General features: G+C 48.7%; 1 protein-coding gene across 2 annotated transcripts; it reads right to left on the reverse strand.

Annotated features, from left to right (window-relative positions):
* Positions 1 to 23,121: 23,121 nt before the first annotated feature.
* On the reverse strand, positions 23,122 to 74,799 carry LZTS1 (leucine zipper tumor suppressor 1). 2 transcript variants are annotated; one of them, XM_081269083.1, is made up of 4 exons: positions 74,070 to 74,799; positions 29,836 to 30,313; positions 27,490 to 28,305; positions 23,122 to 24,612 (listed from the first exon to the last, which is right to left on the reverse strand). In XM_081269083.1, exons 2-4 carry the CDS (start codon positions 30,178 to 30,180, stop codon positions 23,953 to 23,955), a joined length of 1,821 nt encoding a protein of 606 aa, XP_081125209.1. In that variant the 5' UTR covers positions 30,181 to 30,313; positions 74,070 to 74,799; the 3' UTR covers positions 23,122 to 23,952. The 2 variants fall into 2 exon arrangements, with proteins under 2 accessions (XP_081125209.1, XP_081125210.1); XM_081269084.1 differs by lacking the exon at positions 74,070 to 74,799 and adding an exon at positions 71,307 to 71,407.
* Between the last annotated feature and the right edge of the window lie 68,612 nt (positions 74,800 to 143,411).

The following is a 143,411-nucleotide window of genomic DNA, read 5'->3' on the forward strand; positions in this document are numbered from 1 at the left end:
AATCTGCTGCCGTTCCTATCTCAGGGTACAGCAAAGCATCTGACTGTGGCTATCCCTGAGGCCAGAGGCCCAGATGAACAAGATTGGGGTTGGCTAGTCTGCAGGAGCCTGGGGGTCACTAGCCTAGAATAGCACATATAGCTCTGAGCTGGGGTGAGCAGCTTAAGTCATGCACACGTGACTCGCCACTTTTCTCCAAAGGATTTCCTCTCCAAACTGCTAGAGCATTTTATAAATGTAATAGATTTGTAGTATTTCAAGTGGTCATGGCCTTGTAGCCCCATACCAACAGATTTTTTTTTCTTTTTATGAGTAGATCACACAGAATGATCAAACATGAATTTACACCTGGTCCAACACCCTTTCCTTAGCACTGCATTGACTTCTAAAGGTCACTGTTCACAGAAGGAGAGTCTACAAATTTCCACCACTGTCTAGAAACCCAGGCTTTGTACTGTGACTGAAGATGAGGATCTTGGGAGACAAAATGATGCCTGGGGCTGGGGTCAAGAACTTTGTGGCCCACACCAAAACATTATGCTTGTAGGGGGAGGTAAGACCAGAAGTGGAGGGCAGACAGAGAAAACATCCAAGTACTTTTCTAAGCAGCTGAATTCTTCATTTCCACAAGAGGGCAGTCACTGACTGCCAACCACTGAGCTCCAAGAGGGCCACAGAGATGCAGCTGGTAGTTGCATCTGGGGAATCAGTGGTTCACTAAATCAAGGGTTACTTTTTGTGGAGTTACACGTTGGCCTAAGGACTATGGGCGATTGTCCTAATAAAAATAAACCCAAATGAACCAAAGTGGGTGCAGAGAGTGCTGGTCCTTAGAACCAAGAGGTCTGGGTTGGAGAGGTGGTGAGCCTAGGAGGTTCAGCTCTTCTGATAACTGAAGGGCTTTTTTTAAGTGTATGAAATGGCGAGATCCAGCTTCTGGTGAAGGTAGAACTATTTTGAAGAGGAAGATCCCTCCTGGGTGGACATCTCAGGTAAGGTTGGAATGTTCTTCCTGAATCAGGTAAGACTTGCCTCCTCCCCATAACTTCCCACAGTGGTGTCCTTGGACTGTCCCCAGGACTTTCTCCCCAGTGGTATTCTCCCACAACTTTGGAGATAGTTGCCACTTCTTCTAAATCTTTGGTCTAAGTTCTACTTCTCCTAACCCATTACGTTTTATAGTCCCGGATGTGGAACATCTATAAAATTGTAAAATAGCATATAAGTATATAATTAAAATAACATAGAATTATATATTATAATTAATATGAATGATTATAATCATAAAGATCATATTAATATAGTTTATTAATTATATAGCTGTTATATGTTAAATATCATATGCTAATTATATGTAGCTCTAGATTATGATTTTCAACCTACTTTCATACACAGTGTTAGTTTTGTTGAAATAGTCAGAATTGGAAACTTGGGACTCAACAGTTTAACCACCCCTCATGGTAAAAGAGTTACTTCTTCAGTCAGTGAATGGGATTTGAACCCAGACCTAGTTTTGTATAGGGATTTTTGTACATCTGTTCTTGGCTTTATGCCATCCAAAGAAGATGGTTTCCAGGATGGAGAAGCTTCACCTATGAGAATCAAGCTCTCCCAAGCCCATGATTGGAATTGGAGGCACACAGGCTTTGAACCTGGTCTTGGGGCTGACTTCCCCTTGAAGCCAGGACGCTGACCCACGCTCAGGTTATTGGAAACCTCAGTGTGCTCTGAGCTAAGATATTCTGTTCTTTGATTGTTATTTGCTTTTCCCCAGGATCTGCTCTGCAGATGGTTGTTTCATCAGTGGTTTATAGATATTCATTGTAGACACAAAATTTGAAAAAGTACAGAGAAATACAAAGAAAAGAATCCCATACCCCAAACTCAGAGGAAATCGTTAACACTTATCAGCTAGACTCTTGATGATCATAATTTTACCCTTCTCTCTCTCACAGCCCGTGTGTATGAGATGATGGCAATCATATCGGGAAGAGATGTGTTTAAACTATAAACTATCAATACATATATTTATGAAGCAGTGAGCCGTGTGGTCTAATCTGAGTGGTGTCAAAAAACAACATAGCTTATGTAGCCAGAACAGTCTCAAAGAATAACTTTTAGAAGCTGCTTTTGAAAACAATTAAGAATTGTGATTCCCCAGCAGTACTTCTTAAAAGCCCCTTTCTTCCTGTGGGTCCACCATTCTGTGTCCTTCAGTCACTCTGACTTGTTCAAGCCTCAGGGTTGATTTCTGGAAACTGAGTAAACCCAACCTCCGCTGTGCTGCTTTCTGAGCCACCCTCCCCGCCTCTGTACCACCGTGAGACCTTGGGGACAGTGGCAAGACTGGATTTGATGAGAGGATGGGGAAGGAGACCAGGCTGAAGTTCGAGCCTGGCTCGAGAGGGGCAAGGTAAGGGCTAGAGAGTTTGTCCACTCGTTTCTGGGCCATCAGAAGAGAGATGGCGCCCAGGCAGAGCTCCCCCCCAAGTGCTTTAACAACCTGTGAAAATATCAGGGAGTTACCCAGGGGTTTTGCCAAGGAAGCAAGAAATGAAAGACATGCTTGAAGCCAGTTAGGGTTGGCATGAGACACTGAACAGAGACTTGGGCTTCTACGTCCACACGAGGATCTGCTGTCATCAATCATGATGGAGCACGGAATGTGCCCTGAAGCACTAACAGAATACAGGACAAGAGACACCTCCGTGTGTGTGTTTGATACCAGCTTTTGTAAGGTGTAGTGCACATGCCATACCATTCACCCAATCGAAGTGCCTCTCATGGTTTAATGTAGTCAAAGAGTTTTGCAGCCATTGCTACAACTAGCTTTATAACATTTGCATATTCCTCCCCTAAATCTGTACCCATTAGAAGCATTAAAAGCCCTCCCCACCGACTCATGTCCCCCCACCTTACCTGTCCTGGGCAGCCAGGAATCTTCTTGCCTCTGTGGACTTTCCTGTTCTGAATGTCACACACTGAATCTTCATTCCTTAGTGTCTGGCCTCTTCCACTTAGTAACATGATTCAGGGTTCATCCATGTTGAAGCATAGATCATGAATAATAGTCCATTACGTAAATACTACATTTTATTTAGCCATTGTCTGCTTGGTGGGCATTTGGGTTGTTTCCACACCAGGACGACTGTGAACAATGTTGCAATGAACTTTCAGGTTCACCTTTTCCTTTCTCTTGGGTCTGTACCTAGGAGTGGAGCTGCTGGTCATGTGGTAACTCTGTTGAACCCTGTGAAGAACTTCCAGACTCTTCCCTGAGGTGGCTGCACCACTTTACATTCCCACAGGCAGTGTGGGTAGGGAGGGGTTAATGCCAAAGAATTTTGTTTGTTTGAGAAGCAAGTAACGTCTAATACTCTTATTTATTGGGCTTTTAAAGACATAGTTAATGTCATTTTTGTTTTTAAAGAGCCAGACTTATTTACTATGACACTCAAAGTGCTTTAATACAATTGAGACAAAGATACATAAATTTTGATTTCCCTTTTACTTAATTGCATTGAAAAACTGCACTTATTAAGTATTCAAACAGCTAAATGGCTATATAATGCTTTATCATAAATATATGTAAAGTGTGTTTTCTCTATTGTTTAACATTTAGGATTTTTTCAACTTTTCACTTTGGCTGTAATGAATTTGTTGGTATGTAAATATTTATATTCTGGAATATTAAAAGAGGCTTGGTATAGGACAAAGATATGAACACTGAGAAATCTCTCAAGTTACATCAGCAGACTGCTCTTTAAAAAATGTATGAAATCTATAATCACACTTCACTGTGTGAACACTAATTTGTGTACCTTTTTTTTTTTTTTTTTTTAAATATTGGGGTTTAAACCCATGGGTGCTTAATCCTAAGCCACACACTCAGCCCATTGTTTGAGACAGTGTCTGGCCAAGTTACTTAGGACCTCCCTAAGTTGCTAAGGCTGGCCTCCAACTTGTGATTCTCCTGCCTCAGCCTCCCAAGTCTCTGGGATCACAGGTGTGCACAACTGAATCCAGCTGGATATTCCATTTATTTATTTATTTACTTACTTACTTACTTACTTTGTACCAGGAATTGAACTCTGGGGCACTTGACCCCAGCCCTATTTTGTATTTTATTTACAGACAGGGTCTCACTGAGTTGCTTAATGCCTCTCTTTTGCTAAGGCTGGCTTTGAACTCACGATCTTCCTGCTTCAGCCTCCCGAACCACTGGGATTACAGATGTTCGCCACCATGCCCTACTTGGGTATTCCTTTTTTAAAAAACAAAAATACCTCAATTTAAAGAGAAAGATTTTCTAGAAAACAGGGTTGCATATATAGAAAACTGTATTAATTTTTCATGTGATATCTTGATCTATTTTCCTGATGTGAACACACTTGTATAACCAGACTCAAATCACTAGAAAGGACATTTCCATCCCACCGTGTGACCAACCATCCCTGTTTTTTCCTCCTTGGGGAATCCACTATTCTGACTTATAAAACCAAAAGGAGGAAAAATTTTTTTTTGCTAGTTCAGTGCATTATATTAAAGTAAACCAAGCGACTGCAAAAATTCCCTTTCAGCCGATTGTATTTCTTCTGAAAATCCACAGTCCATACTTTGCAGATAGGTGTCTATCTATATCAAGGCCCCTGGGATTTCTAAATACTGGGATTTCAGATTTGTCCTGGGGCTAGTGTGCCAGGCTGTGCCAGAATCCCTCTGCCCGGGGAACCCAGGGGCACATCTCTCACCTTCCTGCCCAAGTAACTATGGGGGACGGGGTTCTTCCTGCCCCTGGTGCACCATCAAACCCAGCCTGGACTGTGAGGGCAGCTGCACTTATTCCTCTGGAGGGAAGCCTGGAATGGGTGGGGAGCCTTTAGCTCAGCTCTGGGAAGGCGGGACACTGTTCTCGTCCAGCCTCTGGGCCTTCCCCCGCCCAGGGCTGCCTGTCTCTGCTCTCTGGTCCTCCCCTTACCCTAGAGCCCGGGAAATGCCCACATAGAGGAAGCAACATGACCACGGACTCAGGTGACCTGAGCTCTCTGGGGAGGCACTTAGTTCTCTTGCTGCCACACAAAAAGAACTAAGGAAAGGGGTTTCCCTCAAGGTCTTCCGGAAAGTTCCAGCTGTATTGCTCTCCTCAACACTATCCCCTCCCTCCAGGGCTGGGGTGTAGCTTAGTGGCAAAGCACTTGCCTCACATTCACAAAGCCCTGGGTTCCATCCCTAATTCCGAAAAAGAAAAAAATCAAAAGAAGAACGTCACCAAAAATAATAATAAGTTTAAGAACCAAAACACTATCCCCTCCCTTTGTCCCCACCCACTACTCAGTAATACTGTTCTTTACAACCATGCGAAGATGCAGAGTGGACATTACTGCCCTTTACCTGAGACTCAGGGGACTTCAGGGACTGGCCCAGATTTAGTGGTAGCAATGGGCTTGCCCTCAGAGATCCAAATTCTGCTTGAGTGCCCTGCTGTCATTCTGTGTCCCTGCTGTGGGTAGAAGTCCTCAGATGGTTTGTTGCAGCCTAGTGGAAAACCATAGGCTTTGAGAAACAGCAGATCCAAAATGGAATCTACGCTCCACCCTCAAATTATGAGAACGTAAGCAAGTTACCATCGATAACCCAGTTTGCCATGTAAATGGTGACAGTACCTACTCTGATTGCTGAGACTAATTTTTTCATCACTGGGTCTTCACTTCTATGCCTGTAACAGTATATGTTTTATTTAAATTTTTTTAAAAAGCCTTGCTTCTCTGATGATGAAATGGATTCTCAGCTATTGTGACATTAGTGCCCACACCTCTATGAGTAAGTCATTTAACTTGATTTCTTCATCTATAGAATAATCTGAGTAGCGATCACCCCCCCCCCCCCATTGTCAAGTGGTTCCAGAGATCTAAAGTAGATGAACATATTTTATACGGCACGATCTCAAAGCAAAGTGGAAATAATAAGACTCCGTGTCTCATAGAAGAAAACTTGTGATCCTAAGTTGCACTAAGTGTCCATAAGAAACTGGGTGTTAGCCAGGCTTGGGGGTATACACCTGTAATCCCAGCAGGTCAGGAGGCTGAGGCAGGAGGATCATGTGTTCAAAACCAGCCTCAGCAATTTAGCGAGGTCCTCAGGAATCAGTGAGACCCTGGCTCTGAATTAAAATGCAAAAGAGGGCTGGGGATGGGGCTCAGTGGTTAAGAGCCTCTGGGTTCAATTCCCAGTACCAAAAAAAGGAGGAGGAGGAGGAGGAGGAGGAGAGGAAGGAAGGAAGGAAGGAAGGAAGGAAGGAAGGAAGGAAGGAAGGGAGGGAAGGAAAGGAAGGAAGGAAACTGTACATTACTGTGTACAAAACAGGACCCTGTGGTTCCTGGCAGGGGGCAGCAGGAAGGCACAGGGCAGGTGCCAGCTCCAGGAGGCTCTTCCCTGCAGACTCCAGAGTCCTGTTGGCCCAGCTTTGTCCCCTCCAAGAGAGGGGCCCCCTCCCCAAGAAGGGACTGTGGCAAAAGCAGCCCTGGCATCACCCCAGGCAGCAGTGGAGAGGAAGAGCCCAGCTCCCCAATTCCAGGGAGGCTGTCTTTAGGCCCCGGCCCAGCCACTGTTGCTCAAGGCGCCGTCATTGACGATGACGATGTTTCCCGGGGCTGGAAATGTTTTGGAACTCAGTGCCCAGAAAGAGCAGGGGGGGCTGGAACCTTAATTCCTAGATGGGTGGCTGGCAGTGTCATGTACCCCAGGGAGTACTCACTAGTTCAGGAAATTCTAGAAAGGGCCAGGAATGTCCATCTCAAGCTGTCCTCTCTTCTTTTCCTCTGTCCCCTTCCCATCTGTCCCCTGATCCCAAATCCTCATAGTCAGGATCCCAGGCAAACCTACAGACCTTCACTGCAGCCTTTTAGGATTGACTAATCAGGTCCAGATTTCCTCAGCTAGTTGGAGGGCATGGGGTGCGAAAGGCAGCTGTAAAATTCTGCTCTAGATGTGTTTTAAGGGCACAGAGAGAACTGGTTCTTTTTTTTTTTTTTTTTTTTTAGGTTGGGAGGTACCGGGGATTGAACTCGGGCACTCAACCACTAAGCCACACCCTAAGCCCTATTTTGTATTTTATTTAGAGACAGGGTCTCACTGGGTTGCTTAGAGCCTTGTTTTTTTTTTCTGAGCCTGGCTTTGAACTTGTGATCCTCCTGCCTCAACCGCCCGGGCCGCTGGGATTACAGGCATGTGCCACTGCACTAGGTAAGAACTGTTTCTTTTTTGAACTCTGCTCTGGGGCTGTCCTAGTTAGGGAGAAGAGGCTCCACAGCAGCACCACCATGGACCTGACTTAACACCCTGGGAGGTTTGAAGTTCATGTCAGTCATCTAATCCTTTGGGGAAACCTAGACTAGTCATAGGAAGGGGTAGCTGTACTTTTCCTCCTGAGTCCTAAAATTGTGTTTAGAAAATAATGGTAACTCCTGCTGCACTTCCACTTTTAACCACAAGGTGGCAGTGGACTGCGAAGGAAGAGCGGCTGTCGGCTGGGCTCCGCCTACACAGATCCTCTGCTGTCTTCCCCTGGAGCCCCCTTTCGAAGCATCCTCTTAAAAGCCTCCTGTGTCTCCCCCTGCCCTCTTTCCACTCCAGGTCTGTCTGTGGTCCCAACATTGCCTCACCTGGAGATTTCATCACAGCATCCCTCCCCTAGGGCTGGAGTGCAAAGGCCAGGATTTCTGCATTTATCATGCACCAGGCAGCGATCTAAAGTTTTGTACAATCACTGGGCTTAATTCTCCAAACAACTCTATGAGGCAGGCACCAAGAGTTACCCAGGTGGCAGATGGCATGAGGCGGGTGGGAGCAGCTCTGTGGACATAGGGACTTTCCCCAGAAAACTTTACCCAGAGGCCGAGGCATGGACATGACATTAAGCCATCTCTCTTTCTATGTCATGAGAATCTCTGGGCTTTAAGTCAACTCACAGGAAACCTTTTCCCTACTCACATGGGACAAAGCCCCAGGCGGTCCTTCTGACTCTCCCCAAGTGGCAGACAGACAGGCAGATGCTAGGTGGTGAGTACGCTGGAGGGTGGCCTTTCTCCAGCCTCAGCCCCTGGGTGCCAGGCACACCCATTTCTTTGCCTTCTCCCAAGTACGTCACTCCTGAAATCGCTCTTGTCTTGCTTGGTCTGGGTTCCATGTCGGGGGTGTTCCTTTTCTGGTCCTATTCTATCCTCAAGGGCAGGGTTAAAGGATGCCCCCCGCCCCATGTAGCCCTAGCCCCCAGGGCCCAGAAGAGTGTGATCTTACTTGGAAGTGGGGTTTTGCAGGTGTAATTAGTTTAGAGGAGGTCACACAGGAGCAGGGTTGGCCCCTAGTCCAATAAGACTTATAAATGGCCACATGAAGACAGAGGCTGGGAGAACCCACGTGAAGACTGGAGTAACGCAGCTGCAGACCTGAGTACGTAGAACACTGGCAAGCTACCCGTCCGGGTAGTAACCATACCGTCCCTCAGCCCTCAGAAGGAACTGACTCCCTGACACCTTGATCTTGAGTTTGATATTGAGACTTTGACCTTCAGCCTCCACAACTGTGAGATGTCGATTTCTGCAACTTAAGCCACGCAACAGCCCTATCAAGCTGATAGAGTCCTAATTCCTAAAACCCTTCTTCAGAGCCCTGGGGGCTTCTACTGTGGCCCATGTCCCTGAGAGATCAAGGAAGGCACAGGACGCTAGTGGCCCCAGAGTGGCCAAGGCTGCAAGGGGCAGACAAAGAGGGTGGAGGGAGGAAGAAGGAAGGAAGTCCTCCCTGATTGAACAAGGTCCCAGGTGCAGGACTGCCCTGAGTGTACAAAGGTCCCTCCTTGTTTCCAGGGGTCCCCACACAAGATAACACCAGACCCCGCTCTTTCCTTATTAAGTCAAGGACGTTCACCCTTTTGCTTGAAGGAAGCGCTGAAGACCTCCTTAGGTACCTACAAATCGCCAGCATCACTAGTTGGGGGCCATGATTATATAAAATAAGGGTCACTGGGACCCAAGCACTGTGGCACGGTGACTCATGACAGTGGATCTGAAAGCCCAGACAGCCGCTAAGTGTCTTCTGGCGGGTAGTACACAGAATGTGGGCATTCTGGACAAATGGGTGCCACACACGTCCCGGGGGGGGGGGGGGATAGAGCAGGATGGTGTGGGAAATTTTGTTATGCTACTCCGAGTGGGCACATGATTTAACCCTTATGAATAGTTTACTTCTGGAAGTTTCCATGTAATGTTTTTGATCCATAGCTGACCCTGGGTAATTGACCCCAGGAAAAGGAGGCCTACTCTGCTCCCTGATATTTTCCTCTCACCTGACTCAGCCCATCTCCCAGGGGTGGGTGCTGGGACCCGAGTCTTCCCAGAGGCTCTGTGGGGAAGAATGTATTGAATTTTATTGACAGGTGTCTTTCCTGCACTCTCTTGTGCCTGCCCTTGGAACAACGATTCAGTGGTTCTTTTTTTCCTATTTTTTAGATGAGGAAACTGAGGCTTGCGCCCGCTGACTGGACCCAGCCCCAGGGAGCACTGAGTAGACCGGGGAGCAGCTCCATGGGTCCCCATGCCCTGGCTTTTGGAGCAGAACCCTGCGTCTTGTCTGGGTGCTGGGTTCCGTCTTTCCTGGAGGAGAGCCCTGGGGTTTGGGGTGGAACAGAGAGCACTACAGAAGCCAGCTGGTCCCTCTGGGAGCCTGATCACCAAGTTCACTGCTGACGTCATTGAAACTACCAAATGTCCCTTGAACGCCCCTGAGGCCCCGGGGCTCCTGGAAGTGAGCTGCTCTTAAACAAAGGGCCACGTGCCACCCTGCCCCCACTGCCAAGGCCCAGTGGGACAGCAGGTATTTAAGCAAATGGGGAAAGGAGACCACAGCTGCCATCAGCACAGGACACTCTTGTTTTCTTAATTCCCGTCCTCGCTAAATGGTGATTACCAGGGCCTGCCTGGGGCTGATCCTTCCAGCCACCTGACTGCAGCCAGCGGGGCACCCAGAGAACAGAGCAGCTGGTGGGGCGCACTTCCGGCAGGGGCAGAGCGGGCAGCAGATGTGAGGCACTGATTATTCTGGGAGGGCTGCACCAGGGGCCACATTTGCACTTCAAAGGGGACAGGCCCCGGTCCCCACCCTGGGACCAGAGTCTGTTCTGAGGAAAAATCAAGTTGCTCAGAGTGAGTGACCCCCGAGCCCCACCCCCTTCCTAACAGGGGGCGGTTTTAAACAACCCCCAGGAGTTAACAGGCACTCGCTAGACACTCCCAGGGACCCTCCCCTGTCTACCAGTTCTCTCAGGGGGTCTCTTTCCATCTGGTCTGGGCTGAGGGACTCTGTAATTACACCTTTTGTGTGGATCCTGGACACCCCGTTGTTATGGGTTGAATTGAAACCTGCCCCCCCCCCAGATATGGTGACATCCCGACTCCCAGCACCTCAGAATCTGTCCACCTTTGGAAGTAGTGTCCTAGAAGATGTGATTAGTTAAGGTGAGGGAGCCCCTGATCCAACATGGTTGGTGCCCTCATGCGGGCAGAGGACCAGAGAGGAAACACCATGGGGAGACAGGGGCAGAGACACAAGCCAGGAAACAGCTGGGAAAGACAGGGACGGACCCTGCCCTTGTGCCTCCCTAGGGGGTGCGGCCCTGCACACTCCCGGCCTCCAGAACTGTCAGAGAGCACATTTCTGCTCTTTGGAGCCGCCCAGTTTGTGGGGCTTATGATGGTGGCCCAGGCAAGGAATGGACCCCAAGGGTAGGTAGGACTCTCCTTCTTTAAGGAGGACACTGAGGCTCAGAGAGGCTGCCTGACGTCCCCAAGGTCAGAAAGCTAAAAGTCATGGGCCCCTCTGCTGTGCTCACAAACCATACTTCAGGGGGACCTGGCCTGAAGCAGGATCTGGGATTGGCATGACCAGGCCTAGTCCTCCCTCCTGGCAGCTCCCCCCTCCCCCTCCCCCATTCCTCTCCCCCATTCCCCTGGTCATGAAGCCCCTCAATCATGAAGGTGTGCCCAGGGCCCTGATGCCACATCACTAAATGGAAAGAAAGTTGAGCTTGAAGCACAGAAAGCACCCCCTCCGCCCAGGTAAACTTCTTTCCCTCCTCATGCCCTTGTGTGTCAGGCCAGGGCCATAATTTCATGTTTGCGTCTTCTCAACCAGACAGTGAGCTCTGAGGGCAGAACCCTGGAGTTCATCCCCTGCCCACCCCCCACCCCCACAACAGTAGATGCTGATTTAATTAGTAGCCGCCTGTGCTGGGCAGGGTTTGGGGATTCAGAAGGAGTTAGCACCCTTACGGCTCTTAGAGTGCAAGGAGTGTCGCTTCACCTCCAGGCCCAGGGGAGAGCAGCCTGCCCTCCTGGGAGACAGCAGGAGTTCCGGACTCTGGTCTGGCCCAGAGGACAGGCCCTGGGATCATTAGTCTCCCCTGCTGAAAAGCAGCTCCACTTGTGGGCCTCTGTGAAGTGGGGTCCTCACAGCCCCCTCAGCCTCAGCCGGGAGGATCTTCGCACACTGGAATGCTGTGTACCAGCCAGGGAACGAGTGGTCAGCAGAGGGCTGCTGGGTCCCAGGGTAGGTTCATGTGCCCCTGCCCCAGGCCCTGCAGTCCTGACTGAACAGCCTCCTTGAGCTTTTCGGGTCCTCCCCTCTCAGAGATGCTGGCTGTCCTTCCAGGTAATGGAGGCGCTCCTGGGTAATCAGAGCCCCTGAGCCCCTGCAGGGCTGGCGGATGCGCCTGGTACCTGGGAGGAGCAGGAGGCGGGGGTGCTGGATGAAGTCCTACTGAGGGGTACAGCATGTCTCCCCGTCCTTGCCTGAACCTCCTACCTGCAGAGCAGGGTGATGTGGAGAGAGAAAGGGCTGTGCCCATGGGCCCTGTCCCGGGGGGGGGGGGGGGACCCTTGGTCAGGCTCCTGGTTCTTCAGGGGACCTGTGAAATGGGATGACACTGCCCGGGTGCATCCTGAGGTGCCAGCAGGGCACAGGCCTGAAGCCACTTGGGTGATCCCAAGTGTCATCAGAGTCTGCACGCTTTCCCTGGAGCCCGCAGTGGTGGTCCCCTGCCTCTGAGAACGCAGGGCCGATGACTGTGCCTATGAGGGGTCCGCAGAGCAGGGGATCCCTTCCTGGGGCCCAAGTGGCTTTAAGGATCTGCACTTGGTTCGTCAGACTCTGAAACAGAGCTCTCCCTGCCGTCCTCCTCCCAGGCCGTCCCCCCATGGTCCTGGCCTTTTCTCTGTCCTCTCTGGAGGCACAATAGCCTGGAAATGGCCACTTCCTCCTCATTCAAGCCCAGGCGCCCCACCAGGCAGCCCTAAGTGAGCTCTGAGGGCAGAACCCTGGAGTTCATCCCGCCCCCCACACTCCCTGCCCAGTAGCCGCCTGTGCTGGGCAGGGTGGGGGATTCAGAAGGAGTCAGCACCCTTACGGCTCTTAGAGTGCAAGGAGTGTCGCTTCACCTCCAGGCCCGGGGGACAGCAGCCTGTCCTCCTGGGAGTCAGGGGGAGTTCCAGGCTCTGGTCTGGGGATCCTAAGGGATCAGAGTCTTGCTTGCCACATCCTTCCCATCACTGTGGCCCTGTGGCTAGAGGGAGCTGGGCCTCAGAGGTCAAGGAGGTGCTCAAGTCATGGAGCTCCGTGGGAAGCCTGTCTCCCTGTCCAGCCCTTTCTGCCTGGTGCTGAGCCCTGCCTGGCTATGCTGAGCAGCTGCTGGGCGGGCAGCTTCTGGGCTGGATGTTATCGTTTGGGTGGGAGCTGTCCCAAGGCTTGGTGGTGCTATTGGGAGGTGATGGGACCTTCATGAGGTGGGGCTTAGGTCCTTGGCGGGGTGGGGTGGGGTGTCCTTGAAGGGAATTGTGGGACCCCAGCCCCTTCCTCACTCTCTTTCATTTCTTGGCCACAAGATGTACAGGTTTGCTCTGAAATGAGCTGCCACTGGGATGTGCCATCTTGCCACAGCCCCAGAGCCATGGGGCCAGCAGCTCATGGCTATGACCTCTAAACCCACATTCACACACATCCACACCCCTCCACATATGTTCACACACACACACACACACACACACACACACACACACACCCTTACCAAAATAAAATAAAACCCAAACAAACCTTTCCTCCGTTTAAATTAATTACCTCAGGTATTTGTTACAGTGACTGAAAACTGACAAACACAAGGGATAAGTTGGGGCCACAATTCACTGGTCACCTGCAACTGAATTAGCTCTCAGCAAGGACACTGGCTCTTAACCCATAAAGCAACCACCTTGGCTCACCTGAAATGGAGCCAGCCTCCTATGGACTGAGACCCCTGAAACGGTGAGCCCTTGAGTACACTTTTCCTCCTCCACAGTTGGCTCTGGTCGGGTCCCAGTCCCAGTAGCCGCGTCCTGGAGGACCCCTGGTGGTGCTGGAGGTGGGCCACGAATGTCCTCCCCTCCTGTGGTTCGCCGGAGTCCACGAGCAGGTTGGGTCCTTGGCAGTGGGTATCACTGGACATCCACGTGGCTGGATTTAGAGGCAGGGCCAGGAGTCAGGAGGGTGACCTGTGCCTTAGCGGTGCAGGACTCTGCTGGTCCTGGTGTCACCCATGGAAGACCCAGTGGGTGGGGCGCTGAGACGGTGGAGGCCCGCCCCGCCCCTCCACAAGGCTCTGGTTGTGGTGCAGGAGTCAAGGTTGAGGCCGGGACAGTGGTGAGAGTGCAGAGAGGGAGGTGGGGAGGTCTGTGGGCCAGGGGGCACCCACGACCCCTCCAGTTGGAGGTGCTCGTCCACCCTGCCCGCTGCTTGGAGTCTGGTGGCTGCCGCTCCTCTGTGTCCCTTTCGGAGGGCCATGCCTTCCCAGGGTGGGGAGGACACAGGAATGGCTGGGTTGTGGGGACAGAGCGAGTGTAGGGTACAAAGGCCCAGCCTCTCACCCCAACCGGCTGAGGGCCACCCGAGCCCTCCCTGGTGACGGTCGTGGGGGCTCCTCCCTCTGCCCCATCCACTGGCTCCCTTTCCCCAGGGTGTGGCCAGAGAGCTGCCCCCAAGTGGACTGGGTACAGGTCACCCTCACCTGTGCCCATGCCCTGGACGGGGGCCCGACCCCATGAGGGAGGGGCTAGAGGGAAGGTGGAGGAGGAGGTGAGGTGCCTTCCCCACGTGGAAGCGCCCTCCAGCCCTACCACACTTACACACCCATCCACACCCACACAACACACCCATGCGCACGCTCACACACACCCATACAAACACCCACCCATAGCCCACGGACGTCCACGCTCACAGATACACACATCCGTGCACTCCCACATCCACTCACACCCACACACACACGCAGCACACATCCACACCACACATACACACGTTCACACGCAGGCACCTACACGAATACACACCTCTCAGGCCTCATCTTCAATACCAACCTTTTAAGGCTTCTAGAAACTAGGGAAAGTAGGCTATTTACTGTTTCTCGTGTGTGTGTGTGTGTGTGTGTGTGTGTGTGTGTGTGTGTGTGTGATGTGAGTTCGTTCAACAGGCTTCTCCCCATTCTGTCCAGCTGTGCCCTTTGGGATCTCAGAGTAGGAAAGGCCTCCACCCCGCGGACTCCAGGATGGCAGAGGGAGGTGAGCCTGGAGGGGGCCCTGGGTTGGGGGACCCGACGGGATTTCCTGCAGCTCTCATCTTTCCGTGAGGCCAGCTTGGGCGCGGAGCTGGCCAGCTGGCATCGTCGCAGCCCCTCCTGCTTTCTAAGTGTAGTCTTGAGGCCCGGCCAGACGGGAGCTGGAGCCAGCATCTCCCTGGAAAGCGTGTGCTGTCACAGGGCAGGGCCGGGAAGCTGGCGGGGTGCTGGCTGGGCTGAGGGGGGCAGGAGTGCTCGGCGCTCGCCTCCCCTCCCAGGGTGCCTCCAGCTCCTTGTCTGTGAGTGAAGGGCTTGGGTGAATGTCCCCTGGGGTCCCTGTGATGACCTGTGGTGGAAGCCCTCTATCCAGGACGGCAGCCATCGGAGCCCAGTAGGGCAGGCCAGCACCGCTGATCAGCCTGGTGTTTCTCAGGGTTCAGAAGATGGTGGCTCTGGGGAGACCTGGGCCATGTGATGAGCAGTAGGGGAGGAAAACAAGGTGACCTTGATTGTGGTTGGACAGTTGGGCGTTTACCTCCTCCTCCGGCCTCCCTCACTGTCCCCTAAGCCAGCAGAGGAGCCCGGCCATCTCACAGATACTGTTGTCTCGGTTTGAGGAAGTGCTTTTCAACAGCCACCACTTTGGGCGGATGGGGTGGTGCCCACCTGTAATCCTAGCAGCTCTGAAGGCTGAAGCACAGGGATCACAAGTTCAAAGCCAGTCTCAGCCACTTAGCAAGTCCCTAAGCAACTTAGCAAGACCCTGTTTTTAAATAAAAACGTGCTGGGGATGTAGCTCAGTGGTTAAGGACTCCCAGGTTCAATCCCCGGTACCAAAAAAAAAAAAAAAAAAAAAAAAAAGAGGTGCCACTTCTTCCTGCTGCAGACTTCCTTTTGAAAACTCAAGCCAAAGATGCATTTCTAAGGGTGGATTTTTAAGGCTCTGTGATCGGAAGGGGACAGATTGAGGGGAGACTGGCCTCTCTGTTGGTGTCCAAAGGGGACCTTGCAGGAGGAAGACAGGAGGAGTCCGAGCAGAACGTCACCTTTGTGGGAGGTTAGGGTGACTGGGCATGGGCGCTGCTGTGGGCACCCGGGTCCCAGAGCAAGAGCTGTCTTGGGCCATAGTCAGGACTAGAGCTGCCACCCAGGCACCGGGGACTAGATCCATGTCAACAGGACCTCTCTGTGCTGTGGCTTCCTTACGTGAGCACATGAGGATGCTGCGAGGGTTAAATGCCAAGACAGGTTTGAGAAGTCACCCAGCCCTGGCCCAGGACACAGCAGGCTTCTCCTCTCCTCAGTGTGAGTAGCCCTGTGAGTCTCTCTCCAGAAGAACCATCTCAGTATGGGGGAAACCTGGGCCTCGGAACCCCAGGCTTTGTGCACCCCACTCCCTGTGCAGCCCGAGAGGCGGGCAGCTGAGTGTAGGCCAAGCGTCCTGTTATTTTTGGAGTGTGGATTTAATTAGCCTCACCTGTCACTGATTACGAAGGCTGTCGTAAGCCTCCTTAGCTCTCAATTAGCTGGGATTGAGGCAGTGGGGCGGGGGTGGGGACCAGAAGGGGGGACGCAGTGGGCTGTGTCTGCGTGTGCACATGTGTAGGCTCGGACCAGCATGGGGGAGAGCTGAAGGTTTCTAATGGCCCCTCTTGGGCCAGGGTTTGGTGTCAGCAGGCGGCTCCGACACACCCCCAGCTAATCCCTCTTTGTTTCTTTCTTCCCCAGCTGCGCCCTCTGTCCCAGGGGCTTTCTCCCTCCACCAACCAGCCTTCTGGAGTTGAAAGCCAAGGAGAAAAGACGGCAGACTGCTGGAGAGACAGCTGATCAGGGTAAGATCAGCTGTTCTCACAGGGTGGAGCCCTGCCAGGCCAGAGAGCCTGGGCGCCTGCTGTAGCTCCTCATGGCCAGAAGCCGGGACTTTACCCCAGCAAACCAGAATAAATATAGTTACAATGCATTGCAGTCACAGTAATAATAATAGTAGTAGTACTTTAGCTAGCTTTTATTGGGTATTATCCCATTAGATTATAAAAACAACCCTCTGGCCAGGCATGGTGGTACATACCTGTCATCCCAGTGGCTTGGAAGGCTGAGGCAGGAGGATTGTGAATTCAAAGTCAGCCTCAGCAATTTAGTGAGGCTGTGAGCAACTTAACAAGACCCTGTCTCAAAATTCAAAAATTAAAAAGGGCTGGGCTGGGGATGTGGCTCTGAAGTAGCACCCCCTTTCTCCCCCAGAAAAGTCTTAACTGGGCTTCTCTGGAAATCTTCACCATGGCTGATTTTAGGACTGTCAGCAAAAGAGCCTCTGCAAAAGAGTTCAATGTAGATAAACTTCCTATTTTCGTGTTGCCCTGTTTTACTTGGCTACTGGCCGGGAAGAAATCAGCACTCCAGGTGCTGGACACCCCCTTACTAGTTTTCACAAACATGTATCCAGTATAGTAGTTTGTAAAAATGTGTAAACAAGGCCTCTGGCCTTGAGCTGGGGCTTCACAGAGATGTCTACATTTCTAAGATAAGAGAAGTTACCAACTGGGCTCCATGGTAACAGCTGGCAAGGGGGAGGAAAGAAAGGGGATGTTGTCTCAGATGTTGTCCTTGAAGAGTTAACTTGCCCAGAACAGAGAAAGAAAAAGCTGCTTTTATGTGAACTTCTGCAGACTGTGAACTTCTGAGCCCCTCCCCTTACTTGCTGGGTATAAAACTCTGAAACTCCCTGAACTCAAGATTCAGGGATTGACTGATTACAGCAAAAGCTGTGCCCTCTGAACCTGGCTGCAGCCAAATAAAACTGTTTCCTGCTATCTTTGGTGCCTTACCTCATCTGTCCCTACAGTAGCCCATGATTAAATGCTCCTAGGTTCAATCCCTCATACCAAAAAGAAAAACAAAACAACAAAAAACAGCCCTCTGCAGAACAGAGAGATTAAGCCAATTCTCTAAGGTCACCCAGCTCAGCAGCTGGGGAGTCTGTAGGTGACCTCTGCCAATTCTGGGCTGGATGGCAGAGTGGGGTCTGACACAGGAATCCCACTTGGTGCACGGGACTTGTGGTGATGGTAAATGGGATGTTTTTGAGAACTCTCTGGTCTCTGTGGTTAGATTCAGGTTTGCCATGATAGGTATTAGAACCATAAAATGGAGAGACCTGCGAGCCAGTTGGGAGGGCTAGACTTCATTCTGCGATGAGTGGGGAGCCGGCGAAGGTTTTGAGCAGAAAGGGGGCTTCCTGGAAGAAGCACTGGGCATAACCCTGAGCACTGTGCATTGGGGGGTTCAGTGGACCAGAGTGGGAGTCAAGAAACCCGTGGGGTTATGTCAAGGTGACCAGCTGTCACATTGGGAATGCCCTCTCTTCTTTCTGGGCCCTGCTGTTGGGAATCCGAGGCAGTTGGCATTTGAAGGCATCTAAGAGGTCTTGGATGTCCTGCAATTCTTTGGCTGACCCCAGCTGGGCCTATAGATGCAGGAGGAAAAGGGAGTGGTGAGGAGGCTTTCAAGAGTGGGTTATTGCCAGGCATGGTGGTGCGCACCTGTAATCCTAGTGGTTCAGGAGGCTGAGGCAGGAGGATCGCAAGTTCAAAGCCAGCCTCAGCAAAAGTGAAGGTACTAAGCAACTCAGTGAGAACCTGTCTCTAAATAAAATACTAAATAGGGCTGGGATGTGGCTCAGTGGTTGAGTGCCCCTGAGTTCAATTCCCGATACCTCCCCCCAAAAGAAAAAGAGTGGGTTATTTTACAGGACCCAGGTCTGAGTGAATAGAAGGATGATGGTGGGGTAGAAATCAACCTCTTTCCAAAGTGGCAGGAGAGATCCATGGAATGCAGATGGCCAGGACAAGGTCTCAGTGTGCCCAGGGGCTCCTCCCCAAACAACAGCAGCAACCCACAGGCCTGGATGAGATCCTTGAAGCTGAGTGTTTCTTAACCTCGAAAGAAGCTCTTTGGATTTCAGCAGCCCTCTAAGGACTGGGGCCTTTCACAAAATTCCACCTTTCCTTTTCAGGTGTGGAAGAGCAATGATATTTAATGCTTAAGGCTTCTCAAAGGAGTGGGAGGAGCTTGTTTTAGGTGGGAGGAAGGCAAGGTCACAGGTGGCCCAGGAAGAGGTGTGTGTGTGTGTGTGTGTGTGTGTGTGTGTGTGTGTGTGTGTGGTGGAGGACAATGTCTGGAAAGGAAGCTGGTAAGGTGTCTGCCAAGGCCTTCAGAAGAGAGGAGAATTCCAAGCACAGAAGTTAAGAAAGGTCAGTGGCTGGCAGTCTCTCAAAATGTTAAAATCCAGGGGCACCTGTAGCTCTCCAACTTTCCCCAGGTACCAGAATACTCCCTCACCACACTCCAGAGGCCTGAAGAGACCACCCTGCCTACGTCCCCTGTGACACTCACTGTGACAACACACTATCTTGTTTTCCTGTTTCCTTCCAGAGTGTGAACACCATAAGGAGAAAGGACCTTGACTGCTGTGTTTCTGGCATCTTGACCCTGTGTTTCTGGCATCTAGAACAAGGTTTGGCATACAGTCGGAGGCGAAGAAGAGTTTACTGAATGGATTTATGCGTGCATGATCGAGTGGCGATATTTCAGGCCCTGAGACACCTGGGTGGGGGAGAAGCTTGGGTGCAGCATGACCTTCATGAAATAACAGAGAAGACACCTGTGCTGTGGCTGCTGAGAGGGCGGCCGACGTCCCTCCCGCTTGTGCACTGAGTCTCAGGCTGGATAAAAATACCCAGAGCCGCGCCTCGGATGCCGGCGGAGGCTGGGGACTGAGCTGCTTCTTGTCAGGGGAAGGAGCCTCTCTCTTTTTCTGTCTCTCTTTTGTTCTTTTTATTTTTGTTTTCTCTAGAATAAGGAGGTAGGGATTCTCTAGGACTAGGCTTGGGTTTGCTGCCCCTCCTGCTGGGACAGCCTTGGCCCTGGCCCTGGCCCTGCCCAGCCAGGCAGGGGCTTGCTTTTATGTTATTCCCAGTCCTTGGGATGGGCAGAAGCCGGTGGGGTGGCCCGTAAGGAGGTTGCTGGAGGGTGCTTTTCATCTATTTCTAGACCTTGTGATGGACCAACCTTGACTTTAGCTACTTAAAAATGCTGCCGTTGAATGTGCAGGGCAGGGGGTGGGGGCAGGATTCAGGCAGGCAGCATGGGGAGCCAGGCTCTGCTCTATGTGGCCTGTCCAGCAGCGCTGGACTCAGGATCCCCAAGAGTATGGGGGGGAGTACAGGGGGGAGGGGCCAGGCCTCCTACACTAGGTTGAAATCGGCCCCTGCTGGGTCTCACTGGCTCTAGTGGGTACCCAGTTGCTACCCAGTGTGTGGTGGTGGGAGGCACATCCCCCAGTGGGCAAGGTTACTCAGAGGTCATCCTAGGCCTGTCATGACCCCTTTGCCCCAAGGCTGCAGCTCTTGGAACTAGAGAGAGTCTCTTGTCCTGATTCTGCCTCTTTGGGGGGGCCGCTGCACCCCACCTTTCTGCCTGTCCAGAACCCACTGCTCTTGCCTCCTGGGCTGGCAGCAGGGAGCCCTCCGCTCACCATGCCAACACCATCCTGGAGATCCATGTCTCCCCTTCTCCTTCCCACCCTCTGCTCCTCTATGTCCCACCCCCACCCAAGGTCATCCCCTGCCTGCCATCCTCCCTGGTCACCAGTCCCTATTGACCTTCCCGGTTCAGGGGCATTGCCCTGTGACCCATGTGCTCTGTTGTAGCCTTGAACTTTTAATTCCCTCTGAAAATGTCCTCTGCACCTGATTGACAGGGGACACTGTCTCCTGCACCTGAGTGACAGCCCCTTGGGCCCAGAGTCTAACTAAGTCTAGAACAGTAGGGAATGCTTGTCAAGGTGAACTGGTACCAGGCAGGCGGGACAGATGGCCACTGTGGTGACAGTACCTTCCAACTAGGGCCTGGGGTGGTGGCAACAATAACCACTGTGGTCTCTTGCCAAGTGGCCATATGCACCCGAGCAAGGAGCTGGCTGGTGACGGGAGCAGCTGGAGGGAGACAAGAGGGGTGCGTGGCTGGGGCTGGGCTGTCTTGGAGAGAGCCCTGTAACTCTGCAAGGCACTTGTCCCCTGGTCCTTCCTGGCCTTTTTTCGGGGTGGGCCAGGACCACATTGCAGATGAGGTCAGTGGCTGGTAAGGGGCAGGGCCAGCTGAAGGCGTCTGACCCCAGGGCCCTGCCTCATGTCCCTGGGCTGCCTTCTCCAAGGCTTCCTCCTCTCCCTGGCTCCCGAGAAGGAACGTGGCCATTCCTGTCCGAGGGAGCAGTCTCAAGGAGTGGCCACACCGCAGTGAAGTGGGGGGCAGGGGACATAAGTGGCTGTGGAGGGCATGAGAAATGGCATTCTTTATTCATAAATAAAAACATAAAATTACCAGAAGTAGTTTACATGGCCAAAAAGTGACATCAAAAACAAAATAAAACGAAGCTGTCAAAAGCAAAGCAAACCAGAAACGACAAAGAAAAAGAACTATGTACAGAGCCTTCCAAGTACCATTCCAACAAGGCCAGCTTCTGCCCCCAGAGGCAGCACGAAGAGCCGCTGAACAGAGTGGGCAGCGGGGCCCTCGTGGCCAGGGGTGCTGAAACTCCCCCAGGCCGGCCTGGCTGCCCTTGAGAGATGGCCCAGGCCAGGGCCAGGGACAAGAGCTCAGCAAAGGCCTCTCAGGGCAAAGCTGCCAAGCCTCCAGTCCCCAGCTGAGCTCAGGGCCCTGGGGCTACGAAGAATATACTGTGAGGTGCCCCTGGGCGTCCCTCCTTGGTGGGTGGTGTGGAATGACCTCTCTCTGCAGAGAGCTGGAGCATCTTCAAGCCAGGCAGCTTTGGGGGAGCAGAGAAGGTCTGAGTGAGCAAGCTGGCCCAGCCTGTCGGCCCTGAGCCTGCACTCCCCAGTTCCTGCTCAACCTTGCTGTTCAGAGCCTCCCTCTGAGAGGCTGGGCGGGGCGGGGCCCAAGAGTGGCAAAGGTGCCTTTCAACAGGGAAGGGAAGAAACCCACCCACCGGAAGGCCCGGTTGCTAGGTTACAGCTCACTTGTGTCAGGTGCAACCTTAGGCCACCCTGGGGCCTTGGGCTAGTGGTAGCCCAGGAACAGCTTATGCCATCTTGGATGCTGGGCAAGGCCTGGGTGGATGTGTCTAGGATGGGATAGGGCAGGGACAAGGGGAAGATGGAGGTCCCTGTGAGTGGGGGCACACACACTGAGGTGGAGAGCAGGCTTTGTTCCCAGGGCCTGTCCTGGGGACATCACCTCTTCATCATCATCACCTCTTCATCATCATCACCTCTTCTCAGGCCAGGTCTTGAGGGCACAGCACTAGGCTTCTGGCTACTGGGGTGGGGGGTGGGGGCAACCAGTCTCCTTCTCTCTCTCTGTGGAGCATTCTCACTGGGAGAAAGGACTCAAGGCACAGGCTGGTGGAAATGGAGGAACCAACGGCCATGGGACAAAGCATGGGGCGTCTTTAACCAGGTCTAAACTGTGCCCTGTGGAGGGTACTGCCCTCAGGAAGGGAGGCGGTTCTGGGCATGTCCATCCCAGCTTCAAGTCCAGTCTGTGGCTAAGAGCAATGGTTTAACATTCCAGAGGACCGCCCCCGTCAGGCGAGGACACAGGACAGGCACAGTTACCCAGGGAACGGAAGGCAGCGCTAGCCAGCCACAGGGATGGTGCCCTGCCCCCAGCCCACCCCTAGTGCTAGATGTGGTGCAAGGAAGCAGCCCCCACTCCCACCCCAGACCTCTCAGGCCAGCGTCCAGGAAGCGGCACTGGGGGATTGCTCCCAGACTGTCAAGAACCCAGACTCTCCCAACCTGGCCTCTCCTACACCGCGGGCCCTCTCAGCAGACAGGCAGAGTCACCGGCACCCAGCAAGGGCTGGCTTTCCTACCAACAGCAGCTGTGGTTAGGAGCAAAAATAGATGGAGCAGCCTGGCTGGCTGCTAGATCTGGCTTGTTTCTGAAAAGACAAGAAAGGGGGAGGAAAAAAAAAAAGAAGAAGAAGAAAGAAAGAAAATTCCCCGAACCAAGCAACTGCTCTCTTCACCCATCTCTGGACATCATCAAAAGACAAACCCCAGCCACCCACAGTGCCCCTGAGGAAGGCTGCAGATTCGTTACACCCTGAGGCTCCTATGAGGCTCAATCGAGGAGGGTGTGGGGGGACAGCAGGTGGCCTGAGGCTGTTTGTTCAGAAGGCTGTGTGTGTCCCCTGTCCTCTGTCCTTGCTATCCTCCCTGCTGGGGCTCTGGCCTGCCAGCACTCTGGAGACCATTCCAACCTGTGAAGACTCAGAACTTAGCACCACAGATGCTAAGAGGGAAGAGATGCCCCTGAATGGGGCTAATGGGCAAAAAAGGGAGATGCCCAGATTGCAGGTGTACCATCTGAGTAGATGGGTTATATTTGGATCCAAGCAAAATTTGATGCCTGGGAAGGGAAATCCTTGCAGCGGGGCCAGTCAGGGACTTCTCTGTCTCAGTTCCAACTGGAAAGATCGGGAGGTACTCCTGGTATAGCCGAAAGCCAAACCCTCAGTGTCCCTTTCCCAACACCCATCCCAGAGTCTCAGTGTCTATGGCTTTAGGAAGAGTGTCACTGAGGTCAAAGGCCACCAGCTGTTCAAAGGCTGTGTAACTCCAGTTGGACGCTGCACCCCATTATCTGCCACTGGTTCTCGCTGTTCAGCTTCCCAGACCTCTGCAGGTCTCACGGAGGCTCCACACAGCCAGGGTGCCCAGCATCTGCTCCCTTCCGGCGGATTGATGGGCTGTGGGTTCTCCACCCCCCACCCCAACCCCTGCACCTCAGGGGCCAGAGAAGAGCAGCTCAGTTTATGAGATTCCAAGGCTTCTGGTCGTACATGGCTTCTTTCTATTCCCGAGGCCTCCTGATGTGTCCAGGGGATTAAACAGGCTTGGGGATAAGAATTGGAAGGGAGCTTCTGTCCCTGGAGTGGCCACTGGGGCTTCCCAGCAGTCACCCACTTCACTGTTTTGAACAAAGGCCAAGGTTTAGGGAGCCCTGAACCAGTGTGCCGGGATCCCTGTACCCATCACTGGGAGAGCTGGGGGTCGCTGATCAGAGCTTGAGGTGGTGGTTGGTGAGGCTGGAACAGGGAGGAGAAGGGGAAGAAGTCTCATCCTGACCCTTGCCCACCACCTGTGGCTCCTGGACCTGTGTCTAGGAGGTGGCTTCTCTCAGAGAGGCCCGAGTTGCTGAGCAGCTGAGAAGGGAGGGGGGCCCTCCTTGAACAGGGTGGGGGGGGGGCCTTGCCTCGGGGTACCAGGTCCCCAGCTCTGTCTCCCCAGGCTGGTCCCTCAGATCTCGGTGGCTATGATGTCCTCGTAGGGGATGTCAGCTCCTTCCAGGTCAATCTCAAGGGGCTCCCCGGCCCCGTCCCCGCGAGCCAGCTGCTGCAGGGCCTTCTCCAGGCGCTGGTTGCGCTGGTACATGGCCAGGTAGCTCTGCTGCAGTTGCTTCTGGTACTGGATCACCTTCTCCTTCTCCTCCTTCCACACCTGCCGCTCCTGCTGGAATCCCGAGGACATCTGGTCGTGGCCTTGCCTCTCCTCCTTCAGCTCTGCCCGCAGCCGCTCCAGCTCCCGCTGCAGGGCGGGGATGTCCTCCGAGAAGGTGGGCGTGACCGCCGGGCCCAGGGCGGCGCTCTCCCGCTGCAGGGCCGCCTGGGCGCGCAGCTCCAGCAGCTCCTGCTCCAGCAGGTTCACCTTCTCGCGAAGCAGCTCCGACTCGTTCTTCTTGCGCTGCAGCTCGTTCTCGCAGACCTCCAGCTCCAGGCCCTTGGTGCGCAGGGCGCTCTCCAGGTCCTGGGTCTTCAGCTCCATGCCCTCCAGCCGGCCCCGCGCGTCCTTCAGCTGCGCCTTCAGACTGAGGATCTCGCTGGCCTTGGCGTTCACCTCCGTCTGCGACTCCTTGAGCTGCTGTTTGAGGAGGGAGATCTCACCTGACTTCTGGCACACCTGCCGGGGTTGGGGGTGGAGAGAGAGTGCCAGACATCAGTGTCCTTGCCCCAGGGACATCTCAACTGCCTGAAGGGATCAAGCTGCTCCAGACAGGGGCTGCCTGGAGATACTGGTCCCAAGTCCGTTGCCTGGGCAACCTGGGATGGCCGAGCCCTGTTGGACGATCTTTTTGTTCTCCTGTGCATCTTGATTTCCCCAGGGACCGACTCACCCTTAATTCCGAGTCCAGACCACAGTCTTTGCCCAAAGCCATGGCAATTGGCTACTCAAAGATCAGTGGTCTACTCTGCCTACTGCTGCCAACCCCATCACTCACCTTTGACACCAGTGGTGCTGGCTTCTCTGCCAAACCCTCTGACCTCACCCCTGCACCCGGCCCCCTTCTCTCCTCTCCTGCTGCCCTGATGAACTGTGGTGGCTGGTACAACCTGTCGTGCCACCAGAGCATGAGCTACAGGCTTTTCCTGCTTCACTCCTCCTCCACTGCCACACCTACAGCTCATCAGAGTTTGGCCAAACGCAGTGATGATTGGGAGGCTGAGGCAGAAGGATTGCAAGTTCAAAGCCAGCCTCAGCAGTTTAGATAGGCCCTAACTTAGTGAGACCTGTCTCTTCAAAAAAAGCAATGATGAAAACCCAAGTCATGTGTTTCTGTCCAGCTGACTGTGTCTCAAGAATGAATAGAGGCCAAGGCCTGGACTCGGCAGAATGGACTCTTGGAACTCGTCTGGAGATCACCTTCATATTTTCTCACTTTCCCCTCCCAGAAGAAGCTCCTCCTTGCTCCCGAGGAAACACTGCTCAGTCTACAGGAGACCCACCCACCTGTCATGCATGGCTGAGGCCAAGAATCTCTTCCCAAGGCCAAGTGCTATGGGCTGGATCTTGAATGTCACCCCAAGGTCCATGTGTTAAGTGCCTGGTCCCCACAGGGTGGTGCTACTGAGAGGTGGTGGAAGCTTTAATAAGTGTCTTTAGATCATGTAGGGTGTGCCCTAGAAGAGGATTGTGGAGCCCTAGCCTCTTCCCCTCTCTCTCTCTTTGGGTCCCTGGTTTTGAGGTGATTTTGCTCCATTACACACTCCTGCCATGATGTGCAGCCTCTCCGTAGGCCCAAAGCAAAAGGGGCCAATTGATCTGGGACCTCCAAAACTGTGAGCCAAACACAACTTTTATTTTTATAAGCTGATTATCTCAGGTATTTTGCTACAGTGACAGAAAGCTAACTAACACGCCAAGCAGGCATTTGTTTCCTGGAGGGAGCAGCACAGAATCATGGTGAAATCATGGGCTGGCTTTGAACCTGACTCAGTGGCTTATGATATGGGTGATCCTGGACACATTAACATGGTGGAAATATGGTATGGCTATTGAAAATGTGAACTCTGGATCCATACCATTAGGATCAAATCCTGACTCTGATCTTAATATGTATCAGACCTTGGTCAGGTCACTTAACTTGCTGTTTGCTATTATAGACTCTCTGAGCCTCAGTTTTCTTAATTGTAAATTGAGGAATAGTTACAATACCTACTGCAGAGAGTAACTGCAAGGATTAGAAGAGAGAACTTGGCACATAATAAGCTCTGAAAGTTAGAATAAGTAGGTTTAGAATGATGTCATCATCATAGCATATTATTAAGTCATTTTTATTGTCATTTTTATTATCATTTATTTTTTGCAGTACTGAGGATTAAACCCAGAGGTGCTCTACCAATGAACTATGTCCCCAGCCCTTACTAAGGCGGGCCTTGAAGTTGTGATGTTCCCAAGTAGTTGGGTTATAGGTGTGTTTGTCCACCATGCCCAGCCTATATTCTTTATTTAATTTTATTGTTTTAACAAGTACCCTGACTACACAAGCGGGGAACAAGATCACGGCAATGTCTACCTAGTTGCTGACTGGACAAGGATGGAGACCGAGGGCCAGTACTTACTACACATCTCTGCGAAGTTCCAAAGTGGCTGAGAACAAGGGCTGGGGCGGGTCTGCTGTGGCCACACAGATGGGAAGAGGACAGGTGTAGCTGGAGAGAAGAGACCCTCCCTTCTCACCTGGCCAGTTCCCCTCCCATCTCTCCCATGGAAAGGACCCCTTCACTTCTCCTCCTGAGAACCCTGTCACCTCACTGTCCAGGAGCAGGGCAGGAAGCTCTGAGGCGATCAGATTCTGCTGAGGGTGGGCCACCCCACCTTGGCCTGCTGCTGCTCTAGACACAGGGCCCTCATCTTCCCCAGGCAGGGTGCTTGGGGGCCAAGGACATCGCTGCTGAGTGCACAACCCACCTGCCCTCCCACCCCCTGGGACTGTTCAGAGGAGAGAGGCTGCATCCCGACCAGTGGGGTGCCGTGCCCCAGCGTCTCCATAGCTGGTCCAGGTGGTCTGGAGTGTGTCTGAGTGTGTGTGTGTGCACACGTGTGCATGCAGGTGTGCTCTTTTCCCTGCTCTGCTGTGTGCCCCTTTCAACTCACCAACCCCGGGCTCCACTCACACTTCTGCCAGGAGGGGCTCCTTCCACTGCTGAGACCTGGCACTACCTGGCCACTCTTATGGGTGGGAGGGGTCCTTTTCCTTAAGTCCAGCCAACAACTCCCACTCTCTCTTGGGTCCTGGGACCTGATGAACCAGATGTCCTTTTGAACTTCCGGTAAGCAGAGGAAGTGAGTTCTGCCCTCAGACAGTCTGGCTAGGCCTCCGGGTCTGGCTTCCCCAGTGACTCAGCCGGTAAACTCGGTTCCGGGGGGCCAGGGGTGATGGTGGAGACAGAGGAGGGAACCGGGAGCTGAGTGTGTCCCCATCACAGTTAACCAGGGAGCCCCTTCCCTGGGTCACAGAGCTGGCCCTTTGGTGTGTGCGGACAGGTGCAGCCTCACCTCCCACTGGGTCTCCTCCAGTGCCGGGGCCAAGTTGGTCTTCTCGCGCTCGTAGGACCTGAGCTTGGTCTCCAGCAGGTCCTGCTCCTTCATGAGGCTCTCGAGCTCCTGCCGCAGCTGCCACTTCTCCTGCTGCAGCTGCAGCACCTGCAGGTGCAGCACTTGCTGCGTGCGCTGGTTCTTCTGCGAGGCCTGCTTCAGCTTGCTGCTGCTCTTGGGCTCGGGGCCCTCCGGATCGTCCCTGCTGCCGTCCCTGCTGCGCCGGGCACGCTCCTCCAAGGCCGGGCCCGAGGCGAACTCCTTCTCCTCAAAGCTGCGCTGCAGCTTCTGCAGCGCGCCCTCCCTCTGCCGCAGCTTCTGCTCCAGCTCCTGGACCGTGCACTCGTCCGTGGAGATGGGGGAGCGCACGCACGAGGAGCTCTTGTCCGCCTTGGCCGGGTGGGCCAGCTTGCTGCCCCCGTCCGAGAACGACAGAGCCTTCAGGCTCATCATGTTGCTGTCCTGCAGGATGATGCCCTGCGTGATGTTGTGCGCTGAGCCTCCGAAACGGCTGGTGGGCCCCACGGGCATGACCAGCGGGTCCAGCTGGTAGCTGCTGCTGGTGCTGTGCGTGGGCAGGCTGGACATGGAGTTCCGGCCCGAGTCGGACAGCGCCCCGGAGCACAGGCCCGGCTTCAGCTCCTGCTCCTTGGGCTTGTCCGGAGGGGCCAGGTGCAGCTGGTGGCTGGCACTCTCGGGGGAGGAGTGGAGGACGGTTCCCGATCGCGGCAGCACGGGTTTGAAGGCCGTGGGCCTGACTGCCCCTTTGTCTGAGCCCTGGGGAGGCAAAGAACCATATTGACCTGGAGTATTTCCTTTGGCTCTGCCCTCCTCTTCCTCCCCATGGGGTATGTGTGCCAACCTCCCAAGGCACAGGAGCTCAGAGCCCAGGCGGTACCCTTCTTGGTCAACAGCCTTGCTGGCCTATTGCGGTGACTGTCTGCAAGGGAGGAAATCTTCAGTACCTGGGGAATGTCCTTAACAGTTGTCCTTTACACTAACTTAACGGGTACTGTTCTATGACACAGCAGCCTGCTGACAGCCTGTCCCAGCCCTTTTGAGAAGACAAATGCCATTTATGTTCACTGACTGAGATGTCAGCTGCTGCTCTGGGTGTCTGTATATGAGGTCAGGGCCCTGGGCTGGACAAGCAGGGGTCCATGTGTGTTGGTCAATCCCTCTTGCCCTTTGTGGCCACTTCCGGTCATCCTGCAGCAAGAATGCTAACACATCCTCTGCTCGGCTGGGAGACTCACTGGGAACAATAGCCCTCTTTTAAACTTGTAATTTCCATAGGTAGAGTCCTTTCACGCTGTTTAAAAGGCTTCAAGATTTATGCAAACATAACGGGCCCTTTCCTAGTACAGGTTGAACTGAATCAGAATATCCCAAATCCAAGATGCTACAGATTCAGAAACTTTTTGAGACCTGACATGGGGCCCCAAGTGGAACATTTCACATCATGAAATTTCATTTGTGCACAACTTATTAAAAACGCTGTGTAAAATTACCTTCAGGCTCTGTGCATAAGGTGTATATGAAACAAACAAATTCATGTTTTGACTTGGGCACCATCCCCAAGATAACTCATTATGTGTACATACATATTCCACCTCTGGTCCTCAGTATCTGGTCCTTGGATAAGGGATACTCAACCTGTATATCAAAGCCATGGATCTGTTCCTACAAGACGGACAGGAACTGGATAGGAAAATTGTTTTCAGTATCTACTATGGGGACTTACGAGTGCTTGAGCTGGCATAAAGCCTAGACTTCTGAAATCCCAGGACTCTTTGCCTACATCATTGTTAAACAAAATCCCAGTCCTTATTGAGCTAAAGATGCCTCCAGGCCTGGCTTGATCAAGGAGCTACTGCACCTGGGCAGCAAATGAGAAGACGCACCTCCAGGAGTCTGCAGGAGGGAGAAGATACCGACTCCTTCCAGCTGTTCTTGCAGATGACAACAGACCCCTCTCTCTTCTCTTTGCCTTTGAGAATGCAACTGGTTGTCCTACCTTGACAGTCCAGGCACATCTCTGAATAGCTCAGAGAGGCCTGAATTTCCCCTTGGCTCTTTGCTGAAGAGCTGACCCATGACTTTCAGCTCAGGGGGACTGACCAGCTTTCATTCCTTGTCCAACCTTTGATCTGGGATGAGGCTGAGCTTTCCCCCCTCACCCCTGCTGCTTCGGCCTCCTGGAGAGAGGTGACCACTATACCTTTCTCTGCTTCTTCTCTTCCCATCCAACTCCCGTCCCCCCTCCCCCTACTCCTGTCCCCCTCCCTTGCCAGGACCCCCACTTACCATTTCTAGCTGATTGGAGAAGGGCATGAGCTTGGGTGGAGTGGATGGGTCAAAGTCCACCCCAGCCTGGCCCCCGATGTCCCCACTGGACAGTGCCGTGTAATCTGGGCGGTGGGAGCCCCGGGCCTTCTGGCTGACCTTGATGTAGAAAAAGTCCTCGCTCTTGCCCATTTTGGAGCTGGACTTGCCGTGACTGGAGTCCTGGGAGAAGCCGAATCTCAGCAGCCCATCAGAGTACCGGTTGAGCTTCTTGAGGTGGGAGGACTTGCGCAGCTTGTACTGCGAGGCCCGGCAGTGCTTGCTGTGGAAGCTGTGGCCGGAGATAAGGCTGCTGACGCTGCCCATGGTGACCCGGGGCCAGGGACGGGCAGGGCGGGGCAGGGGCCTGGCGTGGTGGTGGCAGTGAGGGGTGATGCTGGCTCCGCGAGGGGACTGCAGTCATAGCAAAACTCTTGCAGAGCCTGGGAGAACCATGGACCTGGAAAGAGATGCAGACAGAGGTCAGCCTGGGCCAGGACGGGCACTGGACACACAGTCTTTGACATTGATTTCAGGAGGGCAGCAGAGAAACGTGGGCAGATGCCAGCAGGAGCCCCCTCGGGGCGAGGTGCTGTTCTACACACTGGGGTGTCCATCAGAGCCCCAAACACTGAGCTCCTGCGACTTAGGCTCAGCGTGCAGTTGACAGGCCACACACAAGACAATGATCTCAGAGCCCGAGAGGAGCCAGGATGACAGAATTTAAGGACAGGCTTGTTCCACCAGTGGAGGGCTCTGGTGTCCCTGTATCCCCATACTGGGGGCTTAATCCCCAAAGTCATAGGTTATTGGTGTTGGAAGGGAGGCCTTGGGAGGCTGTTGAGGGTGGGGCGTTTGTGGTTTTTTAAGAAGAGGAACAGAGACTGGCAAGGTTGCTGTCAGCACCACCTGGGGACCCTGCAGAGCCCCACCAGCAAGAACACTCCCACCTGTGTTCTTTATAAGTTGCCCAGTTTGTGGTATTCTGTTACAGCAACAGAAAACGGTCTCAGGGAGTGTAAGGGAAGTGTCTCCATCAGGGTAGCATTTAAGAACTCAAGAAAATGAAGGGCAAGCCATGTGGAAATCTGGGGGGACAGAGCTCACCAAGAGGAACCCCACATACAAGGCCCTGAGGCTCTGCGGCAGATTGTGCCTGGCTACCTGAGATCAGCGGGGAGGCCAACCTGGCTGGAGAAGTAGCAGTCAGGGAGCCAGCAGGGGCCCTTGGCTGCAAGGACATTGTCTTGACTCTAAGTGGAGTCCCAAGGGGCTCTATGCAGCCAGCAATTTCATCTGACATGCTGGGAAGGTCACTGTCCACAGCTGGGTGGAGAAGAGGCTAGTGAGGGGCTGGGACAGAACTGGGGGGCCAAGAAAGTGAGTGACTAATGCAGCCATCTTGGGGTGGCAGATGTGCATTAAATTTTAGATATAATTTTAAAATTGAGCTGATAGAATTTGCAAAAGGATGGGGTATAAGGAAGTGAGAAAAAAAGAAAGGAATCAAGAATGTTTTTAAAAATAGAAGAAAAAAAAAACAATAAAAAAATTTTGAAAAGAATGACATAAAGAATGCCTAATGTTTTTATCCAAGCAGGCAGAAAGGCCACAGACGGAGCCAGTGTAGGGGGAAATAGAAATTTGGTTCAAAACAGTAAGTTTTCAGCCCATTTGGCATCCAAGGAGTGATGAGGTACATGGCACGAGGAAGTGAGGGAGGAAGTGAGGGAGGAAGTGAGAGAGGAAGTGAGGAAGTGAGGGAGGAAGTGAGGGAGGAAATGAGAGAGGAAATGAGAGAGGAAGTGAGGGAGGAAGTGAGGGAGGGTGTGAGGGAGGGTGTGAGGGAGGGTGTGAGGGAGGAAGTGAGGGAGGAAGTGAGGGAGGAAGTGAGGGAGGAGTTGGAGCCACAGGCAGAAGATGGCAGGTGTAGGAGCCGCTGCAGAAAGACAGAAGTCCGAGGACTGGAGCTCCAAGAGGTCAGGAGGCGAGAGAGGACGGAGGGAGAGCACTGAGGAGCCCTGGTGGGCAGGAGGACACCTGAGGCAGGATCAGGAAGGAATTTCCCACAGGGATGGTGTCACCGGCTGGGTGACTAAGTGAGATGACAGCTGGGAGTTGGTCAATGGATGTGGTCGGGTGGCGCTCACTGGTGATCTGACAAGAGCAGATTTGGTGGTGGGATGGAAGAAAAGCCACCTCAAGTGGTAGAGGGTCCATGAGAGAAAGAGGGAAAGAAACGGTGGCCTTGAAGGTTGAGAAACGTGAGACTTGAACTGGACTCCCAGTCACACCACGGCCAGCCACGACAGGGAGGTGAACTACCTACCATTTTGCACCTGCAGTTTTGCAAACTCATTCTAAAACATAAAAGCTTTCAGAAAAGTTAGAGGGCCTCTCTCTCTCTCTCTTAATTTATTCTTTTACTTTTGGGGGGCTAGGGATGAACCCAGCGCTTTGCACATACTAGGCAAGGGCTCTGTCACCAAGCTACACCCCAGCCCTTCTTCTTTTATTGTGAGTTGGTGTCTCCCTAAGTTGCCCAGGTTGGCCTTGAACTTGAGATTCTCCTGCCTTAGCTGCCAGAGTAGTTGGGATGGCAGGTGTGTGCCATCCTGCCCCACCGAGGGCCACCTCTTACAGTCAGTGCTTCACCACTCACAGCAACCTTGTCAGTCACTGGACAGAGGAACGAACTGGGATGTCAGTGCCTCCCGCGTGCAGGTTGACCAAACTCTAAGCACAGATCACGTGATTGTCAAGGCTAGGGAAGGCAGTGTGAGCCTCAGGCATGCGGAAGGAGAGTTTCTCAGTCAGGAGACAGATGAGCTATCAAGGGAAAAACAACCCCCCACCCCCACCCCCGCTTAATAAAACCAGAGGTGCAGAAGGAATCCGTGTTCTTTGTTTTGCTCTAAATTATCCTGTCCATCTCAAAGGAGCCAAAGCAGCCCTGGGTGGCCACGGGAGTTGCGTGTGCCGGGCTGAAAGAGTCACAGGCTCAGACTGAGCATTAGCACCTGCGTCCAGACTTGGGTTGCTTCCCAGAGAACATAGAGGCTGTGTTAGGAGTAAGGGTCTTCTGTCTTCCAGGAGCAATAGCACAACACAACCAAACTTCATCCTGTGAGTTCGAGGCATGTTCTTACCTGAAGAGCTTTTGTTAACTTGACGGCCTCTTAGATTCATAGGATCACTGGGAAAATTTCATGAAGTACCCTGAATAGATGAGCGCTCTGTGACATTTATTGAATGCTGAATAGGTCATAGGCGCTCTCATTGGTCTCTGTTATCTGTATGATCAGCCTTCCCACCCCATCTCTCCTCCCTGTGCTGTTCTCAGTATCCACACTGCTTTTTCTAGAACCAGTTTTATTTTCCAAAAAGCAACTTCCCTGCCTCCCATTCCCCCTCGGAGCTTCCTGGGAGCACAGAGTTCTTCCAGTGACCTAACAGTTGACACTGAAAGATGTGATTTTTTCCCCCTAGGTCATCCTTCTGTAGCTCAGCTCAGAACTCCAGGGCCAACTCTTCTATTGCAGCCCACACAGGGAAGCGACTCTATGCATCGTGCCACTTGGACAACTGGCTTCTTACTTTTTGTCACCCAAGAAACATTTATGAGCACTTCATACATAGTGTCTCAGAGGCCTGGCTGTTGGCGTCTCTGAGCCAAGCACAGTGGGGCATGCTAGTAAATCCAGCAACTTGGGAGGCTGAGGCAGGAGGATCACAAGTTCATGACCAGCCTCAGCAATTTAACTAGGCCCTAAGCAACTTAGTGAGTCCCTGTATCAAAATAAAAAATAAAAAGATGGGACTGGGGTTGTAGCTCACTGGCAGTGTGCTTGCCTAGCTTATGTGAGGCACAGGGTTTGATCCTCAGCACCACATTAAAAAATAAATGAATAAAATAGAGATATTGTGTCCATCTAAAACTAAAAAAAAAAAAAAGAGCTGGGGATGTGGCTTAGTGGTTAGGCACCCCTGGGTTCAATCCCCACTACAAAAAAAACAAAAAAAAACAAAAAACAAAAAACAAAAACAAACAACAACCCAGAAACAAGACAAGATCAACCTTTCTGAGCTTTCTTCGTTATAAAATGGAAATCTGAACTCTTAAACACATCCAGTACAAAGACAAAACGCTAGCAGGAGTGAAGTGCAAAGTGTGGCACAGGGTAAGTGCTATGGCTGGGATGTGTGCGGGATAAACAGAAAGATAAGTTTTCCAGAAGCCTGCAACACAGACGGGGTAAAAAAGCAAAAATGCTAAATGAGCCAGGCATGGTAGCACTTGCTTGTAATCCCAGTGACTTTGGAGGCTGAGGCAGGAGGATCACAACTTCAAGGCCAGCCTCAGCAACTTAGCCAGATCCTGTCTCAAAATAAAAATTTAAAAAAAGGGGGGCCGCTGGGGATGTGGTTCAGAGGTTAAGTGTCCCTGATTTCAATCCCCAGTACCTGCCCCCCCCCAAAAAAAAAGCCAAATGAATCTGTGGCTCTGCTCTTCTTACCTCCATCTCTTCTCAACTGGACCTTGAAACAGCCTCCAAATGTCTTTCCCGTCTGTTTGACACACTCCTCTGAAGTGTGAAGGCCATTGTACTTCCTTATGAAAACCTTTTCAGCCTTCCCAAGTTCTCAGAGTAAAACACAGATTCCTCCCCACACCCTGCAAGCCAGGGCAGCCTGGGTTCCTCCTGCTGCTCCAACCTGATCACACACCATCCTTTCCTCCACCGTGATAACCCCCTCACCTCCCGGTGGTTGAACACACGAAGCCTCTTCCCACCTAGAGCTTGGGCGCCTGCTGTTGTTCTGGCCTAGAACTCTCTCTTTGCTCTTCTGGCAGATCAGATGGCCCTTTCCCATCCTTCAGCTCTCAGCTCAAGCCTCGCCTCTGGAAGGAAGGTGTTTTTCTCTAGTTACCTGTGAAAAGGTCGGGCTCCTCCCCTGCTTTCTGTCATACCAACCTATTTATTTCCTGGGCAATACATACTTAACCTATAATACTCTTATTCTAAAACCCAGCTGCTTGAGTACGTCTTCATCAGACTCTGAGCTCTGTGACAACAAAGACTTTGGAGATTTTAGAACAAAAATGAGAAGATGAGGTGCCAACTCAGAGAGGTGCCATGTCACAGCCCCAGTGGCTCAGCTGACCAGTGACCAACACGGGATTTGAACCTGCACCCAAATACCTCATTTGCCAGCCATAGCATGACAGTAGGCTCAAAGATGTTTGGGTTCCCATCCTAAAGAGCAAAGAGAGTCCCCAGGATTGGGGGAGAGCATGCCCACAGGAGAAATCACATTCTGCTGCCTCCAGCCAAAGCTTCATTTCCTCTGTGGACAAATGTCAATCAGATCTTAGGTGACTTGAGCTCCATCCACCCGAGCAGCACCCAGGTGGCTTGAGGTGCACGGACTCTGTGCTGCGTGCTCAGGATCAGGAAGATGATGACAAATGATGTCAGAAGCAAAGGACAGGAGTGTCCAAAGGATGGTCCCCGAGAGACAGTTCCTGTCTCAGCCCAGGTACCCTGCCAGCAAGCCCCATGTGCTGGCATGCAGAGTTACTGTGGGGTTCCAGTTACTCTGGGATCCACCTGAGGCTAAGCTAATCACCCCTAAGTACCTAGACTTGTTCCCCTGTCAAGTTGAAGAAAACATTAGGGAAATCCTGGGTGCAGTCACGCCTCATTCCTAAACCCAAATCCCCTCACCACCTGCCTCGGTAAGGACAAGAATCTGAAGGTGCACATTTTAATTCCTGGGGGGAAAAAAAAAATCTCCCTTGGCCAGGGGTAAACGCAGGAATCACTTGGAGATTTGGTCAGGGGAAAGGGGGAAGAGGGCAGAGAGGAGAACCTCACACTGAGTGTGGCTGAACCCCATCTTCTGCTTGAGCTCTTAGGGACTTCACAGAGGAATCCAGCTCAGAGCCGACTTCCGGTCTGAAAAGAAGAGCAAAGGAGGAGAGGAACCCAAAGCAGCTGTTGGAGGAAGGCCTCCAGGGCTGTACTTCTCCATCCAGCCCCAGGGAATTCAGAACCTCACTCCAGCGACCGCTTCACACCCTTCCCCCAGCCCAGGCTGCTCGGAGCAGCCACAGCTCCCCTAGGACAGGAAAGGGCCTGGAATCCTGGGAAGCCCTGCTTCTGAGCCGCTCCCACACATTTAGGTGGGAACATAAGTGGGGTAATTTGGCTTCCCTCCCACTCCACCCCGCACCCTCCTTCCCAGAGGAACCCAGGGCTCCAGCCAGTGGGACACATTTCTTTGATTACCTACTTCCGGAACGTGGAAGGGGAGGCCTGGAGTGAAAAAGGGATTCACAGGGAAAGGATATCACTCATCCTCGCTTCCCCAGCCAATGGCTTCCTTTCCCATGGGGTGAAGCAGCTGTGCCCTGAGCCACACCAGATCCAGGCTTCCAACTGAGGAGAGGAGAGAGGTCACTCTCCAAGCTCAGGGTGCTCAGCCTCCAGCCACCCTCCTCCTCCTGCTTCCCCAGAGGTGAGGCACTCCCTGCCTGCCTGTCTGTCCTCAGCAGGGGGAAAGGCTGCCTGGCTTCTCATCAGGTGCTCACAGCCACACCCTGGGCCTCCCTGCTGCCTATTGCAGGGAGCAGTAGGACCTGAGGTCCCATCCAGATGCACCACATCCAGTGTGCACCCCGTTCCCTAACCCACCCAGCTGCGGACTCCTCTGCAACTACCATGCTCAGTAGCCTGCTTCTAGGGCGGAGCCCTTGGGACTGCGGTGTGAGGGTTCATTTGGTCAATTCAACAAAGATTCACTCAGAGCTGTGTACATGTTTTGAATCCCAGCAGTTTGGAAGGCTGAGGCAGGAGGATCACAAGTTCAAAAACAGCCTTAGCAATGTATGGAGGCCCTGAGCAACTCAGCAAGACATGTCTCTAAATAATAAAATATTAAAAAGGGCCAGGATTTGGCTCAGTGGTTAAGCACCCCGGGGTTCAATCCCTGATACCAAAAAAAAAAAAAGAAAAAAAAAGAAAAAAATCACTCAGAATCTCACATGGGCCAATTACTGTGCAAAATGCAGAGGGGCCAGTGGGTACTGGGGTGGAAGAAGGAAGAGATGTGGAAAAGAGAAATAAAAAGCCAAAAATATGGGAGAGAAGAGAGTGTGTGTGTATGTGTACACGTGTGCACACGTGTCTGTGCACATGTGTTGTGTGTACATGTCTATATTCACAAGAGTACATGTGTGTGGGCATGCATGTACATGTATCCATGTCTCTTCTTGTGTGTGCATGTCTCTGTGTGTACCTGTGTGTGCATTTGCAAATGTGCACATGTAAGTGTAGGTGTGCATCTACTATGTTAGGGTAGACAGGGAAACCTCGAGAAAATAGCAATCAAGAAGAGCCAGCCGAATAGGAGTTTTTGTAACATGGTCCCCTTAGAGGGGATAACAACTGTGAAGGCCCAGGGAAGGCACAGGCAGTGAAGCTCGAGTGGGGGTGGTTTGGCAATATTGGAATAAAACACCTTGTGTGTATACGTGTATGGTAGTGGGGTGACCAAGGCCTCACGGAACTCTGTGGATTCCTGATACTCTACTACTGAGCCACATCCCCAGTCCTGGTTATTTTAAGACAGGGTCTCACCAAGTTGCCCAGGCTGGTCTTGAACTTGAGATTTTCCCACCTTAGCCTCTGAGTCGTTGTGATTTCAGGTGTGCACCACCGCGTCTGGCCTGACGAAGCACTTCTGACTTCCGTGACCAGGGTCTACTGGCACCCAGTGAGCACAGCCAGTGGTTCCTGAAATCCTACAGTGGTTAGCTGCATGCACAGCCCACAACAAAGAACCACCTGGCCCAAACTGTCAATAGTTCTGAGGTCACGAAACCTGGTTTTAGGGGAACAGAAAATTGAACTAGAAACCTCAGTTCTGTTGCTGATTTGGTGTGACTGGGATCAGGTGACTCCACCTCTCTGTGCCTCGGTTTCCCCACTTGTAATACGGAGGTAGGCATGCTCCCCTGCCACATGACTCCACTATGAACCTGAAACACAGGGAGAACTTAGAAAACCCTGTGGTGCTTGCTGGTCAGTGCTGTTCTTTCTTACCCTCCCTGGGCCAGTTCTGACACACTCGGTGTGTCTGCGAAGCACACAGGGCGGAAGTCCCATCACTGTGCCAGTCTGACCACAAGTCCCAGTGCCACTGGGCCACTTGTCCCATGACCTTCTGAACTTTGCAGTGGGCAGAAAGGGCACAGCGTGAGATGGGTGCAGAGCCTCAAGTCTTCTCTGGGCTCAATTTCCAACCACAACACATGGCGGGATTCATCGCAGCTTTTGTGTTTTTGAGACTTTTTGAGAATTTAATGAGAACACTAGACTCCCCCCTCCTCAGAAAAATGCACCCTTCCAACATTCCAGCTATGACTACTGAGGGTCCCTTGGCTCCTGACATCCGCACCTTGATTGGCCCCATTTAGACATATGAATATGTCCTACTATGGGGAACCCCACATAAACTTTGGGAGGGACAGAGAACTTGGTCTTGGATTACTGACAACTTTGATGGCTTCTGCTTCCCTTTGGGGACTAGAGCAAAGGTTGGGATCTGGGCAGCTGGTCCAGGAGTGTCAGTGTAGGAGGTATGAGGACTGAGGGCATACCTTTGTGTTCTAAGAAGTGGGCAAGTTTGAGACCACCCTCAGTGGGGGTCCCCCAGGGTCAGACTGGGGAGCTGCCTGGCGGGTGAGCAGGGCCCAGGGCTTGTGTTTAATTTTTATTTTAAATACTTAAAAAAATAAAATAAAATAACCCACGCACCCAGTGCAGCACTGACATTGCTAAAATGTTGTGACTTTGATTTCAGAAATAAAATACCTGAGTTGAAATCCCCATTCCCTGGTCCTCCCCCCTCCCCCCACCAAACTCACTTCTCCCCACCCCTGCACATTCTTCCTGAATTTGGTGGGAACGTTTTTGTAACATAAACATATTTTAACATACTCTCTATGAATACTGCCTTTTTTTTAAACTTTATGCAAATGGTCTTATGTTGTACGTATCCTTCTGCCACCTGGATTGCCTTACTCAACCTCTTCCCATCTGTGGATCTACTGTGTGGACCGATGTGGAGCTTGATGCAGGGTGTGGTACCAAGTGCTTCTACTCTCCTTGCTCAGATCTTCCCAAGTGCTGACCAAACTCTCCTGTATAGATTACTTTTGCACATGTGTGGAGTTGTTCTAAGACTTGCGGGGGGTCTTGGAAGCTGTCTAGTTTTTAAAGACCCTCCCAGGAGAGCTAGAATCTCAGACCCTTATTCACCAAAATATCACAGGAAGGCAGCGGGATTGAGAAGGGAGCCCCTGCATCCCACTTCACCACATCACCTGGGAAAAGGGAGGAACAAGTAGCTGTTGTTACTCCCAAGAGGGGCCATTGGCAGGGTGGAGGGAGGGAGGGAGGAATTTATGGCCCTGCCTGGGTGGGGTGAAGGAGTTGGGCCCTGCAGAGAGGCTGGCCTGCTATGAGTGACCCACTTGAGGGGCTCCCTGCTCAGCAGCCGCCTGGACACGGAGGGCAGCGTCTCTCCCGTCATGCATTGCATTACACAGGGATCAGGCAAGACCTCCATACTTTGCCTGATCAACTCCTCCATGACATAGAGGCCAAGAGCAGAAAGGGACTTGCCCAGGTCTCAGCTCAAGTTCCAAGTTCACAATAAGCACACTTTCTAGTTGCTAACAGAAAAGGAGAACTGGGTTCTAACCCAGATGGGGAAGAAGGAGAAGGTGGTGCTACTTGTTGTGCCTGGGTCACATGTGGGAGTGGGGGTGTGTAGGAGGAGTGTGTGTGTGTGTGTGTGTGCGTGCGTGCGCGCGTGTCTGATACAAATGGGATTCTGTCCTTCGGGGATCACAGTGCTGCTCCAATCAGAGATGATTATCCTGTGGGTCCATGTACCCTGGAAGGCAGTGGGCCCCAGCCAGCTCCCCAGCAGAGGTTTCTCTATGGCTAAATGGGGCACGTGCCCTGGGCTAATTGAGTCCCCCTGTCACAGGCAGTCCCAGAGTGCCTCCAGGAGTGGTTGATGATGGCTGGGTGAAGACAGAGCATGCCCTCACTCCCTTTCTTCTAGGTGGCATCTCCAGCACAGGGTAGCTTCTGACCCTAGCCCTGGGAACCACAGCCTTGTCTTCTCAGGTTCAGGTCCATCTGTGACCCTGGGGGACCACACCCTCACCACATCCATGCACAAGTTCCCACAGGACAGATCATGGGGCAAGTATTGTGCCCAGCGCTGAGAAGAGGTGGGCAAGGCTCTCATGAAGAACTCAGAGCTTCCTTTCCAAAGGAAGAAGCAGCTGACCTGTTCCTAGTCTGAGCAGGTGACAGGACAGCCCACTCTGGAGCCACAGAGCTCTCCCAGTGCTAAGCTCACGTGGCCTAGTCTTATCTAGCCTTCTCAGGGGTCAAGGTTTGTCTCCCCAGTTATCTTTCAACCTCCTTGAAGGCAGGGATGGAGTTAAACCTTCTTTGTATCACACACTGTTGTGCATAGTGCCAAGAACATAGTAGGTGTTTAGTAAATATTCCTAACCAGTGAGCTCACAGGGAAGCACAAGGATTATGCCCAGAGGGAAAGATGGAAAGGTGAGGCATGAAGAGGACTCGTGACTTAAACCAGGCTCTCGTGACACACACATACTGGAGACACATCTATGAAGTTGAAATCCAAATCTGGTTTTCACCAAAATATTGTGACTTGGACATTGAACCAACTGATCAACCTGGGGAGAGATAAATGGACCCTTGCACCCAACACGTATCCTTTTCAAGGATTTTGACCAAGACAAAGAAAACTAAGACGGGGCCTTTATTTTCAAGGATCTGGTTGGGAGTGACAGGTACAGACACCTAAATAAAGAGAATTTAGAAAGCAGAAATAGTTTAGCTGCAGGTACAGGGTGCTCAGGAGTGCTGGGTTAGTTCCTCCCCCTGCCCCCTCCCCCGCCTGGCCTCCCACATGTAAGTGGCCTCACATTTTTGTCTTTAGTATAGAAGGAGGAGAAAGTTCTCCTGTGTCTTCTGCTCCATCTCAAGACACCATGCTGTCTGCTCAGGTCACCTGTTCCTGGACCCGTCCTTTTATTCTTTCCTCAGCTTCTCTGCCTGCTTGGAGCTTGGAGCCCAGGCACAGACCTGCTGTTCTCTGTGGGGAACAGTGGGGAGAGGCGAGGCGAGGCTGATTCTGCCTCACTCACTCTGCTCCTGGCCCTCGTTCCACATTCTGGACCCTTAGTGTCACTTGTGGCCACTTGTCAACAGTAGGACTGCAATAGATCCATAGGAGGGAACCATTAGGTGCCATCATCTGGTTCTGCTAAGAATTGTTACGTTAGGCCCTGGACAACAGATCACAGATTGATGAACCTGTTCTGTCACCTGGCAATCTTTCAGGATCTCTATTTCTTTGTGTGTCAGATAAGCACGGCTGATACCGACTTGGCAGCCATTTGTGGGGATTAAATGAAATCACATGTATCCAAATGCTTGCCCAGGATAAGGGTGGCCCACGCAGCATGTCTACCAAACCTGCTGACATTACAGAGGACCGTGGAAAGATGCTAGGACTCCATCTCACATGTCTTCAAGTTCAAAGAGCAGGTTGCTCAGGAAGGATTCCTTCCGTCTCCCAGGGCTGAGTTCATGGGGAACTTCCCCACAACCAGACCTGCCTCTTGGCCTCCAGCAAGAGGGCAGCTGCACCTTGCAGAGATGTGAGAACAGTTGCGAGGCATCTGCCAGCTGGGGCTGGGGGCTCTGGCTGCGCCAGCCTGGCGAGTGGGCCCCCAGCCAGCTCCCCAGCAGAGGTTTCTCTCCGGCTAAATGGGGCACGTGCCCCGGGCTAATTGAGTCCCCTTTTATGACTCCCCGCCTCAGCATACACTCCCTGGCTCAGCTTTCCTATCTGGCTTTCCTCCCAGTGTTTGTGTTTCTTGTCCTTGACCCCTCCTCCTATTTGCTGCTCTGGATGGGGGAGGAGGGGGTCGAAGGGCCACGGCTGGGGCAGGGTGAGCCTTTGAGCTAGTTAATCATCTCAGCCCAGCCTGCAAACCTCAGCGGCTGGGAGGGCTCCGTGTGCAAAACTGAATAAGTATTTTCTGAGTGAATGAAAAAGAGGCGAGAATGGAGGAGGAAGGGGGCGGAGGGGTAGAATGGAGAAGGAAGGGGGCGGAGGGGTGTGGGCAGCATGAGGAGAGGCTGAGGGGTGCTGAGGTGCTAAGAGGGAGCAGGTTGCTGGTGGGCCGAGAGCAGGGGCCCACGCAGCTCTCAATTAAGTGCACTTGGATTCCCAGGAAAGGCGGAAAGTGAAAGGGCAATCGCTGGCAGGCTGAGTCATTCCATCCAGCGAACAATCGGAAGCAATTCTGCTTCCCACTGCTCCGGAGGAATCAAAAAGCTACTCTGTGGCAGCCTTTTGTGTGCAGGTCGCCCCAGCGCTCAGCCTTCAGTGGCTGGCGGAGCCTCCCTCCATTCAGGTGGGCAGCTTGTGTCTTGGCAGCGTTGATTGACAGTTCTCCGCAGGAATAAGATTGCCCGCCAATTCTGATCTGCCCTTCCCCCTTCCAAAAATAAATCCCCAGTTGCATGCAAAGCTCATGCAAATTCAACCTGCTGCTGTCGCTGCTCCCTGTGAGAGAGCAGAAGGCAGGCTCCACATTCATGACTTGGTACCCCTGGGCAGCAGGGTCTTGCGGATGAAGGGAGCCACTTCTAAAGAGCTGTGACTGGGATCTAAATGAGGGAGTAGGTGAGATCTCCAGAGGAGGGCTGGGTGTCTGGCTGGACTTCTTCCCCTCTCACCTGGACAGATAAGGAACCCAGGACTAATTAGGACCCTGGAGGCCAGAATGTCCAGGGTCCTGCTGCACATCCCTGAAGACGATCCAGCTGTGAACCTGGGTAAATGAGCACCACAACTAACAGGTCTTGGACAGGGATTGAACACAGGTTTTGCCTATTTACCAACTTTGTGACTTCCTAAATTATTCTGAGGCCAAGTTCAGGTTCCGTTGGGAAAAAACTGGCAATGATGGCCATTGCTTTGGCGTGGGGGGGTGGTCACATGCTGTTATTTCTGTGACATCCCTTGTCCAGGTACCAAAGTTGGGAACTGGTTGGCGTTTGGCAAATCAAACAACGTAGAGTCCCCACCTGGACAGGGGATGTCTCAAGTTCCCTTCAAGTTCTCTGGCTCCGAGGAATGCTTTTATGGCTCCCTCGCTCTAAAATTCTGACCCTTCATTCACCCGTACACAGGTCCACATGACGATCCTCTGCACTCCAGCCCAGGCTCCTGGGACAGAGGAAAATATACCAGGTGAGAGCTAAGTCACATTCCATTTCACCCAAGAGTCAGAGGCAGGGAAGGGGTAAGGGAGCCCCTTGCTAATGGTGCCCTTGAAAACAGAGGGCACTGGGACCCCTTCTGTGGCATCACAGGGGCAACCATCCCCTTGTATGACAGGTGCCTGAAGCCCACCCTGCCAGCACTGTCAGGAGTCCCAGGCAGTCTGCATCGAGAGAAAGAACTTGCCCCCACCCCTGCCCCCCGTCACAGAAAGACAGAAGTGAGAAAAGCTTGTAAGTCCTGTGATGCTCACCACTCCTCCATTAGAGGCCACAGACCCAAAGAGGGTCTGGGACTTGTCAGAGGCCACACAGCAAGCAGGAGCAGAGTGGGGGCTGCGCACGTGGCCACTTTCTTTAACAGTGGAGCAGGGAGGAAGAAGGGCGGGTGGGGTATCATGCCATGCTAACAGGCTCTGATTTAAAAATACTCAGATCAGACGGGAGATGAAGCCCAGGCCCATCTGCATGCCAGCCACCTGGGACTCCCAGTGTCAATGCCAGCTGGGCCAGGTGATGACTTTCTATAAACAGTTGGAGCTCTTAAGCTTGGCTGGTGCTAGAACGTGACAAGGGACAGAGGCAGAAAGGAGCAAAAGTCCTCTGTGGCCTACAAGACCCCAGGGAGGGCTTGGCTTTGGGTAGGGAATGGGGAGAACTGGAGCAGGTGGACGGTGTGGGAGAGTCGGGAGCAGGATACAAGCTGGGTCTCAACGAGGCTCTGCTTCTCCTCTTTGCCTTCGCCTCGCCCCAACCTGGCTCCCTGTTCATACTCACCGAGTGTGTCCTGTTGTGTGTGCGTGTGTGTATGTGTGTGTGTGTGTATGGTGGGGCAGGGGGCTGTTGCCTGAGATTGTAGAACTCAAAAGGGACTGGAGTTGGGGAAGCCCTAGCAGAGGGCACAGCTGACTCCTAACTCTGAAAATGACCTAGACTGGTCCCTCAGGGCAGGTGGCTCTGGGTACTGGTGTTGTCCTGTACCTGAGTGTGTTTTGGTGTGCTACACAGCCTGGGCCTGTCTGTGCATAACCCAGGAAGCCGGTGGCCATTCCTGACAAGTCTCCACCGGTCGCGAGTCAAACCTCTCCAGGTGCCATTTGATGTGCTTGGCTGGGGAATGTGACTTCTGGGTCACCTCTTCCTCTCCCTGGGGGCTTAGTGATCCAGGGCCTCACATGCAGCAAAGGGGCCTGGGAGCCCCTGTGGAGCATCCAGTTGGCCTCCCTACACAGGCCACTCCTCTGTACGCCCAGAACCTGCTACCCCCACACCCCCAACAGTGAGGATCATTAACCTTTTCTCAGAACCCCAAGGTGCTAGCAGATTGGCCCCCAGCTGCCATCCAAGTATCTGATTCTGTCCCTTCCACCTCTGTGAATCCTCCTGCTCAGGGTGACAGCCGACAGGGACAGAGGTACATAAAGAGGCTGTGAGGAGCTGGGACACAGGGTCCCTTGGGCTTCACTCCAGGACCTCCTGGCACTTGAGCCCTGTGGACGTGGCCGGCTGGCACGTCCCCAACATGCCACCTTCCCTCTCAGTAAGTTTCACAGGCCCTTCCCTCTGGGAGGCCTCTTCTCAGGTGCAGGGGAAGGTGGAGAAACCTCCCTTGACTGTGACTGAAGAAAGCGACGCGGGCTAAGAAAACCAATCCAAGCATACCAACCTCCAGGAACCACTGTTCTCACATTTTCTTTATACCTCTGCCCCACGCCCGTCACGGCACTGCTGGAGTTACCATTGCTGGCTCCCTGAGGACAGGGACTCGTCTTGCAGTCCCAGGAAATGGGTCAGCCTTGTGAATTGGACTCAGATGAGCATTTTAATTAGATGTCATGTGAATAATTCCTCACCTCCCACTCACTCCCCGTCTTCTCTACCCTTCCATCCACCCAGTCCCCAGGGGGAATCTTATCTGCCCTCAGTACAAAAAGAAAATCCTTCCTTCCTCCTTCCCAGGTAGCCACTGGGGGCTCGTGGAACTAAAAGTGAGGATGTTTAGGGTCTCGTGGAGCGAAAGGAACTCCGGATGTATGTCAGGGCTTAGACGAGCGGAGTAGGGGAGGGCATGTGTGAGATATTGATCCCTGCTCCAATGTCGCAAAGGCTTCAAAAGCCTTCTAGGTGCTTCCTGGGTTGTTCTGTCCTCTCAAAATACAAAAACAGACTGAGGGAGTCTAGCCTGAACCCCCTCGCACACAGACTTCTTCAAGGACACCCTGAGTCCTTCATGGACTCCCTTTGATGGTCCCTTCCCTGGGGGCACAGGCCTGTGACAATAGAACTGGAAATGGAGGGTGACCGTGGCCAAAGAGACATACATGCAGCAGAAGCACGGTACTGAGCCAACGTGCCAGACAGACCAGCTTTTCTCTGTACTCAGCCAAGGCCAGTGATTTGCAGCACAAGATTTCCAGGAACACAGAAGCATGGCGATCACTAGGGATATATACAATCCAGGTGTTCTCCCTCCCTCCCTCCCTCCCTCCCTCCCTCCCTCCCTCTCGCCCTCCCCCTCCCTCCCTCCTTTCCTCCTTCCTTCCTTTCTTTCTTCCTTCCTTCCTTCCTTCTAGATGTTTTTTAAGAGTAGAAGGGGTGCTAGTGTTAATTACACTAGGACAACAGGCACAAGCTGGGATGTTAGGTCACTTCACCATGCGTATCCTGGATCAGCCATATTTCTCCCATGTGGGCTAGGCCAGGGGTATAAATGTAGGAGGAAGGTGGGGTGTCTCCTGCCCGTGGTCCCTTCCCACAACCTCTTAGCCCTCTTTCAACTCAAGAAGCCAAAAAGCAACTGGGTAGTCAGGCGCTCCAGCTAAGTGGGCCTTTGGCCAGGTGCTTTAACTACAGTGACTCTGCTGTAACTCCACGTGCTTTCACACTGGGCCCTCACCTCATCTTTCCTCATGATAACCCTGGGCAAGTATTAAAAGCTCCATTTGAGAGGGGCCACAGTTGGCAGAGCTGATTCTGGAACCCAGAACTTCTGACTCACAGGCCAGAGTTCCTCCTTCCCCACATGTACCCTCGTCATGGGGCAGGAAAGATGGCAGCTGGGGTTGTGGCTTGGATTGATGGGCGGGTACCCCACCTCTCAGTTGCCACCTCCCAGTACCTATGCCAGCAGTAGTTCTGATGGTAGAGAAATCTGTCACTGGAGGGGTGAATTTCTGGGAGCATCTGTGCATTGATAAAATATTCCAAGTATTCATTGAATATCTTACTTTGCACAGTCACCATCAGAGCCCTGAAGATATGGCAGCAAGCAGAGTCTGCCCTTAAAGGTGTGTAAAGTCATGTTAGAAAATGACAAATTTAAGTGGAAAGATGGTGGAAGGAGATGGACATTATTACCCCTCTGTATGGGTATGGTGTGACTCTACATCATGTACAACCAGAGAAATGAGAAGTTGTGCTCCATTTCTGTAAAAAAATAAAATTAATTAAAAAAACAAAAAAGAAGAAAAAATGGCATATTTTGCTTGGCACTTAAGGTCCCATACAACTGAAGCCCAGTCTTTCTTCAAACCTCATCTCCCACGATTCTGAGCTCTACCAACTATGCCTGCCTCCCAACCCATGCACACAGTTTACAAGGTCACTGACGCTTGCTATCAGGTTGCATTGAACATCTGGTGTGACCTCCTGGCTGGCTGATTCTAGACCCTGACTGGCTGGTGTCTCTGACCACCCTCGGGGGCTGTGCCCTTTCCCTCCTCCTAATCTTTACTCCTGCAGCTTTCTCCCCTCTGGGGTCCACCTCCTCCCTTCCAGATCCAGCCCTGGCTGGTTTCTCAGGCTTTGTAGACTTCCTGGAGTTATGCAGGGTTTAGTCACCTAGTCTGGTTCACTATCAACCAGACAGTAAATTCTCTTGGACCCTAAATCCTGACGGGCATGGAAAAGCGTCGCGATATCCTAGCTAGCAGATACTTCCACTGCTCCTTTCAGCCTTTCTCAAGTCCTGTGTGTCAAACCTCTGCTGTTCCGTAGGTCTCACCCACTGTGCTGCCTTTCTCCCTGCAGATGGCTTCATCTCTGCAATTCAGGGACAGGGAGAGTGGCTGCAAGGAAATTCATCTCACTCCCTCAACTCATAAACCTGCCACTCTGAAGTGCTTTCTGGCTCCCTTGTGTCTGTCACCATGAAACAGAAGTCTGTCTTCTTATCAGGCTAATCTTTCTAGCGTGGGAGGACTCCCATCACCTCCAACCTTCTCAGGGGGCTTGCTCCAAGGATTTTGTGTTCTCTTCCTTGAAGTTCTTCAAGTTCTTGCTTTCCGGTTAATAGGTACAAGTGCCCCCATTCCAAACAACAGGAGGGGCTGGCGATGTAGCTCAGTGATAGAGCACTTGCCTGGCCAAGGACAAGGCCCTGGGTTCAATCCTCAGCACTGCAAAACCAAAACCAAATCCAAAACCTAAAAAGCAACCCACAAGCTTCTGAGCTCCATTTTCCCCTCCAGGAACTGTCTTTCCTGTTCATGGCCAAGGTTCTGGAGAGAACAGGCTATATATACTCACATTGCTGCTTGCTCATGTCCCTCCCCCTCTTCAATCCATAGCAGCCTGGCTCTGTCACTATCTTTCACTGGAACTGCTTTCCAGGGCTGTGAAGTCCAATAGATCTTTTCAATCTAGATGGTCCCAACTTAGAATGGTTTGACTTAACTGTGGCTCAACTTACGAGTTTTTGACTTTACGATGGTGCAAAGTAATCGACATTTAGTAAAAAACATAGTTTGCCTTTTGCATTTTGATCTTTTCCCAGCCTAGCTACATGAAGTCCAATACTCTCCTGAGATGCTGGGCAGTGGCAGGAGGCCACACCTCCCAGGCAGCCACCACAGCAGAGGGAGACCACCAGGGTTAAATGCCTTCTTGACCTTCAACATCGTAACATATGATGGGCTTGTTGGGGAGGAATTCCACCCTGTGTTGAGGTGCATGTCTAGTTATCCAACTTGACCTCCCCATCAATCCCAGTCAATCCTTTGTTTTCTTCACTCCAGCCATTTTGAAAGTTTCCTTGCTTCATGACACAGCTCGGGTCCCCCTGGCCTCTGCTTCCCTGTCCTCTTTACCTTTCTCATCCCTTCAGTGTGGACGCTCTTCAGGGTTCCTTCGTGTACTCTGCCCCTGCTCCTGTTCTGCTGAAGCCCTTCCTGTGGTTTCTCCTCCTCCACATGGTGCTGATCTTCAGGTCTGAGTCTGCAACTCAAAGCCTGCTCCTGAGCTCCTGAGCTCCTGAGCCAAACATCCAACTGCTCTTCATGTGGGGGCACCACCCCGTCTCAAACCCAGCATGTCTACCACAGGATTCACCATTTGGAACCCAGGGCTTTGCATGTGCTAGGCAAGCACGCTACCACTGAGCTATGCTGCAGCTGTGTTTATTTTATTTTTTCCCCAGACAGGGTTTCGTTCAGTCGCAGAGGCTAGCCTTAAACTTGCCATCCTCCTGCCTCCGCCTCCCAAGAAGCCGGGACTGTAGGTGGATGCCACCGTGCCTGGCAGAATTCGTCATTCTTTCTTTCTTGCCATAACCAATTGTATTTGTCAGGGTTCTTCAGAGGAACAGAACCAATAGAGTGTGTGTGTGTGTGTGTGTGTGTGTGTGTGTGTGTGTGTGTCTCATTCAGGGAGGGTCTTTCCAGTTTGCTGATCCACACACAAATTGTCTCTGGAAACACCCTCAAAAACAGTCAGAAGTAGGTTCACCAATTTTCTCGGCGTCTCTCAATCCAGTCAAATTGACAACCAAGATTAAACATCACCCCCCTCTTCCCCCAAGGTGCCCTTCCTCCTGGGTTCCCTGGCAGCAAGTCAGAATCCTGACCCCAAGGATGCCAGCCAGGCCTGAAGCCCCGAGACCAGGGCCTCACCCCTGCCTCTGACCATGACAAATTCTGTCTCATTACTGATTTTCTTCAAAACCACTGTTTTCCTCCAATTCCCCGCCGCGGAGTCCCCGCTGCTATCATATTCTCTTGGGATATTCGTGGGACTGCTCTTCACTCTTTTCCAAATTCTCCCAAGGATTCCCAGTTGCTCAGAGAGTAAAGTCTAAGTTTCCTAACCAGTTCAAGGCCTTCACAACCAGGACTTGATGGCTGAACCGTCAGGGCCTATGACACCAAGGCTTCCCTCCCTCTCTGCCCCTCCTCTCGCCGACCAGAGCTCTGCACATCCCCCATTTCCTCCTGTGCCTCTCCCCAGGTTTTCTATGCTACTCCCACACCTGAAGCCCAGGAGGACTCAGACAGCACTTGCAGCTGGAAGCCTCGCCATGTCCCTGCAGGCTTCTGGGCTCATTCATATATCAGCATTAACCACACTGCCACCCAGCGTCTCTTTCTTCCTATCTTTTTCCTGAAGGACCATCAAACTGTGATTTACCCAACCATGACTTTAGCCCAGTATCTGGCCCAAGACTTTATCTGTTTATTGACTGAATGGATAAATATGTGTTTAACAATCAAAGCAGTATGGAGATTCCTTAGAAACCTGGGAATGGAACCACCATTTGACCCTGCTATCCCACTCCTCGGTCTATACTCAAAGGACTTAAAAACAGCAGACTACAGGGACACAGGCACATCCATGTTTATAGCAGCTCAATTCACAATAGCTAAACTGTGGAGCCAACTTAGATGCCCTTCAATAGATGAATGGATCAAGAAACTGTGTTACATATACACAATGGAATATTACTCAGCATTAAAAGAGAATAAAATTTTAGCATTTGAAGACAAACAGATGGAGTTGGAGAATATCATGCTAAGCTAAATAAGCCAATCCCCAAAAGCCAAAGGCCAAATATTCTCTCCGAAATATGGATGCTGATCCATAATGGGGACGGGGGAGGCATGGGAAAAATGGAGGAAATTTGATTGGGCAAAGAGGGGGGAGGGTCCATGGGGGCAGGAAAGATGGTGCAATGAGATGGACATCATTACCCTAGGTACATGTATGACTGCACTTATGGTGTGACACTACATCAGGTACAACCAGAGAAATGAAAAGTTGTGCTGCAATCGTGTACAATGAGCCAAAATGCATTCTGCTGCTTTATATACCTAATTAAAATAAATTAATTTAAAAAAACATTCTGTCTCATGGTGCACGGTTTCTATGAACTACCTGCCCTAACTACAGCACCACAACACTCTACACAGCAGGTGTTTGTCAACCTCTCATCCCTAATTCCACCCTTGGGTACCTTGGAATACCCTTGGGAGCCCCAGCACAGCTAGGACAGGCTCTACCCCAGCATGTGACAGAGAAGACTTCTCTTCAGCACCAGGCCTAAGTAGCATGCTCCTCTGAGCGTCTGGCCAGGGCTGGGGCGTCCAGGAGTGGGCAGACCCATGTTAGACCTTCCTCGTGGACCTGCTGGTGTGTGTGGCACTGGAGTGGTGTGCCTATTGGTGTTTTTCTGTACTCCAAATACCATTTTGTGCAGAGAACTTGGGCAACCCACTGTTTGCTGGGGACTGTGGGAATTCCTGGAATGTGAGACTTCAGAACCGAATAAGAGGAAAAGACCCAGGAAGTCTGGGATGAGGTGGTGGCCCTACCTAGGCCAGAGGCTGGGATTTGTACAAAAGAAAATTAAATTAGTCCTCAGTGACCCCTTGACCTGACCCTTGACCCCTGACTAAAAGGCTCCCTGGAGTGATATGATCAAAAACAGAGATGTAGTGGTCCTGTGTGTGTCTCAGAGGGTGTGCTCTGGGTTCCTGGGGGACAGTAGAGGGAAACAAAGAGTACTGTGTAGGGAGGGGAGGAGGGAGAAATGTGCATACCCCATCGCCCCAGCCGCACTGCCCTGTGCCACCCAGAAGCCTCACTGCAAGGCCCCAGAGAGGGGAGAGCAGGGAGGCAGGGGGAGGAGGCCCATGAGGACAGTGGGGGTAATGTAAATGGAGTGACTGAAGAGGGAGGGAGCAGGGAGAGGAGGATGAGGGTGCGCGGACAAAGTAGGGGTGCAAGCCCCAGAGACTGCATGGGCACTGCTGGCGATGAGCTCACTGCTGCTGGGCAAGGACATCCGATTCCTTTGTGTGGACATCACATGCTGGTTGCCGGGCTGAACTGCCATTAAGGACTGGGATTCTGGGCTTGGGAGCCAGGAGGTGTGGGGTGGAGGGCACCCTAAGATGGGTGGAAGAAATCACGCAGCCTGCAGAAATGAAGGCAGCTTTCGGAGACTGGAACATGTCACAGTGGGAAGAGGAATACATACAGCTAGTGGCCACCTTCCCACGGCCCCATTCCTACCACCTCCAAAAAGAAGGAAAGAAAATCCATAAGAGGCCTCCGGTTATCAAGAAATAAGACAATCCTGGGATAGGTTTGTTTTGTTTGATTCATTTTAAGATACAGTGGCTTGAAGAGCAGGTGACCTTTCCAGATGCTCTCAAGACTGGACATCAGGATCGAGTGAGTACAAGCACATAAGGCCAGGACACATTTTAATAGGACGAGCCAGAGAACAGTGGCTCAAGAACTGGGCCTTGACTGGGCATTTTCAATCCAGAGGTTACTCTATGAGTTGGAGGGAGAAGGGTCAAGCACTGGAAAAATCCCAGCACCCTGGAAAATGTCCTCAGAGCACCCTTTTCTCTGTCTCCACCATCACAGAGCCAAGAATCTGGTGCAGGATCCAAAACACCAGGATTTGTCAGCATCCTGGCTACTTCCCAGTGGGGCTGTCCATGTCTACTGCCAACTCTGGCTTGGTGCAGAGTCTGGGAATTCTGGTACTGGAGGGAAGCCGGAGCAGCAGACGTGTGTGGAAATAGCCCATCAGCTGCGAGCTCCGTGGACTTCTGCACCTTTGCATCATTTAGCACGCGCCTGGCACAGAGTTGGAGCTCAGTAAAGTGTCCATTGAATGGACGAAAGAACGAATGAGTGGACTTCCTGCCACATGGCTCTCCTCACTCTCCTCTCTTCATTTCTCCCTGTTCACACAGGACCCTCCATGCCCTTCTTCCCAGCTCTTTCTGGTCCTTCTCCTTTCCTTCATATTCCATATCCTTGCTCGGGTTGTGGCTTCAACCAAGAATTTTTCACACCTTGCCCCCAGCCCCTGCAAGTTCCATCAGAGGAAAGACGGGGCTGGTTTCCCTCCTGTTCTCTGGACTTTCTTTGGAAGAACTGGCCCTGGCCTTAGAGCATCTCCCAGGAAGCGAGCACCCCTCCTCCTCCTGTCCTCTGCCCAGTAATAGCGCTAATTGGAGGGACTTCAGTCCCAGCGCAGCCCTGTTCCATCAGGCGGAAAGCCCTCTGGGATTTTCTGCATGTGGGTAGTGAGTGTCCCCCCTGGCTGGGAGCTTGCTTGTCATTGCGTCCTCATGAAAGGCCCCCTTGCAACTCCTCCTTCACTGTACCTCATTGTCCCTGCCCATTCATTGACATTCATGGGATAATTCCTCCTGCTGCCACATGCACAGAGGCGCGTGCGCCATGTGTTCAGACCCCGTGCCCCATTAGCAGTGAGGACACTTGGAATAAAGGGCCGCACCGCCTGAGTGCGGAACTGCCCTCCCTTCCAGTAGCCAGGGAGTCTGGGGCACTAAGGTTATTTCAAGAAGAACCAGAAGACTTCTGTGGATGCTGTGGAGGGGGGGCTGGGGCCATCCTGGCAGCTCCCTTCTCTAAAGGGCTGTCAGTGACAGATAGAGCTTCTTCCCCTCCCCTCCATTCCAGAACCAGCCAGTTTTGGAGATGCACCCTACTTTTGGCTTGGCCCTCCAGGCTCTCTAGCACCTCCCAGAATTATCTTCCAGTGAATCCTGCTCCAACCAGCCAGCTCTGCTGCAGGACCTTCAGCTCACACACACATTGCTTCTATATTCTTTCAAATCACTGCTTCAGGGGCTGCACAATCAATCACAGTGGTGGGAAGAACGGGTGGTCTCCCAGAGCAGCTTATAGGAACAGGGTCTTTTCAATATTTTTTAAGGTGATGGTTGATGAGATGGTCGTTGGGATTGTGAGGAAAGTCACAAGAGTAAGCAGAGCAGAAGGAAGACCATGAAATAAGAGATCAGAGAGCAAACAGCCACGGGAGAATGGGGCTATCATGATATGGTAATACCAGAGGGTAGCCCCTGGCCGCCTCCAGGCCCCCAGAACAAGGCTGGCTTCTCCCTGACCTTGGGACCTGAACACCTGCCCTGAGAGCTGAAGTCCCACCATCAGGCCCTGCAAGGTCTGCTCTAACCTCCCCTCACTGAAGCATGCTTCCCTAGTCATCCTGAGGCCTACGACCCCATGACCACAGGCTTCTTAGCAATACCCCACTGGCACTTATAAGGCCCCATTCATGTGCGTCTATCTTAATTGCTCAGAGGAGATTTCAAATTTGGGGCAGGAAAGGGCAGGGCTTGTAGCTGTCCCGAGCACCTGGTGGGAAAGGTTTGCACTTCAACAGCTGCTCCCAGGCTTGCCTGGCTCCAGGGCCCACAAAGTCAGGCTGATGTTTGCCTGCTTAGTGAGAAACAATGGAATCTGTTCTTTCCAGAACAGATATGGCCTAAAGGGCAGTTGCTCCTCAACAGGAGCATTTTGTAATCAGAACAGCTGAGAGTCTGGGATCAGACAGATGTGGGTTATAGCTGAGCTCTGCCTAGACAGAGAGCTTTCAGGAAGTTACTTAGTGGTTTTGAACTACAATTATTCTTTTTGCATTTGTAAGTTGCACTTAGGTTTCTCTGCCTTGTCAGTACTGACAAATTGGGTCAGCTACACTCACGCACCACAAAATATGTGGGTCAACAATGGGCCATATATACACTATAGATAGTGTATATGCATAAGTATATGGGACCACTATTGTGTCCCATAAGATGAGATGGAGCCAAAAAACTCTTGTCACCTAGTGATGTCATAATGATGTGTAATGTAACATTATTATTTGTAGTGATACTGATTCAAACAAACCTACTGTGCTGTCAGTCATGTGAAAATCTAGCATATAGAGATAGATACACTTGTAACTTGATAATAAATAAGTACTTTAGAGGTACAGGTATCATACTTTGATCATTATTTTAGGGCATATTGCTTCACTTATTAAAAACAAGTTTACAATAAAACAGCATGCTGTTCTGCCAGCAGCAGCCACACACATCTTGTGTTTGTGTCTCTTGATTACATCAAGAGGCCACACAGAGACAATGACCTGTGCCATTTAGGTTTGGGTAAGTTCACTTGATGATGTTTGCACAATGACAAAATCACCTCAAGACATGCTTTTCACCACATGTTCCCATCACTAAACAAGGCATATCTGTACTTCTTGGCTGTCCTGCGTATGGTAGGCAGTTTGACAGCATCCCTGGTCTCTACACACTAGAGGACAGCTGTACCTACTCTCCCAGATCTCTCTCTCTCTCTCTGCCAATTGTGACATTTAAAAATGTCTCTAGACATTGCCAAATATTCTCTGGGGAGCAAAATCTTCCCTGATCAGAAACCATTGATATATATATACCTTGGGGAGTTTCTAAAGGTTAGATGATATGAGAGCATATGTAATGTGTTGCATAGCATCTAGCATACAGCAGGTGCTCAATAAATGTTGGTCCCGTTTGACATTTTAAGTAAGATATGGCTGTTTCCTCTCTATTATCACTGGCCATAGAAAATCTCTGAGGGTTGGGAGTGGATTTAAGTGTGACAATCCCTGGATAAGAGCTCTCAGGGAGGTATCTGAGCTCAGTGACCTGTCCAAGTGTTTTTGATGGTCTTAGGGGTGAAAAACAAAAGACAACTTGTGGACGCTTGGAAGTGCTTGGGACTGTGTGATGGGAAAAAAGGGGTTGTAGCTTGGTAAGCTCTGATTGTTTAAATTCTCTCCAAATTCCCATATTGGAAATTAATCACCAATGTGATTGAGGACTTTGGGAAGTGAGGCAGTCACGAAGATGGAGTCCTCATGAATGGGATCAATATCCCTAGAAAAGACCCAGAGAGAGAACTTGTCCCTTCCACCATGTGGGAACCCTGCAAGAAGATATCCTCTATGAGCCAGAAACTGGGCCTCACCAGACAATGAACCTGCCAGCTCCTTGATCTTAGACTTCTCAGCCCTCAGAACTGAGAGAAAAAAACCTTCTGCTGTCTGCAGTCTGTGCTGCTGTCTTTTTATAGCAGCCTGAACAGACTGAGGCATAGCTGGAGGCCCAGAGAGGGATGCGGTTTCGGCGCTCACATGGAGAGCCATTTCCAAGTAGACAGTGGTTTCTTCAATTTCCCCTCTCTGCCTGGTGTTCTAGGGAGACATAAGGCCCATTAAGGATGAGGACATGGCTCATGCAGACTAGTAGTTCAAACTGGCAGGACAGAGTGAGGAGAGACTGCAGAGATGTTGGTGTGGCTGGGGCACAGACAGGATTCGGGTCTGCAGGCTGCAACTCTAGGCCACAGAGGACAAACTGCCTGCCCAGCCCCGTCACTGCACATCAGGCCTGAATAGCTGTGACATCCTGCCTGCCCAGGGTCTGGCTTCTCCAGTGGAGAGCAGAGGCAGAGGAAAGAAAAAAGAGAATCCTCTGGACATTCTTCCAGCCTAGGATCAATGGAAACTCAAGTCAATGGCTGACTTGCTGTTAGGTAAAAACCAATTAAATACTCAGTCCCTGGGTATCTGCAGGGACTGGTTCCGTGAGTCCCCTTGGATTCTCAGACCTGCAGATACTCTATAAAAGTCCCTTCTACGAAAGTGGTATATGGCTTATAACCTAGGCTCATCCTTCCTATATTTAAATTGTGCCCGATTTGATGGAAATGCCATGTAAATAGTGGCTATACTCTCTTGTTTGAGGAATAATGATGAGAAAAAAGTCTGTTCACTGTCAGTACAGACCCAATTTATTTTTTTCCCCTCAAAAAAACATCTCCAATCTGTGATTGGCTGTGCCCATGAACGTGGAACCGCAGATATGGAGTGCCAACTGTGTAGGGACTTTCAGGGTTGCCCAAGCCACAGAGGTCCCAACCCCTCTTGGAGTAGCAATGACAATGAACTCGAGATGTGGTGTCTTGGCCTTGCCCTGCTGGGCCTCAGCTGTCTGTGTGGTCTTGAATGAGTCATTCTCTGGTGGGGGCTGGGGGGTCCCTTTATCATCTGCCCATGGGTGGCAGTGTACCTTCTCCTTCCAGTACAGACACTTTGAGAGGCTCCTGTGGGATCAGGGACCAAACACACTTTGAGAAGGAAGCAAGGACAGTTGGTATAAGGACAGTTGGTGAGGCTGAACCTGGCCCACACCAGGTTCAGCCTCATGCCAAGGGGGCAAGGCCAGGAGGCACTTGAAAGGCTGAGCTGCAGGGCCGACACAGACCAGGGCAGGCTGTCTCTGGGAGGCTGAGTGGGGCTGCCCTTCTGAAATTAACGAGGTCAGTGTGTGGCAGGAGCTGGGACCTGCAGCCCTGAGCTGAGAGAGAGGGTCCAACAGAGCAGCAGATGAGGGGGAAGGAATTTGTTTTGTTTAAACCATGAGATTAGTTGCAAGGGGTAGAAGGCATACACATTTCACTTTGTGTGTATGTGTGGTGCAGGGGATTGAACCCAGGGCCTCGCACAGGCTAGGCAAGTGTTCTACCACTGAGCCACACACCCAGTCTTTTTTTAAACAGAGAATTGAGAACCAAAAGCCTGAAGTTCACTGCCCTATGTTGTGCCACACATGGGGTGTGTGGACCTGGCCCAGGTCCCTGGCCACATTCTGTGGTTCTCCTTCTTGTTGGCTCATTTCCACGTCTGTCCTCGCCATCCCAGGGCCTGCATCATCAGGTGCTCAGGGTGTAAGGACAGCCTCCAGAGGGCCTGCTGGCCTCTCCTGCCTCCAGCCATTCTGCATAAAGGTGTCCCAGTGCAGATTTCATTACTCATCTGGCCCATATGTCTCACTGCTCCGTGACATGTCTCATCAAGAACCATGCTACTATCGTGTTCTCTTAGAAAACCCTTCCATTAAGTCCGGCACAGTGGTGCATGCCTGTAATCCCAGTGAACTGGGAGGCTGAGACAGGAGGATCATAGGCTCAAACCCAGCCTCAGCAACTTAAGGAGGCCCTGAGCAATTCAGCAAGACCATATTACATTATAAAGGGCTGGGAATGTGGCTCAGTGGGTAAGCAATCCTGGGTTCAATCCCTGGTACCAAAAAAAAAAAAAAAAAAAAAAAAGACAACCTCCCCCCCAAAAAAAATACATAAATAAAAGAAATTCATTAAGTCACGAATCAAAAAGTTGTTCCTGAAAGTTCTCTTCCCACTTATTTCTCTGGGGCAGACCTTGACCAAACCTCTTGAGCTCCTTTCTTTGAGCCCCTGAGCCCTGAGTCCCTTTCCTTTATCTCTGAAAAGGACATAAAGACCTCACATGGGTGACCCCGTAGGCATCAATGAGGACTTTACAAACTATAAAGGACAGTGTTGTATCCCAGTTCATTCACGACTCCAATTCCTGAAGCTCAGTCAGGACAGTTTTCTTTCTGTTCTCACACTGTTTCCTTCACATTTTCTCTTCTACTTATTGGCCACCGAATCCTGCCCTCACCAGCTCACCATCCCCCTGAGGCCGCGGCCCTCCTTCATCACCCCTCCCCAAAGTATTGGTCCTGCCCCTGACCTGCCTCAGCTCTTTCGTGCACCGATAAGAGTCATTAAGCCCCCTATGTACCTGGCACTTACCCATTATCTTACTTAATCCTCACGATAAACTCAGTAAAGTCTGGACACCAGATCATTCTACAAAAGCAATTGTCATTTTATATACTAGCAATAAATAAATAGAGATTGTAAAGAACATACCATCTACAAAATGTGTATGCTTGGGAATGAATACAAACTTACATAGGACATCTACACTGAAAACTGTGAATTATTATTGTAATACATAAGAAAATCCAAACGAATGCTGAGATATGTCAGGTTCATGGATCAGAAGACTTGATATTCTAAACATTTTAATTCTTTCCATATTTTTATAGGGTCAATACAATCACAACAAAAATCCCAGCAACTTATATATTAAAAAGCACAGTATTTACATTATGTATATATGATAATGGATTCCTATCAGGACATGAAAAAAAGTGCTGTAAATCTCAAAAAAAAAAAAAATACACAGAAACCAAATTCAAAACGAGCAAAATATTTGAATAAGCATTCCATAAAATAGGATGTACGAATGGTTGAAAAGGTATTCAAAGGTGCTGACCGCGATTAGTCATCAGGAAAATATAAATTAAGATCATGGTGAAATACTCTTAGCTAACCACGAGAATGGTCAAACAACAAGCCTGATATACCAAGGGCTGGGGAGAATAGAAAGCAGTGAAACTCTGCTGCTGTGCGGACACCTCAGCTGCGCGGGGAAGACGCCTGGTGCAGTCTGTTCAAACTGAACTTGTGCAATTCCACTCCTACGTGCGCTTGGTGGAAATGGACATGTGTGTTTGCTAAAAGACCCGGCAGCATTGTGTGCAAGCGTCCCAACATGGGAGACCTAATGCCTTCTGGAAACCTAAATGCCTTCGGATGCTAGGATAAGTTACCTGGGCCATTGAATATTGTGGAGCAGCGAGAACAAGAAACAACTGCTACACACCATGGCAAGGGACCTTTCAAAGCAGCGCATGATGTTATTCCATTAAGAAGTTTAATTTTTAAAGGAGTTAAAAATTATGGTGCCAGAAAGGGTAGGGGTAGTGATGGGGAAGAAAGGAGAGGGACTTTTGGGTGCTGTTAAAGCTCCATCTCTTAGCATGGGTTCTATTTATACGAAAATTCTGGAGATTTGTCATCCATGATTTGTGCACATTTCTGTATGTGTACAATACTTCAGTACTTTTTTTTTTTTTTTTTTTTGATACTAGGGATTGAACCCAGGGTTGCTCTACCACTGAGCCACATCCACAGCCCATTTTACTTTTCACTTTAAGACAAGGTCTTGATAAGTTGCTGAGGATGGTCTGCAACTTGCGATCCTCCTGCCTCAGCCTCCTGAGACCCTGGGATCACAGTCATGCACCCCTGTGCCCAGCACATCTTAAATTTTTAAACCAATTTTAAATTCTCACAAGGGGATTCTTTGTTCCGATTTCCTAAGGAGGAAAGGAGGCTCTGGGAGGACAGGAAACACGTCGAGCATCACATGGAGTGAGAGTGGAGCCAGGATTCACATTATTCTCCTGATTTCTGTCTATAGACCTGTTCCCTCTTTCATGGGGCTCGGCTTCTCACTGGAGCTTGGAGCCCTTAAAGGCAGGGGACATAATTTCTGTCTTTGCTGTTAGCACAGAGCTGGACACCACAGCTCAGCAGATGCTCAGCCGGAGTGCAAGGCCAGAAGCAAAATCTCAGACCTCGCCCACCTACCCTTCTTCTCTCATTGTACCCACCTTTCCTTCGGGGCTACAAAGAAGGTTCATGAGTTTGCTTTGACTTTTTCCCGCTGGGCTGTAGCGGAGGAACCCTGGACTCTGATGTGCTGGGTAAGCCCCTACCCCGCACCACGCCCCAGCAGGCCAGCTCTTGATGTGCCTCTCTACCTGGAGCACACTGTGCCATCTTCAGGGCAGGGGTGGCAGTGTGGTTTCAGCCCTGTTCCCAGAATGTGGTGCAGATGGGGAAGAATGAATGACACCCTGGTTCCCTCCTCCCCTGAGGCTACCACCAAGGGGGATGGGGATCCTCCACAAGGGTGGGGCGGATCCCAGCTATGATATCAACTCAGTGACTGCTCCATCTCTCGTCTCTCTCGATGCTCCAGGGCTCTGGGTCCCCACTCCTCCACCTCAATCCACAGCCTAGCAAGCTCCTTTCCAAAGCAAAGAGAAAGGGAAGCCGGCTGTGGGGGCTGGCTGCTCAGCTGAGCAGGGCTGCTTCCTTCCAGTCTCCTCCTCCCCTGCATCGCTGGGGGATTCTTACATCACCACCTCCTAGAGAACCAGGACCTGGATGTTGTCAGGATCCTTCTCTGAAAGGGTTGATGGGCAACCTCCCACAGCTCAGGAAAGGGGGTCACCGCTGTCTCCCTCCCCCATCAGCCCTGGCCAGAGGCCATGCCCCAGCCAGAGCAACGAAGCAAGTCCCTCAGATGTCACTAGAGAGGCAGGACTTCGTCTGAGGCTGCTTTTCCCCAGGTTCTCCTGTGCATGTGGCATGAACTTGGTGCAGAGCTGGGCACTGGTATTGCCCCATCTGACAGCTATAGGAAGGGAGGCCTTGGGGTATTGTACACTGGGGATTAAATCCAGGGACACTTTGCCACTGTGCTACATCCCCAGTCTTATTATTTTTTTTTTTTTTTAATTTTAAGACAGGGTCTTGCCAATTTGCCCAGGCTGCTCTCAAACTTGTGATCCTCTTCCCTCAGCCACCAGAGCACTGGGATGGGAGCATGAGCCACCATGCCTGGCATGGCCTTGGGCTTTACACATAGCCAGTGGCAGGGCTTGCCTTGTGAAGCCTGTGCTTCCCGGTCAACAGCTCTGGGGCAGGTGTGTGCACAGGGGCATCAGGCACCTGGCTGTCCACTCAGTGCAGAACCCAGCCTGGCTGGTGATCTGCCCTGCCCGCTCCCCTCTCCCTGCATTCCTCCAGACTTCACCCTAAGCCTGCCCCCCCAGCCCTGCCCTCCCCCTCCCCTCCCCCATCCACTCTGGAGGTTGTAATCTCCTGTAATCCGCTTCTCCCTTCATCTACCTGCCACCTCTTCAAGATTCCATTTCCTTGTCCATAAATTGGAGCTAAGAGTAGTCCTTCCTTCAGAGATTTTGGAAGTACTGAGTGAAATTTTATTAGTAAAAGAACTGGAATATAATTAAGATCTCAAATTATGGCTTTTTTTTTCTTTTAACATAAGTGTCTTGATAACTCAAGATTTAGTAGGATTGCTGGGACAAAGTCTTGATATATTTTTTTTTTCCACAGGTTTACAGGGCCCTGGGCTTTATTTCTTGTCTTTTGTGATCTAAAGAACTGAGCACATTTCCATTGGAGAATATTTCCCTTTGGGGACTTTAGAGATTAGACTAAAAAAAAAAAAAAGATTAATATCAAATTTTAGTATAAAAGAGTAGGATCAGTTGTTTGGAAGAATTGCTCTTAAATTTCCTCAAAATCACTGATCTATTCAACAGATGATAAAGTCCCTGAGGACAGAGCGCTGGCTGTCTGGTTCACTGTGGTGTCCCCAGGGCCCAGCATAGAGCACGCCCACACAGGAAGCGCTCACCTGGAGAGCAACTGGAAGCCTCCATATATATTGAGAAAGCACGCTCAGCGCCTGCCATGGTGCCACACAGGGTTTGGGGGCTGGAGGGTTTGGGGTTGAAGCCGTGTCTTCTTTTCCTTCAGCTCTGTCCTAAATCCTGGCTGGGTGACCGTGGCCTAGCCCCAGATGTGGATGAGATCAGGGGCATCCATCTTTCCCCAGAGACTTCTTGGATGGGTCTGTGCCCAAACATCCTCTCAGGCTGCAGCATGCAAGGGGGTGGCCTCTAGGAAGAGGTCTCCATGATTCAGCTCAAATTCTGCCACTTTCTGGAGGAAGCCTCAACCTGGGCATCTGTGGGGTGTGCTTTTCACCTGGGTCCTGAGCTGGAAGTGGGGAGGAGTAGACCGTGGAGGGATCCAGAGTCTCCTCTCACTTCTACAGTGGACCAGGAAGAGTGAGCAAGAACAAGATCAGGGGCCGGCTTGCAGCAGGCCATACTGGGTTTTGACCAGGTCTGGAACACACCGGACAGACACCCTGTGGCCTTCTGATAACAGAACCCTGCAGTCACCACCGTTGGAAATGAGATTCTACCTCTGGGACACACTTGTCTATCACGCAGCGTAGAAATAGACTTGCCTGCAAAGACTGAGCCCCTGAAAGCCCTTCTCAGGTAGAAGGGGCTCAAGCAGACAGATGGTTGATCACTGGAGTGCCCCTGTCACTCTGTCTCTGTACACTCCTGTCCTGGCTGCCTGGGAAGCACAGGTCTGGACAAGGCCCAGGGACCTGCACTATAATTAAATCAGATCCACAATTGGCAGCTCCACAGAAGGTCCTCACCTGCCTCTTGGTCCCTCATCTCTAAGCAGCTCTGGGGTCAGGCAATAGAACATGGTTTACAATTGCTGGCAAAAAAAGGAGGGAAAAGGAGGGGAAGGAGAGAGACTATGGGCTGGGTTGCCCTCTCTCCATGTCTCCTGTCTTGGAATGCACTTCTTTTGGTCCCTTTTAGGTGGAAACATCTTAGGCAGGGACCTCAGGGTAGCACCCTCATTTCTTGGCAGGCTTTCCCGAAGGCATTTTATGCCAAAGACAGTGAGGCCTAATTCCAGCCTGCCCTGTCCTCCGACCTGCCCTGTCCTTCTTTAACAAGTTTGCAGTCTCTTGTCAGCTTCTAAATCTCTGCAGCAAGGAAGGTCAGGTGGGAGTTTAATAGCCGAGAGGGCAGCCCTTTGAACTGGAGCCTCAATCCCACATGTGGGAGGTTTGCACCACTGCATAATTTAAGGGGTGGGGCTGAGAATGCCTGGGGGACACGGCGGGCTTCCTTTGTTTCTGGGCAGCTCTTGGAGACCTCTTAAGTCACTTTTAATCCTAGAATTGAGTGGCTGTGCAACTGAGCTGGCACAGGTATGGCAGCAACCCCTGCCCTAACGTTCCCACCAGCCACCAGCCACGTGAGCCCCCTGTGGGCAGACACTACCCTCTCCCCAGCATGTCAGAGCATTGCAGATGCTGCACTTAAATGAGGCAGTTCTAACTCAGATCATCAGATTGGATACCTATTAGCTGTGTTCCTCAACTCTCTGGGCCACACCATTAGCAGGGAAATGTTCTTCCTACTGGGAATCCACTGGTGTGGAGAGGTAAAGAGAAGGAAGCCAATTTGGAGCCCTCCTGTAAGGTGCGGGAAACATCTGCCTGCCACTCCATGTGGGAAAACGTGTGTCCTCAACAGAAGTAGTTTCTCCTTGGCCCACCCTGGCTGCTCCCCCAACCATTTTGTTCAGTGCCATTTAAGCATAAGTGTGTCTCCCATTTCCCAGTGCAGAATCAGACTCCTTAACATGGTTTTTGCATTTTCCTATGTGAGACCCATCCAGACCTGGGCCCTCTCACATCTGTGCAACAGAGAGGTTTAGAAGGAACCAAGAGGTTTCATTTTATTTATTTTTCTTTCTCCACTTTTTCTGTTCTTAGGTGCTACATAATCCTGAAAATGACTCAGCTGGGAAAGACCTTGACTATGAAGAAGGAGGCAGGGGGAAGGAAGAAAGGGGAGAGGAGTAACCTCCCCTCTATTCAGTGGTTCAGCCTGGGGAGAACTCTTCATCTCCTGAAGTCTGTTCAGCAGCAGCCAGGTCATCCCTGGGGGTGAAGGGAAGCCCAGCTGGCTAGGACAGCCTTACCCTGTCCCTCTCTCCTCCCCTCCTGCATGCACATTTGACACAAGCCAATCTAAGAAGAGATCTCCTTTCAGTGCTGGGCCCCCACCTTGGCACATTCAATGATGTAACACTCATCTGCCTATGTAATTTCATGGGCTTTTAGTCTATTTTGATTTAGTCAGATTGACATCATACATGCATGATGTCAATTTAACGAATTTGCAGATCCAGACAGGCAAAGGTGAAAGTGATTCCCTCCCATGCTGTTTTCAGTTAAAACAGTCTCCCTTTGCCAGAGTACGCAGATGACAAGGTGGCAGGCACTGGTGGCACTGCCTGACCCAATTTGTCCCTTCCTGGCCCCTGAACATGCAGGCACACCAAGGGTGTACAACCTCCTGCTCAGGCCATGCAGCCTCAGGTTCAGTCTCCTCCCTTTGGAACTGGTGGGAAGGCTGTATGAGGGTGGGTGCTGACATAAATTGAGCTACTACCATGTTTCATGTGATTTTGCTTTATATTGGCTCATGCGATTTCCATAAAAATTCTATATAAGACACAATACATGTTACAGATGAGAAAACAGGCTCACAGAGGCAAGTAACTTGCCTAATACCACACTTTCAACAGGTAGGAGATCAGGATCTGAACGCTGGTCTATCCGATTCCCAACACCATGTTTTTTCCACTCTCTAGTCTCAAATTCCTCCACAGGTTCAACACACATGAGCAACCCTATGCCTCACCTTTAGGGCTCACCTGGTCTCTCCCCGTGGGCAGCAGGTGCTCCCTGGATGGGGACAGACAGCTCCTGGAGGCTAAGGGAGCCTGGCACAGGCTGAGGTAACTCCTGAGTCACCAGCTGTCCTCACAGACTGTCACAACCATATTCCTTCCCTCAGCTGCATGGTGTTTAGCAGACAAGAAGAAAACTCTAGGGCAGGTACCAGGTTGAAGAGCCTTCCAGAGTAAGGCAGGCAGGCAATGCTGTTCTGGCCCCTTGCACTTCTGAGGTGGAGGGATGTCCCGCCTGTCCTGGCTTGTCACCAATCCCAGATGGGCACCTGCCTCCTGTCTGGAATCTCCCTGGGTGGTGTCGCTGCTCCAAGTGGTAAGCGCTGCTGACTGGCACCCCACAACTCTCCCATTCTGTTTGGGTTTGCGTTAAGCTGTGCACATATGAGAGACAGAGGCTGGAAACTTTTTTCATTTTTAAAAGTACCAACTGGTAGCAACTGCGTCTGGCATAGGAAGCCTTTGCTGTCACCTTCTCTGGGAGCATCTCGAAATACTCAGAAGGGCAGAAAAGGCAGAGGAACAGGAGAAAAGAAGTCGTCTAAAGCACCCAGAGAAACAAGAAGGAAGAGAGGAGAGGAAAAGAGACCTGGGTGTGTGGGCCATCACTGATGTGGGTGGGGAAGAAAATCCACCAGGCTGGAGACATCTCCTTATGGACGTGTGTCCCCAGGGCAAACCTGCCTTCCACTCACAAACTGAGGGTGCAATGAACTCCACCGGTTCTCCAGTCCCGGCCCACAATAGCAGTGGGTTAGTGAGTCTCCAAGGGGAAACGCTAGCCCTGGATCTGTCACTAACCAGCTATGGGAGCCTGAGCAAGTTGCTCTGCACTTCTCTGTTAAAACAAAACAACAACAAAAAACGGGGTACGGGAGGCAGACCTCTATCATTTCTTACAGATCCAAAGCAGGGAAGCATTGCCCACATACCCTGTTATATAAATACGTTCTGGACCCAGAACCTTGACTTTGGACTATGAACTTTCCCCCTCTTGAAGCCTCAGCTACCTGAAATATTTCCGGGTGACAGAGTGTCTCTGAGAGCAGGTGCCATCAACTAGGAGGTAAGGGAAGGAGAAACAGGCATTCTAATAAGCAAGGCTATTTCTAGAAAGAAGCCGCTCGCTCTACCTTCAAAATCTATTCTATACTCCTTGGCTAGATTCACTTCCTCCAACCAAGGTCCGCCTCTTGCTCTCTGCCACTCCTCTGCCTCCCAGATAGCATTTGTGCTCCTCAGCAGAGAGCACGAGGCCCTGCTCCACCCAATCCAACCAGCCTTCTAGTCTCCTACCACTGGCTGTCCTCCACCTTGCCACCCCCCTCTTGATCCCTGCAAAAACCACACCATCTCTAGCCCTTTGGGGACAGGGTCTCACAAAGTTGCTTAGAGCCTCTCTAAATTTCTGAGGCTGGCTTTGAACTCACGATTCTCCTGCCTCAGCTTTCCAAGCTGCTGGGATGACAGGTGTGTGCCACCACACCTGGCCCAGGATGATTTTTTAAAAAATGTATTTGTCTCATCCCCAATACCAGAGCAATGATGGCAGCAGATCTGTGGTTGCACCTCCCAGGATTCAGCCCATAGTCTGACATGAACCTAGCATTCTATAAGAGTGGAACAAAAATAGAACTGGGCTCCTAGGGTTCACAGCAAGACTTCTCAGAGAAAAGGCAACAACCTGGGAAAACATTTATTTTTGTGGGTGGGGAGGGGCGTGGAGAGGGTGATGGGGATAGAAGGACTCTGAAGGATCCTCCCAACCCTGAAGTGTGTGTTCATATGCAGGGTACGCAACATTTCTTCAATGCAGACTCTAGTTTCCTGATGAATCTTAGATCCCTGGACTGTAGCACCTATATAGAAGTTTTCTGTGGGGCTGGGATGTGGCTCAAGCGGTAGCGCGCTCGCCTGGCATGCGTGGGGCCCGGGTTTGATCCTCAGCACCACATACAAACAAAGATGTTGTGTCCGCCGATAACTAAAAAATAAATATTAAAAAATTCTCTCTCTCTCTTTAAAAAAAAAAAAAAAAAGAAGACGTTTTCTAAGTTAACAGCTACTATTAGAGAGCCCAGGGAAGCTGAAGCCCTGCGCTGCTACACTGCTAGATTAGAAAATTGAGTTTCAGGAAAAGCCGGCACCTGCCCCACCAGCTTTTGAGCAGGGCAGCTGCAGCCTGGCCGGGGGAGGAGCCCAAGGCAGCTGGGGACTCCTTTCTGGGCCTCCTTCTGTGGCCAGCTCACTTTACCCTGCAGGTGGAGCTGGGGGTGGCTCCTCTGGGCTCCTCTTGTTTCCCCCACCTGCCTGCAGTGCGGTTTCTCCACTGGCGCCACGGAGGCGTTGGGGCTGGGGGAATTTGATCAGCAGGGCCGGGGTGTGGTGGGGGGTTGTCTCCTGGAGATGTGAACACAGCCCAATCCTCCCTTCCTCCTCCCCTTATACTTCTGAGATGTCCTTTCAGCCAGGAGCAGGGGGAGCAGAGCTGGAATGTCTGAAGGTTGCAGTAAATCAGCAGAGCTGTCTGGAGTGCTCAACTTGTCCTCTGAAATGTGCTGCTCATGACCTCCATCAGGCTCAGGGGCAGGACAGACCCAGCTCAGGCATCCTGCAGAAACTAGGGATGAGGCTGCCTCTTGGGGATTTGCAGGTCAAGAGCAGCCTGGGGGCTCATGGTCCCTGCCCCTTGGCAGTCTCAGCATGGTGTGTCCCTCTGCCTTCCTTGTGGTGTGGGGGCTTCTGTTCTCAGGGTTTCCCCATCATTTCTCTCTAGGAGAGGGTAAAAGGAACCTGGATTGAGCGTGTCCTAATTCCCAAGCCTTGTTGAGTTGGGGATGTGTTCCCCTTCCTCTCCCAGTGACCAATCAACTCTTATCAGTGATTTAGAGAACTTCCTGTTGAGGTCACTCTGCCCTGTCTGATGCTGTCCCTGCTGCCTAATGCCGTCCCTGCTTTTCTCCACTTCCTGCCAGCTCCAATGCAATGCATGGGCATCAGAAGCGCCATCGCAAGGTGCCATGCATTAGTTGGAGATCACTGGGAGCAATTTACACCAGGACAGAGCTCTCTAAGTTCCTGCTCTGCTAGCCTGTTTCCTGTGGAAACCTTACCCTGGCTGGAGCTTCCTCACTGAGATGGTAGACCAATCCTTGCAAGTTCCTTCGTTATTCTTTCTTCTCCTGCCTGCCTGAGTTTCCAAGTTCTGTGTCCCTTGGGCATAGAAAATCCAAAATGGCTGAGTAAGAAGAGCTTTCACAGGCCTTACCACCATCGGTCTCAGCCATGTGGTGCTGAGCCAGGACAGTATCCAGGGCCTGCTGCTGTACATTGGAGGCAGGACACACTTTCTTTCAAGGGGCTTATCATCTCAGCCAGGAGGGACGAGAGAGATGAAAAGCTAAATTCCTACACTTGGGAACAAGTGCTCAGTAGGATTGACGAGTACATACTGTAGAATTCAAGGAACAAGGAACAGAGCTCTCATGGAGGGCGGGAGCCTTCTCTCTCCCTGGCTCTCTTTTCCTCCTTCCAGACGGGCCTTGTGCAGCCCTCAGAGGTGAGTGGGCCCCTGCATCACCTCCCACTCCCCTATCACAGCCCCACCATCGAGTGTCAGCGGGGTCAACAGGGAAAGGTGCCTGCAAACCCTAAGCTTTGTTTCTCTGCCCCCCCTACTCTCTCTTCTCTCCTTCCCTCTCCCCTCTTCTTGCATGTCTATACTCAATCTCTCTCTTTACAGCAGGAATATAATGTTCGGCGGCTTTACACCCACTCTCTGAATGCTGCCAGCGAATAATGACTAAGGTGGTGGGTGGAAGTACAGCAAGTTGAGACCAATTTAGCAGTCCAGGGTGCCAGGAGGAGGGTGAGTTAGCAGCAAATGGCTTTGCAAAGGCAAGGGGAGCGAAGGTGCCCCCAAAGCCAGCAGACCATCAAGCCAAGTGCAGGGCCCGGCCCCGAGTGCCCCAGGCAGGGATTGCCACAGCCACCGGGCGAGTCTCCATAGTGAGATGCAGGCACAGGACAGGGCAAGGTTTGGGATCAAAGCTCACCACAACCCCCAATCTCAGCTCCACTTTGGACATCTCTTGAGGGGCTCCTTTAATATATGCCCCTCGAGCTGTGAGTCTCACCTAGACTGGTTCCCCCTCTCTAGATGCTGCCTGGCTTGGGAGGATCTGCAGCTCTGAAGGGCTCGTGGGCACCCTAGACTGTCTGGGCATGGACGAGATGGAGGTTCTGTGATATGGGGGAGGGGGCTGCCTGAGCACACCTCCCATCATGCTATAGGGAGGCCGGTCCAGCTAGACAGATGAGGGGCACTTCCTGGTCCTGAGAACTTAGGGTCTCTCTCTCTGAGGATGGGTGTTCTACCACGCACTTGTGAGTGTGTGAATGGGTACCAGAGGAGGGCACAGCTCAGGGGGAGGGGCGGTAGCTGTGGATGAATGAATTGTGAGGTGCTGCACGTGCTCAGGCAGACTTCCTGGAGGAAGTTCTCTTCTCCCACACGGATAAATTGACATAAAGGCAAATCTATCCGTGATCAGAGGGCTGCTCTTTGCCGCCTTTGTCCCACTGGACGCAACCTACATCACATCTGTTCAGACACTAATTTGCCCATCACTTAGTAAGAAAAATGTCCCCTCTCTCTGGATGGATTAGTACAACCAGCTCTGGTTGTTAGCTGACACACACAGACCCTGCTGGTACCGACTCTTTCTTCCACTTTCCCTGGGCCGGCCCCTGCACCCTCCTTCCCACGACACTCATCAGTCCTTTCCTCCACTGGGGGCGGCCTGTGTCCCAATCACTCCCCCAGAGATCTGGTTTCCACACAGTGCTTAAGTTCCCAGCGAAGAGACTGCTACCCTGTATCAGTGTGGAACTTAGTTGCTATGGTCAAGAAATTGACTATGGAATAAAGCATACCAATAAATATCACTAATTCAGATTCTGGGGCAATAAAATAGTGCTCTCATTTCAATGTGAAGTGGACCCAAAAAACCTTACAAATTGATTAGCTATGAAGAAAAAACAAAATTGGGCATGGTGGCATACACCTGTAATCCCAGCAGCTCGGGAGGCTGAGGCAGGAAGATTGCAAGTTCAAAGCCAGCCTCAGTAACTTGGTGAGACCTTGTCTCGAAATAAAAAGGGCTGGGGATGTGGCTCAGTGGTAAAGCACCCTGGATTCCATCTCTAGTACCCCCCCCCCAAATAAAATAAAATATGCTAAATTTCATTCTTTAAAGCAAACTCCAAGGAGACATTCTATTGTCCTAGTTTATTGGTTTTTTTTTTTTTTTTTGAGCTTTTATTACACACACACATACAAAGTGCTTAGGGAGAAGAGAGGAATAGAAAAAGTGAGAAAAAATTTTGAAGATGTACATGCTAAATTATAATAATTATGAAAGTAACTGAAATCTAATTAGACTGGGGGTAGAGCCCGGTGATAGCGCACATGCTTAACATGTGTTGGCCCTGGATTTGATCCCCAGCACCCGCCCCTGCATAATCCGTAGGGTCCAGTTATAGCATGACTGGGAGGCGGAATAATGGGTTCAAATCTCAACACTCTTCGGAAAATCTTAAAAGACCTCCTACACCTCTAAAAGGTTCACTCAATTTCTTTGTCTGCCAAATGATAAAGGAAATCTTCCAGGGTTGATGGGAAATATTAATAACAATGTGTTCCCTTTTAAAGTCTGAAGTCCTGTGCAAGTAAAAACAGGATTAAAATCATTATTACCGGAAGCTTAGGGATGGCTGAGGGCAAGGTTCAGACACAGTGTGATGTGGGAGGCACAGAATAGAAACTGTAGCGAGAAAAGGCTGCTTCACCCTGCAGCCTGGCAACTGAGTCCAGCTCTGCTTGATGTCAGCCAGAGGGTTTGAATGACTTCCCTAAACCCTTGGACGAGGAGCTCTGTATACTGGAAGTGGTCCATCTGCACACTGATTGGAGGCAGAGGTGACAGGTGAGTTACCTCCGCTTTTCATTCACCATGTCATTTTGGAAGGGGGAGATAGGCTCCTGCTAGGGTTCCCCTGGGAAGAGAAAGCCTCAGCTCCTCGGTTCTCGGCTAGCGTCTTGGAGGACTGACTCTGGGGACTGCTCCAACTACTCTATACCTTCCTAGATTCAATTTCAAGGTTCAGTTCATGACCATGACCTCCCTCATATCTCTAGTTCACCTCCTTCCAGCGGGACAGCTGCTGCATTCAAAGTTGGTACAAACCCATTTCCAATTTACTTGTTACTGATTCATGTGAGCTGGTTCCTCTTTCCAATTATTTTTTTAGCCTTTAAAAATAAAAATCACCCATCTCCCTGGCACCTCACATAGATAAGATCTTGACTAAATAGTGAAATGCAGAGTTTTCCAAACTTGAATAGTGATCTTTGAAAGGAAATCTAAACTCATTATGAATCCTGGATAACACACATTGCCAACTTGATTTGAGAAATACCGAGGTGATGCAAAGGGCACAGGAAGAGAGCCACCTAATGGTGTGGCCTTGGAGAAACCATGGCCAGATTATCTACCCAAACATGGTAACAAGTCATAATTCCCAGTTCAGTGTCAAGAGTGTCCTAACTGCAGGAGCACAAAGATCAATTCAAAAGCAAACTAAAATGTGAGAGCTAAGATGTAAGCTACCTAAAGATTCCCCAGACTGGATAGCTCTTTGCTGGCAAAATCCCAGAACCCCTTCATTATTGTCCTGGAACAATCTGCCCCAGAGGATTGAAGTGTACAAAGCCCTGGCTCTAAATCCCATTTAGCATCTCCCCCCTTCTGTACTTGTACGTACTTGGACCTGGAGATGGAGTGGGTGAGGACTGGGATTCTCTTAGGCACCAGAAGTGTTGGAGGCAGTGCCTGGAACAAAGCAGGAGCAGCTTACCCAGGCAGAGGCCCTATAACAGAGGAAGGGAAGTGAGAAGTCACACCAGCAAAGTGTGCCCGTGCAGAAATCCACCACTGGATGTCACAGTGCTCCCTGCCAAGGGAACTCCTCATCATAACCCAGCGGTGTATTCTGAACTGGGAATTCAAGAGAAGACCTCTGCTTCTGGGAACTTTGCAGTTCTTGGGAAGTCAGTGAATCAACACCCTGACACCACGGGATGGTGGCAAGAACTCAGAGGAAGGCCCTTGACCAGACTAGCTAGGGGGAGAAGTAGAGGTGCCAGGTGAGAATATTCTGCACAGAAGGAACATGTGTTTCTCTGCTTAATGGCAGCAGGAGAATGTGGAAGGAGCCAGGGTCTGGAGTCTTATGGACCTGAATTCCAATCCCTGTCCCTGTAGCCTCTAACCTAGCTAAGTTATTTCATTCTCCTCTGATAATCACACATGCCTGACAGGGCTGCAGTGAGACTTAAAGGAGATAATGACTAAAAAGTACTGGGTACACAGAGTATTTAGTGAATGGCATTAAATCTCATTACAATATTGTCCATCTCACTAGTCCATCAGCTGCTTGATCCCGAGCTCTTCATCATTACTGTATTCAACTCTGCAGCCTTTCTGGAGTGCCCATGCTTTGGGAGAGTGTGAGGACAAGATTTGCCATTCAGTGTTGAGAAGCCAGAGGTCTGCATGCATGGGTGAAGAGGTAGACGGCATTGGCGCTCTCAGCACACCCACCTTTCTAATGCTAGCCCTTGCCACCATTTACTGAAGCACATGCAGATGGAGGGGGCTTCCTACAGACATCCAAGTGCATGAGCTGAATTGGCAAAGCAGGTTAAATTGTTAAAGTGCACAGTGGCAGCAATAACTATTAAATGACAACCATCTTGAGCATCAGTGAATGTCCCACCCTCCCTCTCCCTTGCTTACAGACACCCTCTCATCCTGGAAAGATACCTTTCCTTCCTTTTCCCACTGTTTTCTCCTGATTTCCATCAAGGTGAGTGTCTCACACTTAAATCTACCCAGCTAGGGCCTCCTTTTTGAACTCCCATTAGCCTAGACTTTGTTCCCAGTAGCTGTGGGGCCTCAGGGGGCACCCCTCCCTTCTGGTGCCCCGGTTTCTCCACTGGCAGACACAGAGAGTAAACCATGTCTCATGCCAACCTGGTAGTTACATTGTGAGGATAAAGGAGATAACAAATGAGATAATATCTATGATGCACAGAAAGTCCCTCAGAAGAAAGGCGCTGGATAAATGCAAGATGTAGGGCCACACCTGATTAGTGTGTATGCTCTGCCCACAGCTCCTGCCCACAGACTCTTCTCCAGCCTTGAACACAACCACCCTTCTTGTCTGTAAAGGCTAGCTGTACATACCCATATGCACACACCCTTCAAACACTTCCATTTTCCCTGAGTGCCTGTAGAAAATTATTTTTGAACTTGGAGGAAGCTCTAGTTACAAATCCTCTCTTGCCCCTAACCGCAGCCTCCTCTCCAGGGTCTTGGTGTAGGCAGCTGATCTCCCCGTGGCTGGGCTCCAGGGCTCCCAGGATCACTAGTAGGCTGCACTTCCAGCAGAGGGGGGGACCCTTCTCTGGAGCAGCAAAGCTTTGTCCAGAACTCAGTGCCTGCTCACCAGCTTGCCAGCACTCAATGACCAGAGCAGGGGGGCTGATAGTAGACTGCTTAGGTGCTGGGGATCCATCAGCATCCCTTGTTTTTAGGAAGTGAGATTCGGAAGCCAACAAGTCTGCAACACTTTCCCAGGCATGACACCGGGGGGCCGGTGAGCAGAACACTCATATGCTCCGCAATTCAATCCTTTCCACTTGGAGCAGAAAAGAAACGTCACCTGGCCCTTGATGTTTCCGTGCCTGTTGCTGCCTGGTTGTGTGCTCAGCAGGCTGCTGACAAGAGGAGTTAAGCCTATAGTAGGGTGGGCTGGGGAGGGAGTGGGGGCCTGACTGCCTGTGGTGGGGGGAAGGATTGCACATGACTGTGTGTCAGATACTGCCTGCATTACACGTCCAGGACTGATCCTGGTGATCTGTAGTTCCAGAAGGCCGCTGAGACACCAGGTTCACCCACCTTTCTTTCTACCCACTTCACCTCCCGTGATTTATTCCTTCAGGGAAACATGCCAAGCGTCTAATTGCATCCGTGTCCTCTCCCCACCCGTGCGACCACGGCCCATCTCCGAAGTTCCAGGCAGCGAAGTTCAGCGACTGGTCCTTAACTGTCGACCCTCTTTGGGGCCTCAGCCCCTGTGTCCTCACTTCCTCGCCTCACCTCTGACACTAGTGTCACCTAACACTTATGTCTCCAAGATCAGATTCGGGGCTGGGAGTAGGTAATCCCTGTCTGCCAGAGACCAGACAAAGACAGAAGGACTGACGGACGCACCATCATTTCCTTGGGGCTAGGGCCAGATCAGCAGCACCCACGGTGGCAGAGGGGGAAGACCCTGACAGCTACATGCGGAGACAAAGCCACCTAGACAGACACTGACACAGACAAAGACCGACGGACGCCAGGACGCACGCACGGATTGGCACGCCGCGCGGGGAGCTCAGTTTCCCCTGCAGCTGGGCGCCTGCCGCGGCCGCAGACACTCCACGGGAGCCGGCACGATCCTTGGTCCACCGCACCTTACCTGCGCCCTGAGCCTCGGGGCTGGTTTAGGATGTTCTTCTTTTTCTTCTTTTTCCGGCGCCTTTTGCGGTGTGCTCCAGTCTCCCTTGCTCCAGAGCTGGGGTGCCGGGTAGGTCCCTGCGGCGCGGGCAGCAGCTCGCGGCTCCCGATCGCTGGACCAGGCGAGCAGAGAAACTTTCGGCCTCCCAGCCGGTCCGCAGCCACCGCAGCAGCCAGCTCTCTGCTCGCCAGCCTCTGCGCGGGGTCCCCAGCCGCGGGCGGGGCGGGGCGCGGCGGGGCGGGGCCAGCGCCGGCGCCGCTGATTGGCCGGGCGCTGCCGGCAGCCTGGTCCTCCCTGAGCGCGGCCTTTGTTCCCGGCTGACAGCTGGGGCCGCTCCGACCCCCGGGCAACTCCGTGCTCACGGCCCGCGCCGGACGCGCTTCCCGGTCTCTGCGCTCTTACTCTACCAGACCGCACCCGCGGCACTGCCCGCTCAGTCTTTCTCGCCGCTTCCTTTCTCCCACTTTTCCTATCCTGATCTAACCCCGCCTTCCTCCGTTCATTCCCAGCACACCCCTTTATCCATCCCCTCTCCTGCTCCCTCTGTCTGCATTCCCCTCTTCTTCAACACTCCTTCCTCTGACAGCTTCATTTTCCCAATATTATCTCCCCACCTCTCGACCCAGCAGAAAGCCGGGTTTCTGGGTTTCAAGACCCGCCGGACTAGCAGCTGAGTGCAGGGCATTGCTTCCCCACGCCAGAATTTGAGACTGGAGCCCGGAGCGCCGGCACTCGCACTCACAAACGTTTCCAATCACACTTTTTCGCCTCGGTCACAGGGGGAGCTTCAGGTGAAGGCAGAGGCCCGCTTCGTTTGCAACTATTAACTGCACCCCAGTCCCCTTCGGACGCCCTCATTTTCACATCCACCCTCACTTTCAACTTCTCACAATTGAGCAGGAAGGGCAATCAAGCTCACAAGTTTTGGCCGGACAAAGGGTCACTTGAAGGGGGACTGTGGAAGGGGTGTCAGGTGCTGCCTGAGGGTGCACTGAAGCTAATCCGTGAAAAACAGGCGTGGCAGAAGGCACAGCTCTGTGCAGCGGGTGTCAGCCCTAGCCTGAAAGAGGCAAATGTGGAGGTAGGGGGGATGGGAAAGAAGTGGTCAGACCGAGGTGCTGACCTCTGATTACACATAGAATGGGGAAAGACAGCCTAAAGGGGAAAACCCGTTTTTTTTTCTTTTCTTTCTTTCTTTTTTTCTTCTGCCACTCCCTTGCTCAAAACCCAGCAGGAAAGCCTCCCTGCCTCCTGGGCTTGACCCTGAAGAGCCCGATTCTAGGTTTCCACTACCGCAGAAGAGGGATTTAAGAACTCAGATCTTGGCACTTGTCATTTGAGCCAGCACCTTCAATCCCCTAGGGTAACAATTCCCAGAATGTAAACTTGAGGGCAGAGATTTATTTGTTCTATTATGTTGTGAGAAGTTTTGTTCACAGAGGTATCCCTAACACCTGAGACTTGCCAGGCACATAGTAGGCTATCAATAAATGTATGGAAGATGATATGTCATGAGCTTTGTAATGTTTTGAACAACCAATAAAAATAAATAAATAAATAAATAAATTCTTCGAAACGACGAATTCATAGATTATAGGTTTTCTGGGAGGATTAAATGAGAAACCCTGGCTTGTGGTAAGAACATACGTGCATGCTAGCAATTACACATAACACTACAACGTCTATGTGTCGATCACAAAGTCTACCTGGCAGCCTCCTCTCCTTTACCCACCAGTGCATGTACCTGTCTCTTAATCTGAAAAGCTTTTCTCCCACTCCTCTCTCTCTCAAAGTCCAATGCCTAAAATGCAATATTTACTCACACTTTCTTTGATAATCCCAGGCAGAATGATGCCTCATTTCTCTAAAGTTTCATGTTTCTTTGGGTCCCATTTATTGATATATCATGTATGCTTGCTCTCAGGTAGGAATGTCTAGGGAATTTTTGCTGAAGGTGTGAATATAGATCCAATATTCTGACACTTAAAGGTAAGGCTGGATTCTGAGAAGGTGGATTTGGGGACCAGGGGGTTTCCAGACTTCAGTCAAACTCATTTTTTGTCTTAAGATGTGGCATTTGATGGAACCAGGCAAAGAACTCCTCAAGCCCATTCCTGGTTCTGGCTCTGACACTGGCTATTTATATGCTCTTGGACAAGACACTTTCCTGGTTTGTCCCGGCAAGGCCGAAATTGTGCTCATCTGCAAAGTGGGCAGTTTAAATAAGTTATTCCTTACGGGCCCTCCTGCAGCACTGACATCTCCAATGGAGATGCTCAATAGAACACTGATTATGATGTGCGGCCATATAAGGAGTGCATTAGGCAGAGTGTGGGCAGTGTGTTGGTGTGTACAGGGTGGGACTGGGATGTGCCATGGAATGACAGAAATACCCTAGGGAAGGGATTCTTCAAAGATGAAGTAGTGGCCAGGTGAGGCGGTGCACACCTATCATCCCAGTGATCTAGGAGACTGAGGTGGGAGGATGGCAAGTTCAAGGCCAGTCTGGGCAACTTAGTGAAACTCTGTCTCAAAATAAAAATAAAAGAGGGCTGGGGATATAGCTCAGTAATAGAACACCCAGATTAAATCCCCAGGACCACAACGTCGACAACAAGTACAGAAACAACGATCAAGTGGGTGCCTGGAGAGGGGGTGCGAGTGAGGAAGCAGGAGGGGGAAGACCTGTGATGGATGACACTGTATATGTGTGTTGTGGTTGTAGTGTGTGTTTGGGGGGGGGTGGATAAAGAGAGAGAGGGAGAGAGAGAGAGAGAGAGAGAGAGAGAGAGAGAGAGAGAGAGAGATAAAAGTCTCTGGAACATGATCTCCAGCAGAACAAAGCCATAATTAGCTCCTGATTCAGCCATCAGGTATGGTACTGCTATGGCTGAATGAGTTCACACATTCCATTCCCCCAAACTGTGGATTTCTTAATGTGACTTTCCCACTTTCTAGTCTTGTGAAGGAGCTGGCCCTTCCTGGACATCTGGGTTCCTGAGAAGCTGTCACATTGGGTCTCTGCATCCCTTCGCCTCTTCCTTGTTTGAGTCAAGTCTAGAAAGCAGGATCATAAAGCTTGTGCTTGTGAAAATTCCTGGCCTCCTCCTCTATTTGCCCCCTGCATACAGGGCTTACTGTTCTGGCTTGGCATCTCATTCTTCATTGCCAAGACCCAAGACTGGCCACACAGGACCAGACTCATGTGCCAGGTGAGCAAGCTGCCTGTCTGGATTGCAAACATCTCTGCCTGTCTTCCTTGATATATTTTCACTTATCACAATTTAAATAATTGCTTAGATTTATGTTTGTCTCTCCAACTCTTCTATAAGTTTCTTGTTCAAAGACAACCACGTCTCTCCTTATTCAACACTGAATCCCCAGAACTCAGCACACAGATGGTATACAATAAGCACTCAAAATATACCTGGATGGCTCTGGAGATGTAGCTCAGTGGTAGAGTGTTTGCCGGGTGTGCCTGAGGCTCTGGGTTTGATCCCCAGCACTGGAAAAATACTTGAATGGATACTGTGGTGTGTGTGTGCGTGTGCTTGGGATGATGTTTCAAAAAGAAGTGGACTCAAATTCAGAAGATCCACCTCTGTTCTTGCTTCTTCTTCATTATTCTTGCTTGCAGTTTTGTTACAACATTTTTTGAGATCAGTTTCCCCTCAGTAAAATGGGTCTAATGACATTTGCATTCTCCATCTCGTGGCAGTGGTAAAAAGATGGAAAGAACAGGGTTAAAGGTGGTGTGGAAGCTACACAATGGCACATAAATATTTAATACTGTGTTGGCAGGTAAAAAAGGCTAATTCTAGGTAAGTGAGGCTGGCTAATCTCTAGAAGTAGAAGAGAAAATTCATGAGGCCACTGAACAAAGCTTTAATGGATCAACAGGTTGTACCCACTCTATCTCCTCGCCACCCCAGTCAAGGAAAAGGAAGCCTGATTTTCCTGCAGGTGAAGCAATGCCTCACAGCCTTAGAGGACGTCTCGCCAGAGTCCTGTCCTCCTCTAGAGTAGAAAACAGTTCCCCTGGAGTTGCCCTGGGTATGCAGCTTTTGTTACCAGAGTGCACCTCTTATCTCTGGACATGAGCAAACTGTGCTTTGAATTGGGAGAAGCATCTTTTCCTTGACCTCTCTGGGTGTTCTGAAGATAAGCATGGTGCAATGCAAGTACCTTCCTAGAAAGTACCGTATGACTTTGAGGAATTGTTTATCATTATCATTATCACTGGCATTATTATCTGCAACTTCATTCTAAGTATTTAACCCAAATTCAGGTTGAGGAGACCAGAGAAGCTACAGGGGGAACAGACACCCTGAGTTGCCCTGGGAGAACTTGCTGACATCAGGATTCCCAGTCAGTGATGACCCCTTTCCACTTAGATGCTCAAGGTACATTAGGAAATATGTCCACCTTACTCTCTCAGTGAAAGAAAAAAAATGCATCAAAGAGCAAGCCTGGTGACTGGTACAGTGCCTGAGTGCGGTTTGAGCCGGTAGTGGTGACCACAGGCAGGCAGTCTTCCCCTGAGCAGAGAACAGTGGACCAGCCAGCTTGTCTAGTGCAAGACCAGGGCTCAAATGGCACTAACGGCTTCTAGTGTGAACAGGTTAGGATAATTCTGGAGGAAGCCTTTGATATAAAAGCCAGATCTAACTGGACTACAGAGAACTAAGAAGGAGAAGTTCTGGTTGATGCTCCCGCTCCTCCCCCTCTCCTTCCAACAGAATGGGGTTCCAGGTCAGTTTACACCTGGCTTCACACTGGTATCAGGGCTCAGGTCTTCCCCTCTTGGTTCTGCCATCTTCAGAGCATGAATATTGTCCTCGGGATTTCAGGATGGAGCCCTCAGTCTGATTATCACATACAGAACCAGCAGTGGACCAAGGAATGATAAATCTCTGTGACTGAGTTTCTTTGTTAGAATGAAGGAAGCCTTTCCCAGGTGGTCCTCAGTTGATACAGAACAGGAGTGGTCACATCACATAGTGGCCATTGTCAGATACTGTGGTGTGTGTGTGTGTGTGTGTGTGTGTGCACACGCATGCACGCGCGCACAGGTGCACACATTTGGCTTTGTCCAAGCATTTTGAGGGTAGACTAGATATCGAGGTATACCTGTGAATCTCACCTTTGTCTTTGAGAAGGCGGAAGCCTTAGAGAGAACAAATAGTCATAGTGTGCCTATTGTATATCACATCTCTGTTGGACACTTTATCTATAGTATTCTATTTAATAACCATAGAAATCATTATCTCTATTTTCCAAATGAAAAAACTGCAGCCCAGTGTGGTTAAGTAATTTGTCCCAATTCTCACCAGTAGTAAAGGGAAAAGGACTAGAACTCAGGCCCATCCAAAGCATTTATTTTCTTTTCTTTCAGACTACCTATGTAGAATTGATTCTCTTCAACTTTGTTCTAAGCTGAGACCCCACAAATATAGGAGTCTTCCAGGGCCACTATAAGCACAAGACATAAAAGTTCAAATTGCTTTGCTTAGCTCTCAAACACGAGCTACTTCCCCAAGACCTGTGTCTCTCCTCTCACTGCTAGCCCAGAGTTCCACATCATTTCTTCCACCCTATCACAGCCTCTTTTATGTCCATACACTTGTCCTCCTTCCAGTTAGGATTGCAGAAGTGTCTTCTAAGAACCCTGCCAAGCCCTGCCCTGCCCTCCTGGGTCTCCCACCCCAACACTATTGTACCCTGCTCCTCAGGCTTTCACTGTATACTTTGTAGCTTGTGTGCAATTGTTTCAGGGGAATGAATTTTACTTTCCTACTAGATTTTCAGTGCTCTGCTCACGACAGGCACTCAGCAAACACTTAATGCATAAATGAGGGGAAAGACCACCTCTGACGTTTCTATATCCTTAATAACATTCAGCCTACTCCTGAGCACATGGTTGGTGACTAATGGACTAATTGACTTTGGGCTAATTTCTCCCCAGGGTTGAGGAATGGCCTGCAGACAAAGATGTTGGCATGGCCCTTGTCAGTTCTGAGGAAGGCCTTTTATAAATGGGCCCTGTCATGCTCACATTTGCTCGTAGCCCTAAACTCATTTAAACAAATAGAGCATATGAGACTATGACTTCTGGGAAATCATTTAGTTCCTCTATGGGGAATGTTGGCACATTCATTTCCTCCCCCCAGGGGGGAGAAAAAAATAGCAGAGGCTTTGGAGCCTCTGTGTGCTGCAATTTAATTTACCCATTTACTCAGTGGTATCTCAGGAAGCTGCTCCAGGAGTCCTAGCCAGAGAGGCTGATGTTTTCTTAGGGTAGGAGGCAGAAGGGCTGTTTGGGAGGAGAGTCTGCCCTGGACTTGGGCTCCTGCTGGCCTGCATGGCTTTCCCCCAGGTGCCTGCACCATTTCAGTTTGCATCTCCGTCCCATGTGTTCTGGGATTAATTCTATTCTTTCACTCTGCATATCAAATCCTCTATTGGGCAATCAGATACACACACACACACACACACACACACATATATATATATATATTTTTTCATATTTCTCCACAACATGAACTCAGTGTAGTTACCTGCAAAACTTAGGGGAGAAGCAGCAGAGGGCAGGGGAGGGGATGTGGCACAAGAGGGAGTCTCTGAAGTTGCTTCTAGCATTTCCCCAACAATTACAGGGGGGAAGAAAAAGAGAGAGAGAGAGAGAATATGGTGGCAGCCAGGTGGAGTGGCCCATCTGTAGAGGATCTTGGTTAGACTTGACTAATTTTACCTTCAATGTTCAATAGAGAAAATTGTGTGAAGCATCAGTTTGCTTGAGGTTTCCTAGAGGTGGTGCAGTCCTTCTCCATCTGCAGGGGCCCATCGTCGGGGTCAATCAACTCACAGGCTCTTTTCTTATCATTATTCCCTAAGCAATATGGCATAACAACTACTTAACAGCATGTCCATTGTTAGCAGGTATTATAAATAACCTGGAGATGATTTAAAATACATGGGAGGATGTGTGCAGGTCTATGCAGATTCCATACCATTTTATATGAGAGGCTTGAGTACCTATGGATTTGGGTATCCTGGGGGAGGCAGTCCTGAAACCCATTTCTTCTAGGTTAGAGGGACAATGGTACTGCCTCCTTGTGTGGCTGTGAAGGTAAATGAGGTGCTATGGGCAAAGGACTTAGAACAGTGCTGGGTGGAGAGAAAGACTCTCAAGCGCTGGCTGTTGCTCTTCTTGCCACCCTCTCCCCAGTCAGAAACCCAGGGCCTTTCTACCCATTTTCCCCCTATTAGAAACAGTCCCATGATTTGTCGTGAAGCTCATCCAGCATGACCTTGTAGAGAAAGAACAACATTTAAAGCCTGTGGACCTGGAGTGGGCGACATGGGTTTGAATTCTTCTCTGTACCTAGTGGCTGGTTGTGTGACCTTGATCTAGTCTCTAGGCTCCAAATGCTCGTTTTCCTGGTCTCTTGAGTGATATTAACAATATAATTCTACAGAGTTGGTCACAGGAAATAAAATACATGGTAGACTACAATTCTCTGGGGTAGTGACTACTATAAAATGGAGCACTTCCCACTGGGGCACGCAGGACTGACAGCTTAAAGTCATCTCCTTCCTGACTCTGCCCCACCCCCTTCCCTAAGGTCTTTGAATTCTATCAAAGGAGATAATTACTCTGAATGAATGAGGCAACAATCAATTTTCTAGTGTTGGAAGTGGTCAAAGGAAGTACTTGGTACAGGACTTCCTCTAGTCCTTGAAACCTCAAGGTCAGGTTCTGAGTAGAACTGGAACACCAAGTGCAAAGCCCTAGCTCCCTGTGGGGAGGCAGCCAGGGGAACCAATCCAAAATGGCAGCTTGAGAGGAAGTAGCCGGCTGCCTGTTCTGGAACCTCTCAGAGCAGTGTTTGGAGTGTTCTCTCTCATTAATCCTATTTAAAGCCCTGCTGCAGAGAGAGGGGAGGCGGGGAGTCCTGTTTCAACTTGCAGCGGTGAGGTTCCCTGCCGCCAGCCACCTCCGCGGCTGCAGGGCTGAGCTCAGTGCCAGGAGGGGCAGGCAGCCTTTCTAGGGCCACTGCTGCTGGCTGTCACCACCTCAGCTGCACAGACTTCCCCAACCCTTAGACCTGCGTTTGACTGATCTGACCCTGGCCCTAATCTTGGTGGAGACAGAAGCTGTTTGCCACGGAGGCAGGAGGTGCGGTCTGGCTCTTCTGGTAATGAAGGGTGTTGGGTAGAGGTGACTTTCCATTGAAGTGCAGTGCGGGTTGGGGCCAGAAATAGGGGGCTCTTGTGCAAGACTGCTTTCTGGGAAAGTCCCTCTCCCTCTGGGCCTGGGGAGGTCTTAAAAGCTAAGAACAAATATTCTCCGCTTCTTTCTTTGGGGTTCTCATGGAAGAGCCAGATGGAAGGAGAAAGAACCTCGCTTGCCTTGGAGGGGAAATGTGTGATCAAACCTGTTATTAATGAGGCAGGGCCAGCCTTCTCCAGAGAGAATATGGAGAGTGTTGTCCTCTCTGGTATTATTTCTTGGAAGCCAAGAAGAGACTCCTTTTTCTAACGATCTCCCTGTAACTGAGATCAATGTTTGAGACTCATCTATGGGCGAGACAGAATCTTATACTGTTGTCTGCAGACCAGAGTTCGTGGGTAGCTCTGACATATACCAGCTATGTGACCATTAGGGTCAGCTGACTTAGCTGTAAGGTTCAGAGAAACCCCATGTTAACATATCTCACCCAGTTATTACAAAAGACCAAATGAGGTGGAAGACACTGTACCCAAATGGCAGGATCTCCTTATCCTGACTTATACTTGTTTCCCAATATTCCCATAAGCATTAGGGGCCAAATACTAACATTACAACTACAGAGAAAAGCTCGCCTTCCTCTTGCTCTCAGGACCCTTTCCCTAGGACTTCTGTCTGACAAAGATCTGAGCCTTTCCTAGAAAGACTGGCCAGAGGTTGAGAGTCCTCTGTCCCATGCTCAGTAGAATACTACAAGAGTACAATTGATCTATAGGAAAGACAGAATCTTCTAGTGGCATCTGAAGATTTAGGAGCAAGTGTAATCTGTCAACGGGAAACAAAACTCTAATTCAGGACCAACACCGGTGGGGCCAATGACCTTTGTGAAGGCACTTAATTGTTTTATATCTTAGTTTTTCCTCTCAACAAAATGGAGATAATAAAATTGCATCCCTTGTGTGCATTTGGCTTGCATAAGGGTGACAGGAGACTGAATAAAACCTTGCAAATGTAAGGTAATTTAGACCCTTGGGACTGTCAGGCTGTCCTTGATAAACGCCCATTTGGCGGGGACTCTTGTTATCTTGAAACACAGCCAACTTCACAAGGATTTGCATGAAACTCCTACAATGCCAGGCACCATTCTCATTGCCTTGAGAGAAGTAAAGCAGTTGGCGAAAATATGCTATTTTAGGATTTAAAACTGAAAAGCAAAAAAAAAAAAAAAAAAGGAAAAAAATTGATGTGAGCATAAAGGGATAATTTAACAGGATTGTACTCAAGAGGAAAGGGGGAGATATTATATATTAACTTCTAGTCAAGTGGAACTTGACTTTTATGTAGCAAGAGAAATCACCACCACTGGAAAAACAAGTTAACAGCCCTGTTATCACCACGCAGGGAGAAAGTGGTGCAAACTATCTCTAAGACGTCTCCGGGGTTTGAGGAAAAACACTCATGTTTTAGATGGACAGAATCTTGGCCTGGACATCAGGAGACGTGTCCTTGTGGATTTCCTTTTCTCCTCTGGAGCAGAGATTTAGTAATTGGTAGAGGACTTGATATGCTCCAACATTCTCTCATTTGATCTTTGCCAACCTTCTAACGTAGGGAGAGCAGGGGTTATGTCCCCACTCTGCAGTTGGGAAGATCGATGCTCTGTGAGATTAACTCACATTCTAACAAGCCACAGAATATAGCAGAAACCAAGTCTTTTTTGGATTCACGTTCTTGACATCCAAACTGAAACCTATAGACTAATGAGAATTTGACAGAACTCAATGTCATCTTGACCCATGTGTCATCAGTGCAAGAATCCTCATGAGAGCAGGTAGCTACCAAACTGCTTCAAGACTTATGTTAACAAAGAACTCACTATTTCCTGAGACAAACCCATTTGCTTCTTTAGTTATTTATTATTTGTTTATGTATTTATTTAGATACTGGGATTGAACCCAGGAATGCCTTATGACTGAGTTACATCCCTAGTCCTTTTTATTTTATACTATGAGCTAAGTAGCTGAGACCTGCCTTGAACTTGACCTGCCTCAGCCTCCCAAGTTACTGGGATTGCAGGTGGCCACCACTCACTGGGCAAACCATTTTATTTATAACATTTTTACATATTGTGGAATTTTGGTGAAATGAAAATGAATCTCTCTCTCCCAATAACGTAAACCTATCCATCAATGGTTCATTAAATGTTGAAGCTGGAGGAAAGCTTGGAAATGAGGTAATGACAGCTCAGGTCTAAGTGATGGGTCAACATGAGCTGCTGGGGGAGCTCAGGGCTTTGCTCCCAGGCTGGTCCTCCAGCTCTGCTGCATTGTGCTAACCCTGCCCACTTGAGCAACTCTAATAAGCCAACTCCCTCTTCCACCCAAAAGTCTCACAGATATCTGAAAACCACAATCCAGTCTGCTTGAGTTTCTTTCTTTTCAATTTGACTGTTCCCACTACTGGACCAATACTCTTAGAACATGATTTCCTCATTCATTCAACTAATATTTCAATAGAACCAGCTCTGCCCAACACTCTGCTCAATGCTAAGTAGTGAGCAAGACGGATTCATCTGTGTCTTTATGAAACTTCATGAGATAGCCTCGTATGGGACACAGGCATTGAACAAAGAAAATAGAGGGTGGGACATGCGATGACACAGGAAGGACACAGACATCTAGGAATCATTTCAGGAAAGGCACCTGATCTGTGCCACCACCAACCACCTTGTTGCTTGGGTGCTTGCTTTCTGTCTTGCAAGGTCTCCATGAAGTCTGAAATAGTCAGATCGATTCACATATTTGTTCAAGACAGACAGAAGCCAATCTCTTTTCTCTCCCCCCACCTTTTTTTTAAAAATGTTTACCTTCTTTCTTTTTTCTTTCTTTTTTTTTTAAGAGAGAGAGCGAGAGCGAGAGAGAGAATTTTTTCAAATTTTTTTAATATTTTTAATGTGGTGCTGAGGATCGAACCCAGCGCCCCGCGCGTGCCAGGCGAGCACGTTACTGCTTGAGCCACATCCCCAGCCCCCCAGTTTTTTTTTTTTAACAAATTAAATTGTCACAGGTCGGGGCGGGGGCGGAGGGCAAGCTAAAGCTGAGTTTGTTTGTTTGTGGTTTTTTTCTTTGCATCTTGCTGCTGGCCTCTGGTAGCCTGAGGTCACCTAAAACCCATGTGATCTACTGTCCAGTCAGACCTGTTCAATATTTTCATGGAAATGAAGCAATTCACAGTTCGCTCATACTCTATTTCATCTTTTTGGCTTGGGTCCAAGATTCTACTCTGTAACCATCTTTGTCTGGGTTTCTAGTAACAAAAATATGTTTGCAAGAACTAGAAACATGCTCAGGTCATCTCGGTTCGTGGGAGTTTATTGTAGGGACAAGAAAACCACAGGCCCCCAGCAAGGGCTCCTAAAGAAGCCACTGTTACTCATCACTGAGGAGTGACCACAGCAGCTGCAAAACAAGGACCCTGGGACCACCTGCCTCTTCTTCCTACTGGAGTCTTCTTCTCTCCTCCTCCTTCTGCCTGTGTCTATCATTGTTTCTTTCCGTCTTTTCACTTCTACACCCTCCTGTCAGCTGCCTGTGCGGCTTTTAAAAGCCCAGGAGATCTGAGGAAAGCAGCCTTCCTTATCCAGCATCTTGCACCTGCGTAGTCTGGACTCTGCAGATCAGACACTGTCCCTGATCTAATCGGCTGTAGACGGAAGGGTGGCGTCTTGTCCGAACAAGCACACTCACCGACACATAAGGAATTTCTCAGAAGAGGGGTGTGGATGATCAGGTCGCAGAGCAAAGACTCTTAAAGTCACTAAGTGTCTGAGTGCTTCATAACCAGCTTCTCATGGATATTGAGATTTCATTCCTTTATGTGTTTACTTTATGTTTCCTGGGTTTCACTCTTTTGTGTCTAGTTCCAGACGTGGTCCCTCCCTTACAAAGCAGGCCGTCTCCTTTCTCCTCTTCACGTGTGTGCTGGAAGAAAGAACCATGATCCCAGCCACTTGTCACTTGAACCAGAGGAGATTTATTACTTTTAATCTAATTGATGCTTGTTATAACAGGAATGTCTTATGCATCAACAAAGATATTGTCCAAACTTGTGGTGGAGTTGGCAGTCACTCAATGTCTTGCCATATACTCTCCTTCTTGTCTCTACATCTAGTCTTTGATGGGAAACCAGGAAGGGGGATTCAGAAAGCTGGTTTTCTGAAAGGATAGAGATAATGTTATCTGTGGTTCCTGCGGTCAGCCATTCTGATGTCATTTTTTTGCTTGACAGAACTTTATAGGATCTGTAGGACTAAAAGACTGACACTCAACAGGGTACTTACATGTCCATTGGATACTCCCTATTTCAGACAAAATATAATTACTCTTTCAGTTTCTTGCAATCAAGGTATGAAGGTGGAGTCGATCAGTAGTGTCCTTCATAAATCCTGAACTTGGCTAAAGTCATAACAACATGCATCGAGATCTGTAGGGCAGAAGTTCTCTAAGTATAAAATTAAAATAAAGTAGTGTCCCAGACCCCCAGTGGGTACCTGAAACTGTATATATATAAATGTTTTTCCTATACCTACACACCTAAGATGAATTTTAATTTAAAAATTAGGCAATGTAAGAGGTTAACAATAATAACTAATAACTAAATAGAATGATTATAAAAACATATTATAATGAAAGTTGTGAATGTAGTCTCCCTCTCAAAATATTTTATTATATTATTCTCACAATCTTGTGATGGTGTGAAATGATGGTATGCCTATGAGATAAGATGAAGTGAGATGAGTAGCTCAGGAATTATGACACAGTGTTAGGCTGCTATATTATATAACAGTGACTTGAAAAACAGCTCTGTAATATCATAACAGGCCATCTGATTACCAAGATAGCTACAATGTTACTGACAAGCAGGTAGTTATACAGCATGGATACTCTGGACAAAGAGATGATTTACATCCTAGGTGGGAAAGATTTTATAACACTGCTCAGAATGGAGTATAATTTAAAATTAGTGAATTTTTATTTCTGCAGTTTTTCTTTTAATATTTTTGTACTGCAGTTTGATTGTGGATAACTGAAATTGCAGAAAATAAAACTGTGTATGGGGGCTGGGGATGTGGCTCAAGCGGTAGCGAGTTCGCCTGGCATGCGTGCGGCCCGGGTTCGATCCTCAGCACCACATACAAACAAAGATGTTGTGTCCGCCGATAACTAAAAAATAAATATTAAAGTTCTCTCTCTCTCTCTCTCTCTCTCTCTCTCTCTCTCTCTCTCTCTCTCTCTTTAAAAAAAAAAACTGTGTATGGCAGAGGGACTACTATATTATGCAAAATAAGAATGGCTGTTTGATCAATATGCCCTAATTGTCTATCCTGTGATTTTCAAAGTATGGGAATCTGCTAGAAATTCAATGTCTCAGGCAGCACCCCCACCTATAGAATTAAACTCTGTGGTTGGGAGCCATCAATCTGTGTCTTAGCAAGAACTCTAGGTCATTTTTTAATTTTTTAATTTTTCGTTTTTTTGGAGGGGTGGGTAATGGGGATTGAACTCAGGGACATTCAACATTGACCCACATCCCCAGCCTTATTTTGAATTTTATTTAGAGACAGGGTCTCACTGAGTTGCTTAGCACCTTGCTTTTGCTGAGGCTGGCTTTGAACTTGCCATCCTCCTGTCTCAGCTGGGATTACAGGCATGCACCACTGCGCCCGGCTCTCCAAGCCATTTTGATGTACTCTTTTTTTTTTTTTTTTTAAAAGAGAGAGTGAGAGAGGAGAGAGAGAGAGAGAGAGAGAGAGAGAGAGAGAGAGAGAGAGAGAGAGAGAGAATTTTTAATATTTATTTTTTAGTTCTCGGCGGACACAACATCTTTGTTGGTATGTGGTGCTGAGGATCGAACCCGGGCCGCGCGCATGCCAGGCGAGCGCGCTACCGCTTGAGCCACATCCCCAGCCCTTGATGTACTCTTAAGTTGGAGAATCACTGTCTTCAGTCAGAGAAACCAGGGCCATTTTAATTTTCATAAACATTGCTAACCAAGGTAAAAAGTAAAATAGATGTACATTCTAGATGTTTACAATGCCAAATGCCATATTTTTTGCAAATATATTTATATGTTTTATACATAAATCTTATATGTATATGTACTCCTATAATTATATGTTATATATTAATACAAATTTTATATTTATAGATATCCATGTACACACATGAAGCAGACCTTGTGAACTATGCAATTTGAAGATTTGTTCTCTGGAGGATTTGAATAGAATCACTTTTCTTTTTCCAATTTGCACTTAGAACCAACTCATCAATAAGATAAAGAAACAGTGGAAGTCCACAAGAAGAAAATCTAAACACCCTCGTCATTTCTCACAAATACTAGGTTGCTGAATGTGGCTTGAATCGCAAGAAAGCATCCCATGAGGAATTAGAGGAAATCAGGGATGCCATACTTCACATGGGAGGAAATATCAGGAACAAATAGGAAGCATTCTCCCCCACAACCCTAGATGCTAAAATCCACAGGAGTTTGTCATTATGCCACAATTAACCAAGAATGTAGCTCTCCCCACTTAAGGCTGGAGGGGAACTCTAAATTGAGGCAGTCCTTCTTCCCCATTTAGTTCCCATGTCCCAGGTACCAGGGGTAGTAGCATCTTTGGGTATTGTCCTGGAACCTCTTCAAAACAATTTACAGTCCTGTGTTTCTAAAGTTTCTGAAATGGGTGATTAATTTTCCACTAGTAGGGCTGGGGATGTAGCTCAATGGTAGAACACTTGCTTAGCATGTGCAAGGCTGTGGGTTTAATCCCTAGTATTGGGGGTGGAGGGAAAAGTGCATTAGTTTAATGAACTCCAAACCACTCTGTAGCCATGGCTGAAAATTGACTCCTATCCCAAATCACGTCTAACCGCATTTTCCAACATAGCACATCAGAAGTTCAATGGAATTACATGACCTACTAAGATCTTCTAATTATAAACTGCATAAAGATAGTTCAGTAATAAAATGCTTGCCATTTAGGAACACCCCAAGCCTGAATGTAAATTCCTCCTCACTATTGAATTTCTAAGGAAAGTTTAAGTTCAAAGATTAAATATCCTTGCCAAGTCAAAGTTGAAAGAAACTAATCTCCATAATCAAATTTGCTTGCTTTTGTAGTTCAAGTTCAAGGAAATTAAAGTTCGAAATTCATCTTCTTCAATTTCTTATTCTGTTTGGACTCAGCCAGGGAATTCCTGATGGTTGGGTTTAGCTGGGATTCCTTCATCTGCCACCACCTGGACCTTCACAGGATGGTGTAATTCCTTTAGGGCCTCAGGAGTTTCATTAATCCAATGCCAAGTCTAAGACACCTCACTTTGAAACAGCTTGATCATTAAGAGGACACATAAGATTATCACAGAGTCCAGACTTCATGTACTCCCACACCTCCAATTAAGAATATCAGTCAACCTCCAGCACTTACCCCAGACAAAATTATGTTCTCAGATGGCAACATTTAGTGCTGCCTCAGGGCCAATCTACCAGAGGGGAGGATGAAGACCAAGGAGACTGTGGCTTCCTCTTTACCATCATGTAGTAAGTTTGTCATCTGGAGTCCACGGCTGATGAACTTGACCTCAGTTGGAAGAAATTTCCTGGAAAATAGTTTAATTTCAGTGTTATGAATTGTTTACTTTCAGCATTATGAATTTACCTAAACCAAGACTGAAGGCCATCTGTGCACTCTGCCTGCACTCCCTGAGAAGGGCCCGGACACATTGCTGCCTTTCTGCACAGCATACACATGTGCCTTAGCAGTGTCCCTCTCAGGAAGGGTTTCTGCAGGTCCAAGGCTGCAAGGAGGGTGAGCCTTTCAGTCTCTGCTCTATCAAGTGAGCAAATGTTTTCAGTTCTGGGCTACAGAGAAGAGTGCAGTAGCCTTTTGTTCTGGAAATTTTTAGGAGCAAGAAGCTTCTAGACAAAGTTTTTTTTCCTCATGCCCATATGTTTCTGCTGGAAAGTTACCCTCGCATGATTCTGACCAGAAGCTGCTGTGGGCTTCAAAATGTTTTGCCCTATGGCCTAGAGAGAGCTGCTCCTTGACTTCTCCAGACCTGTTTTTTGTTACTGGGGATTGAACCCAGTGGTGCTCTACCACTGAGCTTCATCCCCACTCTTTTTATTTTGAGACAGCATTTCACTAAATTGCTAAGGGCCTTGCTAAATTGCGGAGGCTAGCTTTGGACTTGGGTTCATTTTGCCTCAGCCCCTGAACCGCGGGGATTACAGGTGTGCACTACTGTGTCCAGCTCCTCTTGCACCTTGAAACTAATCTCTATGAATATAAAATTAACCCTTCCAAGACTCCCTCTTTGAGCCTGAATGTAGAATGGCATTTGGGAAAGAGAGTTTAGCTGGGCCAATTTAGGCCTGGCAGTAACAATTAAAAATTAGAACATCAGCAGTACTCTGTAGCCAACAAGAGAAACAGGCTCACTTACAGTTTAAAAGGAAAGGATGTTATTCTGCCCATCAAAGACTGAAGACTCCTTCCTTATCCCATCTCGCCCTTGGTGGGGACATAAGTCCAAGCTGCTTCTGCATAGTGAATTAGAGCAGCCTGCAAGAGGCTTCTTTCTCAAGCCCCAGTTAACTTACTAGACTGGCATCTGCTCTGACCAATCACATGGCCTGAGCATCTTTGCTTCCAGCAGGTCCAACCAGAGCAGCGTGTGCTTGAAGCTGACCCTTCTAGTGGACAAAGCCATTACAGGTTGTGCAAGCCTGTGCCAGCTCTCTTTCTTGTGACTACCCTGCTCCTACCCCTTACCGTGATGAATCCATCTATTGCCCTCACCAGAGGCTGAAGTAATGCAACTGCCCAGTCTTAAACCTCAAACCTCCAGATCTGTAAGCCAAATAAACCTCTTTATTTATAAAATTAGGCAGCTTCTGGGATTTTGTTATAGTGATGACAAGCTAATGCAGGTATCAAGACATTGAATAGGGAAGGAGTATGTTTTCAACAACTAAAATTAGAACAACTAGCCGTCCACATGCAAAAGTATAAATTTGGACCCCTGCCTCACACCATACCACTACCACCACCACCAAACAACAAAAACCCCAAAACTCCAAACAACTCAATATGGAAAATAGGTTTTAAAACTAAATAGGTGTTAAAACTAAAAATTTTTAGAAGAAACAGGAGTGATATTTTGAACTAGGCAATGATTGCTTACAAGTGACTCTAAAAGCAAAAATGACATAATAAAAGATAAGAACCCTGTATAGTAGACAATGCATTGTTATTACTATTATGTTTATGTTGCATGTGAGACCATCAAGAAAGTGAAAAGTCTTTCCTATCCTCTACTTTTAAGGCAGCAGAATACAACAGACACTAGTATGGCAATATGTAAATCAATGGAAGTGTAACTGATGTGATTCTGCAATCTGTATACGGGATAAAAATGGGAGTTCATAACCCACTTGAACCAAAGTGTGAAATATGATATGTCAAGAACTATGTAATGTTTTGAACAACCAACAATAAAAAAATAAAAAAAAAAAAGAAAGTGAAAGGTCAAGCTGGGTGTGGTGACGCACACCTGTAATCCCAGCGGCTGGGGAGGCTGAAGCAGGAGGATCACAAGTTCAAAGTCAGTCTGAGCAACTTAGTGAGGCCATAAGCAATTTAGTGAGACCCTGTCACACACACACACACACACACACACAAAAAAAAAAAAAATTAAAAGGGGCTGGGGAGGTGGCTCAGTGGTTAAGCACCCTTAGGTTCAATTGCTAGTACCACGCCCCCCCCAACAAAAATGAAAAGACAAGCCTCAGAATGTGAGAAAATATGAAAATATTTGCAGCTCACATATCTGATAGGGAATGTCAGACTATCTAAAGGACTCTTATGATTAATTAATAAAAATATAAATAACCCAATTTAAAAGGGGACAAAGAATCTAAGTTGGCATTTTCCAAAGAGGACATATAGAAATGTCCAGGAACATATGAAAATATTCTAAACTTCTTTATACATTAAAAATACCTAATGAAATACCATACTCAAGAGGATGGCTATAATTAAAAAGACAGATATTGTGTGGGTGAGGATGTGGAGAAATTGGAATCTCCCACATTGCTGACAGGCATATAAAATGGTTCAACCATTTGGGAAAACGATCTGGCAGTTCCTCAGAAAAGCTATACATAGAGTTGCCATATGACCAGCAATTCACTTCCCTTCTAGTTATTATTAATATTTTGGTACTGGGGCTTGAACCCAGGGTCCTGCACATGCTAAGCAAGCACCTCAACTCTGAGGTACACCCCAGTCCTCACTTCTAGTTACATCCCCAAGAGAAATTAAAACTTACACCCACATAAAAATTTGTACATAAATATTTCCAGCTGCACTGAATATTCATAGGGGCCAAAAGTCAAAACACCCAAATGTCTGAACTGATGATGGATAAATTAAACACGGCATAGTTATTCCATGGAACATGATTCAGCCTAAAAAGGAACAAAGTACTGACACATCCTACAATTTGAATAAGACTTGAAAACTCATGCTAAGTGAAAGAAGCCAGTCACAAAAGACCACATGTTATAAGTTTCCATTTACATAAAATGTCCCCAGTAGAGAAATATCTGGAGTCAGAAAGAAGATCTGTGGTTGCCTCGGGCTGGGGAGCAGGGGGTGGCTTGAAGGGAAGTGAGGAGTCCCTGCTGGTGGGTATAGTATTCCTTTTGGGGTGGTGAAATGTTCTAAGCCTGATTGTGGTGGTGGTTTCACAACTCTGTGACTATGCTAAAAAAACATTGAATGGTATACTTTGGATGAATGGTATGGTATGTGAATTATATCTCAGTATCACTCTTAAAAAAGAAAAACAAACACAAGCAAAAATTACATGCTTCTTGATGACAGAGACCACGTTTCATACTTCTGTATGAAATAAATATGAGTAAAGAGTGATCCTGGCTGATGTTGCCCTTGGTTGAGCTCCCACCTAACAAGGCTTGATAGTACTGGAGATAAGTTTCATTTATTTTTTTGGTACCAGGAACTCAGGGGCACTGGACCACTGAGTCATATCCCCAGCCCTATTTTGTATTTTATTTAGAGACAGGTCTCACTGAGTTGCTTAGGGCCTCACTTTTGCTAAGGATGGCTTTGAACTTGTGATCCTCCTGTCTCAGCCTCCTGAGCTGCTGGGATTAATGATATTTCTTAATGATATTTTTGAAGACTGCACTGTGCAGTGGTAGATAGAGTACATCTCTTCAGGGTCCTCTTTCTCTATTGCAATTTTTTAAATTTTATTTATTTTTATTATGCTTTTACCAGTGCATTATCCTTTGCCATTTATTAAGTCACTTAGAGAAGGCTGGGTGCAGAAATCTCAAGAAGAGGCCCTGGAAAGCCAGCTGCTCCCCTCCGCCGGTGGCTGCTACAGGGCCCATCGCTGAGTAGACCCAGACTTGGCTTTGACCCTGTTGGTCCCTGTTTTTCCTTTTTTTTTTTTTTTTTTGTCAGGGAGGGGTACCGGGAATTGAATTGAATTAAATCCAGGGATGCTCTACCACTACCACCAAGCTCTACCCATACCCTGGCCTTCTTTTATGTTTTGAGACAGGGTCTCATTAAATTGCCAGGGCTGGCCAGGCATGGTGGCGCATGCCTGTAATCCCAGCAACTCAGGAGGCAATTTAGTGAAACTCTGTCACAAAATAAAAAATAAAGAGGGCTGGGGATGTGGCTCAATGGTAAAGTGCCTCTGGGTTCAATCTCTGGTACCAATAAAATAAATAAATAAAAAAAATAAAAATCTCTGGGGCTGGCCTTGAACTTTCGATGCTCTTGCCTCAGCATCCAGGGTGCCTGAGATTACAGGTGTGCGCCACCACACCTTTGGTTCCTTCTTATTATCACCCTTACTTGCCCTGACGCTGGGTGCTACGTCAGGGCCTCAATCTGTAATTCTCTCTGGAAAAGTTAGGGAGTCTCCATGAAGCTTGGGAGCAGGAAGCTGGGGTGATAGCTCTCCCAGGGCCTGCTGTCTGTTCTGCATTCCTGGAGGATCCTGGCCCAGGACCTCCTCTGCTGAGATAAAGACACGCAGCAAGTCACACCCCTTTTCTGTGCTGACTGCCAATCCAAAGGCCAACTCCATTCTGTTCCAAAACTCAGGCTCTCACAGGGTTAGACCCAGACCCTCAGCCCTTCTCTCCTCTATTTCTCCCTGGTCCTATCTTCTCTCTTCCCCTCTCCTCCTTCTTCCTAGGGCTTCCAGCAAACAGCATCAAGAACAGACCTTCCAGTTAGCAAACCTGATCAGCCTCGCCCCTCCTCCTCTTGTTATCTGTGCAAACTTGGCCAAGTCAGCTAACCCTGGTGAGCCCTTATTTTTCTCATTAGTAAATAGAGATAATTATAGCTCCCTGGGAGGTGGGGCTGGTGGGGTGCGAAGATTAAAAGAGATAACACAGCTAAAGTAGTTGGCTTCCTGTCTGGGCCCTGGTGAGGGGTTTGCAGTTGGTAGCAGCTGTTCTTATTTTCTCCTGGGACTGGGCAGAAAGCTCACCCCAGATAGTGGGGTGTTGAGGAACCCTGGCAGGCTGAGTCCCAAGCCTCCTGTCTCTGCTCCACGACTTGATCCCATTTGGCTGAACTTGCAGCAAACAGCCACTGAGCCCTTCCAATCTCCGGACTTCTGGTTTGTTCCTGGAGTTGGGGCTGGAGGAGAGAAAAAAGGGATCCCAGGCAGCCTTGTGTATTCCTTCTGTTCTGGGTCTTTTGCAGAACGCGTGTTTAGTCCAGGGCACTCCTCTACACCTTCAAATCATTCACATTTGCAGATGGGCGGTTCCCTCTGGGATGTGTTCAAGTGCATGAATAAGTAAGAGCCCTTTGTCATAAGTTCTTTCCGGCCACCTCCACCCCAGGCCTCTGTTCACCCCACATACTCTAACACAGCTGAAGTGTTCTCTCTCAGGGCCGTGGCCTTGTTTAAGGAAGTTGGGGCACGAGGTCCTCAGCAAGTCCCTGACCAGCTCTCAAGCCCTGGGCTTTCTGGTTTCCTTCTGTTTGCTCACAACACGCAGGACTGGGAGAGAGCGCAGTCAATATCTCTTGCCTGGCGAAGAAGCGTGGGCTGATTCCCTGCCCTTCCCTGAGAGCCCAGCTGAGCACAGAATGAAAGGGAAATGGAATAAATGTCCCAGGCCCTGCAGCCCACCAAGGTCGTGGTACTCAGAGCACTGCTGTGAGTCACAGCTGACCCTCCTTTGTCATCCACCCCTGGGCCGGAACCAGCAGTGTAAACAGGCAGGCGAGGAGGAGGGTTGGGAGCAGAGGATTTGTCCCTGTGTAGCACTCTGTCAAAACCCACAGCTCCCGACAGCAAACCTTGGGGAAGAACACTTAGCCAGAGCCAGGGTGGAGAGCTCTCCTGCACAGGGTTCCACTTCTACTCACAGAGCCCTTGACAGGAGGGGTTTTTACCAGTGAGAGCTGAACCAGAACGACTTCCTTTGAAACTTATTTTCTGATAGAGTCTCTGCATCAGAGGACACGTGTGTGGTTTGGCTAGTCAGATATGGGACCTGGGATTGGAAAAGTGGAGCAGATGTTACCCTGTTAATTGTCTGTGATCCAAAAATTAGGGCTCCAATTGGGTGCAGTGAAGCCTGCCTATAATCCCAACAGCTCAGGAGGCTGAGGCAGGAGGATGGCAGGTTCAAAGCCAGCCTCAGTAAAATTGAGGTGCTAAGCAACTTGGTGAAACCCTGTCTCTAAATAAAATATAAAATAGGGCTGGGGATGTGGCTCAGTGATTGACAGCCCTTGAGTTCAATTCCTGGAGTGTTGCATGTGTGTGAACACAAATACACACACACACACACACACACACACACACAAAGAATTTGAAATTCCATTTGGTCTCTGCTTACTGGGAATGGGAAGGTGAAGTAGCTCAAATCTTAAATCCAACTCATTGTTGTTGCGCCCTGTGGGTGGGACAGGTACAAAGAAATAAAGATTAAGTCATCTTTCCCAATGGGCTTTGAGGAATTCTATTTCCAAGTCTCAGCAAATGGCTCAGAAATGCAGGATTTTGTTGATCTGTTACTGCCAGTTTTCTATAGCAAATAATCCCAAGTAATAAATGATTCTCTTGGTCTTTGTCCACGTAATGTTTTATATTGCACCTGAGGAGATACATCTGACGCCTCGTCACTAAACTTGCATGGCTATTAATGTCTCCTGTGTGTTGATCCTGGTTTTCTAACCAGATTATCACTTTCTTAAAAGGACTGTTCCTTAATTTTCTTTATATTTTTCACAATACCTATAAATGCTGGACATGGTGAATTCTGTACTGTTAAGTTCTAGAGTTTGTTGCATCATAGATGCTGAACCAAAATAAATAAAATGGATTAGAAAGAGAGCTAAGAAGCATGGAGGCACGTGGCTATAACCCCAGAGACTCCGGAGGCTGAGGGAGGATCATAAATTCAAGGCCATCCTGGGCAACTCAGTGAAATCCTTTCTCAAAATCAAAAGGGCTGAGGATGTAGCTCAGTAATAAAGCATCCCTGGATTCAACCCCCAGTACCAAAATAAATAAATACTAAATAAATAAAGGGAGCTGAGCTGAGCTCTCTTGCAGCCCACTATCAATTTCTTCCAGTAATTCAATTTGTCTTTGATTTCTTCACTTTGAACATCCCAAACAGCACAACATCCACCAATGGATCAGCTTTAAAAAACTGAGCTAGGGCCGGTTTCAGTGGTGCACACCTGTAATCCCTTGTGGCTCAGGAGGCTGAGGCAGGAGGATCGCAAGTTCAAAGCCAGCCTCAGCAATGACAAAGTGCTAAGAAGTGACAAGCACTCTCCACAAGAGCCTGTCTCTAAATAAAATACAAAAAGGGCTTGGGATGTGGCTCAGTGGTTGAGTGCCCCTGAGTTCAATCCCTGGTATTAAAAAAAATCAACAACAACAACAAAAAACTGAGATAGGTAAAAGGAAGAAGAAAGCTTAGGCTACATGTGGAGATTTATTGACTGAGAACGTGTTAGAGTTTGAAGATACCGTGCAGATTATTTTCTTGCTGCTTGTAAAACTTTTCTCCAGAGGGCAGATGTCTCTGCAAGAGTGACATGCACAAATTTCTTTGAATCGGTGTGCTTCTATTTTAAAAGTCATGTACTCATAGCCACAGTCCTGCTTTACTTACTGGGCCATATGAAAATCTCCCTGAATGTGATAGCCTGAGGAGGGAACTTAAAGACAGATGACGTTGTTACATTCAGACACTCAGGATAAGGAATGAATTACAGGGAGACGGAGCCAAGTGGGAGTTGAGAGAGGGAAGAGAGCTGGGCAGTAATGGTTCATGTGCACTAACCAGAAGTGAGTCTCGGCTGGAACGCAGTGAAGGAAAGTCACGGGACAGACCAAGGTCAGAGAAAGTTGTGGCCAAATTATGGGATCTTGGTTACAACAAGGGATTGCAAAGGAGCAGGCAATGGTCCGATTCGAGTTGAATTATAGGAAACATTACCAAACAGCCCCCAAAGACGGGATGACTGGTGGCTAGCTCAGGAGCAAGGTGGGGAGGATGCAGGGCAAGAGCGGTGACATGGGCTCTAGGGTTAGCCTGACCCAACCTGATCCAAGGACAACACCCTGATTAGAGTGTGCTATTTACCTCTGATATGTTTTTCTTTTCTTGGTACTAGACATTGAACCTGGGTCCTTTACCACCTAGCTACATCCCCAACCCTCTTTGTTTTTAAATTTTGAGACAGGGTCTCACTAAGTTGCCTAGGGCCTTCCTAAATTGCCGAGACTGGCCTGGAACTGGAGACCCTCCAGCCTCAGCCTCCAGAGTTGGTGGGATTAGAGGTGTGCACCACCAAATCCAGCTTTCTTTGATATTTAAGAAATGAAGATTGGTGCCAGACAAGTGGCACATGCCTGTAATCCTAGCATCTTGGGAGGCTGAGGCAGGAGGATTGAGAGTTCAAACCCAGCCTCCGCAACTTAGTGAGGCCCTAAGCAACTCAGCAAAACCTGTCTCTAATAATAATATATATAAAGGGCTGAGGATGTGGTTCGGTGGTTGAACACTCATGTGTTCAATCCCTGATACTAAATAAATAAATAAAGATTGGTCACCTCTCCTTCATTCTATGAGTTTCATAATATAGAATGAAATTTTTTTTCTCAAGGTTAATTTATTATATTTTGCTTTTAAAATTTGTATTTGTTCTTTTTAGTTATACATGACAGTAGAATGCATTTTGACATATACATACATACATGGAGTACAACTTCCCATTTTGTGGTTGTAGATGATGTGCAGTTACACTGGTCGTGTGTTCATATAAGAACATAGGAAAGTTATATCTGATTCATTCCACTGTCTTTCCCATTCCCATCCCCCTCCTTTCCCTTCATTCTCCTTTGTCTAATCCAGTGATCTTCTATTCTTCCCTCCCCCAACCCCTAACCACTTATTGTGGGTTAGCATCTGCATATCAGAGAGAACATTCGGCCTTTGGTTTTTTGGGATTGGCTTATTTCACTTAGCATGAGAGTCTCCAGTTCCATCCAATTACCAGCAAATGCCATAATTTTATTCTTTATGGTTGAGTTATATTCCAGTGTGTATATATACCATGATTCATCTACTGAAGGACACCTAGGTTGGTTGCATAGCTTAGCTATTGTGAATTGAGCTGCTAAAAACATTGATGTGGCTGCGACGCTATAGTATGCTGATTTTAAGTCCTTTGAGTATAAACTGAGGAGTGGGATAACTAGGTCAAATGGTGGTTCTACTCCAAGTTTTCTCCATACTGCTTTCCAGAGTGGTTGCACCAATTGACAGTCAACCAGCAATGTATGAGTGTGCCTTTTCCCCTCCATCCTCCTCAACATTTATTCTTGCTTGCATTCTTGATAATTGCCTTTCTGACTGGAGTGAGATAAAATCTCAGAGTGGTATTGATTTGCACTCGGAGAAGGGGATTTAAAGAACTTGTCTCTAGCAGGCAGCTTGCATTTACTTGAAGTAAGGAAGGACTCGGTCAGAAGAATTTGTGTTCAGCGAAGAAAAATATACATTTTGGATTGTTTCATCTCGCTTCCACCTAATGAGGCCTCGGCACGCTTCTTCTATTTGCTCTTGGACATTCGGCATCAAGCTCTTGTTGGATCTTTGAGACCAAACATTGTACAGAGAACTCTGAAGTTTTAGCCAAGGGAAGGTCTCCAGGTGAAAGGGAGGGGCCTGGCTTGTCTCCCCCCCCCCCCCCCAGTTTCACCTTCCTGGGCTTCTCGCTCATTCAGTTCTGTTGCAGATTTCTGCTGTTCAGATCCAGGAGGGCTTTGTGGCCTGGTTTACCAACCCGACACAAGGCCTCGCATCACATCATGCTGGAATAGCAGTCCTGCTGTAAAAACCAAAAAATTGGAAAAAAATACACAGGGCAATTTTTTCTATACAGTGAACAACAAGTAGCACAGGACGAGACCTGTGGGACCAAGAGGAGGGAAACATCTATGTCCTAAGATTGTGCCTAAGTGCCCCAGAAGTACTTTCTAGACCTTAGCACAGAAGGCGGTCTCAACAGAACACGCCATGCTTCCTTTGTGGAACTGAGAGCAGAGTCTGGAAAGGCTGAGGCAGCCAGGTTTTTATGGAACAATGTGCTGGAGGTGAGGGAGCTCCATTGAAAGAGGGATCTGGGGGCTGGGGATGTGGCTCAAGCGGTAGCACGCTTGCCTGGCCTGCGTGCGGCCCGGGTTCGATCCTCAGCACCACATACAAACAAAGAAGTTGTGTCCGCCGAAAACTGAAAAATAAATATTGGTTGCACAGCCTGGAAAATGAGTTCTGACCAGCGGCAGGGCCATCAGTGGGCACTCCAGAGGGTTCCTGTCTTAATAGTGGGGCTGAACTAGTGCTAGTGCATGGGCTTCTTCTCTGGTGAAGCTTAAACACAAGCTTCGAAAAGAACCCACAAGGAACTTGATTGTCTACCAGAATAAAATGTAATACTCCAAACACTTTCTAAAGGGATAAAATCCAGCCTACATCCTAAACCACAATCTTTAACATCTAATTGGAAACGACTAGACATGTAAAGAAGAGGAAATACGGGATCCCAACCAGGAGAACAATCAGAAAATAGAAATAGACATTCAAATGAGAGAAACAATGGAATTAGCAGACAAGGGCTTTTAAAACAGTTAACATAGATATAATCAATAATTCCAAGAAATGTATGAAGAAATCCATGAAGCCTCCAGAAACAAAAAATAGAAATATAATATGAAAAATTCTCTGGATGAGAGTAATAGAAGTTCAAAGACTCTGTGAAAAAAAAGATGAATGAAATTGAAGACGTAATGGAAACTATCCAAAATGAGTTATATTTCCATTTCACAAGTCAGAAAAATGGCTGGGGGTGTAGCTCTGGGGTAAATTAGAATGTGTGAGGCCCTGGGTTTGATATTGTAAGCACTGAAAAAAAAAAAAAAGCAAATCTAAAATCTAAAAAGAGAGATCTTATTTCTTAAAAAGATAAAAATCACAAATATCTAGCTAGACTAATTTTGAGAAACGAGAAAGGACATAAATGACCAATATCAGAAATGAAAGAAGAAATAGTGCTATACACACATATACATTAAGAAGACAAAGCAATCTTATTCCTGTTTTGATGACTTAGGTAAGGAAATACAGCTTGGTGTACAAAGAAAAAATAAAAGGCTAGAAAAGAAAGACTATTCATTTAGTTCATGTACGTGACTCTGTTGGTAGAGGGATTGGTGGGGAATTGAGGCTAATCATGGGGAGGGAAGTCACTGTGAGGTGTTGTGCAAAGGATATGATATGTCAGTTAGATTGGAAAAATAAGTTCAAAAAAATCTGCAGCCTGGAGACAATAGTAAGTCGTACTGTGTGTATTTTGAACACTGTTCAACAGCTCAGAGACTAGATTATAAATATTCTCTTCACACACAAAATAAATGATATGTGACATAATGTATGTGTTCATTGGCTCCATTCTCATTCCCACAATCTATACACAGACACACCAAAACAGAAAGTTGTATAGAATGGGTATATACAATTTTCTTTTGTCAATTAAGAAAATTAATTTTTTAAAAGACCAGGTTTAGGGGCCGGGGTTGTGGTTTAGTGGTATGGTGCTGGTGCTTGCCTAGCATGTGTGAGGCACTGGGTTCAATCCCTGGCACCATGTAAAAATAAAATAAAGGTATTATATCCATCTAAAACTAAAAAAAAATTGTAAATAAATAAATAAAAGACCAGGAATATAGCCCCTGTTGTGAATATTGAAGTAATTGTATTGTATTCAATTCTGATTTTTTTTAGATATTTGTATAATATGACATGCTGATGAAGTTATAATCAAATATCTTCCCAATACTTAATTTTTCCATATTTTTTGTTGGTGCATTTTAAATGTTGTGCATAATAGCGGGATTTTTTGCTACATATTTGTACATGTACATAACATAACAATATAACTTGGCCAACATCACTCCCCAAGACTCCCCCCACCCAGCCATCCCTTTCCTGTATTCTACTGATCTCCCTTTGATTTTCATGAGATCCATCCCCAACTCCACACCTTTCTTTTCCTTTTTTTTCCTCTCTAGTCTCCACATTTGACAGCAAGTATGTGACCTTTGACCTTCAGAGTTTGGCTTATTTTGCTTAACACAATGGACCTAAGCTCCCTTCATTTTTCTGCAAATGCCATCATTTCATATTTCCTCAATGGAGTATAAATACTCCACTTGTCTGTATTCCACATTTTCTTTATCCATTCATCTATTGATGGACTCCTAGGCTGGTTCCATAGATTGGCTACTGTGAACTGTGCTGCTATAAACATCAGTATGCACATATCACTGCAGTATGCTAATTCTTTAGGGTAAATACTAAGGAGTGGTGTAGCTGGGTCATATGGTGTTTCCATGCCTAGTCTTTTGAGGAAACTCCATACAGATTTCCACAGTGGTTGTATTAATTTGCAATCCCAGGAAAAGTGTAAGTGTTCCTTTTCCTCCACATGGTCTCCAGCACTTATTGTTTTTATTCTCAGTATCTGAGATCAAATCTCAATGTAGTTTTGATTTGCATTTCTCTAATTGGCTAATGAGGTTGAACATTTTTTCATATATTTGTCGGTCATTTGTATTTCTTTTTTTGAGAATGTTCTGTTTAATTCATTTGCCCATTTATTAATTGGGTCATTTAGTTACTTTTAGTGTAAAATTACTTGATATTTTTATGTCTTCTAGATATCAATCCTCTGTCAGCAGAGTAGCTAGAAAACATTTTCTCTCATTCTGTAGGTTCTCTCTTCTCATTCTTAATTGTTTCCTTTGCTGTGAAGAAGCTTTTTAATTTGATACCATCCTATTATTAACTCTCGGCATTATTTCATGGGTGTTAGGATCCCTGTTGAGAAAGTTGGCTGTGCTAAATGCTGGAGGGTTGACTCTAAGTTTTCTATTAGGAGTTGCCTAGTTTCTGGTCTAATTCCTAGGTATTCGATCCATTTTGAATTATTTTTTTGTGAAGGCTGAGAGATAACAATCTAGTCACATTCTTTTACATATGGATAGTCAGTTTTCCCAGTACCATTTGTTACAAATCTACCTTTTCTCCCGTGTATGTTTTTGGTACCTTTGTCAAGTATCAGATCATGGTATCTGCGTGGGCTGTTTGTATGTCTTCTATTCTGTACCACTGGTCTATGTGTCTGCTTTTATATCAGTACCATGCAATTTTTTAACTATAGCTCTGTAGTATAATTTTAATTCAGCTATTATAAAGCTGCCAGTATTGCTTTTTTTTTATCTTAGAAAATTGTTTTGGCTATTCTTCCAAATGAGTTTGAGACTATAGTTCTAGTTTTGCGAAGAATGTCATTGGTATTGTGATAGGGATTGCACTGAATCTGTATATTGCTTTTGGTACCACGGCCATTTTAACAATATCAATTCTGCCTATCCATGAACATGGAAGATTTTTCCATCTTCTTGTGTCTTCTTTGATTTCTTTCCTCAATGTTCTATGGTTTTCATTGGTTTTAGTGTTAGTCTGATTTTAGATCAGCATTTTGACAACATCAGGGAGCATCACATCTCTGAGAGTGCTGGGGCCTTTTCCTGTTTGCCACGTTGGCTACCAGATGCAGCAATACCATAGTCATACTGCATTCCAGGCAGCAAGAGGAGGAAGGGGGGTGGCAACACAGCAGATCATCACTTCAGTCCTGCTCACCAGAATTAGGGTGTATGCCCAACTTCAATGTCTGCTGGGGAACTGAGCATCTCAGTTTATCCAGGCTTGCAACTAGATGTAGACAAGGGAGAAATATCCAGGAATGTCAGGCAGAGTAAACTTGGCATCAGACCCTGTGTGTGTGTGTGTGTGTGTGTGTGTGTGTGTGCTTGTGTGTGTATGTGTGTGTGTGTGTGTTTGTGTGTGTATGTGTGTGTGTATGTGTGTGTTTGTGTGTGTATGTGTGTGTGTGTGTGTGTTTCTTTGATAATAAGATCAGAGTTTTTGAAAAGAGGTTCCTAACAATCAATAGATTATTTTAAATGGAGTTCAGATACAGATTTTAGACTATAGAAATTGATGCCATTTGGGTTGGGGATGTGGCTCAAGCGGTAGCACGCTTGCCTGGCATGCGCGGGGTGCTGGGTTCGATCCTCAGCACCACATAAAAATAAAATGAAGATGTTGTGTCCACAGAAAACTAAAAAATAAATATTAAAAAAAAATTCTCTCTCTCTCTCTCAAAAAAAAAAAAAAAGAAAAGAAAAGAAATTGATGCCATTATTTCAGTGGGTGGCTTTAGGCAATACTTGTTATGTGCACAACATTGTACAAGGAATTATACAGGAAATGGTAGAGGAAGAGTGCATTTCTGACATAAACAGCAATTGGAAGACTTGTACTCCAGTCTAGAGGACACGTCCTACATTCAGAAAGTAGCATAGGATGGAATAAAACAGGAACAAGGGAACAAAACTAATCAAGGGTTGCCCTGAGACATCAGCAGGGATGAAGGTGTGACCACAGACACTTCCTGGAGGAGACAGAATCTGAGCTTGATCTTGAAGGATGTGAGAACCCACAAGGAAGGATCCTTCAAGCACGGTAAAAACCGTGTCAGTGCTCCAGAGAAGGCAGAGAATGTCCTGTGTGGAGCAGTGCAAAGTTAGGTGGATTTTTGAAGACTAGGGACTATTACAATGAACTTGAACAGGTTCTCAGTTATTCAGGTATTTTTATTCCAAGGTGAATGGAAGGCCACATGTCCCACCCAGGGAGCTCTTAGCTCATTCCTATGACATTTGACTTGCTGAGTCAGCTTCTTTGCAGGCCTGTTCCTGTCATTCCAAGAGACCTCTGTGCCAAGAGCCTGACTCTGCCATCAGGCACCTGCCTGCACTTTCTGTTCTGCCAGGGGCGGCCCGGTTTCCATCTCTGCCTCCTGGCCTTCTGCACCTGCATTGCTAGCTCTGTCACTTGCTTTTAGAAAGAGTCCTTGACTGTGACTTTGTGACTTGAAGCCACCTTAAATGCCAGCATCTGCAAGTTAAGACTTGTGATGTGTATCTGGCTTGTTTTGGAAAACATTTGGAGAGGGTGATTTGAAGCACCTTTGAAACAGGAGATGAATGACAGGTGTAGTGTCGACCCAGGAAATAAATATCAGGGGGGCTGCCATAGATACACGATGGGAGCTCTGCAGGTGGACTCTCATGCGTGCAGGACCTATAGGCTCAGCTTTCATTATGGAGGGAAGACTGGACCCAGAGCAGCCTCTACCACTGACTTGCAATTTCAGAAACTTGCAGTATCTCAGTAGACCTCAGCTTCCTCATCAGTTAAATAGGATAATAACATCTGCTCTCCCCGCCCAGTTTAATAATCCACTGACTGAACACATATCATGTGCCATGCCAGCCATTACATACACACACACACACACATGCATGCATGCACGCGCACACACACACACACACACACACACACATACATACAGGCAGAATTGCCCTCCTTAGGGGACCTGGAAACTGTCCTATTTATTTATTTATTTATTTATATGTACCTGGGATTGAACTCAGGGGCACTCAACCACTGAGCCACATCCCCAGCTCTATTTTGTATTTTATTTAGAGACAGGGTCTCACTGAGTGCTGAGGCTGGCTTTGAATTTGTGATCCTCCTGCCTCAGACTCCTGAACTAGACTTTTGAGGCAGAAGGAAAGCACAGTGGCTAGGGATGAACATACATAGGGCACCAATCATAAAATGGCATAGGTGGCTTCCTTGAAGGAATCTGTCTCTGCCCAGAGACTCCGCCCTTTCCATTCCTCTGTATTCAGGATCCAACCGTGAACAAGACCTCATTTCAGTCCTTGAGCTGCTCATACCCTGGCGAGGAGGTAGACACATGTTGACAATTGCCACATCGATAAGTTTGGTGACAGCGCTCAATCATGGAGCCAAGGGAGCTCGGGGACTTGGGAGAGGTGCTTGGAGGGGGAGATGTCTGAACTGAGACTGTTGAGAGGGGTAGCAGAGGTGCGATCAAATCCGAGACGGCTATTAGAGATGTGGATCACTGACCACTCACTGCCTGTGATGTGTCCCACTTTGCCTTTCCAACTTTCCCACCTGAGTGGAAAGAGGGTGAGTCATGGAGCCAGGAGACCCGATCCTCATCCTACCTCCTAGTCATCTGCAATGTGACCTGGCTGGGGGATTTGCTCAGTCTCTTTGACCACTGCTGCCTGTGTCATGCTGTGAGGGGTGGAGGGAGCGTTTGCCATTGAGCCCTGTTTTAGTCGGCTTTGTTGCTGCTGTGACTAAAAGACCTGATGAGAACAATTTCAGAGGAGTGAAAGTTGATTTAGGGGCTCACGGTTTCAGAGGGCTTAGTAATAGACAGCTGGTTCCATTCCTCTGGGCTCCAAGGGAAGCGGAACGACCTGATGGAAGAAGCAGCTCATGTGATGATGAGGAAGCAGAGAGAGACTCCACTCACCAGATCCGAGATACATACCAAAGGTACATCCCCAGGGACCCACCGCCTCCAGCCACACCCTTCCCACCTCCAGTCCCCACTCGGTTAATCCCATCAGGAGATTAATTCACTGATTGGGTTAAGGTTCTCATCACACAATCATTTCTCCTCTAAACCTTCTTGAATTGTCTCACACATGAGCTTTTGGGGGATACCTCACATCCAAACCATAATAAGCCCCTTCATCTGTTTGGGGACTCTCCCTTCTAAAGAATTTGGGTCAGAAGCTGTGCATACATCTCACCAAAGAATGTGAAATGTGCAGGTTTCTTGCCCTCCTCTGCAGACAGGGGAGGGATGGGTGATCCGCACTCCCCCAATAACATGCCCACTGGTCAGAGCCTGAGCTAAGAGGAGCACAGCAGATGCTCTGGAGGTGGACACTGCTGCTCTCTGCAGTATGAGCCAGATCCAATGTCCACGAGAGCAGCGGTTTCCTCACCTGCCCTCTGCTCTGGCCGGATGCTGGGCTTTGCTCCCCTCCTGCTTCCACAGCCTTCTGGTATCCCCTGACTATGTTCTGACCCTGCTGAGTTAGGTCCACGCCGGCATCTGTTGCCTGCAACTCAGCGCCTCAGTTAATGTCAGGGCTGGGATCAGATGCCCTCCGTGGTTCCTTCTGTCTCAATGGTCTGGGATTCTAGGGTTTATGTTTAGGCTGCCTAGCACAGTGCTGGGCCCTAAATCAATGCTTCTTGAGTAAGTGACAACGTGGGCAGTAGGATCTGGACTCTCCCCTCGCTGTGCTTTTTATTATCTCACTCAGTGATCTAAGAGACAACCGCACGAAGGTAGCAGGAGTCTCATGAAGGAGAAGGGGAAACGTTTCTCGCTGCCCTAGCATTTAAGTTATTTTTTGACAAGTGGATCAGGACAGAAGCCCTGTTTCCCTGCATGGTGCTCCTCGGCAGGAGGGTGCAGAAGACGTGGAGGCTGTGGAAGACCTGCTTTCTATCCCTAGAGAACTACGGTCTGATTAGGAAGATGAGACTCGCCCAAGATTTGAGTACTAAGCAATGTTGGGCAGATGCAAGGACTCAGAAAAGAACAGGTAGAGAAGGGGGAAGAAGGCGGAGGTGAAGCCTGGCATCTGAGCAGAGCTTGGGTAACTAGAAGGGAGTTCATGTTTGGTGGGGAGCTCAGCACCAGGTGAGGCCCAGGGGCAAGACTGAGTGCAGTTGTGGGGGTTCACACCGGCCATGGCAGGAACAGAGATGAAGCCTTTCTTGAGGCCCTTGATCACTTGACAGGCTAAATGGAATAACAGCTTCCACAGCTTTCTTACAGGTTTAGAAAACAAACAAATTGACAAACAGCACAAATGGAAGAGACTTTCCACAAAGCCTGGCACAGAAGCTGTCCTGTCCATTTGTGCTGCTGTAACAAAATGCCTGAGACTGGGCAGTTACTCCTCACAATTCTGGAGGCTGGGAGGTCCAAGACCAAGATGTCGGCAGGGTGGGTGCCTGGTGTGCTGCTCTCTGCTCCCAAGATGGTGCCTCATTGCGCATCCCACAGGTGGGAAGGGAGGGAAGAGGGGAATTGCCCCTGTGAGACTTTTATAAAGACAGTAATCTACTCACGAAGGCTCTTCCGCATGACTTCATCACCCCCTTAATCCTACCACACTGGGGTTTAAGTTCCAACATGGAACACAAACATTAAAAAATTAGGACAGGGAATCGTCAAGACTAAGGGAAAATAATTCAATTTGATATGCATTTTGAGTGCCTACTATTTTGATGCCCAGCACTGTTTTAGAGGCAGAGATACAGCAATAAACAAACACAGTCTGTTCTTATAGGACTTGTGTCCTATTAGCATCTAATAGATGAAACACACACACACACACACACACACACAAGTGCAGATACACACATGTGTATATGTAGATATATCAAAATTAAGTGCTGATGAGCATCTGGAGAAATGGACCAGGGCTATGAGTGCCCAGAGGACCGTGCATTGAATAGGGATGTTCAGAGAGATCAGGTCACCTCTCTAATAAGGTGACATTTTGGCAGAAACTAATAAGAGAGCAAGTTCTTTCAAGATCTCAGGGAAGAATAGTCGAGGCAGAGGAAAGAGCAATGCTTGATGCATTCAAGGAAAAGCAAAGAGACCAGTGTGACTGAAGCAGAATGTGTCCAGGGAAAGTTGTAGGGGACAACATCAGATTAGTCGTGGAGGGACAGTAGTTCCTCAGAAGACACAGAAAACACTTGAGCAAAATGACCAACTCAGAGGGGCTGAGGTCGTGGCTCAGTGGTAGCACGCTTGCCTAGCATGTGTGAGGCGCTGGGTTCGATTCTCAGCACCACATACAAATAAATAAAATAAAGGTCCATCAACAACTAAAAAATATTTAAAAAATGAATGACCAACTCAGTTACCAGACACTGACTGCAGTCCTTCCTCCCTGCCTTTGGGTGGCTCCCAGGGGTGCGCTGCATCTGGAGCAGTCAGACCTCATGGGGCAGCTTCGCAGAGAGCTTGAGTCCTCAGCCCTTCCATTCCCATGTGGAGCCTTCCCCAGGAAAACCCCACCCGGCTGCTCTTTTCTCGGGTTGGCTCATCCCATCCCGTTGGGCCATGAAGCTGGCAGGGTGTCTGCTATCTCTGGGCTTAGATTCGTCTTTGATTACATGCAGTATGTGCCCATTTTCCCCACGTGATCAATGGGCGAAGCTTTCTCAAGGAATTACTCCTTGTGAAAATCTGTTTGGGCAGCGCCGGCAATTTCCACTCTCACATAGTTTTGCCCAAGTGTCTGTAGTTCTTGCATCCAGTTCACTCCATGCCTCGCCATTCACTGGACCAGAGCTAATGGGTGTGGCCTAGCGACCTCACTGAGTTAGGGACAGCTGTAACTGCAGCGAGCATTACTTTGAACACAGCTCTAAGCGCCCCCCTTCCCCTGTTTGAGAACACTCCTAGGTTTCCTCCTCGCCCTCACCTGCAACCCCAGTTTTCCTAGCAGCTAATGCTGTGAGCACCTTCTCTTTTCCAGCATCTTCTGAGTGTATCTTATGTCCTCTAGATGCCCACAGACAGGAAACTGGCTCTGCAGATGTTACTAGGTGATTTGAAGGCAGGGACATGATATGGGGAGATTTTAGAAGATCAGCTCAGAGCAAAACTGCATTAGAACTGGTACAGTGGCCCACACCCGTAATCCCAGAGATTTGGGAGGCTGAGGCAGGGGGATCGTGAGTTCTAGGTTAGCCTTAGCAATTTACAAAGGCCCAAAGCAACTTGAGACTCTGTCTAAAAATAATAAAAAAAAGAGCTGGGGATGTAGCTCAGTGGTAAAGCACTCCTGGGTTCAATCTTCAGTACCCAAACAAAAAGCAACAAACAAATACCCCACAAAACAGCATTGAAAATATAAAGGTGGTGTATCAGGGTTCTCTAGAGAGAACCAATAGGATCTATCTATCAATTGATTGGTCATCAATTGATCAGTTGATAGATGAGAGGGAAATTATTGGGGAACTGGCTCACACAATTATAGAGGCTAAGAAGTCTCACACCAGGCCATGTGTGAGCTGGAGACCCTGGAATGCTGGTAATGGGCTCAGTCCTAGTTCCTTAACCAGGTCAAATCAACATCTGAAATTAACCGTCACAGGTGGATTTTGGAGAAAATCAGCTCTCCTGTATCCAGGGCGTGGCTAACCTCATGCACACAGGGTGAACTGGAAGACTGCCTCTCAGAAGCCCGTGTCAGCTGAGCTCTGAGGGCAGCTCTCAGGAGAGCCTCAAGGTGTCTTGTAAGGAGAGGGATCAGAGGGACTCAAGGCAGAGCAACACTTGGGCACCTCCAGTGGCTCTGGCCTGGCTGGGGCCAGCATCAGCCATCATCCTAACCCACCAGGATGTGAAGCATCTCAATGATGTGCTTCTCCCTGTCTGTCCGTCTACCCTTGGACACTTTGTGGCTCCTACCTGAGATACCTTCAGGATGATGTTAAGCCTGTGGTTCTAAACCAGACTTCCTGGCTTAACCCTCACTCAGACTGCTGAGCATGAGACTTTGGACAAGAGACCTGGTATCTGTATGCTTCAGTTTCATTAGCTGCAAAATGAAAGTAATAAATAATAGTTCCTACTTGAACAACAGTCGTGGGCTGGGGCTGGGGCTCAGTGGTAGAGCACTTGCCTAGAACGTGTGAGGAACTGGGTTCGATCCTCAGCACCACATAAAAAATAAATAAAAACATAAAAGTATAAAAAAGAGTCATAAGGTTCACCTATGTAAATATATGAAGTTCTTAGAATCATTGATACAGGAAAGCATTTAGTACTAATAATGGATATAAAGGACTCTGCACGATCTGTGGGATTTATTTTGAGGTATGATGGAGTATCCCAAACATTTACCCATCTCTCTGGAGGGACTCCTTCCAGTGTGAATTCTTTTTGGCAGCTACAGGTATTCCCCTCACCTTGAAATGAACAACAACAACAAAAAAAGTGAATGAAGAAATAAGCATAGGAGGCTCGGGTCTTTAAGAAAGTGGATTAATCCTTCTTTGAACCCATCTCCTTGGAGTTATAGCTTCATCATACCTATAGAGAGAAGAAGCCAGAGAGGAAAGTTCAGGTGAGGGAAAACACAGGAAAATGGTCTTATGCAAACTGATACCTTCCCCCTAATACCTAGACTTGGTGCTTCACCCACAACACCCCACCCCACCCACTCTACCCAGGGACTCCAATTTCACTTGTTTCAGGAGGAAGAGAGGGTCTTTGGGATACTCTTATACTATGCAGGTGGGGACGCCATCATATCCAAGTCCTCAAAATGTACCTGAGGACCCCCTCCCACATTGGTCTCCCATCCTCCTATTTCCCCTTCTCCTCTATGTTTAATATGACCTAGTGACGGCTCTAGAATTCTGTGGGAAGGTGAAGTTGGTATCTGTGGAATTGGGAGATCCCTTCTTGGCCCCTTCCCTATTTGTTGACAATCCTCCTATCCGTGGAGGGAACTGGTGGCATTTTCCTGGTTTCTGCTCCTCACCCTTTCCATCTCTCCTGTGTCCCAGCCTGAATTGTCTGGATACCACCAGGAGCGGCCAAATCGGTAGCAGAAGCTTCTTTCCTGCACCAGCAACTGCATCTCCCAGGGTGCATTATAGAAAATCAGACTGTCTGGCGCTTGCTCTCTGATTCAGGCAGGTGGGGGAAGGTAGGGGAATTGCGGGTTATTTTTAGTGTCAGGGGCTTTACAGGAGGTGCTAGGAGCTTGGCAGAATTTCCTCACAGCTTGGAGGCCCCTGGAGGCCCGGGGCACTGCCTGCCCAATTCCCAGAGTTCAGGCACAGATGGCCCCCATCAGCCCTTAAAAGGGGGGCGGGATCTCCAGAGGCCTCAGTCCAGCTGGCCATCTCCTGCCTGAAACTGTTGAGTGAAGAAGCGGGAGGGAGAAACACCAGATGGGCTACAGCCTTTGGGCCTCAAGGTGCAAATTCTGTCCCAGTCTCAGTCATATTGGTAGGGAAAAGAGACACTTCTTTATTAGGCAGTGTTTGCTTGGCAATTAACCTCCAGGGTTTGGAGAGCACTCAAGATTAATGTTAGAGCGGGGCAGTCGCCTCTGCCGCTTTGTTGGGTGAGGAAGAGCCCTTGGGAGGGGGTTGGGCTGGGATGCTGCGCTGGGCCCCGCAGGTGGGCTTCCGTTGTAGGTGAGGGGGGCTCTTGTAAGGGACATCCTGGAAGGGAAGACAAGGCCCCAGAGCGCATGAAGTCAGCACTGGCCTTGGTGCAGGGTGCTCTTGTCCAGAGCCCCGGGAAGCACGGGGTGGCGAGTGGTCCACGGCGCGCTCAGGCTGCGCTGGCGGGGATGCTCTGGGCAACTGCCTCCCTCCCCAGGCGGCTCCAGGCAGCCTTAGCTCTGTCAGCAGTGGTTTCCACCGCCCTGAGTACGCTGGGACAGGAAATGGAGAGCGGAACAGTCCCGGTCACCAAACGGGTTGACCTTTCCTGCTGGTGCGGAGCTCACCCACCGCAGGGCTGCGGAGTCAGGCTGTGCGCACGCAGCCCCGCAGCCAGCTCCGACCCGGCCCGTGCAGCAGGAGCGCAGAGGGCAGGGGCAGGAACATCACCGCAGGCAGGGATCGGAGGCTCCTTGTCCCCTCAGCCTGGCGACCAGCTGCAAGTTGCTTGAATCTCACTGACCCTCAATTTCTTGAAGAAAGTGGCAGGACTAACGTCCACTTCCCTGGGGTCCCTTTAAAGACTGTGTTAAGGGTTCTGTGCGGTATCAAAAACTGTCAAAGGCTGCTTTTGCAATTGAGTTGTTTGTTCCTATGAAAAGAATGACGTCTGGCCTCCCGGGCTCCTTGGCTGAGAGACCAGGCCAGGGCTGGGCAGCGCTGAGGACTGCGGGTGAGACTCCAGCCCAAAGCAAACAAGACAAGGACGCGCCCCGCCTTCCAAATACCAGATCTCCCGGGTCTGGTAGGAGAGATCAAGGAAGGAAAGCGGTGTCTTCAGTCAGTCCCAGTCCCTAGGGACTTCAAAGTGAATTACCTTAAGGGATTTTTCTAATTCTTAATCATACGAAGGGTCTTCGATAGAGTGAGTGGGTTATGTTTCCCCAGGAGACTGTTTTTCAATAATGCTGTTGTGATTATTAAGGTGTGGATTAGTTTAAAAGCGTCAGTGAGTTCACCATGGCTTTTGGGTATGAGAATTTTCTTAAATAGAGACTATTTGGTGGAGATGCTGGGGAGAGGGTCTTGGTGCAGTAGACACTTGATGCATTCGAATAGAGAGGGCACTAAGGGGCAAGGGGTGGGGTGGTGCATGCTGGGGTGGAGACCTCTGGTTGTTCCTGGGGAGATAGGGAAGCCCCTCCCGGAAACCCTGGCCTCTGGGCTCAGCCAGAGCTAGCTTCAAATCCTGATTCTGCCCTTGTTTTGGCCTTGCCTAATAAACATACCTTGGTACTCTTTAGCCTCCATAGAATTCATGAGGATCAAATGAAATATTATTCTGAAGTCATTGTTACACTTTGGAAATGGGAGTTGGAGAATGAAAATATGGCATGCTCTCCTGTATTTTCTCTAGGCCACTGTTCCTTCAATAAGGAGCTCAGAGAAGTGGGTTTAAATTTAGAAGTTTTTATCAAGAAGAAAAAAACAGCCTATTATTATTATTTTTTTTTCTAAGAAGCAGGGCAAAGGGAGGAACTTCTATTTTTTTTTTAAGCTATAATATTTCCTTCCTTGGGGGAGGGTCCTGAAGGATCATCAGTGGGTTTTCAGGCTGCATCTTGGCCTGGGTTAATCTCTCTTACTACCAGAAGCCCACCAGGCTGAGGAGCATTCCTGTCCGAGGTTTGGAACTGCCACCTAACTCTGGCATGGGGCTGGTGCTTACGATAAGCAGCTTCATGAGTTGAAGAGTGAATGAATGGAAGGATAGTCTTGTCTAGCCCACCTCCTCTCACTTCCTGGACAGCTGCTAGGAACTTATGCCTGCGTGGTCACCCATGCCCAATGCAGACTCCAGTTTTGGATCTTGGGCAGAGTTCTAGCCTCTTTCTCAGAAATAGACCTTGAAAGTAGGATGTTGGGGACAGCAGTTTTCATGTGTTTGAGCATGAATCTCTAACTTGTTCCACTCTCTCAGGAGAGGGACACTTTTGTTTGTGAGGCAATCTGTCCTGTGAGAGGAGCTGCCAAAGGCCCTGCCATAAGGTCCACCCCCGCCCCCCCCCCTTCTAACTGGAGTTCAATTTGAAAAAGAAAAAAAGATGTTTGTTAACTCGATTCACATCACTTACACTGGGGTGCTAATAACCTGGCGTTAGACTCCCTGGGGAACATTTGCATTTTAATAGAGTGTGCTTACAGCCATTGAAACTTCACTGTTGGGGGAAGTTTTTTTTAAATTAGTAATCTGGAGATTCAGATTTAGTCCCTACAAGTAGTCCTTTGCCCTTGGGGGAGCAATCTTTCAATCTGTTTAGTTTCTTCAACCTGAAAATTTAAAAAAGTTGGACTAGATAAAGCAACCAATAGAGCAGAGTATAGATTATCCTGTTTTGTTAAAATAATTTTATGTGAAAGGGACTATTAATATCACCATGGGAACACGGAGATGCACGGAAGTTAAGCACCTTACCTGAGGTCAATCACTAAGCAGAAGAAGCAGGATTCAAACGCAGGTAAAATGATGCCAGCAGGACCCCCTTGTACCCTTCAGTCTCTCCATCTTGTGCTCCTTCAAATCAACAGTCTTGTGCAGTCACAGGAAAGCTTGCAGTGTGGGGCGAGGGCTGAGGGAAAGTGTGCTTAGGAGCTAGCAGGTGCCTCATCTCCTCCTCTTCCCCTTCCTATTTCTTCTCCCCACTCCCAGGCTGCACAGGCCAGTGGGATGGTTTGATAGACGCAGGAGAGGTGTTTACAATCCCCTGACAGGCGATCTTCAACAGCTGGACCCTCTCTCACACCTTCTTTGGAACATCAGGTAACATCTTGCACCTATCTACCTTCAGATCTATGTTTTTGACACCAACAGTTGCTAGTTTACAGATTGCAATTGTTTTCATGTAAACAAAGACCTTCCTTCAAATCCTCTAGGTTAAAAACTAAATAATGACTTGTGTGAAACGGATGTCATCAAAAGGCAATTAGATATACCAACAAGGAAACCTCCCAATGGAGGTGGCCACTCTCTCCCCTCAGGGGGCAGGGGACAGGTGTGGGAAATGCACCCTCTGTGGGTTTTGATGCCGGGTGGGAGTGGTGTACACATACAGACCTGGGCAGAGAAGGGGGATCAAAAGAGGGAAAGTCAAATGCTTTGAAGATCTGTGACGGGTGTTTTGGAAGCTGTTGGGTTGGAGTTCAGGAGCATAGATAGATTCGACTTCTGAAGCCCGGGGGATCCTGAGGACAGACACAGAGGAGATACATTTAGGGCAGCAAGGATGCAGGGGAAGAGGACTCTCAAAGATGCCTCCTCTTTAGACCAAAGTACCAACAGTCACATATCCTGCTAGGGCACCAGGCCCTGCTCCAAGTGCTGATGCCTCTGAGTCCTACAGCAGGCTATTACTGTCTGCCTGAGGGAAGACCCAGAATGCACAGGCGGAGGCATCCGCTCTTGGACACAACTAGAATCTACTTTTGAGGTAGGTGGGCCAGAGTAGCGGCCCATGTTCTTGTCCTCTCTGTGCCTTAGGCAGCTGGTAAAGGACAGTGACTTTCAGAGACTTTTCTCAGGCTGGCTCATTTTGTCCTGAGTCCCATTTCAGAGGAGCTAGGTACCAGTGGATGGTGGGGAGGGACCCAGGAGGCAGGTGCTTTGGATGCAGACCTCTTCAGCCTTGTCTGCATGCAATCTCTCCCCTTTCACCCCTGCTCTCTGGGTCCCAGAACTTCTGTGAGATCTATGGGCACATGGTCTCTACTCTTTATGACATTGCTCTGAAGACTTGTCTCTCTGGTAAATCATTTGCCAGTCCTCCAGCTGCTTTTAGCAGTTATGAAGGTGTAAATGACCTGTGATAACCACACATTTGGAGTTATTCTGTGTTTTTGACAGGGGTCTACACCTGTGAGACATCACCACAATCAAGACAGTGACCATGCCCACCAGGCAGGCAGCTCTGTGAACCCCTCCATTCCTCCTGCACTCCCTCTGCAGCCACCCCAGACCTGCTTTCTGTGACTCTTGGATGTACATGAATGTATTCATACAGTATGTACTTTTGGGGGGCTTCTTGTACTCAGCACATTGCTTTGATAATTCAAGTTTTTTTGTTTTGTTTTGTTTCGTTTGTTTGTTTATGTTTCCAGTACAGGGGGACTGAACCCAGGGGTAATTTACTACTGAGCTACGTCCCCAACCCTTTCTTTTTATTTGGTTTTTAATTTTGAGACAGGGTCTTGCTAAATTGCTGAGGCTGTCCTTGAACTTGAGATCCTTCTGCCTCAGCTTCCCAAGTTGCTGGGATTACAGACATGCTCACAGCACCCAGCTCACTAGTTTTGAAAACAATTTTCTATTTAAAATAAAAAGCAAATGATGTATCCATTTGACCTCTAAGAAGTTTTATCATTGTGTCTTCATCAAAGACAGTGTGTGGTCCTTATTATTCTTGCCACAGCCAAGAATACCATACTGTTCTGAGAATCTGCCTTGTTATATACACACAGTACACTCTTTTTTTTGCTGATCTTCCATTGTATGGATGGATCAATGGACCACTAGTCATATTTCCCAGGCCCAACCCTGCCAAGGCTAGAGACCGATTCCAGTATACCTCTGCATTGCCCAAACATGCTCACAATCCCAGAGCTGTTCATTACAGGGGGAAAGGCCAGCCAAAGTTCATGATTCACCAGCAGATAAATCTACCGTCAGAGCTGAAAGGACCCTAGACACCAATGAGTCCTTTGGTTTGGGCTGAATTGTGTTCCTCCCAAATTCACAGGTTGAAACCCTAATCCCCAGTTTCTCAGAATATGATTTTACCTGGGCATAAGGCCTTTAAAGGGTGATTAAGTTACAGTGAGATCCTTGGTTTGAGTCCTAGTCCAATGTGACTGATGTCCTTATAGGAAGAGAAGATTAAGATGGAGACACATACTGAGGGAAGACTGTGTGAAGACAAGAGAAGACTATCATCTACAAGCCAAAGAGAGTGGCCTCGGGAAAAACCTGTCCTGCCAATGCCTTGATCTTGGACTTCTGGCCTACAGAATTCTGAGAAAATAAATTTCTGTGGTTTAGGCACCTAGTGTGTATTTGTTACAGCAGTCAGAGCAGACTAATACAGTCTCTTAACACCCAATTCAGTTCCAGTGTTTGTGAATGCTTACTATGTAACAGGCTGGGAAGGATTCATATTAGGAGGAAAGAGAGAAGGTTTCCATCTTACCAGCCCATGGCTTAGTCATATCATTTTGCCTATGAACAAATGGAGGCCCAGTTGGATGAACTGACTTGCTTGAGACAATAACATGAATATACATTGCTATGGTCTCAAGTGGTTTGAGAGTGTCCTTCCAGATTTCGAATGTTGAAATTTACCTTCATTGTGAAGTATTAAGAGGGTAGAAACTTAATCCCACTGTGGTGTTTAGAGGGAAGGCATTGGGATTGCATAGGGTCTTTAGGGTGAAGGTCCCATGATTAAATGCTGATGACTTTATGAGAGGGAGGGGCCAGAACACACACACACACACACACACACACACACGATCCTTGTCTCTCTTTTTTTTTTTAATTTCTAATATTTATTTTTCAGTTTTTGGCGGACACAACATCTTTGTTTGTATGTGGTGCTGAGGATCGAACCCGGGCTACATGCATGCCAGGCGAGCGCGCTACCGCTTGAGCCACATCCCGAGCCCCCGATCCTTGTCTCTTGTCATGTGATGATGTCCTGTGCCACCTTGGGACTCTGCTGTCACCAGATCCAGGTACTTGACTTCGGACCAGAACTGTGAGCTAAAATAAACCTCTTTTCTTTACAACCTATCCAGCCTTTGGCTGTATGTTTTTGGAAATAGGAGATGAACTAATATACAGATACTCCCCGGCTTATAATGGAATAGTATCCCAATAAACCTGTTGTAAATTGAGAATATCATAAATTAAAAATGCATTTAATATCCTTAACTTACTGAGCAGCATACTTGAGCCTAACCTAAATGTGCTCAGAAAACTTCCATAAGTTGACAGATGATCATAGCAAGAGTATCCCAATGCACATTGCTAGCCTAGGGACAGATCAAGATTGAATATTCAAAGCTCAGCTTCTGCTGAATGTGTATTGTTTTACACCTTGGTAAAGGAAAAAATCTCAAGTAAGTTGGGGACCATCTGCTCCTGCTTCCTCTTCACTCCTTTGGTCTCCACCCTCCAGAAGCAAGGCTGGCCCAGTTTGTAGGCTTTAAGGACAGTTTCATGGCATGCCCTAAAACAGGAGCCAGAAAAGCTGCACATGGATTCAGACTCTGTATTTATTTTAGATGGCCTCTAGTCTTGACCAGGACTCTGTGAAATGGGCCTTCTCTGCTTGTGGTCATGCAGACCAAAGGAGACCATTGCCGTCAAAGCACTAACTAGAAAGCGTAATGCCCAGGATGGCAGAGGCCTGGGTGGGAACCTCGCAGACACTGTTCAACATGCAGGGCTCCAAGTCTGTACTCACCCTTAAAGCAGGCATTATCTTCTGCTTTGGCATAGCGGTTATGCTGTGTATGCTAATGACATGGGCTTGCATGACCCTCTGCCATCATCTTTGACAGCTCTAGACACTGGAGGCTCCAGAGACTGTGGTTCTTATGGCATTTTGAGCATATGGTATGTGCTGAGTCTGCTACTGAAGTCCACTTGATGTGCTGTGTGAAACTTCTGCCACTCACCTGTGAGTGTCAATTTAGCTAGGCCACAGTACTTAGATATTTGGTAGAACACCAGGCTATGTGTGTCTGTGAAAATAGGTTTTAGATGAGGTTAACATTTAAATCAATACATTTTGAGTAAAGCATATTGCTGTCCCTTGTGTGGTGGGCCTTATCTAATCTGTTGAAAACCTTGATGACAGACTGAGTTCTCTTGAGGAAGAGGGAATTCTGCTGCAGACTGCTTTCAGATTTCAGTTGCAGCACCAGTTCCTGCCTGGATCTCCAGCCTGTCAGGCTGCCCTGCAAAATTCAGACTTTCTAGCCCCCACTATTGCTGAGCTAATTTCTTATGATCTCTCTCTCTCTCTCTCTCTCTCTCTCTCTCTCTCTCTCTCTCTCTCTCTCTTTGTATCTCTATCTTTAATACACTCATCTATACTCCTTGTATTAGTTAGTTCAAGCTGCTATAACAAAGTACTACCGATTAGGTAGCTTAAAGAAGAGACATTTCACTCATAGTTCTGGAGATTGGAGAACCCAAGATCCAGGTGCCTGCAGATTTGGCTCCTGGTGAAGTCTCTCTTCCTGATTTGCAGACAGCATCCTTTTTGTGTGGTGGAGAGAGCAGGTATGCTTTGGTCTCTCTTCTTCTTGTAAGGACCCTAATCCCCTGCCATGACTTCATATGAATCTAATGGTTTCTTAAGGTCCACCTCCAAATTCTATCAATCACATAGGGAGTGAGGGCTCCAACATGTGAATTTCAGGGGGACATAAACATTCAGTCTGTAACACTCTCTCATCCCTATCCTCATTTGCCTGATCTATTGGGCACTTACAGAGCTCACTAGGCATGTTTCTAATTCACTTCATCTGTACTAACCTATTTGCTTTTCATTCCCACCCTCTGGACGATTAACATTCTTTTTTTACATTCATTTTGATGACATGAGGCACAGAATGATCAGGGAATTTGTTCACAGTCACAAAGCCAGTCTGCTTCTTGACCTCTGTGCCATGCTGCCTCTCAAGTGCAAACACACATTCAGGGACACACTGGAACATGAAGTGAGTATCACACTTGTGCAAAGAGCAGAGACGGTGCAGCTTCCCAGGCAAGGAAGGACACCAGCCACCTCCGCCACAGGAAGGACATACAGTCTGCTGAGAATTGATATTAGGACGTTCCTGTTCCAGATGTATCCGCTGAGACCTGGGCTGCTCCTACCTTGCCCTGGGTTGTGGCTGGAAGGTTGTTTTTCATGCATGCTGGCCCTTGGGCTGCTGATGGGCATTTGGGTCGATGGCTGGACTTGCCATAGCAACAGCAAACCTAGCTGCAACCTCCCATGTGGCCTTTTCAAAACTAAAGAAATAAGGAGATTCTGGTTGAATGCTGAGTTTGCATTTGCCTCCTTGTCTCCTGAATCCCACTGGAATGACAGCAGAGGCAGAGAAAGGAGAGCAGTCCACGACTGTGCTGAGAACAGCAGGGGTGGCCTCTGGTGCCCAGAGACGCTGGTGAAATTCTGAAAGACAGGAAGTAGATGGGAACATATGGAGGATAAACTTGGGAGGAACAAGCTACATACAGCTCAGAATATATTCAGGAAAGTGCTGCAGAGGATGTGGGAGCGGATCGCCCTTAAATACTGCTTGAAAAATAGTTATACCACGTGTGGTATTCCGTCTGCGGTGACAATGATAATGACGATGACAATGAACCTAAGAGACAATGCATTTTCTGACTTTAAATCAGCTCCAAACTGTCTTGGTGACATTGAAACATTCTTTCTCAAGGTATGTTAGCTGAGGTCTGGGCTGCTGCTTGTCGTGCTCCTGTGGGCAGCCGCCTTCAATCTGGGGATTGATGGGTTGCCAGAGGCCCACAGATGAGCCCAGAGAGGTCAGGAAGCTTGGAGGTCATATGCAAATATCATTGCTTCTGTGAGAGTTTCCTGGGGCTTGGATTTTTTTTTTTTTTTTTTTTTTTTTTTGATACCAGGGATCAAACTCAGGGGCACTTAACCACTGAGCCACATCCCCAGCCCTTTTTTATATTTTATTTAGAGACAGGGTCTTGCTAGGTTGTTTTAGGTTCTTGATAAGTTGCGGTGGCTGGCTTTGAACTTGTGATTCTCCTGCCTCAGCCTCATTAGCCTCTGGGATTTCAGGCATGTGCCACCATGCCCAGCTTCCCCGGGCTTTGGGTACATTGCTTTGGTTAGATTTGGAGTTTTAAGATGACTTTTTTCCAGTATCCTGTAGCTGGGCAATTGATGGCTGAGCTCTATGACATCAGTGTTTTCTTTTCCTACTATGAAATTGTCCCTAACAGATTGTTTCAGTGTACGTTGTCCCAGTTGAGTCTCCCACTAGCCCAACGAGAGGGACAGAAATGTATCATTATCCTTACTTAGGAAATGAAGGATCTCAGACAGCATGGCTCAGGCGTTTATCCAAATTCATGGATCAAGGTCCTGTTTGAATCACTGTGTGGTCTCATCGCTCGGGGTTGGTGCTCCTTGCTGCTTCTTAGTTCCGTGTCCTTAAAAACGAAAAGGGGATCCATCTGTTCTCTTAACGAGCAGAGCAACCATAGTGGAAGTGTATGCCGACTTCTCTAAAAATCTAGTAACCAGGGTGTGATCTCCAAATAAATCCTGTCCAGATCCCAAGCCCCTCACATGTGCCTGGTCTCAAGAACCAACCATCATTATGAAGGGAGTGGCAGAGGCTAAGGAAATTCTAGTTTCTTTTTCAATCTCCTGTGGCATCCCCAAGCGTATTCCATCTCTGCATACCCAGTGAGAGAGGACCTTCCCCTCATCCACCCTCCCTGTCTCAAAGTCAGTGCCTCCAACAGAGCCTTTCCCTTGGCTTTAATTGGTGCCATTGGGTAATCGTTAATTACTGCCTGCGGTGCCCCAGCATGAAATGAGTGGTGAGCCAGTGTGATGGGGTCCAACCAGCAGGCCTGAAAGACCTGAGCTATTCACTGGGATGCCTTGAGTGGCTCTCTTTGTCTCTGCCCCTCCTAGTCTCAGAGCTGGTCATGCCAGAGAGATTTGTCCTCCAACTGCATGCTGACCCATAGAGACTGTTGATGCACATCTGTCCGCTGTCCCTGGCCAGAAACCACAGCAATTGGCCGGAATGGGCTTAATTGCCCAGTCCTTGTCTCAATTGGTAGGCGCATCTCAAGATTTGGCTTTGGGAGGTTCCCAGCTAATTGGCTAGCAGCGGGATTTTGCATAGACAACTGTCTTTTGTGGTAACCCTTTCCTGGCCGAGGTGGACCTTTTTAAAGTCCTGCTAAGATTTAAATTACTCATAGGCATTTGGTGGGAGTCAGGGAGAAATTGTCTAAAGTACCATGCTTTCCATAAGTTCTCATTTAAGGCAGCTTGGTGCTGGGGGAGGGACATTGTTTCTCGTTTCCGACAGACCTGCGCTTGTTGGGGATTAAATAAATTCATACACATTTAAGTGTAGGAATTGTGGCTGTACCATAATAGGCACTCTGGGTATAACTATTGAGGGCCTTTGGGCTCATGCTTCTAGAGCTTGGTATACTAACTACAAGCCCAGCTGAGCCTGGGAAGCTTCCCAAACAAATTCCTTCCACTCTGTGCTTAGTCAAACTTGGGCTCTTTGGAGATATATTGGTACCTTAAAAATAACCAGGGGTATAGAGGCAAAAGGCCTGAACTCCAGTCTTAGCTCTGCCATTGATTGGCTATGTAACCACATCTCCAGTCCCCTAAGGACAGCTGTCTTTTCCATCCTTAAAATCTATTTCCAAAGCATCTGATTCTCCAAAGCCATAAAGAGATGGCCACACCACAGGCACATGGCCAGCCAGGGTGAGCTTGGCTTGAGCAGTCCTGTGGCCACACCAGTTTGGGTACAACCTTGTCATCTAAGGGAAGCCAGTGAAGAGGCCCTTCCTCTGCATCCTTGACATGGTTAAGAACCAGTGAAGATCTTTCAAGTCCTTTCTTTGGTGAGAGAATCAAGAGAGAGCAATAGAGTTGCTTTGCCCACATGGTCTATGACAGGACGGAGACGACAAGTTCCAGGAATGGAGCCTGTCAGTGTCCACAATGCCTTCGTTCACTTGCTTGCAAGCACATGATCTAAAAATCACTGGTTGGCAGAGATGCAGCTCAGTGGTAGAGAGCTTGCCTCACACAGATGAGGACCTGGGTTCAGTCCCTGGCACTGCAAAAAGTGAAATAAAATAAAGTCATTAAAGGCCAGGGACCTTAATCAGAGGTACGTCAGGCACAGATTTCTCATTCTTCCTCTTTTTTTTTTTGAGAAAAATTTAAAATGTCTTTTATAACTTTTAAAGATATTGATTAGTGATATGTATGCAAGCACACCATTTAATGAGTTTTAGCATATGTATACACCCATAAAACCATTGCTACAGTTTAGAGCTAAAAATTTCCAATCATCTACCTGCAAAGATTTCCTGATCCCATTAATAATTTTTTCTCCTATATACATGTGCTAGGAGCCACAAGCAAATAATATGATGCATGGCACTTTCGGTTGTAAGGTGACGCCAGCTAGCCATTGAGATGATATGATTATGTTAAGATTTACATTCATATGGAAATTGGACTCCTGCTGTTCACCTTGGCCTGCTACGGGACTCATGTTCCCATTGGTTGGGGAAGGATAGTAGGAGGGAATTCCGGGGGAGGTCGGGGCCCCGGTTCCGGGGGTGGACCGGTTTTTGGCTTGCCGGCGCCTACGGAGTATTGGCGGCTTTTTCAAAAATAAAGTTTTGTTCCTGCTTGAGTGGCTCGTGATTCTGGGCCCAGCCAGACTGAGGCATACATGCATGGCTGAGTGCCCCTGACCAGTGTACTGATTGATTTTCCTCTCTAGATACCAGGACAACTTCCCAGGTCCCAGAGAGCTTGTGGCTAAATAGTACCCTGATTCCACCTGGTAATTGGTCTTTTTTTTTTTTTTTTGGTACTGGGGATTGAACTCAGGGGCACTTAACCACTGAGCCACATCCCCAACCTTTTTTATTTTTTTATATTTTATTTAGAGACAGGGTCTCTCTGAGTTGCTTAGTGCCTGGCTAAATTGCTGAGGCTGGCTTTGAACTTGAGATCTTCCTGCCTTAGCCTCCCGAGCCACGGGGATTAAAGATATGGGCCACTGTGCTGGTCAGTAATTGATCTCTTTATGAGTAAATACTCCAAACCTGAGTGAGAAGATTAGGAAAGAACAATACCAGACTGAACTTCAACAGGATCTAATAAAACTAAAGGAGCAAGCCATGGCTAGGTCTTCAATCACTGAATGATTTTCCACTTTACTCCTAAACGAGAATCTGAAAAACTAATCCAAAAGTTATTATTTCTCAAAGTTTGTTTTATAGAACACGTCCCTTAGGATGATAATAGAAGTTTTGCAAATACATTTTTTTTTAAAAAAAAGCCCTAGATTTTTTGATTACTTCAATTCTAGAACACTAAGTTAAACAAAGTTAAATGAATTTGCTTCTTGACTATAGGACTTCTCAGAGCCTTTGCCACATTAATGTTAATGTCCACTATAAATTCCAAGGGAGGTGAATTTAGTTTTCCCAACACATTTGATGACCAAATCTTTTTTTTTTTTTTTTTAAATAAACCAGCATTCTACAACACACTTTGAGATGGGTTCTTCTAGTGACTTAATCACCCCTAGGCAGTTTTAATGTAAAGAACAAGAGTAAAGCAGATAATGAAATGTAGAAATTAAGGTCAGATTCAGGTGTGTGTTTTTAAATAGGGATCCTGGTCCCAGGGAATTCCTTGAATCATGATACTTGCTGGTAAGGGCAGTGCATAAGTGCCACCTTCCTTTTCTAAGTCCTTTGTCCCCAGTGCCACCACCCAACCCCAACATTCCCATCATTGTTTTCTCCTAGTAGTAATTCTTTGAAAAGCGGCCTTCCCTCTGGTCTCAGACCTGCCAGGCTCTTTCTCTCCCAAGCTTCTTTTGGTGGGTCCCTTTCCCCCCCATTCCTGGAGGTGGGTGGCAGTTGCCGGGTAGGGCCACCCCTGTGGATGGGGGAGTGGCCAGGTGCATGGCTTAGGCGACATCCAACAGGTGCTCTCAGCCAGGAGAACGTGCTCCTGCTTCTGGGACTCCATAAAGCACCCTCTTTGCTTCATAAGCACTCTACTAGAATCCAAACTCCATAAATGAGCAATTCCTTTGCATAACGAACGGATGAGGCTGTTTTATGCACTTTTATGTTGTTCCAAGTCTGTGGTTTTACTAAATTTCCACCTCAAAGATATGTAATTAGAGCCTCAACAATCTGCTACCCTGGTCCTCCCCACCCTCCTCTGGAATCCACAGCAATCTCACAGGCTGGTTTCTGACGAGAACAAACACAGCGGAGGGTATGCGAGTCTGTGCGTGTGCGCATGCGCATGTGGCTGCCTGATTAGAGGCACTGTTTTAATCTGGGGACAGCGGGACATGGGGGGCCTGGGTACCACATCTCTCCCTTTGGCTGGCTTCTGACTTCCCAGCCTCCTCGGGGCCACTCAGAGCTCCTCTTCCTGGGCCCCAGCCCTTGGGGTCTGTCTTCCCACTGTCACCTACCCCACTGCCCCCACCCAGCCTTGACTCACGCTGATGGCACTGGGGAGGGCCTTTCCTTCTCTGGCCAGACACTTCCTTCTCCCTGGGCCTCCTTGGACTCCCTGTGTTCTGTGAGACCTTCTGTACCCCCGAGTTCTTCTGTACCCCCGAGTTCTGAAAGACCTTTCTTTTCTTGTTCTTGTACTGTATGTTGGTACCACGAAACTTAGTGTTTATGTGCTCTGTGGACATTTGTGTTGACAGGTACCCAACTCCTTTGGACTGGGGTCATGTCTTATGCTTCCTTGTAGAAATGCCCAGAGTGTAGCCAGGATCCCACAGCGTCTGGTGAGCCTGGGTAGCGGGAGGAGCCAGGAAATGGGTAACTTAGGTTTCAGACAGGGCCTCCCAGCTTCTGTAGTCCTTTATATATCTTTATTCAGTGCAATTAGACAGTATCTCAGGATTCCAGAGGAGGGCTTTGTTCCCAGCTGCCCCTTTAACCTAGCAGCTCAACCACCAGGTGACACACGCACATGGCCTCTGAGCCAAGCTTCTCCTTGCATGGCTTTGGATTTGGAGGAAGACCTCATCAGGAGGTCGAGGGTAGTGCCTGGGGCGGTGCGACATGCTGAAAAAGGTTGGAAGTTTTGAAATGAGATAAATTTGGGTTTTGTTTTTGGCTTTGAATTTCCTAATTGTGTGGCATTGGGCAATTTACTCCATCTCTCTGGGCCTTGATTTCTTCAGATTTAAAAGGAGTCAGTCATGGCTGCAGTGCAACAGGCTGTGGGCGGCACTTGTCCCTTGCTGGTGCCAGGCGGTCACACATCAAGCCCTGGGCTGTCTTCTCCATGGCTTCTTCTGAGTCCTGCTCAAGAACATCCTAGATAATATCATCTTCCAGTTCCAGCCTGAGCTTGCTGCCAGGTCACATGGGACAGGGACACACCAGTCACTGGAGACGGACAGTGACCCAGGTATCCCTGCTTCACTGTGACCTGGTGGCCTCATCTAAGAGGTCTCATCAATGACTCTGATTATTTACTTTCTTTTCTTTTGTTGGTACTGGGGACTGAACCTGGGGTGCTTTACCACCGAGTCACACCTCAGTCCTTTTAATTTTTATTTTTGTTTTGAGGCAGGGTTGTGCTTAGTTGCCCAGGCTGGTCTTAAACTTGTGATCCTCCTGCCTCAGCCTCCTGAGGAGCTGGGATTATAGGCCACTGTGTCTGGCTCGGATTGTTGAACTTTAAAAGACAGCCCAGGAAGATTCTCCACCTCAATCACCTCAGGGACCCAGGGAATGCTGATACGAGAGGGGACTCCCAGGTGTCTCACGGAAGCTTCCACTCACAGACTGGGAACCTAGGCCTAGAGTGGAAGCTGAGCAGGCTCAAGGGCACACCTGTGAGTGGCAAACCCACGTCTCACTCAGCCCTTGCCTGGCTTCCAGTTCCCTTCCCAACAAGGGGCTGGGAACCTTTGTACATCAAAGGAAAACCAGGGGGTGGGGCCTTCTACTTCCTGACATCTCAAGGAACTGAGTGAATTTCTTTCAGATCCTGGTTGCTTTACTCTCTTGCTGGGAGAAAAGACAGAGCAGTAAAGTCGGCTCTACCACACACATTCCAGATTCCAGGTCAAGTCATCAGCGGCCTGAAGGTGAGAGGCTGTATTAGGGCTCTGCCTTTGAAGTTCTCTGGTTCATTTATTCACTTAACTAACCCCGAAGCTAATATGTACACAGTGTCCAGTTAGGTACACATAGAAGCACACACACACACACACACACACACACACACACACAGAGGATAACCTTTTCTTTGTGCCTAAACCACCCCAAGACTTGGTGGCTTAACACAATAACTACTGTATTTTCACACAAGTCTCTGGGGCAACAGTTTGAACTGGGCTCAGCCCTGGAAGACCTGGCAGGCAGGAGAGGGCCACTAGATAGTGCTAGATAGAGGGCCACTAGATAGATAGGGGTGACACCTTCTCCTGCTATGGCCTGCCCGCTCAGCTGGGTCTGTGGTGGAAAACGCCCGACTCCCACGTCTGGTGGTCACTGCAAGCTGGTTTCCAGGCCTCCTCTCATGATGGCTCATCCTCACAGGGGCCGGGCTTCATCTCGTGGCAGGGGTAGATTCCAGTCTCAGAAAGAGTGAAAGCTGTCAGTCCCATTGAGACCTGGGAAGCCACCCAGGCCCCTTCTGCCGTATTCCTGTTGCCTTGTCTCCTTGCAAGAGCAAGTCTCAGGCTGGCCAAGATCCAAGGAAAGGGGAAATAGACTCCATTTCTTGGTGGTTGCAGCAAACAAAAAGTCACTTTCAAAGAGCAAACAGGGGACGGAGGTGTTGCTGTGGTGGCCTCTCTCTCTCCTCTATCTCTGTCTAGGTCAAGGTCTAGGCCTACGTCGATATCTGGACTCCTATGGATATAGAGACGCAGACATGGATATGGATAGGCAGGTAGATAGACCTATATTCCTGACCTATCTACACATACACACACACACACACACACACACACACACACACGTCCCTGGAAAGCTATGGCCAAGTTGCACAGAGTCAGCTTGAAACTTGAAAAGTGACATTGAAACGGTAATATATAATCAGAGACAGAATGTGTGGCACCCTAAGTTCTGTGCCCTGGGAAGGGGGAGATCTCTGTGGGCAAGAAGCAGCTGAAGACCAGAGGTTTGTTTTCCAGAGCACACAGATTAGGGAGCCAAGATGTGCTAGGCCTGTCCAGATTCTTTTGAGCCAGTCAGTCCAGAGGAAGTGAGGGGTCTGCGTAAGAAGAGACGTAAATAAGGGTGGAGTTTAAACTGGGTCAGGCTGAGGGGGAATCCCACATGATGGCTGAGGAATTCAGGTCTGGATAAGTGGGAGCCATTGAAGACTATGGAGCAGAGGTGTGATTTTATTTTATTTTATTTTGGCAACACGATTTTAGATGATCCTTTCCCTCTTCCTGTGAGTTATCTCCTTTTGCTTATCTCCTGCCCACCCCCAAATCCTCATGCCTCAGGGGAATATTCTTCCTCATTCCTTTTGCAGAAGATTGACACATAACCCTAGCTCAGTCAGTTGAAAGTGCTGACTCTGGGCCAGACAGAACTTGTGCCTTATATTTATATTTCCTTATTTAAGCCCCCAAACAATCATTATCTTGAGCAGGAGTAAGATCGAGGTCTAGCGAGCTGAGGAACTTTTGGAAGATCACGTAATGTTCTCGGTGCAGACCTGGACTTCACCTCTCCACCCCAGCCCAGCCCGGGGAGCTGGCTCTGCCAGGCAGGGCTTCTGGGATCCAGGAAGCCTCAGGAGAGTGGAGCCACTGAGCAGGTCCTGTGCTGGGAATTCTCCCAGGACACAGAGAGGGGTGTTGGCTTCATCTTCCCCAGCCCTCTGTCAAGTGGTGATGGTGGCCTCAGCCCCTCTCAAGGGTGTTCTGCCACTGCCTGGGGAACCTTGGATGTGAGCAGGGGCATCCTCCTCTCTCTGGGCCAATCAACGTAGGGGGTTTGCTTTATCAGGCAGGCTCTATTCTGAGGACTTTTTGCATTCTTTTGACCTCCTTTTTGCATTTTTACCTCTAGAATTCAGAGTTCCTCCATCTATTCTTAAGTTTGGCTTTCCTAATGTCCCAAAGACAAGGCTGGCTTAGCTACTGCTGTTCCCATTTCCTTCATCAAGAGTCTGAGGAGTAATGTCAAGAAATGGGAAAAGAGGGAAGGAAAGGGGCACATTCAATGAGCAACTATTAGGCACCAGGTGTTAATGCAGTGACTCAGTCTTCTCAATGAGGCCATTTGAGGGAACAGAAAATTAGGCACAGAGAAGGAGGTGACTCTGCATATGATTTTAAGTTTGTCAAGTTTCAAAACCAGTGCAAGAAGGAAGTCCTGTCATTTGTGGCAATGTGGGCAGACCCAGAGGACATTGTGTTAGGTGAAAATAAGCCAGACACAGAAAGACAAAATCCGCATGATCTCACTCATATGTGAAATCTGAAAAAGCTGAGCTTGTAAAAGTAGAGACCAGAAGAGTGGAAACCAGAGGCTGGGGCGGAGGGTCAGGGAGGGGAAGGGAAGAAGTTGATTAGCAGGTACAAAGTTGCAGTGGGGTAGGAGGAATCAGTTCTACCATAGGAGTGGACTCAACAGTGTTGTATCCCATAACTCAAAATGCTAGAATAGGGAAGTTTGAATGTTCTCATTGCAGAGAGATAATTGAGATGAGGGTTATTTGAGTGTTCTGAGAAGATCAATGCATGACACAGAAATGTACTGAAACCAATGTTACTCCATGGAGATGTGCAATGATTATCTGTCAGTAAGACGAGCAAAACCCCAAACTGGCAAACCTCAGCCCTCAGACATTCAAGTTTAATACTTGTCTCTGCAAGCCCTCCCTGGGTCTCCTGTCTCAGGGGAGCCCTTTCTCAGCCCTCCCCAGGGCTGGGCCTGCTGAGCTGGCCAGCTCTGAGCTCGCTGGGCTGTAGACATGCCTACTGCTCCGTACAGGAGCCCCTTGTTGGCTTATGGGGTCCTCTATTTATGGTGCTCCTGCCTTCATGTCACCCTGCTTCACCTGTGTCTTCTAGAGCCGCTGGTCTGGCTCCCAGAATCCCCTCTTTGGCAGTGAGAGGTCTGCACCCTGGAGCTCACAGGATACCTCTAGCTACTAGCTCACAGACTCAGGCCTGGGGCTTTCCCCTAGGCACAGCTGGGATGCTCTCAGGGAACTCCCCTGCCTCTCCTAAAGGCCACAAGCCCTCTCCATGATCTGCTAGAGTTTCCAAGACCAAGAGTTCTTAAAACTCAGATCCCCGGACACTGTGCCCTTCTGTGACTTGGTCTTCCTCAAGGCCAAAGAACCTTGGCCCCCAAAACTTGTCAAAGGAGAGAGAATAAGGTCAAACAGAAAAATCACATCTATTCCACAAGCTTTTACCGAGTACCTAGAGGCCACCTAACACTGATCTGTTGGTGATACAAACATATAGAAGCATTCCTTGCTTTCAGGAGGTTTACAGCATATTTAGGAGATCAAGTATCTGCACAGATAATAAGAACATAAAAATGGATAAGGTGCCTTAGTCTGTTTTCTGTTGCTGTAATAAAATACCTGAGACTAGGTGATTTATAAAGAGTGGAAGTTTATTTGGCTTACTGTTCTGGAAGCTGGGAAGTCCCACCACAGGGAGCCAGCATCTGTTCAGCACCTGGTGAGGGCCTTCTTGTTGCATCACAATATGGTGGAGGGCACTCCTAGCAAGAAAGAACAAGCTCGGGTCTCTGCTCCTCTTCTTTTAAGATTAATACTATCAGGAGGGCCCTGACCTCATGACCACATCTCATGCTAATTATTTCCCAAAGTCTCCAACTTCAAATGCCATTACATATGACTTTGGGGATTAAGTTTTCAAGATACGAGTTTTCAAAGGTCTCTCACTGTTTCATCAAATATTTCTCCACTTTCCCCCTCTCTGACCCACAGTCTCTAGGATCCATTAATTTTTCCATCTGCCATTCTCTCATTCATTGATCCATCCATCCACCCATCCATCCATCCATCCACCCACCCATCTATCTGACTGGTTATGAAATAATTTATGGTGTACCGGGTCCTAGTTTAAATATTGAAGATACAAAAAAGATGTGACACAGACCCTGTGCTGGGGAAGAAGAGGTTAACTAGGTGGCAGAAGACAGAAAAATCTAGTGCAATAGAAAGTCTGGCCTCCAGAACTGAGGTAACTCAGCTACCGTAAGGTCTATCATTCCCACTTGGCTGGGGTCCATAGGGATAGCCTCAGTGCCCTTCTTGTTTAGAGTACTGCCTGGCTCAACACGGGAGCTCAGTACGTGCTGAATGAAAGCAGGAGTGAAATAAAGCGACGATGTTGAAATCCTCTCATCTGCTGCCTTATGTGAGAGAATGAGTATTAATGATAGCCTGGTAAATAAATCCAGTCCTGTATGTGTAGGACTACTGGGATGCAGTGCCTCCAGCAATAAATATTTCCTTCTTTGCTTCCTGCTTCAACTCAGGCATGTCTCTTTCCCACTGCGGACCCTTGTATGTTTTTAAGTAGTGGAGATTGAGCATAGGTCCTGGCCTAGGCTAGGCACATGCTCAACCGATGAGCTACATCTATAGCTATTTTTTAAAACTTTTATTTTGAGACAGGGTATTGCTAAGTTGCCTAGGTTCCCCTGGAACTTGGGACCCTCCTGCCTCAGCTGCCCAAGAAGCTGGGATTACACGTGTGTGCCATCGCACCAGGCTCAGCCCATTTCTTACAACTGAACAGTGAAGGGGTTGGACCACTATTTAAGATCTTGACCCAGTTTGAGTCCAAATACTAGATAATAGTTTAGGGCTTGGCACTGTTCCTGAGAAGGGCTCTGCTGCGCTTTTCATAGATAGTACGTCGTGCTTGCTGCATATTAATTATCAATTAAATATTAATCACCCGTGGGATGCTTCAGGCTCCTCAGGGCTCATACCTTTGTTGCCTTGAAAAAATCTTGTTAGGAGGGAACTTTCCCAACAATGAACATAGTACCAGTACCAGCAGAAGCAGGGTTTTTTTTTTTTTTTTTTTTTTTTTAGTTTTTTATTTTCTTTTCGGCAAATACAGAACACTGTTTTTATTGTTTCAAGTATAGTTTTAGAAACTATAGCCTCAGCTACATATCCAAAACCCAAGGATGCTTAGATGAGATTTTGGCATTAACTAGCAGGAAGGGAAGAAACGAGGCACTAGGTGGTCCATAATGGCCCGTGGAAGCCCCCTGCTGTTTGTCAGCGGGGTTTGGAGCAAAAACCCCTGGTGCTTGGTCTGCGTCGCCCCCTGGTGGCTACACTCTTTTATGATAGTCAGGATTGGCTGTTCCTGCACTGAATGCAAGCAAGCAGTCCTTCAGCAAAACTGAGGACCCAGGGCACCTATTGGAGGTGAGTGGACCCAGCCCTGTGGATCCAGACGCTGGGCAGACACAAGTGGAGAGGAGGGAGCCAGTCCTGCGTCAAGGGAATTTGTTTTCTGGTCTTCCCCAGGAGAAGACCGCTGTCTTTGGGACTTTTTATTCATTCATTATTTTTTTCCAACAAACATTTATTGAATAACACAATGGGTGCTGATTTTACTGAAATAAACTAGGTGGTCCATAATGGCCTTGTTTGGCCTTCTTCCAAACAAGAAGCCTTATCCTTAGGGGTTTTTACCTAAGGTAAAAAAGATGGATTCCACTGTAGAATTTCACACACTTCTGTAAAACCTGGCTTGAAACTGATGGGAGGCTGAGGCAGGAGCGTTGCCAGTTCAAAGCCAGCCTCAGCAACAGCGAGGCGCTAAGCAACTCAGTGAGACTCTGTCTCTAAATAAAAAATAAGAAATAGGGCTGGGGACGTGGCTCAGTGGTTGAGTGCCCCTGAGTTCAACCCCCAGTACCAACAAACAACAGTTAAAAAAACCCACAAAAACAAAACCAAAACTAACCAACTAACCAAGAACCCATCAAACAAATGAAAAAATGGATGCCCGAGGAATCCCTGGCTAATGCAACATGAGGCAAGAGCTCAGGATGTTCTCCTTCAATGGGGCCCTCATTCAAGAGGGAACTGCAAAGGAGAGAGTCCTCAAAGACCCACAGGAATGTATTACTAATGTGGAATTTCAGGAACTGAGTTTTGAGGGCAGGAGATTTGGGGGCACAATTGGGAAATTCCTTGCATTCCGCAGAATGCCCCACCCAAGCTGCTTCCTACTCTGCCCACCTCCAGGGCCAGCTCTGCCAGCTGTGTCTCAGCCCCAAGGTTGTTTGGGGTCTGCAGAGAGCAGTGGGAACATGGAATTGACCCTGGAGTTCAAGACAGAACTGCAGTAAAGTTTAAGACAGAACTTTCCTTCCCATAAAAGGAAGGTGGGGTGGATTCCCTATTTTAATTGTTCTTAGTTGGCTTCTGTCCTCAAGCAGTTTTTGTTCTTGTGGAGAAGACAGAAGTTATGAACCTGGGTCACCAGCGAGGCACACATGATCCTGGAGGAATTGGAAGTGGAGTGGCCATTTACAGCTGCACAGGTGGGGAGATTTCAGGAGGAGAGTGTTATTTTGTTATCATCTTTTTGGAAAAGACAGGTCTCACGTAAGGGGAAGCTTGGCCTCTTTGGATGTTTGGCAATGGGAGAAGTGAATCCATGATATAGCAACAGAAGTCTTCTTTTTGGCTCTGGAGATGCTGCAGAGAATTGCCAGTTTAGTAAACCAGTGTCCATTCTCAGTTCCCCACAGCTCCCCAGGTTGGTGGGTGCTGTGGGTCACTCTCTGCACAGCCCCTCCCACCACCTCGGCCTCACACTGAGCAGATCTATTAAAGCCTTAAGTTTCTATAAATTCTGCACACGATGGTGCAGTCAACTCAATAGCAAGTTTCTCCAAGTCCATCCTTCTCCTTCTCTGGATATATCCTGCTCTTCTGTATTTCCCAACTGTGGGAATTGGCTTTTTCTTGGGAAAAGCTAACACTTTAGTTCAGTGTTCTGTATGTTGAAGCTGTGTCGGGTGCTGGGTTGGAGGCACGTTGTTCTGTAACTTGTACTCCCTTTGAAAATTTGGAAAAGTGGTCACTGGAAAGACTCATGGTTGGATTAATTGACATTTAGGCTTATGGTTGAGGTCATAGAAGGGACCACACTTAACCCAGTGAAAGCTCTCCCAGGTCCTGAAGGAAGAGCCCTGCTTACATCTAGGACTCCTTCAGGGATCTTGCTGGTGGATACTTCATAGGAAGAAACTAGGGAGAAGGAATTTTTTTTTTTTCCTGGTGCGGGGGATCAAATCTGGGCCTCAGGTGTGTTAGGCACGTGCTCTACCACTGAGCTACATGTCCAGCCTCAGAGAGGAGTTTTAAAATGTTTAATTTTACTTAGGACACTTTCCAGTGTCCCATTTTTCCAAATTTTCAAGGGGAATACAAGTTACAGAACAATTTCACTTAGTAGGAGCTGGGCACCTGGTGGATGCTCCTCCTTCTCCTTCCCCCGAGGGTGGTCTGTCCATGGCTCCTTGGATGTGCACAGAATGGGTGGTTCTTCTTTCTCTCAATTTGGGTTTCAGGTAAACTTGGGTGCTGCCTGCATCAGCTATGGACAGAGCTGGTAGTCATGGCACCGTGCACCTGAGTTCTCTAGGAAACCCCACCGGGAGGACCAGTGATTGGCAGGGGTTCCCAGGTCCTCAGTCACTAGACTTCAACACCTGTTAATTTCTGTTAATACTCTGCTCAAGAGCCCAGAACTTAGCAAAGGTCTTTCATGCTCTGTCCCTGGCTGATCAGGCCACTTTATCTCCTCTGCCTTGCTGCTGGCCACAGGAGCCTCTGAGCACCTGTGCCCCTCTCCCAAGGCTCCTTAAAGATGCTCTGCCCTTTAATCTGCTGTTTCTTCCTCCTGGAACGTCTTTATCCCTATTATTTATTATTTATTTTCAACTGGGGAAAACCCTTGTCTCCTTCCGGCTCAGCTCCTTCCTGCAGGTCAGCGTGAGGAAACATCTGTAATGTGGGCAGTGGCCTGAGCTGGACTGTCTCTCGGTGTCTCTTGTGCAGTTTCATCTGTGCACGTGGCTGGAGGTCAGGGACCCTGTCACCTTCATTTGTGTGACCCTCAGTGCTACCATCCAATGCTCAATAAATATCTGTGGAGGGATTGACTGTGTCTCAAGCACATATGGGGCGCTCTCAGGGTGAAGGGCAGTCCAGGGAGGAGCCTGGGGTGAGGAGGAACATGCAGCTCCCCATTAGACAGCATCCTTGAAACCTGTTGCTGTGCTTCCAAATAAAGCTTAGGGGAGCAGAAGCTGTCTCTGAGCAAGCCCCTCGGGAGGACCCTGGGCCTGCCTGCGGGTCTTTCCCATGCTCTGACCCTGAGCAGATGGTTGGAGTCTCCTCTCCTCGGCTGCCAGCCTGCTCTCCGGGGCTGGAGGAGGCAGTGCCTACCAGGCTGTAAGGCGGCAGGCTTCCACCAGAGGCTGCTGCTGCCCCGCTCTGAGGCCAGCTCCCTTTCATCCGGGAGACCTGCCCCCACAGCCCACTACCCTTTCCTGTCATCAAGAGGCCAGTGCATTGTTTACTATCTGCCTGGGGGTATGTGGTGCCGGGCTCCTCCAACGTGTGGATCTGTGATCTCTGTTTTTGTGGGAAGAGGTCAAGTTCCAGCAGCTCCTTAAATGGGAGAGGAAGCAGGACTGCAGGTGCCACTCATCTCATCGGTGGCCTCTCACCATCCTAATTCAGGGCTGCAAGGCGGGTTTAGGTCCCGACCCCCAAGGAGGACACTCCCTTAGATACAACACACTCACAGCAGCTGCGGATGCCCTGGCAGCGACCAATGGTTCTGCTGATATGGAATCTGTATGAAGGAAACAGAAAATACACACATTGGCCCAGGCCTCCAGCCAGCTGCAACTGAGGACTCCCGAGTGTCCCCTTCCAGCTTCAGGAGGGCTGCTTGGTTGACTCCAGGCTTTTTGCTTTTTGCCACTGTCCTCCTCTTGCTGGTCCCTGTTGGCCAGTCCTGAGACCCTCTGGAGGGCTGGGGTCACATTTCTTCCTAAGCCCAGGTGGTGACATCATGCTTTTCCCAGAGGGGACAGGTTGGCCAGCTGGGTGCGGGGGTCGCTGTAAGTCTATCTGAACGTCTGTCTCACTGTGTCGCGTTGCCCACCTCCAGCCCCAGACGGTTGGAACTCAAGACATAAATCACCCACTGCTGGTGTGTGCCTTCCCTGGACAGGACCCCCATGATGGATCTCTCTTGCTTCTAGAATCCAAGCTCCTGCCTGGCTTTCAGGATACTTCATCTTCTTCTCCTGTTTTCAGATTCAGCCAACTGTATCTCTCCTCTGCCTCCCAGCGTAGTCGATTCTGCTCTTCTCCTGAATCTCCCACTGCTGAAGAAACTCCCAGAGCCCAAAACAAAACAAAGTCAAAACCTGCAGCAACGCACCAGGCCCGTTTTTAGGTGCTGATCTTGGATTTCGCCCGGTGTTTGCTTCTCTAGTCCGAGGCTGCTCCATGTTTGAGTCAGCATTCAAATCCCACCTCCCGGACTGAATCCTTAGTGACATCTTTCATGATGGCCCAGAGCACTTTTGTCTGCACCAGACAGGTTGGCACGTAATTATGTTTGAGATGCTGCTGTCGAATTGTTTTTTCCTCATTTATCCAATTGTTCAGTAATCATCCATCAAGCGATTGTTATTATGTTCCAGGTGTTGGGCTCATTCGTTAGTCTGGGAGTCATCCCGGACAGCTTTCTCTCACCCTGTGACCTAGCTATCAACTGGTCTGAGAGATGCTTCCAAAATATATGCCATGCCGGGCCACTTGCCCCTCCCCCACCATCTCCCACCGGGACTTCTGAAATCACCTCCTTTCTGTTCTTGCCCCATTGCCAACCACTCTCCACCTGGACCACTTTCTAAAGGGAGAAAATCATATCCTGGGCGTTAGTCACCTTGGTTAAAACCCTCCAGAGGTGTTCTGTTGCACTTAGGATCAAACAGAAACAGGAATAGAAAATAAAACAGAAACCAACCAGCTTGGCTTCTGAGGCTGCTCGTCACTTAGTGGCACTTTCCCTGTCAGTCACCAGGGTCAGGCTCCCTGACTTTCTTTCCACTGCGGCAGCAACCAGTTCATTCAAGCCTTTGAATCTTTGTGCTTTCTTCCTGGGCTGCTCTTTCTAAATGTCCATGACCATAAACCTTCATCCTCATTCTAAGTCTAAGTCCCTGACTTTGACAAGCCTCCCTTGACCATATACTCAATGTTACCTTTTGGTCAATTTCTCTCCTGTTACTTTGTTTCATCTTTTTATTTTATTTTATTTTTTTTTTTTATTTTTTTTTTCATCTTTACATCCCTCGTTCCTTTGTTTATTTTATGACTCTCTGTCCCCTCTGGATGTTCCAGGACAGCTGGGGACCTGGTTCTGTTTGTAGCTGCCTGCCAGAGTCTAAAACAGTACCTGGCAGAGAGAAGAGTCAATGTTTGCATGAACATGAATGAATGATTAAATGATTGTGTGAATAAATCCAAGATGAATGAACACAGTCCCTGCCTTCAGATACTTCATAGAAAACTGATAAAGGAGAGATTAATAAACATTTCCAACCAAGGAAACAAAAGCTCTAATAGAGACAGGCATAAAAGCATTATTTGAACACAGAAGAGGGAATAATTAATTTTGCCTCATATAAATTATCTCTTCGCTTATATGGTAAGCTCCTTTAGGACAAACAGCATCTTATTACTTTTATTCTCCATTGCTGTGGTTTCTAAATGCCAGTCCCTGGGTAGGCTGGGAAAAAAAAAATTCTCCTGGAGAGCTTAAAAAATCTTCAAAGATTTCTGATTCTGATTCTGCAGGTCTGAAGTGGAGCCCTAGGATCTGTCTTCAATAGTTGCTTGGGTGTTTCTGAAGCACCGTGGCTTGGGAGCTTCAGGACCACCCCATGCAACACAGCCTGGGCACGTGGCGAGGGCCCCGTAGGCCTGACTGGGCTCCAATAAATCCGTCTCTGTCCACTCCATTCTTTCTCTGTCCAGCTCCAGCTGAGCCCAGAGTAAATGACTGTGTGTGTCAGAGGCTCCCGCCACCGGAGAGGATGTGGGAGACATGAGCAATCATTCCTTTTCCCTAGCATGACGGCTTTAGTGCCGCTCATATCTCTTCACAGGGATGGTTATTACCTGGCTTATGGGTCATTTTATTTTTTTAACCGAACAGCACACCGGCATTCCCCTATTAGTCCCACCCCTTGTGAATCGTCTCATGGCTACTGAGAGCCCTGGGAAAGCCACCTCCAAGCCTGTAGGGTTCTCACAGGCCCCAGGCCCTGAGGGGAAGGGCATGGGGAAGAGTGCATGTTTGTACCCGGGAAAGAGAAATGCCCAACTTGGGCCACAGGAAAAGACAGGCTTGACCCACAAAGGAGCTGGTGACATTCTCTGGAGGCCTGGAATCAGGAGGCTGGCAGGAGAGCTGGGAGACCACTTCTCTATGGCATCAGGAAGTCTCTGGGGACCTTATCTTGTCCTCGGGCAGGACCCTATCTGAGAAGAGCTGGAAAGCCAGTGACGGTCAAGCTGAATGCCGTTGGTTCCAGGACCAGCAGGAGAGGCTTAGGGGTGGCGGTATTTTGAAGGGTGAACAAAAGGCCTTCTCTAGAAACCGTATTTTACAGGGAGTCTTGTTTTTTCTTGGATTGTATATTAGTTAGGGACAGGCTAGGGGTCGGAAGAAGAGTCTCTGGAGAAGTTTCCAGAGTGCCCCCCACCACCCTATGCCACCTGCCCACGCCTCTTCCTGATGTCACCTTTGCTCTTTGGGCTTATTCTTGGAAAATGGTGTCTCCCCACATCTCCTTTTTAGTCTCTCTTCTTCCTCCCTCCTTTTCTTCTCTTTCTTCTATGAACTGAGATCACCCACGTACAACAGCACTCAGCCAGCTGTGTCCGAGGACTCTGGCTGCAGAGGTGCAGCCTGTGTGTGCCCCACGGGCTTTACATCAACTGTTTGGCACGTGAGTAGGAAAAGGAAGGGATGACAGGGCTTCAGAGGGCAGCTTCGTCCACACTCCGGGACTGTGGCTCCTGTGCTTCCTCAGAGGGGACACCTCAGTCCTGCCCGCATCTCCCTTCTTGTCTGCAGCAGGTTTCGGAGTGGACGGTTAGCCAAGACGGTGTGTGGAAACAGCAGGTTAGGAGGGACAGAGGTTTCCAGGAGCGGTGGCAGCTGTGGTGGGACACCAGGGGTCCGTGGTGCCCAGTGAAGGGCGTGGGGGCCTGGGAGCCAGAATGCCTGGTTCACACTGTTACCCTATCACTCACTCCCTGGGTGGCCTTGGATGGGTTTCTTCATCTGTAAATGGCAATAATAACAACCCCCAATACTCCAGATTTCTTATCAAAGGAGGAACACGTGTCAGGGCACTTTTTCTTATTTTTACCCATCTGTTCGGTACAAAAACAATAAACTTGTTTGTTACAAATCAACCATAAATAAAACAAATAAAGGGCCAATTTATCCTTTTAAATATAATAGAGCTTCCACTCATACACTGCTGGTGGGACTGTGAATTGGTGCAACCAATCTGCAAAGCAGTATGGAGATTCCTTAGAAAACTTGGAATTGAACCACCATTTGACCCAGCCATCCCACTCCTTGGTCTATACCCAAAGGATTTAAAATCAGCATACTACAGGGACACAGCCACATCCATGTTATAGCAGCTCAATTCACAATAGCTAAACTGTAGAAGCAACCTAGATGCCCTTCAATAGATGAATGGATTAAGAAGCTGTTATATATACACAATGGAACATTACTCAGCATTAAAAGAGAATAAAATTATGGCATTTGCAGGTAAATGGATGGAGCTGGAGAATATCATGCTAAGTGAGGTAAGGCAATTCCCCCAAACCAAAGGCCTAAGTTCTCTCTGGTAAGTGGATGCTGATCCATAATGGTGGGGGGCATGGGAAAAATAGAGGAACTTTGGGCAAAGGCGAGGTAGGGGTGGGGAGGGGTATATGGGGGCAGGAAAGATGGTGGAATGAGATGGACATCATTACCCTAGGTACATGTATGAGTGCACATTTAATGCCATGCCACATCGTGTACAACCAGAGAAATGAAAAGTTGTGCTTCAATTGTGTGCAATGAATCAAAATGTGTTTTGCTGTCATATATACCTAATTAAAATAAATAAATAAATAAATAAAATATAATAGTGCTTAGCAAGCCTTTCTAGAGTACAAATGTAAGGAACCAAAAGCAAGAACAGAGTGCATTGTGTCCCCACAGTTCCCAGGGACTCATAAAAACTCAGGAAAACACCCTGTTTTCTCCATGTAAAAACAACCAGACAAACAGACAAAAATTGTGAGAAAAGGTTAAATGGTGTGTACCATATTTTTGTTTACTAAGGCAAGGAGCCCTACAGTGCTTTTTATAGCGTTCCATTGAAGTTATAAAAATAGGTTAAGGCGGTAACTCAGTGGTGGAATGCTTGCCTAGATGCAGAAAGCCATGGGTTCAGTCCCTAGCATTGGAGAGAGATGGAGGGAGGGATGGAGAGAGGGAGGGAGGGGGAGAGACAGAGAGAGAGAGAGAGAAAGAGAGGGAGAGATTTTAGCACTGGAAGAAGAGCTTCAGAAAATTCGCTTAGGTGGAAGGCTCATTCCTATGTGTCCCAAGGCTGTTGGGGTCACCCTGCTGAGAAGTTAGGCTCACTCATGTGCCCCTCCTGCACCCCAAGGCTGTTGGGGTCACCCTGCTGAGAAGTGAATCCCTTGCAGGTATGCAGAGCAGATAAAGAAGGCAACTGGCAAAGTTGTTCTTCTCCATTTCTTTTATTATCTTGTACAAATTTGTCTTGCTGCTTGATATGTATCCATTTCTGTTTCTTTATGGAAAGATTTGTACCCTTCTGTACCCAAGACTGTCATCAATTTTAGCATCAGCTGTATTAGCTCAACAACTTGGCCTTCTCTGTCTGCCTCTTTGGCTCTTTGTCTCTCTTCCCAGGTAGATGCTGTTTTCTCAGTCCACTCTGTCCAGCTTGAAGGTAGGGAGCTCATTCTGTCTCCACAGGGGGTAGGGTAATCCCTTCATTTCTGATAGTCACAGTTGCATGATGGAAATTCTCCTGGATCCAGAAGCTGGAGTCCCAGGTTCCAGATTGGTGTTTTTTTTTTTTTTTTTTTTTGGGGGGGGGTCTTTCACTTCACTCTGGGCCTCCAATTTCTAGTGAGGCTCAAAGTTCTGTCTTCATTTCTGTAGCTGGGTTCCTAGGCCTTTTTGAGACATAGATCCAGCCCAAGTGTGGGCCCCAGGAGTGGGGCCATTTCCTCTTCGGGGGGCTCACTCATCCATCTGCCTGTGGTCTCAGGCTAGAAAATACAGAAGGGTCGGTATTCTGAAGGACCCAAAGGTGTGAAAATTAGGACACTTTTCATCAAGAAGATAGGCTTAAATTAGCCTCAGTTTGAGAAACCATAACACTGTATAATTTGAGCTAAAAGGTTTCAAGGGAGCTTTTAAAAATTTCGGCTTCTTTTTTTGTTTGTTATAGAAACAATCTGCAACCTGGTAAAAATAAATTCCAACAGTATTTGGTGGTATAAAGTGAGAAGGAAAAATTTCCTCTGACCCCCACCCTCAGTGCCTCCCTAAGGAATCCTCTGCAAAGAGTTTCTTATGTGTTTGCTGAGGAATTGTCTCTGTGTTGCCACACTTTCATACCTACCCTTGCAGCAATGCCCCTCCTCGTATACTTCAGCACATGCAGACACAAAAGGGGGATTCTACAAAATTTGCATCATGCCTTTTGTGATTAATGATATATATTTCGGATCTTCCACACCAACACACCAGTCTGTTCCAGCCTTCCCCGTGGGACAGGAGGTGACCTCAACAAGCAGTGGCCACCCAGGTTATTTCCAGCTTGTTATTGCCACTGACAATACCTTTTCAGAGAGCCTGTGATTCAGTGTTTTCTATGGTTTGATCCTTGGAACACAACCCTTTAGAGACACTCAACAAACAGGCTGAGAGGGCAAACAAACATGGAAACCACTGTTTCAGATTTCCCTTTCCAAGAAATGGCTTATCAGGGATTCCTGGAATTAATTCAGTCAGAAAACCTGAAAACCCAGTGTTCCTCAAACTTGTTTGTCACCATTTCACTCTTTGAAAACATCATGGCGCATCACCGGCGTACGTCTTGCAGTTCACTCTGAGCACTGTAGATGGCAGCACTGTGGGGAAGACGTCTTGGAAATGCCTGAGTCCGGCCTGTGCTCCTGCAAGGAAGGGTAAGGAGCTGACTCTCAGAGGCAGAATCAGGAGTCTGACCCGGGGCATGTGCTTTTTCCTCCATGGGAAGAAATCCCATCTGCTCACGGAACCCCCTTCCCAGGCCATGAAATTTTACCCCAGAGTTCACTAAATCAGGCAAGAAACCTGTGTCATAAAACGAACCTGATGTGATCTGGGTTAGACACAGTTTTAACATACAGTCTCAGTCCTTATTAAATAAAGATTGGTCAGTTAATTGGTTTGTAACTAGATTCACATTCACTGCCCATCAAGTGTCATTTCTGTGATGCTTTAGCATCTTGGCAGCATTTACCCAACGGGCCAAAACCCTGCCACAGTGCTCTTGTCCTCCTTGAGAGAAGGCAGACGTGGCTTTGGGGGTGGAGAGTGGGTCGTGTTGGAGAGGAACTATTTGACTTTCTCCTTCAGAGCCACTAAAAAATTGAGATGGGAAAGTCATGTGGCACCTGAAACCAACCTCAGCTCATTCTGGTGGGCAATTTGGAAAGTGTAGAAAACTTTTTAAAACAAACTCATGAATAAAAGTATGTATGTTCATATATGTGTGTGTGTGTGTGTGTGTGTGTGTGTGTGTGTGTGTATAGACAATAACTGTACGTATTTAGGGATACAGTGTGATATTTAATACATGTATGTGATATGTAATGATCAGATCAGGATACTTGACATATTTATTACCTCAAAAATGTATTATTTATTTTTGTTGGAAACATTCAAAACTCTACTAGTTGTTTTGAAATGTACTGTTGTCAACCATACCTATCGAATGTGCTCTAGAACAGAAGTTATGCCTTCTATCCACTGCACCCCTGTGACTGTTAACCATACCCTGTGCAACCCTCCTTCTTCCCTTCCCAGTCTCTGGAAACCACTATTTGACTCTCCACTTCTGTGAGATCGAGGTTTCGGCTTCCACGTTTAAGAGTGGAATACTGTAAACAGCAGAGCTCTGAGCTATTTGCTTTTCGGTGCCTGCTTCA

The sequence above is a fragment of the Spermophilus citellus genome (genome assembly GCF_964194105.1).
Source record: "Spermophilus citellus genome assembly, chromosome: 16".
Classification (NCBI taxonomy): Eukaryota; Metazoa; Chordata; class Mammalia; order Rodentia; family Sciuridae; genus Spermophilus; species Spermophilus citellus.

What these genes read in the sequence shown, in the direction of transcription:
- LZTS1 (XM_081269083.1), bottom strand. Translation starts at nt 30,180, where the DNA reads ATGGGCAGCGTCAGCAGCCTTATCTCCGGCCACAGCTTCCACAGCAAG. An exon ending in TCTCCAATCAGCTAGAAATG is followed by an intron (nt 28,306 to 29,835) that starts GTAAGTGGGGGT and finishes TTGCCTCCCCAG; the next exon opens with GGCTCAGACAAAGGGGCAGT. An exon ending in TGGAGGAGACCCAGTGGGAG is followed by an intron (nt 24,613 to 27,489) that starts GTGAGGCTGCAC and finishes CAACCCCGGCAG; the next exon opens with GTGTGCCAGAAGTCAGGTGA.